Source organism: Eublepharis macularius, chromosome 5, assembly GCF_028583425.1.
Source record: "Eublepharis macularius isolate TG4126 chromosome 5, MPM_Emac_v1.0, whole genome shotgun sequence".
NCBI lineage: Eukaryota > Metazoa > Chordata > Lepidosauria > Squamata > Eublepharidae > Eublepharis > Eublepharis macularius.
The window spans coordinates 157,880,796-158,024,464 of NC_072794.1; the positions used below are offsets into that span (position 1 = coordinate 157,880,796).

Genomic DNA, 143,669 nt, shown 5'->3' on the forward strand with positions numbered 1-143,669 from the left:
AATGTAATTAAAATGTTCTGTTCTTCCGTTTGCTCCCCCCCTTTATACTTCATAATGGGGGGATGAGGGGAAATGGGGAGAGCTAGCATGGTATAGTGGTTAGAGTATTGGACTAGGTTCCAAGAGGGCCAGGTTCAATTCCCAATTTTGCCGTGGAAGCTCACTAAGTGACCTTGGGCCAGTCACACTCTCAGCCTGACCTACCTCACAGGGTTGTTGTGGGGATAAAATGAAGAATTATGAAAGCCACCTTGAATCTCCATTGGGTAGAAAGCGGGGTATAAAGTAAATAAATATATTTTTTCACATTACCTTGTAAGAGAGTACATAAGTGCAGCAGAAGCACATAAGAACACAGAAGTGTAGCCATTCATTAAATCTTTCTGCCCAAGCAGGCAGAAGTAATTATTCCCTAATAATCTCACAGCTATTGCCATGAAGACAGTAAAATAAATACTGGCAGCTCAGTTAACAGCATAATCTAATTCTGTCATTGGTATTTTGCCTGCTATTTATTTTTTTAAACAATGAAATGTGCCACTTCTCCAGAGGCCCCATAAAGCATACATTTCTTCAGAATGTTCCATCCCAGAATGAACTGGAGAATTCTCAAAACAAATTGGGTTCCAAGACAAGTCTCAGCTGCAGCCACATTACGGAATACTGCGTACAGTTCTGGGTGCCGCATATCAAAACAAGCTGGGGAAAAAGAGGAAAAGGGCAAACAAAATTACAGGAATAAATCACTTGCTCTATGACTCAAGGCTAAAGCATCTGAGACTTTTTACTTTATCAAAAAAAATTTGACGGCCACTACATTATATGGATTTAAAATGGAGATGGGCAAATTTATGACAGATGGGTCTGTCACTGGCTATAAGAGCTGAATGGGACCTCTGGGTTCAGAGGCAGAATGCCTGTCCAATATTGGGAAGCAGTCAGCAGGTTAGAGCTGCTGTCTGCAAATATCACTTGGGGGCTCCCTTCTGGTACCTAACCGGCTACTGTTGTAACAAGAGACTGGCCTAGACAGCATATGGGTTTGACCCAACATGGCTACACATGTATACGTTGGTAAGATAAGGTAATACTATTTCTTACCATACAAGTACATAGTAATCCAAAATGTTATCAGGACAGAAACAGGGTGGCCTTTTCCCAACTTCATAGAGCTATTAATATTGTTTTACTATAAGCAGTATTTTTTTTTTAAAAAAACTGATCTTGGAAGCAAAAATGTGATAGTGCTTTTAGCATTTATTTAGCAAAACTATTTGTGGCACATATGCAAGACTGGCTTTTAGAGGGACCTTAATGCATTTGATGAGTTCAACACAGAAGCCACAAATGTTGTCAGAACAGGCACAAATAAAGCAGTGAGATAATCCACTATGTTCTTTTTTGCTGTTCATTTTGTTTAAACATACAAAGGACCTTGAGGCAGAAGTTTCACTCAAATAAAATGGGATGAATCAATGGGTGGCGGGGGGGGGGGGAGGGTAGTGTGCAAGAGAAAAATGCTCCTGAATTGCAGATTCCAAATTTAAGGCAAAATAATAGAGTCCAGTAGCGCTTTTAAGACTAACCTTTATTGTAGCATAAGCTTTTGACAACTACAGCTCTCTTCTTCAGAGCTGTAGTTCGCAAAAGCTTATGCTACAATAAAGTTGGTCAGTCTTAAAGGCGCTACTGGACTCTTTACTATTTTGCAACTACAGACTAACACGGCTAACTCCTCTAAATTTAAGGTAAGCATTGTGCACAGAAAGTCTGCTCTTACCCATAAAAAAATTAATTTTGATTTATGTCTAACTTTCACATACTTCAGATTCAGGAAGAGGGATTGAGCTCGTCTGGGCTAAATATGGGCAAAAATCCACAAACTGCTTCTCTCTGGAATACTTTTGCAGCGTATCCAAAATAAAAGGTCTGTAGGCTATAAATATTGCAATGACCCGAGAAGCTGTTGTGAGTAGAGTACTTGTGTGCGCGCGCATGCACAAGAACATTCCTATAGGAGTTCAAACAATGCTACTGTTTTACAGAACGGTAATTTATTTTCCATAGTAAGTCTCTGCACATAAGACTGTATAGTGCAATGAACTTCAGTTCTTACAGTGAAAAATTCCTTTTCAGAAATAGGAAGCTGCTCTGTGCGAGGATGTTTTAATTGGGCCATCACCCCCAAATCTGCAGGTGCCCTCAAGTCCATACAGAACTTCTCTTCCCATAAAAATATCTCCGTTCATTTCAACACACAATAGGATGAATACACTCCTTTGCAAAATCAACTGGGAAACTCATACACACAGAAGCTCTGCATATGCGTGGCAGAGCTCACAGGCCTCTGAACGGGGGCATATGTAGATCTCACAGTAACATAACATCTCGGCTATCATAACAGTGCCTTTTAGTCTGAAAATAGAAAGCTTGTTGCAATAAGATGCAGCCAGTAGCACATTTAAAACTTTACAGTATTTTGGGCACCCTTCTGTTGAAATACACATGGGAGCTCCATAATTTCATTTCATACCTCCAGCCTGCTTAGCATTACATTTATAAACCAGCTGGATCCATCTCCAGTAAGGGAAGCCGATTTTCCATTACCTTACCCTTCTTTTATGCCAGTTAGGCACTTGAAAGGATCTTGGGTATCTGAAGAATGGCCCCGTGGGAAACATCTTCTCTTTAGCTAAAGTCCAGCTGACATGAGTTTCTACTCTGGGTCTCTGGGATCCTGTCCAGCTTTCACATGGGACAGAGTGTGCCATAACGCCCTATGCAATCACCAGCCTCACATTTCTCAAAGCCCAGAGCAGTCCCAAAATACAGGGAACTTGAAACAAAACACCCAAATGTTTCCCCACACCATGAAGGAATAGGATAGCAATAAATCCCAATCCATACAGCTAGAACCAACTACTGCACAATGCAAAAGGAAAAAGTAGATATCAGCATTAAATCATTTACATTCCCCAGGATTTCACTACATTAATACTAGGCAATTAGACTTAATCTCCTGAGCTGACATTAAATACAGCAGATTTGATTTACGGCATTTTCCAGCACTGGGTAGACTAGAGTACATATCAAATAAACTTTTCTTTGACCATGCACAGAAGTACATATACATGTGCAAGATTAACAGTAACATCTCATTAGTACCTGACTGCCAAAATTCAGATTTTATAATGGTGCACCACTGACAACACTTTATTCATTTGCATGTGTTAATCCACAACAGAATCAGAAAAATCAACCTATTTTACGAAGGAGGGGAAGAACTACGGCAGAAACACAGTATGAAAACCTGTGGATCCAGCCTTAATAGCCATCCTCATTCCAAGTTTACATAGTCATATTGGAATTATAAACAGGAGAAAGTTTTTCCAGCTCTTGACCCAGTGAAGCCTTGGGACTGAACTTCATACCCTTGAAGTGTGCATATAACCCCTGTCTGTGCTCACATGGACCTGTCTGGAATTTGAACCCCAGACCCTTTGCAGTCTAAACACATCTCAAATATCCTTAAAGTGCACTTAATTCATTTGCCCTGGTGGGATCATCTTCCTCATCTTGACTAAGCGTCTCTGGAGAAGGCACTTTGCTTTTTAAAAGCTCAAGGCTCATTTCATTTACAAATTTTGATTGGCATATTACTGTATTGACAATCCCCATTTACTGACCTTATCTTTCAGCAGTCTAGCTGAACTGCTCTTTCAGCAATCTAGCTGAATTGCTTCAGGGTTGGGGCTACCGATCAGTATGGCATTTTGGCTTTCTTGAAGTGCAAAATCATCCTTGCTCAAAGAAATCAAATGTGCGACGAAAGAAGATACTCTGCATAGGTTCATCCATCCACCCCTAAAATCTGCTTTGATCTTACCTTGGATGAAATATGAACTTCTCATCAAAAGCAAACAAAACACCTTTGTTTCCCTTAGTAACAACAGCCTGCCACTTCCCCTTCCTTTTACTAATCTCCAGGGACTGGTACACCTCATTTGTTAGGAACCCTGTCTGGTAGTATCATCCAGGCCGTTTTACTTTTTAAACTGCAGTGCAGATATACATTTTTAATTCAGTATTTATCACATTTCTGAACATCCCTTTGTATAATTTTGCATCCCAGTCCCTGTATTTGTCCAGTGCATAAGATCTGTGCAATATATATATTTTTCTGTAATATAAAGTTGTGCCCATATTTCTTTAGCTGGGTGACCCTGGGCCAGTTACACACTCTCAGCCAAACCTACTCCACAGGATTGTTGTGAAGGTAAAAAGGGTGGAGGACAATGTAATCCACCTTGCGTCTCCACTGAGGAGAAAGATTAGAAATGAACTAAACTAAAATGTTGTCCAATACAAACACAAGACATAAAGTGCAGCATTCCAAGTGCAAAATTATAGACGAGCACAAAAAATGAGGCTTTTTAGAAAATACTCTCTCTTTTGAACATATTCTACCCTGCCGCAAGAGTCAATCAAAATAATAATGGAAAGTGACTTGGTTCCTCTTCGCGACATCCTATTGGCAGTGATTTTGCACATTTAAAAAGTTGCATTTGAGTGCAAATCAATGCAGGAAATGGCCTTTATGTTTTTTTAGTTCTGTTAACTTTCTTAAATAATTTTTGTGCAGATTTATTCTGAAGGGTTTCTTTGGTGTGTTGGGAAGGAAAGAAATGCCAAAGGCAGATAGAGCCAACTAGCTTAGCAAAAGCCCAGCAGCATTAGATGAAATGGATCCAGCTCTCCTCACATTCTCTGGGCATCTTCAGGGGATGACTCCTACACGTGAGGCTGTAGTTCTTGCCTCCGTTGTTATCCCAGTACTCCTGCCCATTGACTCGGTACCGGACCACAAATTCAACCACCGAGCTAACCTTGAGAAGGAAAGGGGGTATGGGAAGGAAGAAGGTGAAGATGTCAACATGGTCCTGCCCATCCTTTCCAGGGGCACTACTGTGCCATCGGGCGCTCACTTCATGCTGGCCTCTCCAGTGGTTGAAGGTGTAGCGCACGGCTACCTGCTTCTCAAAGGCGACATTCACCACCCAGACCGTGCCATTCAGGCCCAAATCCGAGCTGCTCACTCGCTCCAGGCACACTCGCTGCTGATGGAGGCGGCTGAGGAAGTCTTCCAAGTCAGCGGGCTGCTGGAAGTCAGGCACCAGGCACTGCATGGTAAATTCCAGATCCAGTCTGCTGCAGCACAGGTCGGAATTGATGGACAGGCGGGAGAGAACATGTAAGGGAATCGAGGGATCTTCCCCAGCTTGGAAAACTTTCACTTCGGCTAGCTCCAGACCCAGAGCATCTGCAAACCTGACCCGGTTCCTGCGGGTGCTGCAACCGGGGATGCGGCACTGGGCCGCTGTGCTCCTCCTCTCTGGGGAACTGGGCAAGGATCTGGCCCGGCGACGCATGATAGGCCTCAGGTGTGGATCACAGCTCGAAACCGTGTAGCTCTGGGGATCTTTCCGCCGCGCCTCCTCATTGATCGATGCATTCAAAAGGCCAGCACTGTTGCTGCTCCGCAATGGCTGGCAGCGCCTCCGCTCCATACTCCGCACCTCTTCATCCCGCAGCATGTTTTGATAGAGATCTGAGAGGTAGCTGGGACTCCGCCGGGGGGGCCGCAGCACCATTTGTTCTTGAGGACTAGAAGCATGAGCAGCCACTGCTGCGCCCAAAGACAACTTCTGCCGGGACATGGAGAATTGGTGTTGGTGGTAAGAGAGAGACAAAGACGGGCAAGGGGCAACCAAGTGATGGCTTCCAAAATCTGTAGTGGCACTCTTCCAAAAAGAAGAGGAATGAGGAAGCTTTGATTCTTGAAAGATGATACCTTGAAAATCTTATTGGTCTCTAAGGTGCCACTGGACTCCAATGTTGCTGCACTAAAAAAATATGGCACACACCTATCCTCGAGGCAAGAAAGTTTATAGCTTGCAAGCAGAGTCGACACTTTTCTAGTCACACGCTGCGGGATCCAGAGCAACTATACTGTGCAATGGAGGTCTCCAGACTATCACAGAGGTTGGGGGATTCAAGGCTGTCGCTTGGGAGGCTGGAAGCCTGCGTGCTGTCGCAGTAGCTGGTGGCAGACTGCAGGCTGTCCCGTTGGATGCTGGAGGTCTCAAGGCTGTCTCCGAAGCTGAACAAGAGCCGGAGGCTGCCCCGGCAGAGGGGGGGTGCGGCCTCCAGGCTGTCCCCTGGGTTGAGGCTGAAGGACGCCAAACTCTCTGCTGGCTCCAGGCTGTCGCTCTGGATGCTGGAGGAATCCAGGCTGGGAGGCGCCCTGGGGCTGCGGGGCTGGCTGCAGGGCGAATCGAGACTGTCCCCGGAGAAGCTGGAGGGGGGAGGCTGGAGGCGGTCCGGCTGTACCCTGGGAGCTTGCAAGCTGTCCGCTTGAATGTGGCCAGTGGGAGACGGGCGGCTCGGACGGAGGCTGCAAGGGGAGTCGCCGTCTGGAGACTCGGGGCCCCACATGCAGGCGCGCCACTAGTCTGGATCGGCCCGGCTGCAAGCTACTGCTTCGTCCCTCCCTCCAGCCGCTTTTACCGACCTGCACGCGCACAGCTCTCAGCAAGCCCCACTCCCGCCCCCAAAGTTGCAGGACCTTCCTCTGGCCCTCCGGGGCCGCCCAGCCAAACTGTTGCCGACCAAGCCCAGTCTGCAACCGGAGGAAGCGAGCGCACGCCCTTCGCGACGTCCCGGTCAGCTGCCAATACCTCCTCCCTCCTTCCCTGTGGTGATGGACAGCTGGGAGGCGGCGGGTGCCTGCGTGCGTAAAGGCACGAGCTGCGCCTGCGCACAAACGGCGAGTGAAGCTCGCATTGCCCTTCCTTGTGCCCTTAATGCCTGCAGGAATGTGAGTTAAAGGCGCCGGATGTGTGTAAAAATTGTTAAGCTAAGGAAGAAGTGGAGAATGTTGTAGGGCGCTTTGGATACCCATGGGGGAGAAAGGTATAAATGAAATGCATCCAAGGTTGGATAGGGAAGCTAAGCAAGGTTGGAAGCTAAGCAGGGCTGGATGGGGAACTACCAGGGAAGACTGGGGTTACTCTGCAGAGGAAGACAATGGCAAACTGCCTGTGCCTCTCACACGCCTTGGAAGCCCCTTGCGGTGGACTTCCAGGATGTTCTGTAACATGTTAGATTTTGTATATTTACTGTTAATGGATTAGTGATAATGTGATAATTGGGTCTTTGGAATTCTTTAATCCTTCCTAGACTTTAGCCATTTTCTTTAGAATATGAACTAGTGCTTAAGCCAAATACTTACCTGTTCTTCCCAGTCTATTATGAAAATTCAAATACATAAATGTAGATGGCTTGGATAAAACAGATGAAAGACCTACCCTCTCTAGAATATAAATTAGTGTTTAAACCAAACACTTATTTGGTCTTCCCAACCTCACAAATGGGTTAAAATAGAGGAGAGAATGAGGGAAAACTGGTATAAAAATGTTCCTTTCCCCTATATTGATATATAATAAGAATCATTTATCTTTCTGCTTATACTCTCTCTTTTTCTATTTTTATCTCCTACTCCTGGAATGATTAAGGGATTAACAATTTGGTTAAAATGTAAGGGATTGGAAAAGTGATTTATGCATAATATATATAAAGGAAAGAATTATTAGAAATGAATTAAGAAATAAAGTGGGTAAGAAAGCATAGAATGTAAATAATGATTGCAGAGATTAAAAGGGAAGCTTGAAGGTAGAAGGGGCGTTAACTGGGTATGTAATGTCTTGCTGTATTTATGGATGGATGGATGTGTGTCTTGTACACGAATCTGCTATTGAAACCTTTTTGTCTTGTTGTAACCCTTTCCCCTGCTATAAAATCCAATAAAAATCATTTATTAAAAAAAAACTCCTTGCTGGGGTTGTGTTATGTTGGTAGTGACTTGACTGTGCACGTATAGACAGCATCAACATACTTCATTAATGTCTTTCTCCCCAACAGCGATCCAAAGTGGCTTACAACGTTCTCCTCTCTGTTTTAACGTTACAACAACCTTGTGAGGTAGGTTAGGCTGAGATTGTGTGACTGGCTCAATGGCTCCCAGTGAATGGGGATTTGAACCATCTCCTGGATCCGAGTCCCAGTCTGATGCTCTAACCTTAACGTAATATTGGTTCACTATTTCAGTTCCTGGAACAGCATTGTTTTTTAAAAACACAGCAACAATCTCTAGTTACCAAGGAGATTCATTATTTCCTGATCCTTCTTAACAAAAACCCCTATTTTGATCTTTTCTTGTTGGAATGTTGTGAATGTGTATTATTGTTGGAATGTTGAGAATGTGTATTATTAACACAGTCATTTTTCAGGTTTTGTGGACTCGGTCCTTTAGAAGTTAAATTTTGGAGTATGTGGGGTATCTCTGGATGTATCATATCTGTAGCATACATCCATACATAAATGCACATTGTACATAAGGCCAACCATTTCACACACTGCAGCAGCCTGAAAGTGTCTTGGGCTGTTTTAACTAATGCAGTTTTAGGCCTTCCTCTTAGATAGTTCTTACGTCCTCCAAATTTATCCTCACAACCACCATGCAAGGTAGGTTAGGTTGAGGAACTGGCTCAAGGTCACCCAATGAGATTCAGAGCTGTGTAGGGATAAGGGTTGTCAACACCACAATGGGAAATTCCTGGAGATTTAGGAGTGGAGCCTGGGGAGGGCAGGGTTGGAGTGGGAAGGGGCCTCAGCGGGGTAATAATACCATAGACTCCAGCTTCCAAATTTTCTCCAGGGAGGAATGCCTATCTGTAGCCAAGATCAGTTATAATCACATGGGATTGCCAGTTGCCTCTGGAGGCTGTCTACCCAATCTGAAACTAGGTCTCCCAATCCTAGTCCAACCCTACCTTACATATATGGGCATCTAATATCAATGTAGTACATTTTTTAATTCCGCTTTTCCTCCCATGAGGTCAAAGCATGGAACATTTTATCTTCACAAGAACCCTGTCAGGTAGGTTAGCGGCAGTGTGACTAAGTTTATAATGGGAATAAAAATGTGTTTTTACGGTGCAACAAAACTCCTGCTTATTTTAAAAGGTCACTTTGTGATATTCATGGGGGATTTGAGCTTGTGTCTCCCTGAACCCTAGTCCAACCCTAACCAGTACACCTCATTGTTAAGTACATGTTTTTAACAACCTCTTTATTGGAAGGAAGCAGAAGCTTTTGCAGATTAAATTTAAAAAGCAGATGTGTTCTGGTGGGATGTGGGTGGCGAAACTAAGCTTGGCATGTTTCAAGAACAGCTCAGTTTTTAGCTGTGGAATGCTGGAAGTAGCGTTTCAACGCCAGGGAAATTCCTTGAGATTTAGGGGATGAGTCTCTGAAGGGGGGGGGGGTCTGAGGTGTTTAAGCTAGAATCTATGCTATACAACTGGGTTTTCCTCCCAAAGTAGCCGTTTTTCTCCAAGGAGACCAATCCCTGTCGTAATTCCAGGAGATCTCCAGGATCCACCTGGAGGTCGGCAACCCAGGCTGGAATATGCAGCTCGGGGCATCAACACAAGCTGCAGGGCAGCCTGATTTCGCGCTCTGGTGGGCCTTTTGCAATCGGCAGCCAAAGCTTTGCACCGGGATGTTCCGGGCTGCGAACCGCCCACCTCCTCCTCAGCGTAGGAGCGGCTTCCCGTGCATCTCACCGCCGGTTCCTGCACAGGCGAGCCCGACGCGGGCGCTTCTCCGCGGCCCACAATGCTTTGCGGCCGCACCGGCCAACCTTTCAGCGCTCCGAAGGCTTGCCTTGCAAGGAGCTGACCGGCAGCCTCCGGTTCCAGACCAGCCCAGCGATGAGGCCGTTGCAAAGAGCGTAAAATGCGATGGATGCAGCCGCCTCTAGAGCGAACCCTGGCCGAAGGACGCTGCTCGTGTGAGAGGAAATCACGTGCAGAGAAGTGCATGGGATTTGTTTACTGCGGCGCCGGGAAGATGTGAGCTCCGGGTCTGCCTCGCATGCTAAACGGGCTGCATCGTCCCGCTTGCAGTTTTGCAGAAGGAGATGTAAAGAGGGGGGAAAGACAAGGCAACGGGCCTATGATGGGGCCGGGAATTCGGGATTACCCCTCCTTGCTGCATAGAGGAAGCTCGCGAAGGGAAGCTCTGGCCCATGAAATCCACAAAGGACAAGGAATGGTAACGTAAGGATCTCTGTCTCTTTCCCTCTCGGGGTGTGTGTGTAAGGGCAAAAGGAAATTCTTCGTTTAAGATAAGCTGCTGGTCCATGAAGTTGATTGACAGAGCTGGGCTACAGTGTCTTCCTGCCTTCCTTGATTTCTTATTCTGTCACACAATCTTTGGTTTCTTGCAGTGAAATCCTAAACCGAGTTACTCCAGTCAAAACCCACTTAAATCAATGGGCTTAGACTGGAGTAACTCGGTTTAGGATTTCACTGTTGGTGTTATAACCCAGGATTGTTCCTGGGTTATAACACCATATTTTTTTTTATATGGGTGCAGTGTGTGTGTGTGTGTGTTGGAGGATGTTATATATAAAATGTACACATCTAGATAGTTAGTTTCAGGTGGGTAGCTGTGTTGGTCTGCAGTAGAAAAGCAAGATTTGGGTCCACTAGCACCTTCGAGACCAGCTAGATTTCCAGGGTACGAGATTGCTATTTGGACTGGTGCAAATGGCCTCAGTCCATAAACTATACGCATACTTATATACCTGACTGCGTGAAGCCATTTAAAGCAGATCTTGTTCGATGGGTTACTGAAGTCCAGCCATGAGTGTGGAGCTCAGACACCTGTGATATTACTTTGACGTCACATTTGGTAGCACTGACATTTTAAAATGCTTCTGCTGGTTTGGATGCTGTGTTTGTTCGGAACAGAAATCCTATGCTTGGGGTGGGGGGTGGAGTGGAAAGAGAAGGCGAAAACTCTCTAGCTTATAATGTAAAGTGACCCTGGCAAGAAGCACAGCTTGTGTGTTTTTGTAAATGCTCGGGTGTCTGCTGTTACTAAATGTTTTGAAAACAAGGTTGTGAGTTTGTGTCATACAGTGATGTTCCGTCGCCTGTTTCGCTTTGAACAGACCTGACCGCTGGCTTAAACTGAGCTGACGTTTCTTATGTGAGTCGCTGCCCTAAATTCAAAGAGCCTGAGAAAAATGGGAGAGGCCAGCCAAATGAGAGGCCTGTGTTATTTTTAAATGCGATATGTGGTTGTAAGCTTCCCCGTGTTAAAATGGCTGCTGAATTTTAAGGAATGTGAGGGGAGAAGCTGGAATGGATATGGGGGCGAAGTTGCCCGTTATCCTGTCCCCAGCAGCAGGCAGCCAGGTACCTTCCGGATATCCTCAAGCCGGGCATGAAGGCAGCAGCCATCCCCTCATTCTCTTGCCCTCCTTACCGGCCGTTCCCAGGTATACTGCCTCTGCATATGGAGGTGCATGAGAAGTAACTTGATAAGCCACGAATTTGTCTAATCCCTTTCATCCAAATTGGTGGCTATTATCACTGCTTGTAGTATTGAATTCTGTAAATTAGTTCACGCGTTGTGTGTTGAAGCATTACTATCATGCCATTATAATAATATGTAATAAGCAGATTAACCGGGTGATGGTGGTGGCATTTCTGGTTATCACACAAACATCATCAGTCAATATCAATCTAGTACATTTTTATCCCCTTCTTTCTCCATGAAGCTCATGGTGGTATACATGGGTCTCTCTCATTTTATCTTCACAACAGCTCTTTGAGGTAGGTTAGGCGGACAGAGATAATGAGCGACCTAAAATCACCCAGGGAAGTTTGTGGCAGGATGGGGATTTGAACCCAGACTTTGATAATTTATTGTCGTTAGGGACAAAGACGTGACTTTGTGAGATGGTGTCACATGGGTGTGAGTCAGAGGCCTCAGTCGGGAGCAGATTATGAAGGCCCATCTGGTTTTCGTGGATGACTGCCCGCCGTTCACATGGCTTCCTGACTAAAATTTTCCCAGAATCGCTGGCAAGGCAGGAGCAAGAAATAATAGCAGAATCTGCAAGGAGGCTATACAGGTGCTAACTGGAATATCTATGTCAGGAAGGGGCCTTCAAGCAAAAAAGCTAGTACGGGATTTCCTGGCCGACTGATATGCTGAGTGGTCAGGTATTCACCCAGACATGAAGCAGCCATTTCATTCAGGGAAACTGATCTCTATGGCCTGGAGATCAGTTGCAATTGTGGGAGAGCTCCAGCCACCCCTGGAGGTCGGCAACCATAACCTAAACTGTTCTGAAGCCCCAGGACAAGATGTAACTGCCGAAGCCAAATTCTTCTACCACCCCTCCTTGGTTACTTCCCTGCCATCAGTACGGAAAGCAACGTTTAGGGCTGACAGAAAAGATGAAGGGTCAAACAATGGGTAGATTTACCAGGGCAACAGGCAGGATGAGTGAGGCTGTTGAATCCTCAGGCAGCGCACTGGAATTCTGGCACAGTCTCTGAGCAAATATTTGGCAACCATTTGAGTCAAGGTGGTCACTGCATGGCACCACCCTTTTTAAAAAAGCCACTGTGAGGTCAATACTATAGAAAACTTGGGTTCTAATCCTCTTCATTTCCAAACTTGGCAATTATAAGTATTTTCCCTTTAAGCCCGATATGCACCTCATAGAGCCCTGACCTGGACAGACCAAGCAAGCTCAGTCTCATCAAATCTTGGAAGCTATGCAGGGTTATAGTTAGTAACTGGATGAGAGACCTCCAAAGAAGACCAGGGGAACTATGCAGAGACAGGGAATGGCAAACTGCCTTAAGCCAGTTTGGTCTAATGGTTAAGAGCAGCAGGACTCTAACCTGGAGAACTGGATTTGATTCGCCACTCCTCCGCTTGAAGCCAGCTGGGTGACCGTGGGTCAGTCACAGCTCTCTCAGAGCTCTCTCAGCCCCACCCACCTCATAGGGTGATTGTTGTGAGGATAATTATAACACACTTTGTAAACCGTCAGTTGGCCTGAAGGGTGGTATATAAATCAAACCTCCTCCTTCTTCTCTTGCCTTGAAAACCCCAGCAGGGTTTGCCATAAGTCAGCTATGACTTGACACTTTCCACCACGCTTTATAAAGCAGAGGTTCAAAGATGGTTTTCAGCTGGTGCAAATGTGAAATCCCTCCCCTCATCTCCTAAGAGCACCTTCACAAGAATAATAGTCACAGCAGCACTACAAAGACAGTCTAGCATGTGTAAAACTCTGTCAGACAGTGACTATGTAATCTCTTCGGACTGAGATCTAGAATTGAATCTGTGAACCTCTTTTAATGCTCATCTTTTTAATGGCCGTCTGTTTAATCATTACTAGTTCCAGTGGTGGAAAGAGCCATTCAAGCACCAAAGAACTGAAGAAACCATCGCCCCACGTGAGACCGTCTCCCAGCAGATTAAATAAAAACATTTCAGCTGCCACCGAAAAGGTAAAGCCTTTTGTGTTCTTTTTGAGTGAGAAAGTTTTGTGGACATTGGCTGTTTTTCCTGAGTAATCACAATTAAACATTCTAATAAATATCTTGTAGACTTCCAATCATGCCTCAGGCAACGACCAGGCAACTGCCCTCCACAAAGAACAGAACCGGCTTTGGGATGCTCACCAGAAAAACAGGTAAAGTTTTTTTAAAAAAATTGATATAGCGAGAGTTGCCTGGGGCTGGAAGTAGGTTGCGAACCTGCAAAGCAAGAAGGTAAACAAGATGATATGAATGTAATGCGGAGATGGTAAGTCCAGAGGGACAGCCGTGTTAGCCTTTTGCCACCAAAATAGACAGGACTCGCAATAGCAGGTGTGATTGGAGGCAATACCACCTGGATTGAATCAAGACCTAGGCTTCCTGTCTCATTACCAATGCTAATTTCTCCACACCTATTACCCCTTTGCATATCCTATCTAATCCATTTTCACCTGCTGTTGTCATTCATCAGCTATTGTCATTTGGCATCTGAAATCACTCCACTCGCCAAGATATAAGGACAGGCGGACTCACATTCTAGCTGTATCTGAAGAAGCGAGCTATGACTCAAGAAAGCTCATACCCTACCCCAAATTTTGTTAGTCTTATAGGTGCTACTGGAATCTTGCTCTTTTCTACTGCATTCATGTTTGTATGTGAACGGGCTCTGAAGGGCGACCTTCTGAAGCTTCAGTTGTCCTTCTGGAAGTGATTTGGGGATGAACTTGTATGAAAAAAGCAGAAGCAGTCTTGTGTTGGCAGAGTCATTCCAGCGACAGAGCAAGGGAGCGGAAAACTCAAGCAGTGGGGAGGAAGCTGGCAATAGCTGGGCGAACCCCTAACCAAGCCCCAGTTCTTCTGGCATGTTGGAAAGCACAGGGTCATTACTCCAGCTTTGAGTTTGAGGAGCAACATTTCAGCAGCGCTGAAGTGCTTTCTAGTAGACCGGATCCATCTTCCAAAAGACAATAATTACTCCACCCCACCCCTGGCCTTTATTTCTTCTAGTTACACTAAAGACTCAATTTCATTTCCTTACATGAAGAAAAGTTGCCAAATACCGCTCCCCCTTGCCCTTCCTTATTCATTGTCTATGCTAGTTAAACTAGATTTTAAAAATAGGAAGCTCTTTGGAACATCTTGCGGGAAAAGAAAGCGAACAAGGCAAGCTCAATCATGACTATATAGCTCCGCTGAAGTGCATTGAATGGCGCTGATTTCGGCATGGCAGTTGTCCAGAAAGACTAGCAGCCAAGAGTGTGTCTGTTCTTCATTTCTCATCTGTGTTTTTTCCCCCTTGAATACAAATACCAGCCTTTTATTTTGGATCCAAGCGGAAATTCATTCAACGCTCTGTTGACAGAATGACTTAACAATCAGAAGAACTCGTATTAACATACAGGAATCTGGTTCAACTCAGTTGGGCTCAAAGCTGTATTTACCATTGTGCTCAAGAGCAAGGAAACAAATTTCTTGACAAGGTTAAGAGTATTCTTTTCACATACGATTGGGAGGCAAGGCTTCAGCCCTGTGTTTGCCTACTTGTGAGTAAGTGCACACAGTGAGGTGTTGTTTCTGAGAATAAGGGTTGAAAATCACCCTGGGGTGGATCCTACCAGCTTTTCTGCTGGTGCAAGAGAGGAGAGGCCCCTTCTGATAAACCCAAAAGGCAGGACTGGAGGTCATAGGGCCTGCATGGACAAAAAACCATGTGGAATTGAGTTATATCTTGGCAACTGGCAAATGGATAGCGGCCTTTTTATTAATGAATCCAAGGTAGTTTCTGCAGTCTGTGACATACTTGTACAACCATGTACCCTGTGCAATCTTTTTTTAAAAATTGTATGATCTCATGACACACTTTGACTGGCTGACATGACATGCTTTAGCTTAAATGTTAGCAGCAAGGGACAGTAACACAATGGTATTAAAATCTGTATAACAACAACTACCATGTATATGCCTAACTAACAACTTCAATAATTCATTTATTTATACATTCATTCATACACAAATCACACAGTATTTATACGTATAAATCGTTACTTCCCACATGGAAAACCATTAAAAGTTGGAGACAATCCTTCTTGTATGTACAAGAAGGATTGTCTCCAACCTTGATTGTAGTCTTCACTCACCAGCTGGACTTTTGCTATTTTTGACCTGCAATTAGAGATTATGCTGGGTTGTTACTGTGCATTTGCACTTTATGGATTGTATGTGCAATGAAATTGTATAGCATTTTGTAGCACCAGCACTTTATTATCTTAAGATACCTGTTTTTAGCAATTGTGTTAATGGTTTTCCATGTGGGAAGTGAAGATTTATACATATAAATAGCTTTTTACTGTGTGATTTGTGTATGAATGAATGTGTAAATAAATGAATTATTGAAGTTGTTAGTTAGGCATATACGTGGTTATTTAGCTTAAATGTTGTCAAGTGATGATAATAATGTCATCACATGTCAGGTGAAAGAGTTTTAAAGTGCAAACTCCTATACAATAGTACAAGTAAGAAAGTAGTGTCTAGGGATAGAGTCTGAAATGGATAGGGATGCTTAGGGATAGAGTCCATATATGGCTTCTAACTCATTTGTTTCTAAGTGTCTTATTTAAAGGTCTTATGTTGGGAAGGCATAATCCATCACAGGATTCTTAACCTCTGGATCAATGTGAGCAATCTTAGATTTTTCACAAACTAGAAAAGGTCATCTTGTAATCCATCCAATTAAAGTTATTGTAGGTAAAACTATTGCCTAATTGATGCATTCCTTAGATAAGTCGAATCTCAGTTTTTGAGAGCTCTTCTTTGTTGCTTCTATGATGTACATAGCGGTTGGACTTCTTTCTATAAATGCCAGCAAGCATAAGGCAGTATTTTCATACTAGCTCAACTTGCGTACGTTTCCAAGGCATCAAAACTCAAAAAAAGAATCATAGAAGAGTTAGCTTCCAGGAACCGAGCAAAGCAATGCAAGGTGTAGCTGTCAGATTATGATATGGATGAAGATGGTGGATGGAGTGCAAATGTAGAGACTACTGAAAAATTAATTTGAGGAAAGGTTTATGAGAAGCCTTTGGCTTCCTTGGAAGCCAGTGTGGTGCAATCATTGAGTGTCAGAGAAGGTGCTGGGAGTCCTGGATCAAGCTTGCTTGGTAACCTTGGAACAGTTACTTAGCCTAACCAATCTCACAGGGAAGGGAGAGCCATATATGAACTACAGAGATCAGTTTCCCTGTAGAAAATAGCTGCTTTGGAGGTGTACTCTATGGCATTATACCCTATAGAGTTTGCTTCTCAAACTCCGCCCTCTCTAGGCTCCACCCCTGAAATTTCCATGAATTTCCCAACCTACAGTTCTCAGCCCTAACCACTTGAAGGAAAGTCAAAATAAAAACGCCCTGCAATGGAGACTAGACATGATTGAAAGGTGGTCTAAAAATATATCACCTGCTGTTAGATAGAGATAGCGGAGTGCTAATGAATATATATTTTACTCTCAGAGGACAATGCTTGCAGGATAATTCACACTGTATTTTATGCTTCCTTTTCTGTAGTGCTAAGAGGAATTGCTTCCTGCCATGATAGTTTGTTTTGGTTGATAGGCTTTCAGATTATTTGCTGCCACATTTGCTGGTGGCTGTGTTGGTTGCTGTGGCAGTTGAAAAAGTTAGGAGCAAGGCTGTGGATTCAGCCCAAGTTTGTAGAAACTGTTATAATAGCTCGTAGTGGCAGTCACCCCATATGAACTGTCATGACTATATGTTAAAAAATCTTTTAGGTCTAGCCTGTTCGTGTTATGTCAAAGTTTATACATCTATGGTGCATTTTTTGTCTCTTCCCCCCTGTGCTCAGGCTGTAAGTGTACACTTCTAATGACATGTCGCTGAAACAAATGAACTGATTGACTTTTTAAAAAATTGCTGACAGTAAATATTCTTTTTCCATCTAGAACCACAAATGTTTGCCCTTCTTCACATAGATCACCAAGGTCACAGAGTGTGGTAAAAAAGCAGTATGAATCTGGATACTGCAAAATCCCTTCTGCGTTTAAGGATGTCTCTTGCAGTGGTTCCAGTAAGTCAGAAGAGATGCTGATTCAGAGTTTTTACTGCAAAAAACCTGCCAGGTTAGAAAGGGACTCTGGAAGGCATGTGGACGAAGCAGGCCCCTGCAGTTCGGTCTCCCAGGGTGCCTCTGCTGACGCAATGTTCCTCGACTTCTCATCTATTCGAATTATGAAAGAGGATTCTGACGAGGACAGCGCCAGCGACCTTTCTGACTCGGAGAGAATTCCCATTCCTCCTTCCCCTTGCACACCACCAGAGCTCAACCTCCGAGCTGAGGAAATTGACCCCCTTTGTTTTGAACACCTCTCTGACGCAAAATATAAACCATCTGACTACTTTTACCCGGACTTCCTCCCACACCCTTTCAACACCTGGGACTTGAAAGGGCTGGCAGCGTTCGTGAACACTGAGTGCAAGTCGGAAGTGCGTCCGCCTCCGACGGGTAGTCTCGAGAAGTATATCAACCGGCTTTTGGAGCTTGAATGGCTGCAGATGCAGACGATACAAGCTGAAAAGGGGAAGGCAGCCAAAGCTCGACCTCAGACTGCGCCCAGTGTCCTCCGAACCTTGAAAAGCCCAGGAAAAAGTAAATCGTTGCACGCTCTCTTGCCAAACAAAAATTTAACGGCCCACGAAAGCTTTTCAAGGCTCCCAAGCAACCAGCCTGGTCCCAGAAGAGAGTTGCACAGTGAAGGAGCCAGCCAGGTGGTTTCTTGTCAGGGTCATTCGAGAACAACGTGTGGCCCCTCAGCCCCTCAAAGACAGTCCTCTGAGGGAAAAAGCAGTGAGGTGAAAAAGCGGCCTAGTGCCAAGGGGCAGCTTTGCAGCACTCATCGCTCAGGCAGCAGCTCCATGATCCAAGGGCCTGGCAACGTTAGGCCACCCAAGCAGTCGTCTTCACTCCACGGTTCTACACTTCCCCTCAAGGGTCTACCAGCTTACACATGCATGAATCCCAAGAAGAACGTAAACAACAATAGTTATGTCCCATCCCAAAAAGTTCCAACAGACAAGAAGCTAAAAGCAAATGGTGTGAAGTCAATGCCGTGTAAATTTAAATGAGGCCATGGTAGAGTTTCTTGGATACTCTTGTGGTGGCCCAAAGCCGGAGCAGTGGTTCATAAAGTATGAGGCAGGCCATCGTAGTGAGACGTATCCGCCTCGTTGTCCCTCCCACTGTGTGTTGTGATTGGGCTGCTGACCCTTACATGTATTCTGTGATTGGGCCAGGAGACCTGATTCACCCCTTTCCAGTCCATGCAACTCAGAAAACTAACAGTGCCATCCTAAGCAGCGTTACTCCCTTCTAAGCCAGTTGACGTCAACTGACTTAGAAGCATGTAACTCTGCCTAGGATGGCACGGCTAGGGACCCGTCACTTGCTTTGATTTTCACCTCAGGGGCTTTCTGAATTCCCCGGTTGCCCTCCAGAGGCATATCAAAATATGTTCAGAACCCACGCGGTGCAGTTGTGTTCCTTTTTACTTTGAATACCCAACCTTATAATGAATAGAGAGGCAATGGCCTCTCTTCATTTCTTTTTGTATTTCTTTCTGAGCTTTTAAGACCCGTTTTTAAAGAGGAAATATCCCCCCAAACTCAGAAATAAATCTCCCATGGTTACTTTTAAACACATTCTCATATGGCAAAATTGAGACTTGTCCATCTGAAAGTTGGTTTCACCAGATCTTTCCCATGACTGCATCTCAAGTTTCGGCATATTTATAAAGCCTCGTTCACTCCTGTGAATTACGGGGATTCTATGTTTCCTTGTCCGCTGATGGTGGTGACTTGTTCTCTGTTATGCTTGGAAGGATTTGATAGTTACATTGTTAGGGGATTTTCAGCTGAGATGCTCCAGATGAGAGCCTTCGGTTTGGGGGGCAGGTCCTTGAGGAGGAAGGAGAGGACTGTGGTGGTACCCAACTCGTTTAGTAGACGGAAAAGCTTTGGTGCAAGTTGCATGAAATGGCAGGGTCTTTGGAGACTCGCATCACCACTCCACCAATTTATTTTTTTATATCCCTGTACGTTTTAGGCAGATCACAACCAGTTCATTAAAACGCCAGCCAGCTTGCAGCAAAGCTTTGTTATTTGTAAAACTGTCATAGCGCTTATCTGCTAAAACTTAATCTTCTGGCCCGCTGATGGGCGGATATGCTCAGTGGAGAAGATGGGCAAGTATGTAAAGAACTAGGAGGAGAAGAAGAAGTTACAAAATGTGGGGGGAATGAAGTAAGCAACGCTGAGTTATGGCTGAATAAACACAACTTGCATGGATAATACTTTGCGTGTGAAGGATAGTTCACGAGCCAGATACAGAACCTGGACCACATCTGAAATCAATCTAAGTGCCCCAAAGATTTTGGAGTATAATTTCCAAGGGTTAGGGATACAAATAAGGGGCAGAGAGGCATCAGGGCTTTATCACATAGTGCCCGAATCACATGGGGACATATGCTGTATAGATTTGGACTTAACAGTGACTTATTTTAAGTTACGGGAGAAGGCCAGGCTGCCCTCACAGGAAAGCCCATACCAGGATTGCTCATGTTACATGCTCCAGAAGTCGTGATTGTATGTGGCTCATATTTTTGGGGATTTTTTTACTGGCAGAAACTATTTTCTCTACAACAGAGTCTTCCAAGGTTATCAGTTTTCTAACATGACCGGGAGTTTGAAGAAAATGCGTGTTCCTCATCTGAGTTTGCTTTGAAGGATTTACTGCTGAAATGTGTAAATAAGCAGAATTTGATTAAATCTTTTGCCTGTTTTAATGGCCCTTTTAGAATTCCTGCCATATTTTTGGTGATGATGTATTTTCATGGTGAAGTCTTTAGGCTTAAAAGCTTTATCTATGCAAAAGCAAGCACCTTTGTTTTTCTCTATACTTGCAAGGGCACAGGCTGAACATAGAAAATGTGGATTCTAAAGGCGTTTCTAGAGGTCTGATTTCCCCCCGCAATAGTAGGTATAAACTGGAAATGAAATTTACCATTGCTGCTTTTATACAGCAATTGAAACAAACTGGCAGAGCTGATTGGCTTGCACGTGTCCAACATGCCAACAACCTATTCCCAACAGTAGTATAATTTCTAAATAAACTTAATAAGCACCACGAGAAGTGCTTCTTGGTCACACAGTAGTGAATGGTTAGGATCAAGAGGGCTTGGTTTTGTTTGTGTCCTAAAGAACATGTGGTCAAATCCTCAGTGCTACACATGACATTGTGAAAAAGGCAGCCGTGCGTCCAGTTCCCTTTATAGTAGAACTTACCTCCAGTTTTGACATCACAACATCTTCCCACTCTATCATGGGCAGAAAATTATACAGGATGAGGATACTGTGTGGAGAAAGTTGTAACTTCAGGACATAGCGGGGAGGGGGGAAGGATTAAACATGTGACTCCTTTTCATGGCAGCAGGGTGTATGCCAGAATACCGAGTTTAACTAAAGCAGAAAGTGGAAAACCACAATCGGAGGGCAAATATAAATAACCCAATGGAAAAATTTTGAGTGTTTAATGAATGGTAAAGTGACTAGTGCTCTAATAAGTTACCATATATGAATAAATAAATAGATCTCATAAATACAGACTATTCCTATAGACAAGATGTAAACAACAACAAAATGGTTTTGTAGGTGCACCTATAAAAAAGAAAAATTCCGTCATTTTCAAGTATTCAAATACTTCTGGCACTTTGCAGCTTTGAGCATTTTTGCCTGGCGGTTATACAAAACCATTAAATTGTTGTTTACCTCTTGTCTATAGGAATAGTCTGTATTTATGAGATATATTTATTTATTCATATATGGTAACTTACTTAACTTATTAGAGCACTAATCACTTTACCATTAATTAAACACTCAAAATTTTTCCATTGGATTATTTATATTTGCCTTCCAATTGTGGTTTTCCACTTTCTGCTTTAGTCTTATTTGGAGGAGTCTCTGTTTTTGTATACAATACAGAATTTGGCACTCCATTTGAGAAATCATTCATTTATCTGTGTTCCCAACCTACCCTGAGCTTCTTTTACATGTTTTTTTTTAAAAAATGGCTTAAAACAGGTTAAACATATTAAAGCAGTAATGCTTCTCGCATTAGTTGCTTTAGAAAACAGGCTGAATCTGAAAGTCTGCAGTGCTTCAAGAAGATGCCCGGAGTTTGTGAGGCCTTCAAGAAAAGGGGGATTCCAAAGCTGTGAGATCTGGGGGTAAATCCAACTCCCAGCTGTGCTGCTTAAGAACGTTGGGTGATTTGCATTGTGATAACTTCTTGTGGGTGTGTGCAGACCCTGATACAGCTCTCCAGTCTTCAAGAGCGACTGCAGTTGCTTTAGAGGAGCAGATCTAAAGGGATGCAGTTTTGTGCATATAAAATTGCACCTGTTGCTGGAGTGAATGGGAAGTGCGCTGTCAACAGGAGCAATGTACCTGCATCAAACACAATGGCACTCAGGACTGGGATTATATTTTGGGGAAGTGGGGAGGAGATATAGACAGAGACTGTTAATTTTTCCTAATCTTTGCAGCCCAGCACAAGATATAGCTATGTATATAGTCTTTAAATTGTGCTTTTGAAAAATGTGGAGGCTAGTATTGTCTACTCTTAGTAGACAATAGTACTCTGAGCCTGTGAAAGCGGGGAGGGCGGAATATAAATATAATAAATTAAATTAGTGGCAGCTGCTCTCCAGGGTCTCAGGTGGAGGTCTTCCCCATCTCCTATCACTTGTTCCTTTTAACCGGAGATGCTCAGGATTGAACATGGGACCTTTTGCATGTAAAAAAATGCTCTGCACCTGAGCCATAGCCACACTTTTAGTTCAGAGGGGGAAAAGAACATCAGCAATTGTGTTGAAGGAAACATTTTACACTTTTCTTGTTTGCCTCAGTGAAAGCTTCTGAATACTTGCAGTTTTTCAGCAATACCATAAAGTTTTAAAAGCCTGAAGAAATTTATATACAACATTTAAGTAAAGTTTTACCATAGCCTGCTTCTGCACTTCACTCCAAGTATAGTCATATGGGCTTAGGAGGATTTAAGTTACACAGAGTGTATTGAAAGAGCCTGTGGCTCAGTTGAGTCAGGTTGCTTCTTGAGCAAAGGGATTGCACAGACTTATTCCCAAGGTCTAGGAGCCTTATTAGCCAGTGGCTAAGGGGCTGCTCAGTTCTCGGGGGCCTTAAAAAGAATTGCCTTTTTAGAGCTTTTGCACAGCTCTAAGATGTAGTTACAATCCAGGCCTTGGACAGAATGGTAGTGGTGGAAAGTGCCATGAAGTCATAGCTGACATATGGCGACCCCTTCTGGGGTTTTCAAGGCAAGAGGCTAACAGAGGTGGTTTGCCATTGCCTGCAAAACACCCTGAGCTCACTTTCTTAGGTGTATGAGCAGAATCTCATTTTATGTTCCAGATTAGCAGTGAGCTTGCTGGGGAAAAGCATTCCAGAGGGGTGGCCATAGTTGGGCTGCTTTCACACTCGCTGAATAACGTTCTCGTTTGAGTCCAGTTTCCCATGCACTTTGCAACTGGATTTTACTGTGCAAAATGGGAAAAATCACCTAGCAAACGATCGCTGTAGTGTACTGAAAGCAGATTGATAGTCTGTGGCAGCTAAAACGAAAAAAAGGAATCGCGTTGCACCTTAAAAATAAGCAGATTCATTGTGGTTTATATTTTTGTGGACTAGAGCGCAGTATATCAACAAATGGAGATAATTCATGAATCTGATGAAACGGGCAACAGCCCATGAAAGCTCATGCTATAATACATCTATTGTAGTTTAAAGAGCCACAAGATTCCTTTTTTTTTTTGCAGAGGAGGGGACCTCTTTTTTATTAATCTAAGTGTCGTGTGCTGGACAGATTTGTATTCCAAAGCAGCCAATTCCAGTCCTCAGTGACACCATTACGTTCATGTGACTCATCAGTTTCTGGCAACTGCCACTTGAACGGAAAGTAAAAATTCAAATTCCTCTTGTGTACATACTGAAATTACTATTTTATTGGCTGACTGCAGTCCTAAGATCTTTTTCCTGGGAGTAAGACCTGTTGAATATACTTAAGTGGGAATCTGAGTAGGCCTGTTTAGGATTACTCTGTAAATTGCTGAATAACACCTTATCTCTTTCAATTTGCCTATTCAAAATTCCATACAAAGCGCAAAGCATGGGATTTGACCGCATTAAATTGTTCATAAGAGTAGTTTTAAAAAAGGCTATTTTATTGTACTTCCTTTGTAAGAAGTCACGTACTCAGGAATGGCTGAACATTATTTTTGTTTGCTTGTTTGTTTAATGTGACAGGGTTTATACCAAGTTCAGTTCTAGATTTATGTTACCAGAAGATTGAAAATGCTCATATTTGATACATATCATGGTTTAAGTGTTTGAAAATCGCTTTGTGTTGCAGTGAATATCAAACTTACTATATGTTCAAGCATGCCCTTGTCAGATTTAATGAGGTTCCAGGTTACTCTGTTCAGAAATCAAATAAATTTTGTGCAGCGGTTTGAACCTTTATTTTTTTATGTTGTCTCTCATCCTTGCAAACTTCCGGCTTTTCTCTCCATGCCTGCAAGAAACTATATCTAATACTTACAAGACCATGTCACTGTTTTGTTTTTTAAAAAAAACATGTTCAAAGCATTTCATGTATCTCAGGAATATTTACAACAAGACCTGTGAGGCAGGATACTTTCCATATTACATACGGATTGAGAGATGGTGGCCTAAAGGCACTGTGCTTACTTCACAGCTGAAGTGAGACCAGATTTTGTTGTTTGCAGTTTATGAGTCTCTCTACATAAGATATTTTACACGGGGATGCTCAAGTGATTTACTTTCTGCGTGGTCTTATATTCAAGTGTATTCTGTCTCCCTAGCAGCGCTTTCACTTGAGCGTCCCTGTGTAAGATATTTTGTGTAGAGAGACTCAAAAATCACCCCTCAAGATCACTCAGCAATCAGACTATCAGTCTAGAAACAGCATTGGGAATGGAATGCCATTTCTGATTTTATTTCAAACTAGCAATAAGGCCCGTTGTTTGGGAAAACGCAACAGGCCTTAGCAGCACTTCCTCCTGCCATGCATCTCCCTACAGCATCAGTCAAGACGGGGAAGAGAGCAGGGGCTCCCTCCTCCTCCGACCCCTCAGCTGCCACTTGGCTTGTGCGCAGCCCTCCCAAGGCCCCACAGAGGCAGCAAGGAGCCCTGTCCCCGCTGCTGTGAGAACTTGGGAGGGCCTTGCTGCCTCGTTGAACCTTCCTGTAGCCCACGCTGAGCTCTTCCGGGCCACTGGAGCCCCCAAAGAGGCAGCAGAGAGGCAAACCGTTTTGCCCCTCGCTCGCTTCTTATCCCTGCCTACTGCATCTCCACGGGGATAAGGAGTGAGTGCCAGGAAACATAGTTTGCCTTTTATATAGTAGGATATGAAATCGTGCGATCGCTGCACTCTACTTTTCACATATTTATCAAACACTTTTGCATATAAAAGTTTGAGCGGGAAATCAATGGTAGAGAATGCACCAACGTCATTTGTGATGAGGCACAGATAAAGAACGCACTTTCTGTTTTGGAACCTTTTCCCCCCCACGACAAACGGCCCTCAAAACACACATGAGAACTTTGCATGTGAAAGGTGAGTGCTCAAAGTGGATCGGGAAGACGCGGCTTTGGGACAGGAAAAACCTGAAAAAAATTGGAGCGTGTGGAAGCAGCCTTTTTAAAGAAAGATTCAAAGCAAAGTTCTGAAAATGTTGCCTTACTCCACGCAGCCTTTTCAGAAGACAGTTTATATTCTGCAGAAGCTGGAAGTGTCAAGGGAACAACACATTGGTGCATAATTGGTGCATGATGGTGCATAACACATTGGTGCATAATTGGTGCATGATGGTGCATAACACATTGGTGCATAATGAGCAAGCAACTGTAACCTGGGAGAAGACGTGTGTTAGAAATACTGCTGTTCTAATCACAGGCGGTCTTTACACAATTAGAACTAGAAGTTCTGAAGCTACATGACAAAATTTAAAAATTAGCAATTGACTGGTTCTAGATGACATACAGCATAGAGTTCTGAAAGAATTCCAATGGGAAATGGTTAATCTTCCTAACAACAACAACAAAATGTAGCATCGCTCACATTTGCCTTCTCCCAGGAGAACTGGAGAAAAGAGGGTTTTTTCTTTTTAAATATCTACAATTCCATTTTCCCATACAAAACAACCCAGGCTATTTTTATCCTCAGTGGAAAAAAACATTATAATTGATATGAGTGGCTTAATTACTCTTGACTGGATCTATTTTTACATATCAAGAACAAGCTACCATATAGTCATTTCTTAAGGATTAGGAGAAACTGTGCTAATATATTGGAGTTTCATAAACAGGCTACTATTCTAAAGCAGAACTTGGTAACTAAAGGGTACCCACATCATGTCTTGCAGTCAGCTTATTCCAACACTTTGGCTAAAAGCAGAATAGATCTGTTGCAAAGCACAAAAAAGAGACTTTCATGTATTTATGTATTTATTTGCTTATTTATTTTTATTTAAAACATTTTCAGACTTTCTACATTATAGTCAAAGGCATTTTATAATATAATCAACACGTTTGGGATGGCATGCAGTGAAGTTAAACATATAGCGTTTCTTATCTGTAAGATTTGTGAAATTTCTTGCGCTCCATGTGAATTTGCAAAATATGCAGTTTCCACTAGGAAAATACTTCCAGGTGAGTGGCCATATTAGTCTTCAGTAGAACAGCACGTTTGGAGTTCAGTGGCACTTTCTTCAGGTTGAAGAAGGGAGGGAGCTAGGTCTTGTGAAGTCCATGTAAGAACTATTCTTTTTACATGCTCCACTATCAGTGTCTGTTTAAACCCAATTTTTCAAAGTGTTTTTAATGATAAGTCTGTTTTTTAGATGTCTACATTTATCCGTTTCTACAGAATTCTCCGTTGAAGCACAAGCAAAACAAGTGGTGGTCATCAAGTTCTATCTATCTATCTATCTATCTATCTATCTATCTATCTATCTATCTATCTATCTATCTATCTATCTATCTATCTATCTATCTATCTATCTATCTATCTATCTATCTATCTATCTATCTTGTTTTAGCCCTTAAGGGGCCACAAGTATTCTGTTCTTATCAGGAAGTGTTTTGAACTGCCTCTTGACCACCAGATGGCGCTGCACTGCACTCCATTTTTTTTTTTTTTTGGCTGTATGAAGAATTCCCATAAAATAAACAGACGTCCAAAGATAAATTAAAGACTAGCAACATTTATTCCATGAGATTTCGTGGTTTGCGGGGGAGGGGAATATTTTTCCTCATATTGATCCACCTTCATGAGGCAGATGCGTTTCCACTCTGTATGTAATGCTGTAGCCTCTGTCTTTTCTGAGCTTTATCCTGAAGAGAGTTTGGATGGCAGAATTAATTATATCAGCCTGTGCTTGCAATGACATATAGTGCCATGCTGAGGTTATACAAATAGTCCTAGGCAGAGCAGCAACAGCACATAATGACGCTCTTGTGCTGCCAAGTTTACAGCTTGCATCACCACCCACAATATGCTACTATTTTGTTTTTGGAGGCCAATAGGACCATCATTTCAGCCTGTGGGAGCATTTCAGCATGTGTCAGAATGTTTTTCTTTTCAGTCGCAATGTAGGCCGAGGTGGTCTGGCACACTACTGACTTAAGCACTCACCATATGCCTATGAAGAGTGCAGTAACATCCAGCTCACTATCCTGTGTTGGTTCTACCAGCATGGTCCATGATTACTTATTTAGTAATTTGGGGGAGTGGAAGGAGCCAGTTTGGTGTGGTGGTTAAAAGAGCAGCAGGACTCTAATCTGGAGAACTGGGTTTGATTCCCCACTCCTCCGCTTGAAGCCAGCTGGGTGACCTTGGGTCCGTCACAGCTTCTCAGAGCTCTCTCAGCCCCACCCACCTCACAGGGTGATTGTTGCGAGGATAATAACAACACACTTTGTAAACTACTCTGAGTGGGCGTTAAGTTGTCCTGAAGGGCGGTATATAAATCGAATGTTATTATCTGGCTCTATGTTTGCAAGGTGTGTTGACTGCCCACCATCTGGGAATGTGCTTGTTAGCAGCACAGGTTTTTCGAGAGGACGTGGATTGAACTGGCCAGTAGGTGGACCAGTGGCAGGTGAGAGTGAGCCACACCAACCCCAAGAGATCTACTAGCTCTGCAGGGGCTGCTAACCAATGGTTCCAGCTATGGGTGTCAGCTCAGGTTGCCCACAACCTCCCAACTCTGGCCTCTGGGCTCCCACTGCTGCTCAGTGGAGCAGGAGGATCAAAATGGGTGTGTGGGTGTTGTACAACACTCTAGGACTTCACCTAATCTCCGCGGTAAAAATCATAGAGGTTTGGGTAATCCCTAGAGTGTCGTGCAACACCATGATGAACCCAGAAGTGATGTCACAGAGCCCCACAACTCTGCCTTCTGTAGTCCTTACCTCCCAGTGCTCCCGGGTGACAGCTCACTCGCTGTGCTGCTGTTCTGGTGCAGAATAAGATAACAGATGAGCCAGCACCCATCATTGGTGACAGTGGTCATTTCTAGGGTTTCAGCCTCCAGCTGATAGCTGGAGATCTCCCCAAATCTCAACTGATCTCCAGGTGACAGAGATCAGTTTCCCAGGAGGAAATGCCTGATCTGGAGGGTGAACGCTATGGTATTATACCCCATTGAGGCCCCTCCCCTCCCCAATCTCTCCCCTCCCAAGGCTCCACCCCCAAAATCTCCAGGAATTTTTCTACCCAGACCTGGCAACCCTAGTCCTGAGCTAAGTGCCCCTCCGATGTAGCGCTTGCTCGTAGTGTCACAAGGGCCAGCCAGTCTGGCTTGCTTCTGAGCCTTTTCAGCTTCCCAGTCCACCCTGCAAAGGAGCCTTCCCATACAAACAGTAATTTATTACATTTATTTTAAAAAATATTTACATGCTACCTTGACTTGTGAGTCCAGGCAGCTTGATCAGAATCAGAACCATATACAAGCCCCATGACTCGCTGATAACACCTGTCAAGCAGCAATTTAGTTTATCTAGTGTTTATGGTTTCCTCATCACTCCAGGAACCAGATACTGTCTGGCCTTGTGGCTGCTCTGAACTCTGAAATCATTTTTATGTTAACTCAAACAGGTTTAATGGCTAGGGAGAAATGGTTTCTCTTTCAATTAGAAAAGAAAAATAAGTAATGTAGTTTAACCCTGCACCAACATAGCAGGGGTCTGTGCAAAAAAAGTCTCCAATTATTGAAAAGCCTTACTGAGAGAAGCAGTTAAGTGTGAACACATTTGTGGCAGCACGTACAGCTTGCAACTGACTTGGGTTGCCAATTTCAGGTTGGGAAATTCTTGGAGATTTGGGGGCAGAGCTTGGGGAAGGCTAGTATTGCCATTCCCCCGGGGGGGGGGATCCTCTGCTCCCAGCCTCCTCCCTCCAGGGGAGAACAGGCACAGAAATGGGCCTCCTGAAGCGAGCTCTCCGCACGGTGCAACAACATCACTTCCAGGAGTCATAGATCCAGAGGAGTTAGCCGTGTTAGTCTGTAGTAGCAAAATAGTAAAGAGTCCAGTAGCACCTTTAAGACTAACCTACTTTACTGTAGCATACGCTTTTGAGAACCACAGCTCTCTTCATCAGATGCATCAGGAGTGACATCATTGCACAAGCCCCAGGTGTGCTCCCGGGCTTCATGCTGGGCAAATCCAACCCACGTGGGGGCTCAAATTGCCCTGGTGTAAAGCTCGGGAGACCTTCCAGGGCCTGTGTGATGATGTCACTTCTGGAAGTGATGTCATTGTGCTGCACTGGGAGCACACACAAACAAGAACGAGCTGCAGGTAAGTACCAGGCTCTCCCCACCTGCCAGGAACATAAGGGAACCTGGCAACCCTAGGGAAGGCAGAGGGCACTCCTCAGGGATATAATGTCATCGATTCTACCTTCCAAAGGTATCATTTTCTCCAAGGGAGCTGATCTCTAGTCTGGAGATCAGTTGTTATCTGGGAGAACTCCAGGCCAAACCTGGAGGTTAGCAATCGTATTGGGGGCCGTGCCCCCAGGATTTGACCACCACGTTGCCTTACATCCTATCTGTTGTTCTAAGTATGTGCTCCTATGTACTATCTGTTGCTTTAAGTATGGCCCTATTGGGTAGTTCTATGTTGTCTAATGTCAGCCCTAGAATTATTTATGCTTTGTTTCAGCATTTCTTCAACTCTGTATCGGATTTTTGCTAATATAAACAAGTCTTTGTAAACTTGCATTTTTCTACCCTATGGCATTGTTTGTTGAAATGTCTTTGATATCCACTGTACTTATCTCACATTATGTAATCCGCCTTGAGTCTCAGTGAGAAAGGCGGACTATAAATGCCACAAATAAATAAATAAAGCAAGTCGATTGGGTGGTGCCTTTATTTTTGTGGAATTACTTAGCGGAGACTGCCATGATAGCATTTGATGATAACAAGAGGATACAATCCCAACCCAGCCTTTCTAGGGACTTTATTAAATTGTACTGGCTGCCCCTCTAATTGCTAATGGGCAACACGTAGAGATTTTCCCATATAGATGCAAGGGCCGAGCTATATCCTGTTTGTATCCTTAGAGCCGGGGTTCCCAAATTTGTAGAGCCTGTGGACATTTATACATTTGAAAACAGACAGTGGGCACCATCGCAAAATGGCTGCCATTTGTGGGGCACCACTGATCACAAAATGGCTACCACCAGGCACAAGCCTCCCAGTATAGTAGAGGACCTGACTCCCACTTCCGTTGCCCACCACCACTCAGCTGGGTGGCAGGAGGAAGTTCCCTAGTGAAATGAGAGGGGGTGACCAGCATCTCCACCACAACAGGGTTGTTTCTGGCACAATCTAGAAATGACGTCACTATGCAACACAACTGGGGCTAAGGGTCTCTGGTATTACGCCTACTGTGAAATCCTAAGCAGAGTTACCGCAATGGGCTTAGACTGGAGTAGCAGTAGACTGCTTAGGATTTCACTGCTAGTGTGGCCTGCCAGCACCAGATCCAGGCGCGTGGACGCCCGGGGCAAACCTTGCCCGGGTGCTCCACGTGCGCGCACACTCCCGGCACTGCATGATGATGTCACTTTTGTGACCTCATCACGCAGGGCAGGAGCCATGTGCGGCAAGCCGACCGCTCCAGCGCCCAGTGAGTCATGGAACTGGCGGCAGCGTGTGCGTGCGCTGGGGCGGCTGGCTGGCTGACTTGCCACGCGCGCAGGACCTCCCAGCCCTGCGCTCAGCCACCCTGAGCGGCAAGCCAGCTGCCCCAGTGCACGCTCTCGCTGCCGACAGCTCCGTGGCTCACCAGGTGCTGGGGTGGCCGGCTTGCCGCATGGCCAGCTGAGTGCAGGGCTAGGAGGCCGTCTGCGCAGTTAGCGTGCCCCGCTGCCCTGTGCCGCCCGCGCGGCAAGCCGGCCGCCCCAGCACACGGTGAGCCACGGAGCTGGCAGCGGCGAGGGCGTGCACTGGGGCAGCTGGCTTGCCGCGCTGGTGGCTGAGCGCAGGGCTGGGAGGTCCTGCGCGTGTGGCAAGCCAGCCAGCCGCCCCATCGGCGGGGCTGATGAGGGTCTCCCAACCCTGCGCTCAGCCTCCCGGGCAGCTGGCAGCTGCGCCCGGTGCCCCCTCTTTGGCGGCGCCGCGGGCAGGTTACCCCCCCTGTCCCCCCTCGATCCGGCCCTGAGGCCTGCAACACACTGTGCACTAGTTCTGAGTAGGGTTGCCAGCCTCCAGGTAGTGGCTGGAGATCTCCAGGAATTACAACTTGTCTCCAGGCCACAGAGATCAGTTCCCCTGGAGAAAATGGCTACTTTTGGGGATAAACTCTATGGAATTATGCCATGCCAAGGTCCTTTCCCTCCCCAAACCCCACTTTTTCCAGCTTTCTCCAGGTTTCACCCCCCCAGATCTCCAGGAATTGCCCAACTTGGAGCTGGCAACCCTAGTTCTGGGCCAAATCAAAACTGGAGTTGGAGATCCTTTCTTGAAGTGCATTTGATCTATCTGTGCTCCATATCTGACTGTCGGTTTCCAGGAATTCAGTGACAACTCTGAATGCAATAACCTGAAGATCAAAAATATACGTGCTCGGTCATATACTGTTAGGATTTTTTTATTACTTGCATTTAATGAGTTCTGTAGAATTTGATTCCACTTCTAACCCCACGGCGCTCAATGAAGACCAATAAGCCTCATAAAGATTAACTGCTGGGCAAAGTCTAAATGCAACTATTTACTTAGAATAAATGTTCAGTTCCGTATTGTTTCCAGTTGCGTTTGTCCAAATACTGAAGATCATTAACTGTATTGTTTTTATAGAAAAAAGGCTTTCTTGGGAATTGGACCGTAGTGACTTCCTGCAATTTGACAGGGGAGCAAAAAAGCCTCTGACAATATGAAAAGTGATGCCTGTCCTATAAAAATTGCCCCAGGACGTCTTTCTTTGAACTTTATGCTGCTATATTCCCTGTTGCAAATTTGCTCAGCATCCATGTCAGGAGGAGTTCCAGCTACAATGTGACCATCAAGCAAGGAAGGGACACTCTCTTTCCTTTCAGATTCACCGAAGGGAGAAGCGGCTGTATCAGCTAAGCGGCAGTCAAGAGCACAGCGAATTCTTCCTGGCGATGAGACGCCTGCATACTCCCTTCCTTGCACTTTTCCTCCTGGCGGTAGGACTTGGATGGCGGTGGTGTGGGGCTGGGGGTGCAGAATGGAAACCGTAGAGGTGAATGTGCTTCCTAACAGTTACTGGCTGCTCACCAAAGAAGGTTCAACAGCCATGGAAAGCGACCGAGCAAGATTTAGGTTTTAGTGGGCTGATGCGCATATTATAAAGTCCTCATGTTCCCCACACGGACTGCTGATCAGATACATGTTGGGAGGCCTGTGCTTGGAACTGAATTCCCAGGCATGCACAGACTCGATCTGGATTGGGAGTATGGTGTGCCAGGAGAGGGGGCTTAATCTCTCCCCCACATACTGTTTTCCCAGCCTGAAAAGGTCCTGGGGGAGCTACGATTTGCCCAGCTGGGGAAACTTACATGTACAGATGACTACATGTAAGTTTCCCCAAAAGGGCAAACAGCAGCTCTGGGCGCAGGAAAAGAACAGGGGAGAGGGGTTGAAGGTCCCTCCTCGTGCACTGTGGCCCCAGTTTGACACCCACCTAGGAATTAAGTTCTAAGCATGGAACTTCCGGCTCACATCTGATTGAAAGTTCTAGTGGTAGACCTTTGGGGGGATGCAGGGACTGTGTATTGGATGTATAGGCTTGAAATTCAATCAACTGTGAGATGCTTTCCCTTGCTGATAGATCAAGATGGGTAGCCATGTTAGTCTGTCTGTAGCAGTGGAAAAGAGCAAGAGTCCAGTAGCACCTATAAGACTAACAAAATTAATGGTAGGGTATGAGCTTTCGTGAGCCACAGCTCACTTCTTCTGGATATTTGTGTACTATTAAATTAATTGCCTGTCTCAGGGAACCTAACCGATGGTCAATGGAAATGGACCTTTGGTGTCCTTAAATTCGCTAAAAGTCTTATATTACAGCTCTGGAAAGACAAAAGCCTACTTCCCATAACTCATTGGCTTGAGGACCTTATAAACTTACCAACATTTGAATGTATTGTATATAGACGACAATTGCGTATGGACTTATTTTTAGATATCCGGAGACCTTTTATAGAAGCTTATGTATAGATTCACCAGCATTATTCCATTTGCTGCTGTTGTTGTTGTTCCCCCTTTTTTTGCTTTGCACAAATAACATTTAAAACATTTAAAAACAAATCAAGCAATTTCATTAAAATACTATCCTTACTGTAGCTCTTTCTCCATTCATTTAAGGTTCTTTCCATCGGCAACTGCCACTGTAGATTGGGAAGTAATGACAGCCCAAGAGAGATCATTGGCAAGAGAAGCAGCCAGGTGGATTTTATTAAAATCCACAACAAATAAAATGTATTTAAAATCCAGATTAAAATTATTTGAAAATATCTGCTTTTTGAAAAAGAAAGCTTGCATAGTTTCAACCCCCCCCCCGTGTATGTGTGTGTGAGGGGGGGGACAGGGGAGGGCTTCAAACACAGGTTATATTTGGATAACCTTGAACAAATTTCAACTTCTGAGTCTTTAAGGGAAAGTGCACAAATATCTACTCTTCAAGTTAAGACATGCATGTGGTGGTGATAGAAAGTGCCCTCAAGTCGTAGCTGACTTATGGTGACCCCTGGTGGGGTTCTCATGGCAAGAGACTAACAAAGGTGGTTTGCCGTTGCCTGCTTCTGCAACCCTGGTCTTCCTTGGAGGTCTCCCATCCAATTAATAACCAAAGTCGACCCTGCTTAGCTTCTGAGATCTGACGAGATCAGACATGCATGTATGAAACAAAAATCATGACCACAAGGGTAACGTTTTTGTCACTACCGATTTTCACATTAAGGAACCCTTATCTATTGGTGTTACAACAGAAAAATACTGTTCCATTTCCAGAACGTATACCTGAATCCGTTGGAAAGCCTTCATCCTTTGTGGCGCATGAAAAGAACCTGGGCTGTTACCACCCTAGAACTAGTGGAGGAAGACAAGGGCCCTTTCCCAAAATGTTTTGAAGAGGTAAAATAAGACCTTGACTTTTTGACAAGAAATTTCCAGCCAAGTACTTTGTGTCAATGTGACCCCCAATATCAATTGGTTTAAGAAGTTTAAAAATGAAATTCTTTCTGGTGGTTAAAATCACATCCTGGGGTACAACTTGAGCAGCTTACTCTGGGTGTGTGTCTATATAATAGCTGAATTGATTCTGCTGAAATCCGTTTCTAAAACCTCACCTGCCATGACAAGAGAGGGAATCTCCAAGGATAGGCACCTCTAGACTGGCCCTCCCAACAGAGTGGTGCCAAACTTGTTGTGTTTTCTGTATTAGGTGAAAAAATACTTTCCCTGTCTCCCTTTTGATTTTGGATTTTTCCTGATCTCTTTCTGTTGGAAGTAGGGTTGTCAGCACTCTCCAACGCTTGGGATACTGGGAGGAGGTTCGACTCTTAGTTTTAATGTTTTTACGGTTTCTGTTCAGTGTTTTGTATTTTAATTTTTTCTACGTGAAATTTGGTAACCACCTTGAGAGTAGCAATGGAGAGTGCAGGGTATAAATGTTTTTGATAAATGAAAATGTGTAGAGGGAATGTTTGGCAAAATGGTAACTGGATGGTAAGCAGCTCTAAGAATCTGGTGGAGGGTAGCTCATGGAGTGAACTCGAGGGTTGCCATTATGCCCCCCACTCCCAGTTTCTCTCTTGCTGTTGACGCCTAACCCTGGTGACCAAGTTAGTCTTTCATCAACCGTCTTCTTCTTTTTTAGCTCTTCACTGACCACAAATCATTTGATACAGATGTGAAATATGTAGTCAATCCACAAGGCATGCATATTGGATTGTTTTCTTTTCAAGATGACGCCGGGGGTCGCCTATGTGTGAACCATCCCATTGATCGAGAGACTACTTCCTCGTTCATGGTAATTACAGCTGAGAAAAGCAGATAAACAACGGTTTATCTTAATGATGATGATGACGATAATGATAATGATAATCGCTGCGCTTCTATACCGCTCTCCTAGACAGATTAGTGCCCCATTCAGAGTAGTGAACAAGTTAGTATTGTTATCTCCACAATACAGCTGGGGAGCTGAGAGGAGTGGCTTACCCAAGGCCACCTACTGAGCTCATGGCAGTAGTGGGATTTGAACTGGTAGAGTGCTGATTCGCAGCCGAACCACTTATCCACTGTGCTACAGCAGTGCAGTCTTAAACAGAGTTCAATGAACTTAGATGGGTGTAACTCTGTTTAAAATTGCATAAGAAGAGCACAGTAACAAAGACAACTGACAAAAAAAAATACCCAAACAGAAAGAAAATAGAACTTACGTTGCCAGTGCAATACATGTTGGGTCATGGCATGACTCAGTTGTGGGTTATGGCTCACTGGCTGAAGACCGTTGATTTCGAAGAGAGGTGTTTTCGATGCTTCAAATTAAGAGTGGCTATCCTATTTATTTGTTTACTTCATTTATACTCCACCTTTCCCTCCCCATCATTCTCCTCTCCTCAGTTTTATCCTTGCAACAGCCCTATGAGGTAGGTTAGGTTGAGAGTGTGTGCCTGGCCCAACATTACCCAGCAAGCTTCCATGGCAAAGCAGCGATTCGAACCAGGGTCTGCCAGATCCTAGTCTGCAACTTTAACTGCTACACCACGCTGGCTCTAAATCAAAGGAAGACCTTTGATACGGAAGGGAAACTGTTTACATGCTGCAAACTAACACTTTCTGCTGAATGCTAGAGCAGCGTGACGTCCCTGGAAATGATATCATGTCATCAAGCAGCAGTGATTTTTTTTCTGCATTCCCTTTCCCCTCACCCAGTCTACTGAGTGGCAGTGGAGGTTGAGAGGTTGCCAACTCTAAACCCTACTCCCTCTTGAGAGCCAGTTTGGTGTAGTGGTTAAGAGCGCTAGACTCTAATCTAGAGAACTGGGTTTGATTCCTCACTCCTCTGCTTGAAGCCAGCTGGGTGACCTTGGGCTAGTCACAGCTTCTCAGAGCTCTCTCAGCCCCACCTACCTCACAGAGTGTTTATTGTGGGGATAATAATATCATACTTTGTAAACCGCTCTGAGTGGGTGTTAAGTCATCCTGAAGGGAGGTATATAAATCAAATGTTATTATTATTATTATTTTGTAGGATTAAAATATAACTTATTTTTACAATTAAATCCTAAATAGAGTTATTCCAGTCTAAACTCAGGCTTAGACTGGAGTAACTCTGATTAGGATTTCACTCTCAATGACTGAAATCTTCAACCACAGAGTGTTCCATTTCATACGACACATTCATGCTATGGAGCCAATGTAGTACAGTAGTTCAAGTGTTGGCCTCGGCTTAGAGAGGCCAAGGTTCATATCCCACCTGCCACAAAACCCACTGGGTGACCTCAGGTGGGTCACTTCTTCTCAGCCTAACCTTCTTCATAGAGTAGTTAGAGGCAAGAATGTGGATGCATACCACCCTGAATTGCACAGAAGAAGGGCAGGATAAAAACGTGTTACACTTTTTAAAAAAAAGTTGCACTTTTTTGAAAAGAGGCTTTGAAAGTTGTCAGGTTTAGTTTTTTGATGCTGTTGAAAATTTATAGAAGGAAAATTAACTCACTGCAACCTGCTGCTTAAATGATTTCACTAAATCCAAAAAGTTCCGACGGCAATAGTCCTGGTCAATGCTGGTCTTTATGCATCGTGCTGTTGACTAAAGTTGACAAGTTTTTCTTTATATCAAAAACAGTTCTTTGCCCATCAAGCACTTTCAGTTGCTTGTGACTAGTTTCCAACCTGTTTTCCATCTGTGTTGATTGTCCATTGATCAGATACGTTTTGATGCTGCAAACAAAATAACTGGGGAACCAATGGACCAATCTTTGTTATTCAAAATTCAAATTAGAGACATAAATGACAACGCACCCATGTTTACCGAGAAGGAATTCAACATCTCCGTGAAAGAAAACCACAACAGAGGCAAGTATCCTTTCGTTTATGTTATGTTTTTATCTTCCTCTCCCTCCAAGGATAGTTTCAGGTGGGTAGCCATGTTGGTCTGTAGTAGAAGAGCAAGATTCTGGTCCGGTAGCACCTTAAAGACCAACTAGATTTTGAGGGTAGGAGCTTTCGAGAGGGAGCTTTACTTTAGTTTTTCAGGAGCTCTGACTCTTGAAAGCTTACACTCTGAAAATCTTGTAGGTCTCTAAGGTGTCTGGACTGAAATCCTGCTAACCCAAGAAAGGCTTTGTTGTTTCTGAGCACTTGATAAAACAACTCCATTTCCCCAATCTTAGATGAGCCAGTTTACCAAATCACAGCTACAGATAAGGATGAAGAAGGCACTGAAAATTCTCGAGTGCGGTATTCCCTTATTTCTCAGATGCCAGCCACAAAAGATCCCGCTTTCTCTGTTGATTGTCACAAAGGCCTGATACGATTTTCAGGATGCTCACGTTACGAGGTACAGTTTTTGATTTCCATACTAGTGTCTATCTGAGACCTGTCATTTGGCATGTATAATCACCACGAGAAGCGTATTATAGTCAGCTCTTTTTGCGACTGCCTTCAAACACTTTTCCACAGTATATCCTATGGCTAATAACCAAGCGTGGCATTTTGTGTGGACTCTGAGCTAAGGTAGGTATTTTTGCAAACCAGGGGAACATTCAGGTAGAAAGTAAAATATTTTGTTTTGGAAAAACAATTACTTGGGGTGGGGGAGGAGGGATCCACTAGAACATCACAAAACACAATCTCATTAAGAAAACTGCTATAGTTTTGGTGTGAATACCAGACAGCAGACGACAGGAGCAGTTGAGATTACCTTGGCTGACCCACCAAGACATCTCCTTCCTCACTGTATTCCATTAGATTTAAATTCCCCTGTTGTGTATTTATTGTATGAATTACATGAAACAGCCTGCTTCCCTCCCCTGATATTTTTGTCTGTTGGTTTAGTCTCATGGGGTAGAATCTCTGCTCAGTTAATTAGTTCTGTTTTTTAGCTAGAATTAACAACAACAACAACAACAACAATAATAACATTTGATTTATATACCACCCTTCAGGGCAACTTAACACCCACTCAGAGCGGTTTACAAAGTACAGTATTATTATCCCCATAACAAAACACCCTGTGAGGTGGGTGGGGCTGAGAGAGCTCTGAGAAGCTGTGACGGACTCAAGGTCACCCAGTTGGCTTCAAGTGGAGGTGTGGGGAATCAGACCCAGTTTCTAGATTAGAGTCCTGCTGCTCTTAACCACTACACCACTGTGCGAGCTTCCTAGTCCTGAAAACAGTTGCTCACATCCCTGTATCTCTTTTCTAATAGGCTCACATCCCAGTCTTATTCGGGGGCCACTTTGTGGGATGATGGAGGAGGGACACTCCCCCACCCCCAGATCTTGGCTGCAGCCATAGGAGTTTTGGTGGGAGCTGGGTGGTTTTCCCACCCACCTCTTGTGATGGTTTGGGTCATTGGGTCAGATCTGTTTGGGAAGTGTAAGACAGTGCCTGCATGCTGTCTCACCCGATTTTGTGGGTCCCTTAGCGTATCTTGGGGGGAGTCATACAGGACATGCCCAGCTTGGGGGCCATTGTCCAGTTTCACTGCTGGGTGGCAGGGAACCACAAAGCAGCTTGCACCCAAATGGGATCACATCTGCTATCTCACGGTGGTCTTCCAGCCAGTGCCGGATCTAGGGTTGCCTGTGCCCGGGCAACCCTAGGCCAACCCCCCCCCCATGCTTGGGTGACGTCATCACACAGGGCAGAACGGTGGAGGCAGCGTGCGGAGCTGGGAAGCCACCCGCGCCATTCGCCTCCCTGCAGGTGAATGGCGTGGGCGGCCTCGCAGACCCCCACACTGCTTTCACCTGCCCCGCAGGACAGGGGGTGGCCGGCTTGCTGTGCACCCCCTGTCCTGCAGGGCAGGCAAAAGGCAGCACAGCCACCTGTGCCATTCGCCTGCCCTGCAGGACAGGGGCCGCCCCCTGTCCCGCGGGGCAGGTGAAAGGCAGCGTGGGGGGGGGGGCGCGAGGCTGCCCGCGCTTCTGCCTGCGCCCCCTGGCAGCTGGCAGCTGCTCCCGGCGCCACCTCCCTGGTGGTGCTGGGGGCAGACTATACCCCCACCCCCCCTCAATCCGGCCTTGCTTCCAGCAGGTGGTCTGGGAAGGGCACCACTGAATGGCAGACAGTTTGTCCTATGCTTGGATCTTTGCCCTATGCTGCCCCAATGCTCTAATGGCTGTAATCAATAAAGTTGTGGCTGTGTTTCACTCCAGCACAGTGCAGTGGTTGTTGTGTCCTCCTTCAGCTCTCATCTCCTCCCTTGCCCCTGGCACCACAAATGGATGTTGGCTTGAACACACCCGTCTCTACTGTGTGAACTTAAGAGCAGGAACTTGAATGATTACTCTGTTCATGAAGTGTAAGAATGAAATGTGGTGGCAGAGAGTGCTGTCAAGTCATAGCTGACTTATGGTCACCCCTGGCGGGGTTTCCATGGCAAGAGACTAACAGAGGTGGTTTGCCATTGCCTGCCTCTGCAACCCTGGTCTTCCTAGGAGGTTTCCCATCCAATTACGAACCAAGGCCGACCCTGCTTAGCTTCTGAGATCTGACGAGATCAGGCTCACCCGGGCTATCCCGGTCAGGGCACAAGAATGGGATATAAATGCAATATTCATGTGTTATGAATGTGCTGTGAAAATGTGCATAAAACAGCTGATCACAACTGAGAAATCCAGGATCCAATATTTTCTGAGTAGAAAACATCAGACAGCTGCTCATGAACAAATTTGTCTTGCAATTTTTGGAGCAATCAAATTGACATCAGTATCTTCCAAAATATAAAGAACGTAATATTTATGCATGAAATAATGCTGTTAACGTTTCATATGTTCAAGGATGCCCGTGCTTTCAAACTTCTGATCAAGGCAACGGACCACGGAATTCCAAAACAGTCGTCAACAGCAACAATTAATATTGCTATACAAGATGCCAACAACCACCTGCCTGTATTCTCTAAGGAAAATGTAAGGAGATAGTGCTGATGAATTGTCGTAGTGGAAAGTGAGAGGGCTGTGGCTCGCTGGAGGAACATCTGCTTCACACAAAGAAGGTCTCAGTTTGGCATCTCCAGTTAAAAGGATAAGAAAGACATTGACTCCAGACCTTGAAGAACGCTGACAGTCAACTATACTGACCTTGATGGACTAACCATCTGACCCTCAGGGTCAAGCTACACATGCAGGTTTTTCTAGATCTTAAATTGGGTTCCCTGCAGCCACCCAGTTGCTTTGGGGAACGGTTGTTAAAAAAATAAAGGAGAGCCCAAAAGGCCTCAGAATGCCTCCGCAGGGGACTTCAGCAGGTCATAATGCCACTGAGTCCATCTTCCGAAGCAGTCATTTTCTCCGGCATAACTGATCTCTGTAGTATGGAGAAGAGTTGTAAATCCTGGAGATCTCCAGGCCCCACCAGGAGGTTGGCAAACCTATGTCCTGACTGGCAAAATGAATTGTAAGGTGGGGGCTCTCCTCCTCCTCCTCCTCCTCCTCCAGCATGGGAAATGTTGGTGGAGACCAACAGTGCAATTCTAAGGAGAGTTACTCTTTAGAAATCAATGGGCTTAGACTGCAATAACTGTCCTGTTACTGCAGTAACTGTTACTCCTTAGAAACCAATGGGCGTAGATTGCAGTAACTGTCCTGTTGCTGTTACTGCAGTAACTGTTACTCCTTAGAAACCAATGGGCTTAGACTGCAGTAACTGTCTTGTTGCTGTTACTGCAGTAACTGTTACTCCTTAGAAATCAATGGGCTTAGACTGCAGTAACTGTCTTGTTGCTGTTACTGCAGTAACTGTTACTCCTTAGAAATCAATGGGCTTAGACTGCAGTAACTGTCCTGTTGCTGTTACTGCAGTAACTGTTACTCCTTAGAAACCAATGGGCTTAGACTGCAGTAACTGTCCTGTTGCTGTTACTGCAGTAACTGTTACTCCTCAGAAATCAATGGGCTTAGACTGCAGTAACTGTCTTCTTACTGTTACTGCAGTAACTGCTACTCCTCAGAAATCAATGGGCTTAGACTGCAGTAACTGTCTTCTTACTGTTACTGCAGTAACTGTTACTCATTGGAAATCAATGGGCTTAGACTGCAGTAACTGTCCTTAGGATTGTGCTGCAAGTCACTGCCTGGCAACTGCAATTTTGACCCTAAGTGCAGCTTTTTATTTGAATGGGAGCTACTTACGCCGAAAATAAGTAGAAGGGAGCATTTGGGGGCATTCTTGGGGTGATGATGGTGGTTCATTCCCAGTTGTTGTTTCTCTGATCTGTGGAGTTCCGCCCTGGGTTCCATTCCTTGGTCACACTCAGATGTGACAGAAAGTGGGATGGAATTTTCAGAGCTGATTCTCGTGCCTCTGGATCCCTTTTTCTGTGCCTTCATTCGTAGTATCAGCTGGATATCCTAGAAGGCAAAACAGCAAGTGATCTCCTACGCCTGAGCGTGGAAGATAAAGATTCTCCCAACACGCCTGCTTGGAGAGCAAAATACAAGATAGTGAGAGGAAATGAAAGAGGGAACTTCATCATTAAGACGGACCCTAAGACCAATGAAGGAGTTTTAAGCATCATAAAGGTAAAGTACACTTGACAAAACCAGTAGAAACTTTATGAGGGAACCATGGTGTACCTCTGGCTAGATGGCCATCTGGCAGCAATACTTATTCTGTGAACCTAGGCAGATCATGTGAGGGAGGGCAGGAAGGGTTACATCAGTGCTTAGTCCTCGTGGATCCTTCATACATGCCCAGGGTAATGCCAGTCGCCCCCTTGGGGTCAGGTAGCTATTTTCCCGAGGCCACTTTGGCTTGGGATCCTGACAGTATCTTCTGGGCGTGAAGTAAATGTCACTGGGTGTGTGGGGGTGGGGGTGGGGGTGGTTAGGAAGTTGTGAATTTCCTGCATTGTGCAGGGGGTTGGACTAGATGACCCTTCCAACCCTACGATTCTATGATTTTATGTTTCTACCTAGACTGAAATTCTTAACTTTTTTTCTTTTGTTGTTTCTATCCAGCCTTTGATTTATGATGGCACCCCTGAGAAGAGGCTTGTAATTTCTGTGGAGAATGAAGAACCCTTTTTTATATGTGACAGAGGCCAAGTGCGGAACCCTCCTGTACCCCACAGGAACGTGGCTGTGAATATTATAGTCCTAGACGTGAATGATGCCCCTCAGTTTCATTCTCCTATCCTTGTTCTTCATATAAAAGAAGGTGTTGGACCTGGGACCAAGATTAGTCAATACACAGCTAGAGATCCAGACAGAGTCCCAAATGCAATAAGGTGAGCGACTCTCAACTTGATTCTCATGCATATTGAAGAGTTCTTGCATATCCGGTAGATGCAAGATACACACTGTGGAGGAGAATTCGGTCAAGTCCTAGCTGACTTATGACGACCCCTGGTGGGGTTTTCATGGCAAGAGGCTAACAGAGATGGTTTGTCATTGGCTGCCTCTGCAACTCTGATCTTCATTGGAGGTCTCCCATTCAATTACGAACCAAGGCTGACCCTGCTTAGCTTCTGAGATCTGGCAAGATCGGGCTTGCTTGGGCTACCCAGGTGAGGGTAAGACGCTCACAGAGCTGTCCAATCTTTTGGCTAGGATCCTGTGCAGAATTACTCCAGCTTGTTGAAATCGATGGCTAGGGCTGTTGTTTCAGGTTCAATCTTCAGCTTAGAAAGGTTCAGGTTGTAGGTGACAGGAAAGACCTTTGTGTGAACCCCTGGAGAGCTGCTGCCAGCACACACCTTGGTGGACCACTGGTCTAGCTCAGTAGAGGGCAGCTTCTTGTGTTCAGTGGGCTTAGACTAGAGTACCTCTGCCTAAGGTTGCACTGTAGATGGTGCTAAAGCTTTAATCTTCGCAGTCGTGTAACGGATTCTTATCCGTGTCTTCCTAAGTCTTTCACTATCTGAAGCAAAAGATTTACCTCCTAAGAGACTAAGCAGAGCTCACCCTTTCCCTCCTCCCCTCTCTCCTGGCTCCCTGGCTCAGCGCGCCAAAATCCTAACAGACTTTCTTTCCCATTGGGGGTGAGGAGTTTGCCCTGTAATTAACCTTGCTTTGCTACCTTGTGTTACTTCAGCCAATGATCCTGTCTGACCATCTTGATACTGGTATTCTTATTTAATAAAGTAATTTTACTCATACACAAGAGTGATGCAGTGAAGTGCTTGGGGAAAATACCTGGAAAGACCTAACATTATAACAAACTAGAAAAATCTAAGACACACAGAATCCTTTTAGAGCTTATTTCTTTTTATTGAAATACACTCTAGTCTTTTAAAGAAGCAAGATATCAAAACATATATGATTATTGATATAAATCCTACAAAGATGGAACAGAGAAAAGCAATAAGAATTAGTTTTGCTAACATTTCCTAAAACAGTTTCTATGAAGTCCATTAAGATTCCAATAGCATACTATACAAAGATAAGATTCTCACCGAGGTCCTCATGAGATTTCTTCCAATCAAAACTCTGACATACTATTTCAGTTGGCATTTTTATAGATTATCTTATACAAAAATCTAAGATCTTTTTCATGCGATAGCATAGATAAAACTTTGATTGGTTTAATGCTTAATTAAATATTCATATTTTCTATTGTATAACATACCAATTAGCCAAAAGATGACGTTATATCCAAATTGCAAAACAAAACTATAAGTCTGTGAGACGTGACAGAAATAGCGAAGTAAGTAGATCACCACTGGTCCATTTTATGACTGGAGAACATCAATCTAGATAGCATCCATGACTTTTGATTAACTGTCGAAGATGAAAGCACATCTGGGTTGGTTATACAGCACTCTACAAAAATACAAGACAGTTCATGCAAAGTGCAGAAGTTCCCCTAGAATACATGTGTTTTGCTTTGTATAATGTGCTTTAATCTCTATTATTGCAATAGTCATACCCTTCCCGAAATTATCCCCCTGTGCATTTCTCAGCTGATCACCTGCCTAGAAGCAAGTTTGCTCTACTGCAGCTCCTTCACGCCCAGCCTCTGTTTTGTCTAAAGCAACATTCCTAGCTCCAGGCTGGGCAGGATTATATATGAAACTATGGCTTAAACTGGTATGAAGAGTCTACTGTCTGGTCTGGTCTGGGCCCCCCCCCCGCCCCTCCCAATCCCTGATGTAGTAGAACTCTCTGCATTTACTTAGGGATGAGGCAGAGGAACTTTCATCGACTCCAGTATTCCAAGGCCAACACAGAAGAGACGAATTACACCAGGAGGAGCACATGAAGGGAGTTGCAATGTTAGCCGGGAAGCCGAGTTTTAAAAGCAATCAGAAGGCTTTGTCAATTTCCCCTCTCTACAGAGCCAGCAAAGATCACTCCTCCCAGGGTTTGTTAATTTCCTCTTTGCCTCCCAAAGGCTCTGTCAGTTTCACCTCCCCTTCTAGGAGGCGAAGAGGAAATTAACAAACCCTTTGAGCAGAGATCTCCCTGGCTCTGTAGAGAGTGAAAATTGACAAAGCCTTCCAATCTCTTTTAAAACTCAGCTTCCCAGCTAACATTGCAACTCCCTTCATGTGCTCCTCCTCATATAATTCGTCTCTTGTAGCTTGGCTCTGAGTCTCAGCCAATTTATGGACTTGTAGAGACCTTGTAGGCCTCAAGGCAAGAGACAAACAGAGGTGGCTTGCTATTGCCTGCCTCTGCATAGTGACCTTGGACTTCCATGATGGTTTCCCATCCAAGTACTAACCAGGGTGAACCCTGCTTAGCTTTCAGCACCTGACGAGATGAGGCTATCTTGTGCCATCCATTCTTATGTTAAGGCAGGATAATATGAGCCAGTAGAATCACACCGAAAATGGGCCACAGATCAGTTGGAGGAGTCGATTTAGGAGCTCAATGGCTCACAAAGTTATAGTGATGTTCAAGCATGCAGCCCAAGGTTTAACTATTGACCTCCAACACTCTCTTTTTCCTTTCTGTTGGAGCTAGTTTAGGTGATACGAAATTTGATTCCTACAGAAATAGAGGGTAGTGGAGCAAGTTGCTATGCCCAGCTGCTCAGGATGTTTTATAAGTCTTTTGAATTTATTCTTCAAGATATAAAATAGCTTTTGACCCAGCGCACTGGGTGACTATTGAAGAACGTACTGGGATTTTGACAACGGTGAGAATACTAGATCGAGAATCTTCCTATGTGAACAACAGCATTTACACCATTCTGGTCCATGCCATTGATGATGGTAAGTTCCTTTCAAATGGCAGCAGGAAACTATTTCCTATTTGCCTCTTTGGGGGCTTTGGGGGAAATCGGGGCAGGGTTGAAAAGCTGAAGTAGAAGCAAAACGTTATACAAATTTAAAGTTTGATGTGACTTTAGAGTTGGCTTTTAATGATCAGGCAAAAAACGTACTTGGGGAGGGCAATCACACCATAGAGTCCGTCCTTCTCCAATGCAGCCATTTCCTCCAGGGGAACTGATCTCTGTAGCCCGGAGAGCAGTTGTAATTCTGGGAGATCTCCAGCTACCGTTGGCAACTCTAAGGCCATCCTTCAAAGCACCCATTTCCTCCAAGGGTTCTAATCTCTATAGTCTGGAGTTGTAAATCTGGGAGATCTCCATGACCCACTTGGAGCAACCCTAGGTCCAACTAGAATGAAATATGACCTGAATTCCACAGCACAGTGGAGCTCTAGTGAACAATAATAAGGAAAGGGTTGACTGTGAAGATGTCCCTAAAGAGGGAAGGCCATTTCTTATCTTGAAGGTTCATTCTGTCTTGGGAGATTTTGGGCATCTGAAACTGAATCATGGTACATTTTCCAACTAGGTGTTCCTCCACAAACTGGCACAGGAACCATCCAGCTTTTCCTGATTGACATTAATGACAATGTGCCAGTACTAGTTACGTGGTCAGTGGACATCTGCAACGGAATAGAAAAAGGCTCATTCCGAATTACAGCGGAGGATGCAGACCTCTCTCCTTACGGGGGGCCTTTTGCATTCACCTTGACTGAGGTCTCAGAGAACACAAAGGATGTTTGGAAATTGGGACAGAACTTCGGTAAGTTCTTCGGTGTTGCGGTGTGCCCCTTCATTGCTTTTCAGTTCTTTCCCCGCATGGAGAAATCAAACAGGTAACTCTGTTTTCTCTCTTTCCCTTCAGGAGATTCAGTTGAACTCTTGATGCTGAGAGGGCTCCCTCTAGGCAATCACTTGGTGCCCTTCCGCATTTCAGACAGGCAGGGGTTTTCTGGGAATCAGAGCTTGCAAGTCAGGGTGTGTCATTGCCTGAATGGGAGCGTATGTGGCCCAGAAAGAAGTCAACTCTGTGGGGAAACCATCACTGCAATTGTGTCTCCATTCATGGTGTTGACAGGTGAGTGAGTGACATCACAGGATTTGCATTTGGTTTGTTGGCAGAAATAGGCGCAGCTGCTGTAGCATAGTGGTTAAGTGGTCATATTGTAAATCAGCACTCTGCTGGTTTGACTCCCACTCCTGCCATGAACTCTGCTGGTGGCCTTGGGTCAGCCGCTCCTTAGTTCCCCCGCTGTATCATGGGAATAATAATAACACCAACTCTTTTCAGCTCTCTAACTGGGGCACTAATCTGTCCAGATAGGTCATATATAAGCACACTGTTATTTATTTATTTATTTAATTTGATTTGAGTCCACCCACAGATGGACTCAGGGTGGCTAACAACATTCAAAAAATACATTAAAAGTCACAAAACCATAAAATTAATAATAATTTTTTAAAAGTCATTAAAATAGTCCAGGAGCAGGCTGTTTTAACAAATATTGGGAGTCCATATATGGGCATAGCAGATGGCCGAGGGCAGCCCCAGAAAAAGTATTATTATTATATTATTATAACATTATATAATATATATTATATTATAGATATAATATATAATATATTATTATATTATTATATAAATATTATTATTTGTTATTATTTATTATTATTTAGGTCTTGTACCCATTACATGCCATGGCCTGGATAGTCTAGGCTAGCTCAGTCTTATCAGATCTTGGCAACTAAGTAGGATTGGCAGTGGAGGGAAACCACCTAGTTGAGGGTTGCTATTGCAAAAGGCAGGCAACAGCAAACCATCTCTGTTAGTTGCCATAAGTTGGCTATGACTTGATGCTTATTTTCTGCCACCACCACCACATCTTACACAAAATAAGTTCAATAAACTAACTTAAATTAAATCAGGTTCTTTAGTCAGTAACTAGTTTTCAACAAGAACCATGGCCGTTTCCACACTACTTACCTTCATCCAGAACGCTGCAGAATGTCGCGAAAAAAAGGCGGAAGATAGCGTCTTCTCGCGCGAGTTTTGCACAACATCGTGCAAAACTCATGCAAGAAGACGCTATCTTCCGCAGGTTTTTTGCGACGTTCCGCGGCGTTCTGGATGAAGGTAAGTAGTGTGGAAACGGCCCATGTTTTGTTTCGATGCTGAAGATGCTATAAAGACAAAGTTTACATACAATGAATCTAATACATTTTTCTGTTATGCAGCCGTCTCAGGTGTTCTACTCTGGTATTACTTCTGTACGACATCTAAGAAAGGACCTCGCATCATCCTAGATCCGTCAGGCACCCAGTCATTAATCAACTACACCGAAGAAAGGCAACAGGATTTGTCTTCGGTGAGCACTAATACCTCTAGGCACAGGCTGCTTTCTAGTAGTGAAAAATTCCAGGGCCAGCTACCGGGTTTAGTTTCTTTTGGAAGAGAGAGCACTGGAGCCTTAGGGTGCCTTCGTAATATTTACTTTATTTGCAGATATGCAAGTAGAGCACATAGGCATGGAAGCAAAGAGGTATTCTGCAAATACCCGACGGAACAACTTTTACAGGCTATCGAGGCCGTATCCCTCATTCCAGCTAACTCCAACAAGAAACTCTCCCCGCTCCCTTCTTCCCCTCCCCACATCACTCACCTGGCTGGGGAGGAAAAAGGTGTGGGAACGGGCCTTCCAGTGTGCGCTCCTGGTGCGACACAACTTCAGGAGTGACATCATCGTGCAGACCCTGGGAGTGCTCCCGGGCTTTGTGCTAGCCAATTTGGCCCATTTGGGGACCCAAATTGGCCCGGTGCAAAGCCCAGGAGCTCTCCCAGGTCCTGCATGATGACATCACTCTCGGAACTGACGTCATCATGCTGTACCAGGAGCGCACATGCTTTGCACACACATGAAGACATCCAGATGGTAAGTGCCAGTTCCACTTCCCCTCTCACCAGGAGGGCAAGGGGACCTGGCAACCCCAGGTCCAACCAATGGAGGCTGCCACCATTTTAAAAGAAGTTAATAAGGCCGCAAGGGCCCTATCACGATCAGGCTTGCAGCGCAACAGGCGGAGGTGCTCTTGCCCCCCCCCCAACCTACCCCCTCAGTGACTTTTCAAGTGCCAAAATTAACTGTACTGACATTGCATAATTACCTTGATTTGAAGTGCATCTGAACCAGCTAATGACCTAAAGGGGTAAAATGCCGGTAAACTGGGCAAAACGCTGGTAAAATGGCTGTATGGAAAATGTAACAAAGCAGAAGTCCAGGGCCACCGTAAAGACCGACAACTAGGGTTGCCGGGTCCCTCTAGTCTCCCAGCAGGAAAGCTGAGATCCGGCACTTACCTTTTGCAGCACAGTTTTTAATTTTTGAGTGCACACTCTGCATGTGTGTGCTCTGGCGGCAACGTGACCAGAAGTCACATCACATTGCTGGGTGCACACCATGCCAGGTGCATCACCATGCTGGGTGCACCATGCCCCGCACAACAATAGAACCACACGGGTCTCCAGGGAAATACCTCAGCATATATACAAAATTTAATATGAATCAAACGTGCAAAGTACAAGGTTCATGCGAGGTAAATACCATAATTCCTAGAAGGTAATAAATACAAATTACAAAAGGTAAATGTTACAGCAAGATCATACAAAACCTCCTCTTATAAACAGTCACAGACACTCCATATAAAGGAGAAGGCTACTTTAGCTTCTTAACACAGTGTGTTGGAAAGTCCATACTACAATTACATTCACACAAGTGGCCCTCCACGCTTCAGAAGGAAGACAAAAGGGCACAGGGGCCGAAGAGCACATGTGCCGATGTTGGTCTCCAATATCAAGCCATTGTTCCGTCGGAGCAGATCTGGTGTGATGAGATTATTCATTTCATAGTGACCTCATTTGTTGAATATAGCTGGTGAACAAGTTGATTACGAAATGGGAATTGGAAACTACGCTGGCAATACACCCGTTCTATGAATTATGGTATTTACCTCACATGAACCTTGCACTTTGCACTTTTGATTCATTTTAAATTTTGTATATATACTGAGGTATTTCCCTGGAGACCCGTGTGGTCCTATTGTTGTGCGGTTCACTTTTCCAGGGTTGCTCCTTTCTAGCTAGCAGTCTATTGGGTGCACCATGCTGGCATGTGACATCATCATGCCGGCCGCGAGAGCACTCCCGCACTCCACTCAGCTGCAATTTGGCCAGTTTGGGGCCCAAATTGGCCCCAAATGGAGTGCGGGGATAATTTTGCAGCCAGTACCACAACATCACTTGCAGAAGTGATGTCACTGTGCCGGGTGGGAGCGCGCGCATGGCGTGTGCTCCTGAGGTGCCTGTCGAGGGCAGGCAAGCTCCGGGAGTTTGCCCCCTCCTGTCGATCGCTGGGTGACTGGCGGACGATGGGGCAGATCCCCGGGAACCCTACCGACAACATTTCTTCTGTTTGGTTTTGCTACAATAGACTAAACTGGCGAATCCCCTGGAAAATATAAAGCATCCTCAATTTAATTGCTTATGAGTGTAGTTTCATAATAGTACTATACCTATAATTAGAGAATATAAAATAACATAATACAAGTGGTTTGCCTGCAAAACCCGCCCCCCCCCCAGTTCTTCACTGCTCCCACCCCTGGTTGTTTAATGATTAATTTAGAGGCAGCATAAGGAAAATTGCAAGGAGAAATGGGTTTTTTTCTGAGTGGGACTTATCTCTGGGCAAACATAGTAGGAGGATCTTGCAGTGTGTGGGTTTTTTTGTGGAATATAGTGATATGAAATGCTGTATGGAACCACTCTTTCAATTCTTGTGCATGAATGCCGAAGAGGATCAATCTTGTCTCACAAAAGTGTTCAAGTGCAGAAGCTGCAAACTGGCTGTGTTGGGGGGGAAATGATAAATTAGGTGCATATTGAGGATTTCTGGTCTTTCGTAACATCCGATAAAACCCTGTTACCTTAATTTCCTGTCTAGGATGTCTCCGATACTAGGATTCCTTTTACACCATTCCCAGAGTATGCAGTAATTAACAAAAGAAGCCCTCCACCTATTGAGGTAACAATAAAATTCTTAAGTGGAACACTCTTTTCTTTGTACATCGTCATGGTTGGCATCTATTGAGAACTGTTCCACAAGGTTTGTCAAAACAAGTGTGTGTTCACAAGTGGTGGTGGAGATCACCCTCGAGTCAGAGTTGACTTACGGCAACCCCTGGCGGGGCTTTCAAGACAAGAAACTAACAGAGGTGGTTTGCCATTGCCTGCCTCTGCAACCCTGGTCTTCGTTGGAGGTCTCCCATCCAATTACTAACCAAGGCTGACTCTTCTTAGCTTCTGAGATCTGATGAGATCAGGCTCACCTGGGCTATCCAGGTCAGGGAACAAGAATGGAATTAAAAAAAAAAGTTAAAGGTAGTGCCCTGTGCAAGCACTGAGTCATTACTGACCCATAGAGGGATGTTGCATCATGACGTTTTCTTGGCAGACTTTTTACGGGTCAGGGTGTGTCCACAAGTGATCTAGCGCAAATTCTGTCCACTTTAATAGGGTCTGTGTAGAACAGGCTCCCCGTGAACTGTTGCATGCCTTGGCTGTTCAGTGCATTGTAAACTTGAAGGATAGCTGAACTACAGCCATCTTTTATTAGCTTAAACAATAGTTCCTTCTGTTCGACGTGATTACTTTTACCTCCTTATCGTTTGTTGCTTTTCTGTTTATTTCCTGTCTTGTATTTTAGTGAGTGATCAGCTCAAGAGCTAGTAGGTTGGATCCAGTGATCCTTGTGTATAAGGGTTACAGATCTTTCCCATGTTCTTGCCCTATCTGACCCTGAGTAAGTTGATTTCGAGGGCTGTTGGACCCGTGTGGGCCCATGTGGGTCAGGGGATACAATAGGGAGGATGAAAGGGATGAAATCTCCCTTCTTTTCTTTTCTGCAAGAGCATCTCAGTTCATGGAAGATGAAAGAAGAGCAATTTTACTCCCTTCCTCTTCCTCAGTGCAGCCCTACAATCCTGATGTGGGTCTCACAGTCCCAGAAATCAATTTTCCCAGGATGGGAAAACAAGCTTGCCAGTTCCCTGGTTGCCTGCTGCTACTACAACCAGCAGGGGGCACACAACAGTGCCGCATGCACTGTTACACCACTTCTGGTAAAAACCTAGAAGTGATGGGAGGAGCTCTAGGAATTACCAAAAACTCTATGGTTTTCTAGCAATTCCTAGGGGTAACCTATGTCACTTCCATGTTTTCACTAGAAATGACTACAGCATGTGTGATGTAGTGTGTGTGGATCAGTTGACTTCAAAGGAGTTTGCCCTGTTAGTTTGTAGCAGCCAAACAGCTAGACCATCCAGTTCCAATGCACACACCAAAAGGAGATGTTTACATATACTAGCAAAGGAATGTTTTGGTTTCCCCCTCCTAATTGCCTCTTCTCTCTCCTCCCCTTTTTTCCCTCCCCTCTGTATTTGACCAGTCTCTGTATCATGCGTCTGACGAAGAGAACTTGATTCTCGAAAGCTTATGCTACAATAATATTGGTTAGTCTTAAAGGTGCTACTGGACTCTTTTTGATTTTGCTACCACAGACTAACACGGCTAACTCCTCTGCATCTATGAAGATGGGTGTAGGAATTCTGAGTTCTACTGTACCTTGACCGTGGGTGTTTTGGATCACGCTGTGCAGCCTTACACCTTCTGTTCCCCATCTTTAACAAGAGGATAATAGTGAACTATCTCGAAGGATTGTTATGTAGCCTAAAAAGCAGAGGAATAACTTTGAAACATTCCGGACTGATTTGGCAGTTCATGGCGGCTCGTTGATAATAGTCATTTAGTTATTGTATAATTCAGTTTGGGTACGATTTGTATTTACTGACTCTTGCAACATTTGATTAGAATGGGATGATCAGATTTGCTGCTGAGCTGGGCATGTACAGAAATCCCAGGAGGATTTAAACAAAATATCAGGCATGCAGGACCATGTTTCAGATTAGGAGCATGGCACACACTGTGGGGTGGCGTTGGTGGCGTTAGTCGGAGCTTGTCCCCACTTTCTTCCTGTGCCATTTTCCTGATCATCCCTATAGAAGCATTTGTCCCACTGAGGCAGACCTAAAATCCTGTATGAGAAATTGCTTGTTCTCGTCAGCAGGGCAACTGGCAGAGCTGTGAGATCCATATCAGAAGGACAAGTGACAGTGAGTCTCTCTACACGAGACATCTGACATGTCAAGAACATGTGTCGGAAGATGCAATGTTAGCCTGGAAGGGTAGTTTTAAAAGACAGAGCTGGAAGCAGCGCAAAAAATTTGCTATACATTGGAGCTGTATGAAGGGGCTATGAAATGCTAGAAGGAAGGCAGCTCCAGTCCATTTGCATTCCTCGCTGCCCTCTGGTTGCGATCCCGCACAGTTTTAGACTGGAGAGCTGAAAATGACAGAGCCTTTGGGGAGGCGATGATGAAATTAACAAACCCTCTGAAGAGTGATCTTAGCTGGCTCTGTCTTTTTAAACTATGCTTCCCAGCTAACATTGCATCTCCCTACACTTGACAAACATGCACCGAGGTGTCGCGTGTAGAGACACTCATGGTAGGAAAAACTTAAGTCCCCTTTCCCTTTCACCCTGGTTTCAGTCTGAACAGCTGTCTTGCATGCCTGTCAGTTTTTTAAAAAATCCCACTTGAGGAACTCCATACATAGAATGGCCTATGCTCCTTTTGACCTGAAGACAGTAATCTACCCACAGTGACAGAATTTGAACCTAAGGCCCATCTAATCACAGCCTTCCATTGAACATTACTGATTCCAGGCACCAAATGTCTCCCTTTGACTGCACTGATGTATATGTTGAGGTTAATATGAGTCAATAAGTGGTTAATATGCATGAGTGGTTAATATGCATGAATACTGGCAATTGTGCAAATTCATCTGATGGTGTGAAGAATGGACAAAAATGGCCAGTATCGACAGGGGATTTTGCACATTACCCAGACAATATGAATGACGCCAAGGTGTGTCAGATAATGCAGATAGATGAGAGAGATTTGTGTACCTTGCCACATGGTATTCTTACATGGTAAGAATCCCCAAGTTCTAGTGTTTTTTGAAAGAGAAAACAATTTCTCTGTTTTGTAAAACTCTTGCAACTCTCTTGTTGGGACAATTCACAGTTTAAATTACAAGCATGTTTGCTGAATTGGTGTAAGAGGAGAGACTTTTGAAAGAAAAAGCTTTGACTCATCCTGAGATTCTCAAATCCTTGTATATTTTGGATAGTCTTACATAAAGAAGAGAGATGTTAGGAGCCAGTATGAAAATATGAGGATTATTTATTTATGTTCCCTTTTTAAAAAAAAATATTTTGTATATATCATTTTCATTCTAAAAGGTTGATCCAGCAGTAATAGTAACAAATCCATCTGGAAACCCCCATCCTCTGCCAACTACCATCCCACCACCAGTTAAACCCCTGGAAAAGGTAGGAATTTCTATGAACTTGGGGTATGCCCTACGTATGCAGAAAAATATGACCCCGTATTGTAATCCCAAAGGAAGAAAAACCCTTCAAAATGGTCTGATAAGACCCAAATGAGCTCTGGAGGGTATGGAATGTTGACAACAGTTATCAGTAAAAGGAAGAGAAAGGGAGATGGAAGGAGAAGTCAACCTACTCAAGCCCCTGAAAGGTTATGATTTTCAGAAGGGGAAGAATTTCCAAATTGTCCTTCCCCCTGCAATTCCATGAGTCTCAAGCTTGTCTTTAGCATTAGGAAAATGCTCCAGACGTCTGTCATAAATAGTAACTGCTTCCTATATTTTTTTCCATATTTATCCCTAATGGGGTCCCAAAGCAGTTTGCATCATTCCCCTCTCCTTTGTTTTAATCTCACAGCAACCCTGCAAGGTAGGTTAGGCTGAGAGTGTGTGACTGGCCCAAGGTGCCCCTCAGCAAGCTTCAATGTCAGAGTGGGGATTTGAACCTGGGTCTCTCAGATCCTAGTCGGACACTGTAACCACTACACCATGCTGGCAGCGAAAACATTTGGACAGGTTGTGATTCTAATTGTGATGTTCTTAATGTTCTTTTTCTATTCTCCAACAGGGGCCCTCGCATCCCTCTACAGATAAAATGCCCTGGATTATATCAGATAACAACTGGATTATGGAAACGCTTGATGAAATCTTGAATTATGTGAGAAATGGACCAAAGAAAGAAGCCTAGTACTTCTCTCTTTCACATGCCACACTCTGACCCAGAAACTGGGTGGTAGGGGTGAGCCCCTGGCTTTCTCTTGTCTCACAGCCTTGCACTCTAGAGATGCTTCTCGATATATTACTGTTTCTCTATTTCAAGGCCATAGTGCTATACAAGAGTAGTTCTTGTCACATTCCTCTCCCTCTGAATACTTGCCCTAATCATTCAGTTTTAAATTGCAGTAACGGTCATTCAAATCTGCCTTCCTTCCTTCCCTCTCTTCCTTGTTCGTTTGTTCGTTTGTTCTTTCCTTCCTTCCATCCTTCCTTCCTTCGTTCATTCCTTTGTTTGTTTGTTCCTTCCTTCCTTCCTTCGTTCCTTCCTTCCTTGCTATTTTTATACCCTTCCTCCAGTTTTTCCTGCCAACAATCTGTGGTTTAGGCTCAGCTAATAGAGTGTCATCGGTCCAAGTTTGCCCAGTGAAGTTCCAGAGTAGAGTGGAGATTTGAATTTATTTATTATTTATTTATTTTATTCAACCTATACCCCGCCCTTCCTGCAAGCATGCTCAGGGCGGCTTCCAACAAATATACTGCTAAAATACAATAAAAACCTATTAACATATTATGTGTGTCTCCCACACTCTAGTCCAGCACTCTAACCATTACACTGTATTGGCCACGAGACCCTGACAGTACAACCCTAAGTGCTTCTAAACCCACTGACTTCTGCTTAGGATTACACTACCAGTCAGTTAATTTCTTAGATGTAGCCGCTTGCCCCATATCCATCACCATCCCATACATCAAAAATAACACTTCTGGGCTCTTGAACTTTTGGATGGAGAAGAACGGTCATTTTTTTCTTGAAACGATGTGGCACATTTTTGTTTAATGGGTATGTGTGAAATTGTGTGCATATTTCTCCAGTGATAGTTATTTTTTCTGAGTCTGAAGGCAAGCAATCTTTAAAAAAACCCTTTTAGAAAAAGGATTTCTTAAAAAATTGGAGTATTTGAGACCCAGCGTTAGGTTCCCTTCACATGTACATACATCCACCTCAGTGACAACATAAAAACTGTGTTCTGTGATGAGAGCCTGTGCTACAGGACAGCATTTGTGAAAACAAGTCATGTGTGGGCTGAACCACTTGTATGAGTGTTTCCTCCGTCCATTCTACAATAATAAGGAAGAGTGATGATAGGTGAGTAACTTAGGAAAGAGTTTGGGTGCTATGACAGAGAAGGCTCTGTCTTGGGTTGCCATCCAGCTAATCTCAGAAGGTGGGAGCATACAAAGCAGGGCCTCGGATAGGGTTGCCAACCTCCAGGTAGTGGGTGGACATCTCCTGGAGGTACAACTCATGTCCAGGCTATGGAGATTGGTTCTCCTAGAGAAAATGTTTGCTTTGGGAGGTAGACTCTATGGTATACCCAGCTGAGGTCTCTCACCTCCCCAAACCTCACCCACCTCAGGCTCCACCCCCCAAATCTCCAGGAACTTCCTAAGCTAGAGATGGCAACCCTAGCCTCAGAAGATGACTTTAGCAATTGGGTAGGTTTATATATAGAACAGTTGGCTTCTCAGAGTCACTAGATGCCTATGCACATGTTCGTCAAGTGCAAGGAGAGGCAATGTTAGCTGGGAAGGGTAGTTTAAAAAGGCAGAGCCATGGAGATTGCTCCTCAGAGCATTTGTTAATTTCATCTTTGCCTCCCTGAAGACACTGTCAATTTCATCTCTCCAGTCTAAACTCCAGTGTATAGCAAAGCCTTTGCTCTGCCGCCAGCTCTGTCTTTTTAAATTACCCTTCCCAGCTAACATTTAGTCTCCCGACATGTTCTTCAAGTGTCAGATGTCTCGTGCAGAGAGACTCTCAGTTGCACTGAAGGGGGTTGTTTGGCTCAGTGTTCTCTGACATTAATTGTACAGAAACAGCTTTGCTGTGTTCTTTTGTTCCTTTCAAGCCACCAGCAGGAAGAGTTCTTTAGAATCTTCAACCGTTCATCACCTTTGGTTCAGTAGTAGAGTTGGTGGTTTGCATGCAGAATGCCCCAGGTTAAATCTCTGATGTATCCAGCTTTAAAAAAAAACCCGGAAGTGGCAGGGCTGGGAAAGAATGCAATCCGAGACCCTGGAAAGCCCCTGCAAGTGAATGTGACACTTGGCTAGATGAGCCAGTCTGACCTGGTAAAAGCCTGTTTGGAAGGCACATAGGTCCCTAGATGCAAAGCTGGCCTCGTTTGGCTGATGGTTGACTGCTGCCCTGTTCTTCCTCTCTCTTTCAGAAGCGCAGCCACATTGACAACATAGAGGATGCCATAGACTCTTACCCACCTCATGTTTATGCTGAAGAGGGGAACTTGGAGCGAAATGAATCTTGTTGGTCCCTGCCTTTTGTAGGAGATGATAACCTGCCTCCGGATTTCCTGGATACATTAGGGCCTACGTTTACCAGTCTTGGCAAGATCTGCAGCAAATGATTCCAGAATGCTGAGTTATTTCCCTGAGAGTGGCCAGGATCCCCCCAGATTCTTTTGAACTTGAATTATACAGAGAGAGAGAGAGAGAGAGAGAGAGAGAGAGAGAGAGAGAGAGAGAGAGAGAGAGAGAGAGAGAGAGAGAGAGAGAGAGGCTATGTCTCGGAGGGGGCAGGGACTGTGCAGAAAAAAAGGCTCAAAAGGCCCTTTAGGTATGTTATGAATCCAAAGGAGTTACCTGGATCATGATCAATGTACAGAAGGACTTGTACTTCGCCTTTAACATAGTCTGTTATTACTTGGTGATGGTGGAAAGTTCTTCCAAGTCATAGCTGACTTATGGCAACCCCTAGTGGGGTTTTCAAGGCAAGAGACTAACAGAGGTGGTTTGCCATTGCCTGCCTCTGCAACTTTGGTCTTCGTTGGAGGTCTCCCATCTAATTTCTAACCAAGCTCCATCCTGCTTAGCTTTTGAGATCTGGTGAGATCAGGCTTGCCTGGGTGATCCAGGCAAATAAGTTTGGTGTAGTGGTTAAGAGCAGCAGGACTGTAATCTGGAGAGCCAGGTTTGATTCCTCACTCCTCCACTTGAAGCCAGTTGGGTGACCTTGGGTCAGTGACAGCTCTCTCGGAGCTCTCTCAGCCCCACCCGCCTCACAGGGTGTTTGGTTGTGGGGATAATAATACTTTGTAAACCGCTCTGAATGGGTATTAAGTCATCCTGAAGGGCGGTATATAAATCAAATGTTGTTATAATGTTATGTTATTAAATGTGTTCTAAATATTTAGAACTGTTGTAGGCTTTGTGAGAGAACAGATGGTTATGGACTGACCACAAACTAATTTCTGAGACAAAGAAACCATAAGGCAAGAATGAAAAAAAAATTAATCAGAGGAAAAGAGAGAAAGAGAAAATGTAAAAGGCATGCAGATGTGCAAACAGAATTTCTATGAGGAGCAAAATTGTAGACGTGCTTTTGCTGAGGGAAAGAACAGCTGGCGATTTTGAAACTGCAGAATAAATTCATTGGAAAAATGTATTTTTAAAAAAGCATTAAAATATGTTTCTTTGCTCCTCCCAAAATGCACCAACATGTAATGTAAATCCAATGAGAATGATGGAATGTTCTTTTGTGTGGCAGAAAGAATGGGTGCTGTTAAGAAATAAAAGGTTTTTGAAATTAGAAGGATACGATTTAGGAGTTGGACGGCATGCCTAATATTTATGGTATGACAAAGTTAATGTGAATTTTAAAAATTATTATATTAAGCATGCCATTCTGACAGTAAATACAAATTTAGCATGCCATTCTGAGACTAAATAAATATAATCTTAGGCTATATCTGAAAACACCTTTGTGGAACACGGGAATCCTTTTTTACTTAGGAAATGATAACCAAACACAAGTGGTTAATCTATTAGCTTTTTTTACAAAGGGAATATAAAATGAAACCGAGAGAAGATTTTGGTTATGCAAGGATATAGTTGTCAATGGTTCTTTTCTATACAACTATTAGAAAGTTGATAAAAGGCTGCATGGATTTGATCAAACTATGATAGTATTTGAAACAGAATTATGAATGAATGATAAACATGTTATTGCTAAAATGTATAAACTTTTAAAAAACTGGAGATAGAGGAAGAATGGGCGTTTTCATAGTCTTTACCCACACGCAAAATCACACAAAACTCATGGAACGAGGGTGTCTTCATGGCGTGATTTATGATGTCACCTTGTCATGATTCCGTTTCGTAGCTTGATGACGTGCCATGAAGACGTCCTCGTTCCATGAGTTTTGCGTGATTTTGCATGAGGGTAAAGACTTGTGAAAACAACCCTGGTAAAAGAATTTATGATTAAATGGGCAAAAAACTTTGGATGTAATGTACAAATCGAACAATGGGAAAATATGTGGCTGAAGGGTCTTAAAATTAAGTTCTAGTCTGAAAGAGAATTTTTATAAAATGATGTATTGTTGGTGTATGTCACCTGCTAAAATATATAAAAATGTTTCGAATAGATGCTGGGAATGTGAACAGCATGAGGGGACATCCCATCACCTAGAGTGGACATGTAACAAAGCCAAAACATTTTGGATACAAATACATTTATTTATTCAGAAGATTTTAAAAATTAATATACAAATGAAACCAAAAGCTTTTTTTTTTGCTGGAACTAATGGACAAACAGTTAGAAATAACTCGTGGAACTTTTTTTGAATATGACAACGGCAGCAAGACTGTTACATGCTCAAAAATGGAAAAAATCGATATCACCTACAATAAAGGAATGGTTGGTGAAGATGGTGGGGCTTGTAGAGACACTTGCTTCTTTGATTAGAGAATAGACATTATCTAAATTCATTGTTATCTGGACACTCCTTATAGATGTTTTGCATAAAACCGAAAAAAGTGAACTGATGATTTGTGCTTTTGAGGATTAAGAGGAACAAAAGTTATTATATTGTAGTATATGTTAACAGTCATTATAAGGGATATCTTAACTTTCTTTCATTATAATAATCTTAACATATTATGATAATTATAAAATACACACATTTTTGACGCCATCTGTTTACAAAATGCCACAAAAGCATCAATGTCACTGCCTGCCCCCGTTTTGTAAATGGATGGCGTCAAAAGTCATGCGAGGAAAGCGACAGCCTTCCGTGAGTATCACACTATTTTTAGACCATGGGGAAACTAGCTGATTCCGCACACGTTGGATAATGCACTTCCAATCCTCTTTAGAGATCATTTGGAACTGAATTTTTCTTGTGTGAAACAAAAAACCCACTTCCAAACGATTGCTAAAGTGCATTGAAAGTGCATTATCCCACGTGTGCGGAATCAGTTATTAAAAATTATAATCGATATTAGATAACGCTAATAATTTTTTCATGCAAGTCAGTTTAACTATATAGTTTACTAATTATTGATAGATTTAATTATGATGTTTTGTTTGTGTTGTATATCTGGAAACTATATGTTATATGGTTATGGTATTTTTACAGTCCTTGTAACACATAATCTTCAATTTTCTCTTTTTACTTTTTGTTCCCCTTCCCCCTTTTCTTTCTGTACCCCTTTTTCTGTTTTAAAAATAAAATAAAAAAGGAAATTATAGGGAAAAGAGATGTATTAGTGTGTGTGTGTGTAGTATGTAATATATATGTATCTTATTACAGAGAAAATTGGAAGTTATTCCTTTCTATATCTTTATAATTATAGTTGTGTACTTTTTCCTTTTCCTTTTCTAAGTTTTTTTATTCTGTTTAAAAATTCTTAATAAAAATTATGGAAAAAGAAGAGAATGATGGAGCATTCAATTTAAATTCAGTTAGTGGGTAATAACACTCGTCTAACAAAGACAAATGAAGGTCTGTTTCTGTGGGGGACGGGGAGAGTAAGAGGGAAAATCACTCACAAAAATTTCTGAAATAGATTATCGTGTTGGTTGACAGTATACTTTTAAACACAGAAAAAAATATAAATACCAGTACAGAAGGTTAATGAAGCTCAATTTCTTGAGCTATGCTAGGCATAAGTTTTGAGTCCTTTGTTATGGATTTGCTGATTAGCTCAGACTCAGTGTTATCTGTTATAACTGGATGAATTGTTTTCCAGAATGTGTTCAAAATGTTTAATGCGAAATACATTAATCAAGTGCTGCACATACATGTGGTATATATTTGTGTAACAGTAGAACCCTAAACATAGACGGGCGTCTAAGTCCATTGAAATAAGTGGGCTGAGAAGGGCATAATGCTACTATGAATTATGCTGAAAATGTGTATAAGCTACAGTTGCCTTCACCTGCTTGAGTTCTTGCTTTGTTCTTGCTTGAGTTCTTGCTTTGTTGAGTTCATGCTTTGCTTTGTTCTCATGGCAGAATAGGAATCTAGATTGTGGCAGGCCTACTATTAAATATAGGTCACATTGTGGTCTAAGTGCATGAACTATTGTGCACCTTAGGTATTTTCCACTGTTTTAGGCCTCACCTCTGCCCCTTGGTACATGATCCATGTCCCATGACTCCATTGGCCGTGGCCTTGGTTGGGTGGCCCCTAGAGGAGCCTCTGCCCCTTGCTAGAGTTCTACTAAGACTTCCTTCCAGACCAGTGATTCTTAATGGTGGCCTTACAAACTTGGGGAGAGAGCATGGAGAAAACCCCAGATCCTCCATTTCTCTCACAGTGTGATGTTCTGTGTTGCTTTCACGCCAGGAACAGCTGGGGCTGCCAGGTCCCTGTATCCTCCTGGTGGGAGGGTATAAGGACCTGGTACTTTCTGGACTCTTCTCTTTACATGTGCGCTCCCAGCTCTTGTGCAATGATGTCACTTCTGGGAAGTGACATCATCACAACAGCCACAGGCATTCTCCTCCATTTTGTGTGTGGCCGATTCAGCCTGTTGGGGGCCAAAATTGGTCCCAGTGATGTGCAGGAGCACCCCCACAGCTGAGAAATGATGTTCCCTGCTGGGAGCGTTCCCAGTGCGTGCTTTCCTGGATTGCTTGCCAGTGGTGGGTGATTGCCAAGGGATTTGCAACCTTCCGCCAGCGATTGGTGGGCAATGGGAAAAAACCCCAGGAGATTGCCCACCACTGGTGGGCAACTCGGAAGCCTAGAAACAGAGTCTCATTCAGGTTCCTGCCCTTAGATTCACACAGCAGAGATGAGTGTGTTCAAAACAACATCCATTTATTTAGCAAAGAGCTACAGGGATGGGAGCAACTGATTTCAGGACAAGGGAGCTCTTGCAGTCTACACTTCTAGCTTTCTCCTCTTAAGAATGCATAGGCTTATAGTTTTAATGCCAAATTTGGGGGGGGGGGGAAGCAGTGGACGCAGGAGCCAAGCTCTAAGGTATCATAGAGACCAGCAAGTTCATTCAAAAGTTCAGAACAATAGACCTCTCCACCAGGTTAAATAGAGACATAGGATTCTTATCTCACTACAGATGCTTATTCCTGTTGTAATCAAGCTGCGTCGTACCTTTACATTCTGACACCTTTCTTTGCTATAACCCTTCCACCTAATTAAGCTGCATCGTACCTTTGCATCCGGACGCCCTCCCTTGCAATGCCCCTCTCATCTCCTGACCGGAATGTAAAGGTTCAGAGATCTCCATTCCTACTTGTTTCTGAAGAAGGGAGCTCTGCCTCTCAAATCTCACACCCAGAAAATCTTGTTGGCTTCTAATGTCCCATTGGGCTCCAATCCTATTGCACACCAACACAGTTTCCCACTTGAAGCTCTAAGGTGTGTGCATGTTCCAGTGTCATAAAGTGGTGCATTTAGAATAGTGAAGATTGTGGGTCCATCTTGGTCTTTTGTGTTATCCTAGCCCAGTGAATGTTTTTCTTCCACTCCCTGCTATTATTCAGCATGTGCATTTTGACTAAGTTGGCATAATTTAAAATATTTCCGTGCCACCTTTCCTCCTAAATAGGGACCCCAAGGGGGTGGACATCAAAACAATAAAACATTTCACATTCAAACAGCATTAAAACAAACAGCATTTAAAATAATATACATACAAATACATATAAAACCAAAAACAAGAGAGGAGGGCCAATAATAGTTATTGAAGGTACGCCAAACAAAAGTCTTTATTGCTGGTGCATGAAATCAAGACAGGAATGCCAGAACACCTAAAGCTCATTTCCAAACAGTATGGTATAGCCTCACACAGTATGGTATAGCCTCACACTGAACTTTAAAGGACAGCCCCTGTCTACTGTTCATATGATTCTAGATGCAATTTGGGACTCAGACAACCAGCAAGTTTTGTGTGTGCACTGCTGCCATCCACTGGACAGACTGTGAAGTGTTTCACGAAACATTGGGCAAATGAGCACTTACGAAGTCATTCTTTGCAAAGGCCTTGTGGCTTGAAGTACAGGACATGTGGTGGCTAGTAGTTCCAACAAGCTCTGCAGCTTGAAATCTCTCATGAAGATGGAGGCAAGGAATATGAGGGAAGATGGCAGGGAGCACGGGAATGAGGGGGAAGAAAGACCTGAATTTGGGCATTTTGCAAATTGCTAAGGGATAGCTGTGTCGGTCTTTGGCAACAAAAGCAGGCAACAATCCAGTACTACCTTAACAACTAAGAAATTGCATGCTGCGACTCCTTCTAAGCTGCTTCTGCCATTTGTCTGAGGCCCATCCAAGTGCCTTTTTGGTCAGTCGGCATGGACTCTTAAGGCGACTGGGATACAAAGGGGCTCCTTGTACCTTGAAATAATTTGGATGTTATTTACCAGGTGATCGTACTTCCCTTCACAATATAAAAAGTTTCATTTGCCCAGTTCCACAAATTAAGCCTCTGTTAAAGGGACAGGAGACTCCCACCCCCCCTCCAAATTGTTGGCAACCTTAGCCAGTAACTGCAGGATGAAGTCAACGGATACAAAGTAAAACTGTAGAAAAATAATGTTTATTTAAAGTAACATATAAGTGAAGAAAATATGAACAGTGAACACAGAGAAATGGGATTTCAGATTGTTAATAGTACATTTGTGTGTGTGTGCATGCGCGCGCATGTGTGCATAGGACATAATCCTATGCTTTTTACTGTCACTCGCTTGTTAAACTTTACAATTAACCCACAGCTTTCAGCTGTAACTCAATACCTCTCAGTTCAGGACTAGTTTATCTTACTTTTCACCTAACTCTCCTTTTGCACTATCCAACAGACTAAAATCTCCAATTGTCAAATCTTAACTGACTCACCTGCTTCCCAGCCCACAGCTCCTATTGACTGGAGGAGCTTGGCTGACATGGACTCCTCTGTTGTTGGGGCCTTGTTTCTCTGTCCCCCTCCCTTTCTTGATGTTAATTCCAGGTTTTTTCCACTTTGGAGTGGAATTAAAGTTAGAAAGCTTCTTTGTTCTTTGACTGCTGGTGCTGAGCTTTTATGTTGGTCTCTCTCTTCCATGATATTCCACCAGTCAGAGAGGAGACTTTAATTGCACTTTCTGGCTTCTTATTTGTCTATCCAACCAGAAATATTAATGACTTTTAAACAGGGTTTGAGCCCCAAGATAAGTTTTGCACCACCACAACTCAGAGACAAAGTAGACATTGTGGTGTTCACGGGTCAGACACATGGATGATGCCACCATTTTAGAGGTGAACGTGGGCCATTTAAAAAAGCTGTGTGGGCAATCTTGTCCCCCCACCCATACTTTTCAAGTGCTGAAACAATCTCCCATGACTTTTTTAAACAGCCCAAATTTCCTTTAAAATGGTGGACCTGTGGATGCTGTAATGTCAAGTTTTGGCCCTCATACACACCTAGAACCAGGAAACAGATGTTTGCCTCACACTCTGCTTGAGATAAACTCATTTTTGGTCCCTCTTGACCACAAATGGCAACTTAGCCAAAACGCATATGCTGATCTTCAGGGATTGGGGCTAACTAAGCCAGCACAAAAGACTAAGATAGGCCCATCTTCACAATTCTAAATGCATCACTTCTCGCTGTCATGGCATTGGCACATATACAAAACTTTAGGAATGAATCTGACGCCTTTGGGCACAGTCCTTCCAATTTGGTCCAGAAAGTGACATCATGTTAACAACAACAACATTCTATTTATATACCACCCTTCAGGATGACTTAACACCCACTCAGAGTGGTTTACAAAGTATGCTATTATTATCCCCACAACAAAACACCCTGTGAGGTGGGTGGGGCTGAGAGAGCTCAAGGAAGCTGTGACTGTCCCAGGGTCACCCAGCTGGCTTCAAGTGGAGGAGTGGGGAATCAAACCCGGCTCTCCAGACTAGAGTCCTGCACTCTTAATCACTACACCAATGTTGTTGGCCAACAGCAATTTTTAAATTTTTCTCCTGCTGCCTGGCAATCCTGTTTCTGAATGGGCAGAAAACAATATGAAAAGCAGCCCTCTGACACAAGGAACATTTAGAATTTGCAAAGGTGTAGAAACGAAAGGAGCCACAAGGAGGCAGCATTACATACTACTCAGTTAACTTACAATAGACACTATTCAGAAGGCATCTAGATTTTTGTTCCAAAACCTTGATGAGCAAGAGATTTCTGCATCTCTTTAAATATAACCAAGGCAGGTTTTTGTGATAGATTTAATTAAAAAAAAAATCCATTCACGTGTATAAAAATTTCAACTGTTTACAGAATGAATGTTGATAAACTAGGAGTTCCGCAAGTCCCAAGCTCATGATCCTCTTTCCATGGAAACAATCCCTCTTTCTAGTAGAGTTGAATCCCCATCCCCAAAATAAGAGCCACCTGAACTGAGTCCAAAGTGCAATGAAATCCCACAATCCAGGGCCGTTTCCACGCAGCTTACCTTTTGCCGGAACACGGCGTGTTCTCGTGCGAAATTTCACCAGGAAGATGCTGTTATCGCGCAATTTCACGCAAGAACACGCTGTGTTCCAGCTCAAGGTAAGCCATGTGGAAACGGCCAGGATCAGACGAAAATGCTTGCTGACCTTTCTTTCCATAGCCCTGAGTTCAGCTTCTGTTGCCTTTATGGAATGTAGACTTGTACTGTGAGATAACAAGAATTCCCTTTAGCTTATCAAAGACTGTCACAGTGACCAAACAAAATTGTTCCCTTTTCTTGAACCCTACACATTCAGAAATCTTGGCATAACTGGACATATGACAAGAAACTGAATCCCCATGAATCTACTTTTTAAAAATGCAAAGGTAAAGAATGCAGTTGGGAGGGAAGGAAGCATGGAATAGCCCGATCTTGTCAAATCTCAGAAGCTAAGCAGGGTCAGTACTTGGATGGGAGACCGTCAAGGAAGGCTCTGCAGAGGAAGGCGATGGCAAACCACCTCTGCTTCTCACTTGCCATGTTGGCGTTGCTGTAAGTTGATGGCAACTTGATGACGTGTGCAATTTGATGGTGTGCGCGCATGCGTGCACACACAAATAATGTAGTTGGAAAGGGGTTTCAAAACTGATGCCGTGGAATTGCAATGATATTTCCTCATAAAGGATAGGGCCCAAGGAACTATCGGGACACACAACCAAGTGTCATAATTGTCTGCATATATAGTTGAAGTCCAAACGCCTCTGGGGGATCCTGGCTACTCGCAGGCAAATAGCTGTGGGCATTGGAATCATTCGCTGCAGATCTTGTTCAGCGTGGCAAACCTAGTTCCCAATGTATCCAAGAAGTCAGGAGGCAGGCTGTCGTCCTCTGTGAAAGGGAGGGACCATACGGATTCATTTCTCCCCATGCTTCCTTCCTCAGCATAAACGAGAGGCGTGCAAGAAACCAACACGTTGTCCTCTAGACTGGCGATGTGATGGAGCCTCTGAGAAGAGAAAGGAAGAACATTCAGAGAACCAAACCTCATCCCCCTTTTGGTTATTCTTTGAAATCCCCCCAAAAGTACTATGGGAGCTCGGTAATAACACATGTTTTTTATGGATACGGTACCAAATTCGATCACCAGCATTTTCAGTTCAGAGCACCTCAAGGCCAAACTACACAACTACATCACTGAAACTACCTATCTGAGGCAGTATTTAGAAAAGGGCAGGGCTTTTTTTCAGGGGGAATGCGGGGGAACGGAGTTCCGGAACCTCTTGAAAATGGTCACATGGCTGGTGGCCCCGCCCCCTGATCTCCAGGCAGATGGGAGTTGAGATTGCCCTCCGCGCCGCTCCAGCAGCACGGAGGGCAATCTCAACTGTCTGGAGATCAGGGGGAGGGGCCACCAGCCATGTGACCATTTTCTCTGAGGGCAACCCACTGAGTTCCACCACCTCTTTTCCCAGAAAAAAAGCCCTGGAAAAGGGAGATACTAGGCCTCTTCCCAGGATGCATTTCGTACTTGATTCAGCAGTTTGCCGGCTGCCTCTACAGTCGTGTCACGTGGTTTGTTCCAGTTCGTGCTGTTGCTTTGAGAATACAAGGTCCTCTGCTGAAGAAGACAAAAAGAGTATCAGAGCTGCTGCAACTAGAAAACCACACGTAAGTTTTTTATCACCATGATTCTAAATGTAGGAAAGTTATAGAAACCCTTTTCTAATTTTAAATAAAGAGAAGAATCCAGAGCAGGATCAGATTGTTATCAGAGATAGTAAGATAAACTTTATCTAACCTGATCCCAGACAGGATTGGGATCTTCTGCCACGGATCTTGGTGGTCGCACTATCCTTCCATTGGAATAGTTGATGTTCCCCTGAGGCTTTGCCTGGATCATTCCTTGGGTATGCTTTAAGAAGAAGAGGAACACAAACTGTATTGATTTCTAAAAGTTCACTATCTTTGGTCTTCCATCCTTCCTTCAATAAGTCTCCTTCTTAAACCTGGTTATTTTAATTGCAAAGGGTTAGCCATGTTGCAGGGAAATTCTAAGCATAGTTACTCCAGTGTAAGCCCATTGATTTCACTTGCCAGCTGCAGCCCTGGCAAGCCAGCTGGGAAGGACATATCGTACCAATCCAGTGCACGTCCTGGTAATGTCTAGATTAGATTACTGCAATGTGCTCTGTGTAGGGCTGCCATTGAAGACTGTCCAGAAGCTACAGTTGGTACAGAGGGCTGCAGCCAGAATGTTTATTGGAGTGAGTTGTAGGGACCATACCACTATAGTCATGTTCCATCTACGCTAGTTCCCAATATGTTTCCGGGTCCAATTCCAGGTGCTGGTATTGACCCAAAACCGTATATAAAGCTCTATATGGTTTTGGGCCAGCATATCTTAAGGACTGCCTATACCCGCATGAACCTACCCATCCATTATAGTCATTTTCAGAGCCTCTGGTTTGGGTGCCCCACCATCTGGAGCTAGATGTGTTACAACCCATGAAAGTTGTGGCCAACAAGATTTTCAAGGTGTGAGCTTTTGAGAGGCAGAGCTCCCTTCTTCAGAAATAAGTAGGAATGGAGATTCCTGAATCCTGTTACAGTATAAAAGAGCAAGAGTCCAGCAGCACCTATAAGACCAGGGGTCATTTTGTAGAAAAACAGCTGGAGGAACTCATTAGCATATACCACACCACTTGACATCACCAGAAGTGTGTCATTAGCATAACTGATTTGCATGTGCCACACCCTCTGACATCACCTATCCTGGCTGTTTTGGACCCAATCTTGGCCATTCAGGGCCGAAATTGGGCTCAAAATGGCAAAAAAGGGCCCTAAATGACCAAAAGTGGCCATTTTGGGCCCTTTTGGGCCTGGTTTGGGGCCAAAACAGTCCAGACTGGGTCAGTACTGGGCAGGGGAGGGTTCCCCCACCCGGCACCAATCCAATCCAGGCTGTTTCGGCCCCAATCCAGGCCGAAGTGGGCCCAAAATGGCTGAAAGTCAGGGGGGCAGGGCCACCTGACATGTGACCTCGTTCCCTCTTGAAATGAGCCCTGTATAAGACTAACAAAATTTGTGGTAGGGTAGGAGCTTTCATGAGTCACAGCTAAATATCTGTATCTGAAGAAGTAAGCTACAGACAGACAAACACAACTACCCATCTTGAAAGGGATTGAGTAGGTTCTGTAGTCTCAGGACTCAGGGTAGGGATCTGGATCGGTCTCAAGACTCGGGGTAGGGATCTTTCAAAGAAGATTTCAGTCTGGTTTTGTAAGACCAGCTCACTTCTTCAGATGCCATCTGAAGTACTTGGGACAAAATTTATCAAGTGCAGACCAAGGTTTGATTGATTGTATAAATCTTTACTCACAGATAGAGTTTCTTCAAAGTGCACTTGACTGGATGTCCGGGAATGTGAGGTGGTCGTCTTAGTCACCTCCTTAAAAGAAAAGGGTTTTTGGTTCATCAACATGTTGGTAAGTAATGAGACATCTGAACCACACAAAAAGCAAACATTCATTTAAATGTCCCAAATGCATAAAATAAGAATGCTTAAAAGGAATTAAATGTAGGGGAATTTTGAGGGTCACCTGTTTCAAGCAATGAACAATTCTTTTGATCAACTTCCCTTGTTTGCGGATGTAGAGCGTGTATCAGCATCTTTTGTGTACTCAGAGCTCATTAGCCAACAAATGTGAACTCCATGCTGAATGCTAAAGAACAGCAGTTCATGTTGCTTATCGAGAAGATGCCACGTGTTTATTTTGCGGTTAACATGTCTTTATTAGAGAGTTTGCATAAAGACTGGAAGATGGGCCCACAAACCCGACAGCATCACTAGACAATTGTGCATATTGCTCAGGCAGCAGGCCCAGTCTCGAAGGGATGCTGGAGGCTGTGGATCACACCAATCAGTTGTGGAATATCTTGCAGGGTTTACGCTTGGAGATTATGCATATTGTATGAAATGACATGAAAGTTCAGCATATTCAATGAGATAATGTACAAAACTCTGATCCACACCACGGGGGACCATATTCTCGACATCCACTGGAGGTGATCCACATTGACTAGATAATGTGCAGAATCCCTGGTTGTTTTGTGCATATTCTCCAATGAGCATGCAATTGTTCGTGCAAATCTACCGGTCAATGTATATAAATAAATGCAACCCAAAGGGTCACTGTCAAAAGATTTCAATTTCCTGGAAACACTTAGGGTGGACAGTGATGGAGCAGCTGACAGGCAGTACTTGGGTCTAGGAAGCCTATGTGCCTACTGCCATTCCACAGGTGAATTTGGACGAATCAGCACCTAGCTAGCCTCTGTATGCTGTTGCAAAAGTCAAACAGCAAAAACTTCTTTACACATCCAGTGATTAAGATGTGAATTCACTGCCAGAGGATGCAGTGATGGCTACAGGCACAGATAGCATTCAAAGGGGATTGGACAGAGTCGTGGAGGATAGGTCTATCAGTGGCTGCTAGCCATGGTGATGAAGAGAACCTCTACATTCGGCGGCAGGGAACCTCTGAAAACCAGTGCCAGGAGGCAACTTCAGGGGACGGCCTTGGCCTTTAATACCTCCGTAGTAATTGGGTGGCCACCATGAGAGACAGGATGCTGGGCTAGATGGACCACTGGTCCGATCCAGCAAAGGCTCTTCTTACGTCCAATCTGAGAATTAGCACAGAATGTTTTAAAGTGGCAGCTCCGCTTATAAGCCTTTGTAACAATCCTGTGAGACTGACTTTACAAATGGGAAGGGAGGCTGTAAGAGAGCACAGCCTGCTCCAAAACATGTAAGGTCATGGAAATGGGCACAGCTGAATCCAAGACTTCCAGATCCACGTCAGCTTCTCTAGCCACGAGAACACACTGGTCACCCACTAAAATACAACAGCAGGAAACAACTCAAAGGGGGGGAATCTATGATAGGGTAAAAGTGACGATGCAGGACAGCATGAACCTTCCCATAGCCTAATAAGAGAGGGCTGCTGTTCATGACACACTGCATGGCAGAGATAATAGAACACTGAACTGGGAGCTTCTCTCCCCTTCTACAGACCTCGTGAAGGTGGCTTGGACCTGTGTTAGACCCATTCATTTCAATGAGACTTGTGAAGGAGGAGTTTGCAATAGATGGTACCAGGATGATGTCATTTATGATGGAGAGCAAAAGGGTGTTCTACACAGGAGTGCTGTGGTTACCTTAAGAGACTGGGGTTTATCCTTCTGAATTTCTGCATACACAGGGGGTGGCAAAATACGATCCCTCACATCAGGCGTGTCCTAGAGGGGAAAATCCAGGTGAAAAGTTTTAATGAGAGCTGCACTGTTTAGTCAAATAGTAAACTGAGAGCCAGTTGGGTGTAGTGGTTAAGAGCGGCAGGATTCTAATCTGGAGAGTCGGGTTTTATTCTCCACTCCTCTGCTTGAAGCCAGCTGGGTGACCTCAGAGCTCTCTCAGTCCCACCCACACATGGTGATTGTTGTAAGGATAATAATAACACACTTTGTAAACTGCTCTGAGTGTGGCATGAACTTGTCCTGAAGGGCGGTATATGAATAGTATGAATAGAATGTTATTATTATTATTAATTTAGATCAGCGGTCATCAACCTCATTTGCTTGATCACAAGCCCCTACGGAGCTACCATTTTAGCTGTTTTTTTTAAAGGACATGTTACAAGTCCACATACATAAAGAACAAAGGCTCCAGAGCTCCTCCCTCTCTTTGGGAGTGGAAGGATGATGAAGAGGGTTCTCTGTTGATTCAGAAATGCTGGCTTCTCCTTGTCTTGTCACATGACTGTGATGTCATGTGACTTCCTGCCATGTGTTTGCAGCTCAGTGGCTCTCGGGCCTGAAAGGCTAAAGATCACTGATTTAGACTGAAAGTGTCCCTGCAATTTCTTGTATAAAGCAAGCAAAAAATTGATGGGGTATGAAACTTCTGGAGCTCCAAGGGGAAAAAAAAAATTATTTACACCACACAATGATCAACACTCATGCAACACTTGTCAGATTTAATGTTACCACATGGAACATGGCGAGTACATCTTGTAGGATCAAACTCTGTACATATAGCAATAGACATAAGAAAGGAGGGTAGAGTGGGAGGAACCTCAGTGCTGCCAGCTGCAACACCTAAACTTTTTCTGCACTTCCTGTCTCTGGATATAAACTTGGGCATGGCCAAAGGTATGAGCCAAAGGGCACAGCCAAAGGGCTCTTGCCACTTGGCTCTTAGCCCATGGCTCATACTCTTCAATGAGCTGGAGCACTGGATTCAAGACCCGCCCAACTATGTTACTTTCTGTGTTATTTCAATTACATATCTTTTCCTATTGTCTTTATTAATTGTGACAGCTGGATCCCTTCCAGGAGAAGAATGTTGAATAAATATACTAAATAAAGTAAGCAGAAAGTTCAATTCTGCTGATGCACAAACAGATCAAAAAGGTCTTTCATAAGTAAGGGGTAACTCGAGTTTGTAAAGTCACTCAAGTCTTCTGTCAGTGCTGAAACGTACTAGTTATTGAGGGACTGTTATGTTTCTTATTTACTGTAAAACTGGAAGACCTACAGCCTAGACCTCATGTATGTGTGCGCTCCTGGCAACATGTGGAAAGACGTACTGAGCTTGGTGGTCTGATTACTGCCAATGGGTCTATCACTTGGGACTTGCCTAGAGTAATACTGCAGACATTCCCTGACCTTCTTGAAGGACATAATTAAAAAAAAATTGATAGAATGATAGCTGGAAACAATTGAAACTGGGAGTCTCCCTACACGTTACTAAGTACCTAGGGATGCTCAAGTGAACCTCATTTTACGTGTCCCCCCCTACTTTCCATGTACTAGCTCACACAGTCACACTTCAGTTTGCTCCGTGAGTACATTCACACATCTCATATCAGTTCCTCCTCAACTGCTAAAAGAATCTCAGGTTCCCTCACATTCTTTCATTCACATGCAGATCTTGACACTTTCTCACACCTTAGAGAAATGCAAATTGGCAAGTCAAAGGAGCCTACAGTACTTGTTCTCTCAGCAAAAGCCGAGCGGAATTGGTGCTTTGCAATTGGTGCACTTGTAGATGCAGTCACATAAAGGGAGCTCCTGTGAAAGCGGCATTCACGTACGCAGAGCAAGAACAGCCTGCATGTGAATTGAGAACTACACATACAATCTTGCACTTCAGTGTCTCTAGGTACTTAGTAACATGTAGAGAGACTTCAGGAATACAACCTTGAGAGGGCTTCTGGAGACCTGCTACCTTCTGAGACCTTGTTGGGTTCTTTTTCAGTACGGTCTGCTTCTGTATCCGTAAAGATAAAGTAAAGAGAGTCCTCTGTGCAAGCACCGAGTCATTACTGACCCATGGGGGGACGTCGCACCACGATGTTTTCTTGGCAGACTTTTTGTTACGAGGTGGTTTGCCATTGCCTTCCCCAGTCATCTACACTTTACCCCCAGGAAACCGGGAACTCATTTTACCGACCTTGGAAGGATGGAAGGCTGAGTCAACCTTGAGCTGGCTACCTGAACCCGGCTTTCGCCAGGATTGAACTCAGGTCGTGAGCAGAGCTTGGACTGCAGTACTGCAGCTTACCACTCTGCGCCATGGGACTCCTCTCTGTATTCATACATAAAGCAAATACTATGAAAGCACTACAAGACTCAAAGCTGTTGACCTTAGAACTTCTCAGAGCTCCAAAGGAGAGAAAGCACCACAGTATTGTTCCTCACCTGAGACAGCACTTGATGACTTTCTTCATTGTACTGGATTAGAGATTGGCTTCCCCTTTCACATGGAATGAAAGCAGGACCTTTCTTGGAGTCTGCACCTGCCCAGCAGGAACACCACAGAAGGAGGCCTAAGCCCACTGCAGGACAGGAGAAGACAATCTTAGCTGTCTTGCAAGGTCTGTATAGAGATATTTTCCCAAAGAGGCATTACTCTGCTAAACATTTTATTTGAATTCCCACACACATCTCTGAAAAGAGAGTGTGATACAGATTCTTGTGGGACCCCCTTAATTGTGGTGATATGTTTTTTAGTTTATAACATATAATATTTATTGTGTTTTGAATGTTGTAAAGTGCTTTGGGCCTTGTTTCAAGGGAGAGGATGTCTAAAAATCTGAATAACAAACAAACAAACAAACAAACAAACAAACAAACAAACAAACAAACAAACAAACAAACAAACAAACAAACAAACAAACAAACAAACAAACAAATAAATAACGATGAGGGGAATGTTTCCCACCCAGCCATTCTCCTCAACTAGGAAGACGGCTGTTGGGGGGTGGGGGAAAGACCCATTTTGTTGGCCTCAACCACAGTTGCAGTTTTCTTATTTTTGTCATGTAGGTGCAGTCTTAATTAAGCTCTATACATGCATGCATGCATATGTGTGTATGCATGCAAATGCACAAGTGAAATGGGCCCTCAGAATTGAGAGCCAGTTTGGTGTAGTGGTTAAGAGCACGGGACTCTAATCTGGAGAGCTGGGTTTGAAGCCAGCTGGGTGACCTTGAAGCCAGCTGGGTGACCTTGGGTCAGTCACAGCCCTCTCAGAGCTCTCTCAGCCCCACCCCACCTCACAGGGTGTTTTGTTGTGGGGATAATAATAACATACTTTGTAAACCGCTCTGAGTGGGCATTAAGTTGTCCTGAAGGGCGGTATATAAATCGAATATTGTTGTTGTTGTTGTTGTTGTTATAAGAGAAGGGATATACCCATTTTGGTTAGTTAATGAGGAGGACAAGATTAATAAGAATGTAGTCTCCATCTGGACTCTTATTGGAGTTAGCAGGTGAATCCAAAGTTGCTAATCCAATAAATCATAATGCAGTTCCTATTAAAAATCAGTTGCCAGGGGCTTTATAGAGCGATTGTAACCAGAATTACTCAAGTAAGCTCACAGAAATCAACAGAATCCCACTGCTAATGTATTTATGCATAGGAGCCCTAAGTATGCAATCACTGTTTGCCAATAAGTGAAAATGACATCACTCACACATGAGAAAGAGGACTGCAGCCAAGATTGCAGCAATTGCTCCACCATTAACGCCCACGGAAGCATATGCAACCTCTGGCTGACACGTGTGCCCATCCAGACAGGGACACACTCTGACATACAGGCTCTGGTCCCTGGAGAATGCCTGCTTGTCCAAAATACGGAGTGGCACTGAATAGTTGCCAGCGGGGAGGCTTTTCAACATCAGCAGCTCAGCTGAATCACCTAAGAAGAAGAAAAAGAGAGAAGGTTAAACAATGTTTTTTTTGAGGGGAAAGGCAAAAGCACTCTAACCGTATAATGCAGTCCACACCACTAACTTAACATGGTTTTTAATGCTGGATTTGAATTAATAAGTTTTAATGAGTGATTCCGCACATATTGGATAATGCACTTCCAATCCTCTTTATAGATCATTTGGAATGGATTTTTTTGTGTGCGAAACAAAAAAATCCACCTCAAACGATTGATAAAGTGCATTGAAAGTGCATTATCCAACGTGTGCAGAATCAGCCAATGTTTGATCTTTTTATATTTATGTTTTATTTTGTAAGCTGCCTTGGGCAGGTTCGATGGAAAAATGGCATAAAAGTTATCTAAGTGCATAAACAAAGTCAAAGAGCTTAACCCATCTTTCAGCATTAAATAATAGACCTCTGTGTGTGTTTCCTCCCCTGGTGTGGAAAGAACTGAAAAGAAATGAAAGGGGCATGTCGTAGCGCAGGAGAACCTACCAAAGGCCTGTCCCAGTTTCCAAACACCCTTTGTGTTCTCTGAGCCCTCAACCAGGTGGAATGAAAAAGGCCCCGCATGAGGGAAGTCATCATTGTCCTCAGCTTCTATCCGGAATGATCCCTTTTCTGTTCCTTCGCAGACCTCCAGAAATGGGGCAACGAGCTTTGGGGCATTGTCATTAACATCAAACAGGAAAAGCTGGATGGTGCCTGTGCCAGTCTTTGGTGGGACACCTAAGGGGAAAATGCACCACAATCAATTCCAGATGCGCAAAGCCTCCCGAGCTTGAAGGAGATGAGAAATGGATTTCACACATCCACTGGTTTTAGGGACACGGTTCACCAAGAGATTTCCTCAGGAAAGGCTTTCTTCACTATTTTCCTTTAGAGGCCTCATCTGCTGTAAACATCAGGTCTTACATTGTTCTAATTGGATCAGTTTGGCTAGCTCTAGGGAGGCCAACGAATCTTAAGTAAGAATTCATCTGGGAGTTGAGAAGGGGGTAATGACTGAGGAGATATTTTTAAGACGACAACTTCTCAACACATTTGGCGGGTATCTTTGGAGAATGCCTTGCTGTGACAGTCTGCATGTTCTAAAAAGCCTGGAAATGCTGTACACACACAGGTACAGGACAGTTAATCCCTCAGAGAGCTTTGACAGGCTACTCCAAGGGATCTTACTGGGTAGCATGAACTGGAAAGAGGAGGGTCTGTTTTTCAGTCTAGGAGAGAAAGATGGTGAAGAGTTGAGAGACAGAGTCCTGATGGAAAGCAGTTTTAACACCGACAGGAGAACTGGGAAAAAGATGACAAGGAGTTTTGGGAAATAGGTGCAGACTCCTAAAGAAGCCAAAGAAAGTGGATTGATCTTCTAAGGAGAGGAGATTTTCCCTACCCAGGGAGGTAGCTCTGGAGAGTGGAGAGATCCCTAGTCAGGTGTGGTTGGAAACTGCCTGTGGAGACCTTCAGATTCAGTTAATGACTGAAGGAAAGCACTGGTGTTTGGAAAGAAGGGGATTGGGATACTAGAAAGTGGGTACCGGCATTCTTAACCCTGAAGAAAAAGAGACTACTGAAAGAAAGTATACTAGAGTGCTTGGAGAAAAACAAGGGAACCAAAGCCTCAAAACATAAGCCGTATGTAAGAGCATAAGAACGGAAGACTGTGCATGTTTTGAATTTTACTTCAGAAATTTTCAACCCCTGACTTCACCTGACCTTTCCCCTCTAATGTAAATAAACTACTTAGCTATTTTTTTGGAATTTTAAAAATGCCTCTGGTGCCATTTCAAGGACGAGGGAATGTCATGCTTCCTTTTTTATTAGAAGAGGAGGACTTATCGCTGTCCATTTCTTCAGGTTTCTGAAGGGGAAAACCCCAAAAGTCAGAAAGATAAAGAGGTCAGGACATCTGTTTACTCTTTATTCTTTACTGCCTTGAACTATCTTTTGATGTATAGATTGCTAATCTCAGGACTTCCTCCTTGTGACATCCTTCTCTTCCTCCATTTGTCACACAACTATCTCTTTCTCCATCTTGTACCATGGATGCAAGACTTGTCCTGCAATCCATGCCCATTCTTAGACTCCTCTTTCCTATGAAAGTATTGAGTTCCTATAATAAAGAACTCTGATTTCTTGTCTAAACCTAAGATAAAGGGGGTTGGACTAGATGGTCTGTATGGCCCCTTCCAACTCTATGAGTCTATGATTCTATGAATTTAAATTTATTTTCTCACACACACACACACCAGCCCACAAACTCCAGATATGCATCAAGTTCTTCCCTGCAATTGCTGTAACTCTGCCCAGTCTATATATATATTTAATATTTTGCTAGCATAACATGTTGTGAATTAATCAACAACTGTCTCTACTATAGGACAGTGGTTCCCAACCTTTTTGGTATGGTGACCTACAAGTCCAAGTTTACTTTATATGGTAACCCATTCTGGGCTGGCCCAAAAGACTGAGAAGGAGCTGGGGCAGGGGGGCGCCCAGTTGAAGAGATGTGGGAAGATGGCAGACGTTGGCAAAGAGGTGGATGGCAAATGGCTCAGTGCAGTACATCTCCACAGCAGGTAGAGGGCAGTAAGGCACTGCAGGAGGCTGGGCGAGAGGTTGGGACGCTGAGGGAGCAGCACCAAGAAAGAGCCTGCACTCACACACACCCCTTTTCTCCTCCTCTCACTTTTCCATAGGCTGAACAGCTCAAACCTTTCCCTCCTTCTTCCAGCTACTATTGTAAAATTACTAGTTGCCGGACAACTTTTCTCCCCATTTATTGTTCCAAAGGGGGAAAGCGAGGGAAGAATATGAGAAGCTAGAAAGGAAGGAAAGCAGAGAAAGAGAAGGGCGCAAAGGGCAGGAGCTGCCAATGGGTACGACTGGTCTGTGACCCACTTTCAGAGTCTTTGTGATCCACTTTTGTGTCCTGAGACCCACAGGTTGGGAAACACTACTGTAGGAAACACATTGTTCCTTCAAGGAACTTGGCTTGATCTGCCGCAGGCCAGCATAATCAAAGGTCCACTATGTTGCATGGCGCCTGTCATTCATATATTGTGGACTGCCAGGCGCCTGACAATCCTCCTGTTTTTGCCATCCCAGACAGGCAGCAAAAACAAAGAGGCTCATCAATCCCCAGTTGGTCTACCATACATGGCTAGTAAAGTGCATTTAGCTTGGGTATCAAAAGCTGTACAAGTCCATAAAGCATGCTTGATAAATTAATCACATTCCATCTTCATTTCAGAAGTTACTAGTAAGCTATGGCATTTATCTGGCTTTAAATGTTGAAAATAAGTCCCAAGCATTTATTTTCTAGAGGAATCCCAATAACCTTAATCAACATCAATAGTACCCAATCCCCATTATTTACTGATACATTAGCTTTTACTAGGATAGAGTAGGAAACCAGCCTAAAATGAAATGGCTGGGCCACTTCTCTTAAAAAAAAAGTTTCTGGAAAATATCCACTGGCTCCATTTTGGCAGTAATTTATGGGTCTTAGAAATGATTTAAAAAATGTTCTCCACTACATCATTGAAGCCAGGAAGGATCGCTCTCAGTCTGACATGGCATTTTGGCATTATTAGGTAGCCAAATGTGAATGATTATGCAGCATTACGATGTCATCACATTGGCTACATGATCCCTGATTGGTTGGCTCATGTAGCCAGCAAAAAGAACGAGTCTCTCTCTCTTTCTTTTGTGAAAGGCACAACACAGCTGCTGAGAACAACAGAGAAGAGGAACAAAAGAGTATATAAAAAGACCTTGGAGAGCATTTCAAACAACATTTCAACCATTTTGCAATGCCTATTTTCACGCACACAAAAATAAAATTTTGGCTCCATCCTAATGGTAAAGCTCCAGAATTCAGTTTCTAATATGACATTTTTTTCTGCTTAAAGATTCCAACGAAATCTTTCTAGACACCATTATTTGAACTTCCAGCCTAAGCAAACCCAATTGGAATGAACAGATTGGAAAAATATGTCAACGTTATTGCCTTAAACTTGACCAGTGAGACTCATTTTAAGTCAAGAAACAGGAAAACACCCTGAACAGAAAAGTTTTATAGTCAAATTGTGACGTTCTTTTATTTACAACTTGTTGCTCCTGTTCTGATAAAAATATTAAGCAACTTGTATGGCATAAAAAGATCAAAAATAAAGGACAGGAGACAATAAACTGGGATTAAGAAATGGTTTCCTGTTGCTGCCTGAAAAGGAACGTACCATTGTCGACGGCATGGATTAGGATGGTGTACATGCTGTTGTTCACATACGGAGACTCTCGGTCCAGTACTTTCGATGTCATCAAAGTCCCAGAGCGTTCTCCAACAGTCACCCAGCCTGCTGGGTCAAGAGCTGCTTTATATCTTAAAAGAAAGAGTTTTTTTAAAAAAGCCTTAATTGACAGGACTTGCTTCTCAACCACATTGAGAATCCAATTTCATATAGAAAGTAGGAAGAGGTTTTTCTAGTATGAAGACCGACAGCCGATTAAGCCCAAGTATTGCTTTATTTACCAATGAATAGATGCCTGCACAGCCCATATTCCAACTTTCCTACCAAAGCTAGGAATAGTGGTTTAGATCCATCTGAAGCTAAGCATGGGATTCAAGGGAGCTGAAGGGGAGCCAACTTGCTACTTTGAGCCTGACCTATGGCATAAGTAGGGCTCATTTCAAGGGGGAACACACAGGAACGCAGTTCCGGCAGTTCCCCAAAGAAGTCACATGTCAGGTGGTCCCGCCCACCTGACTCTCAGCCATTCTGGGCCCGTTTCAGCCTGGATTGGGCCCGAAACAGCCCAGATCGGGCCTCCGACAGGTGGTGGATCACTCTCCCACTCAGAAGCGGCCAGATCTTGACCATTTTGGGCCCCTTTTCGGCCATTTTCAGCCTCATTTTTCCATTTTGGGCCCAATTTCGGGCCTGAATGGCCAGGATTGGGTCCAAAACAGCCAGGATAGGTGATGTCAGAGAGTGTGGCATATGCAAATCAGTTATGCTAATGACACACTTCCGGTGATGGCAAGGGGTGTGACACATGCTAATGAGTTATGCTAATGCATTATGCTAATGAGTTCCTCCAGCTCTTTTTCTACGAAATGACCCCTGGGCATAAGGTCACCTTGGAGATGAACATGCGTGGTGCCTCTTGGCCAGGATTATTGTCTGGAAGGATAAGCAAAGGGCTGGGCTTTCCAAAACCTCAACACCGGCACCTATAGCATCAGAGGGTAGGGGAGAGGGCTTCCTTCCCTCTCAGTTTGTCTAGATGAATTACAGGCTATTTCCCTCGGCAATACCATTGGGGTAGCTTTCAGCAAAGCAGAAAAAAAGGAGGACTTCCGTCTTCTTGAAAGTCACAGAGGAACATAGCAGATATCTTGCTCCTGTCCTGAGTACTTTCCAGACATGCAATGCCTTATGTTGGTACTATGAGAGAGGAGGAGTTTAGAAAGAGGAGATGCCATTTCAGATTGCTGAGCAAAAATGAAAAAAAAATTGATGCTCTGGAATAAGGACTCTAAACAGAGAGGTTCACAATAATGATGTCTGGAACACTCTCAAGTTGGGAGTGATGGACTATATCATGAGGAAGAGGGATGAAGCTGGGGCACTTTATGGAAAAGCTGAGAGCAAGAGAAGTTGAGGGTTTCCCACCTTATTGCATTTGGGACTCTGTCTGGATCTCTAGCTGTGTATTGCGCAAGCTGGGTCCCAGCCTTCAGCCCTTCCTCTCGCTGAAGAAGAAGGATAGGAGGGTGAAACTGAGGGGCATCATTTATGTCTAGGACTGTAATATTCACAGCTGTGTTCCTGGGGGAGATACGAAGGCTCCGCACTTGGCCTCTTTCACAGGAAAAAAAGGGTTCTTCATTCTCCACAGATATTACAAGGTTCCTCCAAGAGGTGCCATCATAAACCAAAGGCTGGAAAATAACAACAACAACAAATCTAGTAAGAATTTCAGTCTAGGTATACCATGGACTGGTTCCCTCATAAAATGTCTATGGTTTTGTTTAACTTACTTTACCTTTATGATGCTTACAACCCCTTCGTTGGTGTTAGGATCCGTCTTGATGATGAAGTTCCCTGTTTCATTTCCTCTCACTATCTTGTATTTTGCTCTCCAAGCAGGTGTGTTGCGAGTGTCTTTATCTTCCACGCTGAGGCGGAGGATATCACCTTCCGTTTTGCCTTCTGGGACTTCCAGTTGATACTGGGAAGGAAAGCACAGAAAACGAGGATCTAGATGTACAAAAGTCAGCTCTCAATATTCCATCCCGTTTTCTGTCACACTTGAGTGTGACCAAGGGAAGGAAAAAAGGTAACACTTTACAAGTAATAATTCTAAATGAACTAGGACTACCAGAAAGAAAGGTCACCTTGATAATGCCCACCCCCCATGTACCCGTTTACTTTCTTCTATATAATGATGAGAAATGGCACTACAACAGAAGTGCTTAAAACTGTGTAAATTGAGTACTGGTGCTTGCCCGTCAAGATGCCATCCTATGTACATCAGACAACCGAGATAAATTTGATTCCAACATAGCAACAAATTGATTCCAAATAAAGATACTTCTAAACGGTTTGCGATAGCACACAAGGAACTGGATCAGTGGTGGAACCGCTACGATTAGAAAAAAAGTTATCGTCAGCAACGCCGGCACAAAAGAAAAATCCCCAAACCCAGAACATCAGCCACATAATATTGTTTATTAGGACAAAATAATGACACACAACAGTGAGATATAAATCATGTAAAATCCTGGTGTAAAGCCACAAGGCACACTACACCAGGATTTTGCATCATGTTCTGAAACTTCTCCCTTTTCCTGTTTTTATTTTTTTATCACATCCAGCCTGCTACAGAGTTCTGAAGGACATGAAAACTTGCATAACATTATGTGTCATTTGGTTGTTCCTAATTAAAGGTATTACATGGATTGTGTTAAGAGATGGAGAAGAACCCTGAAAAGAGGCTTGAAAGCCTTCACAGGAGATCGCTTCTCATTTAAAGAATAGGTCCCAGCTGAACTGTCTACCGCTAACATTTCCCATTGAAATCATTCCCCAGCATCACATCCTTACGTTTTCTTTGGTAAATGCAGGCAGGTGGGTGTTCGAATCCTCTATAGCAATATTAATTGTTGCTGTTGATGACAGTTGTGGAATTCCATGGTCTGTTGCCTTGATCAGGAGTTTGAAAGCGCTGGCACTCTTGAATACACAAAAAGTCGAGAACATTATTTCATGCGCATTTAGGTTGGGGATTAAAATTCATACTTCTCTTTAATAAAGCTTAGCAAAGAAATACTCAATTTACTCACATGCAAGACTAGGTATTTTTTCGGGTATATTATTTTTTAAAAAAAGAGGAGTTGCCTTATATTCACATACAAATTATACCTAGACTGCACCCAAGAAATCAGAAGATTGAGACTTGGAAGTGTAACCATGAAGGAACTAGAAAGGATCCTTAAGGATAAAAATGTGTCACTTGGGGGAGACTGATTGTACTATGGTCACATCATGAGAAGACAAGACACACTGGAAATGACAATAATGCAAGGAAAAGTGGAAGGCAGTGGGAAATGACGAAAATCCAAAATGAGATGGTTGGACTCTGTAAAGGAAGCCATGTCCACCAGTTTACAAGATCTGAGCAAAGCTGTTAGTCATAGGATGTTTTGAAGCTCTTTCATTCAAAGGCTCTCCATAAGCCAGAAGTGACTTGACAGTACATAATACACACATAAAGACCCCCAATAACAACATTATTAATAATAAAGTTTTGTGTATAATTTGGGTGGGGGGGCTCATCTTACATTCAGAGTATATCTTCCTTCTGAGTAAATACAGTATTAAGTTTTATGCGGTGGTGTGAATTCTACAATACCAAAAACTGCTAATAACGCAACCAGGAAAGATAACTTTGATTATGAGTAGATTTCTTCCATTTTGAAGTCAGAGTGCATTACTGCAAGCTGTTCTCAAATATGGCCTCAGCGGCCACAGCTATCAACAAGAAGTGTTTGATACTCCCACCGGGGGCCGGATTGATGGGGGGGGGTGCAGGGAGGTAGTCTGCCTCTGGCGCTGCTAAAGAGGGGGTGCCAGACGCAGCTGCCAGGAGCACAAGTGCAGCCGCCCACTCCATTTGCCTGCCCCGCAGGACACGGGGTGGCCAGCCGCCCCCTGTCCTGTGGGGCAGGTGAACGGAGCAGGTGGCTTCCCAGAGACCCGTGCTGCCTCTGCCAACTCTGTGGCACGCCAGGGCAGCTGGTGAGCCCTGCGGGCGGCACGCTCCTCCCTTCATGATGTCATCATCACGCAGCTCAGGAGTGCGAGCTGCGTGCACGCACGAAGAGCCGGACTTGGGTTGCCTTGGGCGCCGGCAACCCTAAATCTGGCCCTGACTCCCACTGAAGCACCTGTTTGCTTCCTTGACTTCTAGGAGACATGTACTGTTGGATCTGAGGCCACCCAGTATATTCTATGGCTTCATGTGCAGCCAAAATAAAACAAAATAAAACATTAGGCGAATCACAATTACTAGCATTAGTGTGTGTATTTACATAGGTACAGAACTGTGTATGAATATTGAATCTCTATGTAATTATTGGGGTGGATCCTACCATTTTGTTCCATCAGTGCCTGCACATTCCTCTGGTGCAAGGACTCTTTCTTTGATGAAAGATGCTCTTTTGTCAAGCATCTTCAGCTGGATGTGAACACACAGGTGCCAATGGAATGAAATGGAAGGATCCCACATGTTATTTATTAATTTTATAAAGCATGCCATATTAACTATTCATAGTGTTCCCGGGAAGTCTCCCATTGAAGCCCCGAACAGACCCAAACCTGCTTACTTTCAGCCACCTGTAAATTTAGGGTGGCATACATTCCATCCCCTTTTTGTCCTTGCAAATTAAGCCTGGTTCAGTAGCACTGACTTGCCTAAAAGCCTTCTAGGGAACTTTATAGCTGATCTATATTTCCCTAGTCCCGGGGTCATTTCATAGAAAAATAGCTGCAGGAACTCATTAGCATAACTCATTAACACAACTCATTAACATATGCCACGCCCCTTGCCATCACCGGAAGTATGTTATTAGCATAACTGATTTGCATATGCCACACCCCCTGACATCACCTATCCTGGCTGTTTGGGACCCAATCCTGGCCATTCAGGGCTGAAATTGGGTCCAAAATGGTTGAAAGAGGCCCATAATGGTGAGGATTTGGCCGCTGCTGAGTGGAAGAGTGATCCACCACCCATCAGAAGCATGATCCTGGCTGTTTTGGGACCAATCCTGGCTGTTTTGGGCCTGATCCTTACCATTTTGGGCCCCAATTGGGTCGTTTTGGCCCCGATCCAGGCCGAAACAGGCCTCAAATGGCTGAAAATCAGGTGGACGGGGCCACCTGACATGTGACCTCTTTGGAGAACTGCCAGAACTGCATTCCTGCGCGTTCCCCCCAAAATGAGCCCTGCCCTAGTCTAAGTCCAATACTCTATCTGCTACACCATATCATCTAACCTTTTCATGGAATTTTGTGTGGAAGAATAAAAAATACAGAAAGTACTACGGTAGGGTAGTTCACGAGGATTGAGAACTGACACACTGTGTGAAATGTGTCTGAAGAAAGAACAATGTATGCTTATGTAGAAGGTTATGTACACCATATACACTACTATGGAAATGATAGGAAAGGTACCTCATAGTTTGAGCATCCTGAAATGCGTATCAGGCCTGTGAATGGCTCAACAGTGAAGACAGGCTCAGTGAGACGAGGGTTCTGTGAAATGAGAGAATACGCCACTCGAGAATTGGCAGTGCCTTTTTCATCATTGTCTACGGCTGTGACTTGGAAAATTGGCTCGTCTAAAATTGGGAAGAAAGAAGCATTTATACCAAGGGCACATCCTCAGCTTGTTTGGGCTCTCCTTTATTTTTTAACAGCCATTTCCTTTTAACTGTTCTATGGCTGCAGAAGCCCAAGTTAAGTCTCTTTAAAAACCCACATGTCTAGAGAGACCCTCTGTGCTGGAGCCTCCATTTTGCTATCTCTTTCCAGACTGTTAGGTAGCTGCAATACTTCAACCCCACCATGATGACGGGCAGGTTGGGGATGAATACTAAGTTTGGTCAGCCCTGAGAATCTACAGACAAATAGCAGTTTGGAAGTGACAGATAAAAGAGGCAAAGAAGAACTACTCTCTCTCTCTCTCTCTCTCTCTCTCTCTCTCTCTCTCTCTCTCTCTCTCTCTCTCTGTGTGTGTGTGTGTGTGTGTGTGTGTTTCTCCCTCTGAAATGTGATAGCTTTCTTGTAGGAGTGCCTCTCCCTCCATCTATTCTTTGTTTGTATAAAGGAGGAGGAGGAGGGGTGGAGAAAGAAAGAAAATATTAAAGTCAACACAATTCTCCTTTGCGCTCTCATCCTTAGGAATTCAAACCTGGGCATAACTGCCCCTTGGAGCTTCTTTCTGTTCAGGAAGTCAGGGGCCATGTAACAAACAGGTCAGGAGATAATTCCTGCTATTGCAGTTGCACTTTCCCTAGACCTTTCGATTGTGGGACTTGCAAACTTGTTAAGCCATTTCACATGTACCCTTTCTCCATGCTTAGGCATAGCACCAACTGTGCAGGACAATGTCCATGTACTACCCTGTTGACAATTTGCATTCAAATGTCACAAGACAATGTAATTCAATTGTGATCAGGTAGAAACTACTGCTTGCGCCTATTTGTATGCACACCTCCTCTTGCCTTGCACGCAGAGTTCAGCTGAAAACTTCCCAGTTTGATCAAGCTTCAATTTGCTGTGACATTTGAATGCAGGCGCACGGACAAGTTGGAACTTGTTCACAGCTCACAGACTAATAGTGCAATCCTAAGAAAAGTTACTCAAGTATAAGCCCATTGAAATCAATTGGCTTAGACTGGAGTAACTCTGCTTAGGATTGCATTGTAAGACTGTAAACTGGGGTTTAAATGAAATTTAGTATCCCGACTTGTGGAGAATAAAACTCCAATTTTCCAAGACAATATCCTGATAAACTGGAACTAGATCAAATCAGGGAGTTTTCAGTCAAGCTCTGGACTTGAAAGGAGGAGGGAGGGAAGGAGCAATTCAGTAGAGAGCAATCCAGTAGAGCATACAAGCTGTGCTTGCACCCAGTTACAGTTTCCTTACAATGGTTGTTGTGGGTTTTCCGGGCTGTATTGCCGTGGTCTTGGCATTGTTTCCTTACACTTTGTTGCAATGCCTGAAGGCAGCCATAATCTCAAAGATACTCACCTCTCCGGTGATTTTCTTTCACGGTGACATTATATTCCTTCTCAGTAAACTCTGGAGCATTATCATTTATGTCCTTAATTTTAACACTGAAGAGTAAAGATTTGTCCACTATTTCCCCGGTAGATACACTTGCAACATCAAAACGTACCTAAAGAATGGACAATGGAAATGGAAGCCAAGTTAGAGAGTATCAACATCCAGGAGAAACTGCTTCATTCATTCATCAAAAGATTTCTTTCGGTGTCACCTCAAAGGGAATATCACCAAATAAAGGTTGTGATGATATAAAATATTGCCTATCAGGGAAATGATTAAGGGGGAAAAAACATCTTAACCACTTTTATCAAAGGTAATAATTACCAAGAAAGAAGGGGTGGTCTCTCGATCAATGGAGCGATGCACATAAACGAATCCGTTGCTACTGTCCCCAAGAGAAAACAATCCAAACTCTGGATACTCATCGACACCAGGGCCGCTGATTAAATATCTTATGGTCATATCATGTGATTTGTTATTGAACAGCTACAAAACGAAGAAGATGGTTGAAGGAAAACTAATCTTATTACTAGGTTTCTGGCAATGTCACTCTTTAATCCTCCATTTAAAAAAAATCTCAATGCACTCCGTTTTTAAAAAAGCAATGGGCTTTACAAAGATTCCAATTCAACGTAAATTTGGAACATTCACATGAAAGAAAACATACACACACAATGCTAGGAAAAGTGGACGGCAGTAGGAAAAAAGGAAGACCTAAAACAAGATGGCTTGACTCAATAAAAGAAGCCACGTCCTCCAGTTTGCAAGATTTGAGCAAGTCTGTTAAAGATAGGAAGTTCTGGAGGTCTTTCATTCATTGGGGTGCCATAGGCTGGAGGTGACTTGCCAACAAATGACACACAGGCACAATGGAAATAAAAGTTAGGCACCACAGAATGTTCAGCTCTTTTAATTTAGGGTGGTACACAAAACAGCACAGATTCAAATCGACATTATTCTCCTCTCCTTTGTTTTGTCTTTGCAAGGACCCTGTTTGGTAGATTAGTCTTACAGGGTGTGACTGGTCCAAAGTCACCCAGCAGGCTTCCATGGCAGAGTCGGGATTCGAACCTGGGTTACTCAAACACTAACCCACCATTCTAACCACTAATTTCCTTTCCCAACAATTAAAGGAAAGTACCAAGAAGACATTGGAGACAAAAGAGATACTTCTGGTCCAAATCCCCCAGGGACTTCAAGGAGAAACAGCCCTTAGCACATGGCTGTTTCTGGAAAATATTCAGGGCAGGCTGAATTGTAGCTCAGTAGTTCCAATTCATGCCAAGCTGGGCTATGTCTGAGGATGGACTTTTCACCTGTCATTTCAATGGAATGCAACTAGACAGCTGTGCTGGCCTCCTAGAAGTCCATCTATTCTGAATTCACAGCAAGCTGCAAGGGAGGGCCATACAACACACACTGCTGGGATGGAAATTGTGAAAACCTAGGGCGCTATTCCAACATCATTAGTATTTTCGGCCACCATGATGGAGACAAGGATAGCAGATCTACAGAAGTACCATATGGGTAAGATTTGGCAGTAATGGGGCATATACAAAGGCATAAGGCATATACAAACGGGAACCTTTCTGTATGGCATCCACTTTGTGCAAGGAAAGAGTTCTCAGCCTTGTTACAAAGCTTAAGCTTCCCGCTAGGCAAAATGTGAAATTTTCGACACTGTTACGGTTATGCCAATAAAGGTTCTGTCTTGTCTTGTGAAATGCCAGTGCTGTATCTGGGATCCCATTCTGGGGAGCTTTGCTGCACACCTACTTAGGAACAAAGTGACACCTCTAAGTATTGCAATCTTCTGGGCAAACTTTAAAGCTGTCTCTCCCCCCACCCCCACCCCTTTTACTATATGTATCTCAAATATGCCACCAAGAAAGGAATTTTAGAAGGAGAAGGAGAATGCAAAGCATGAACTGGTCATCACCAGGTACACTCAAACATCTGAAGCTGCTTTAAACTGATCCATCAAGGATAATATTGTCCACCCAGATGGACAGCAGCTGTCCAGGATCGCAGACAGAGTTTTTTCCAGTTACCTAGTACTTGATCATTTTTAACTGGCTATGCCAGGGATTGAACCTGGGACCTTGTGCATGCCAAGCAGATGCTCTGCCACTGAGCCACAGCCCTTCAAAAGAAGGAGGGCAGAGGAAGAATATTTGCAATAGAGAAGGGAAATCTTGTATCCATAACAGTTGGGCACTTAGTCAGTGTAGCTCCTCTCACCCCCATAGGACAATTTGCACCCAACAAAAAAAGACACAATTTTTTTCCTAGTACAAATTTTTCATAGTGGGCCTTCCTCACCCACGAGAATGGATGCAGTCTAAATCCACAGTGGAATAACTATTGATTAGTTTTCTCCCATCTAAAAGAAATACAGACCAAGCCAGCCCAATTAATACTTAGATCACATTACATCTGTGTTCAGACATGTGCATTCCGAAAAGACATTATCTTGCAAAATGGCACCAGTGATGGACTCTGGGTTCTTACCAAGGACGCATCACAAAATGATTGTCCTTTCACCATCTTATTATATATGTGCCCCACAAATACTGAATACACAAAACACCAAGCTAGGTCCTAAATAAGCAACTCCTTTATCAGTTTTACACACAAAAAAGTTTCTACTTAACCCAACTGACATGAGAGGCCCCGGCCAAGTGATATAAAGCACCTGAAGGCAACTTTGTAAATACTGATTAAATACTTCGTAAATACTGATATTTTACCTCTCCAACGAATTTGGGGAATGGGCCTTTGTCTTCCTCCTCAAGTTCCAGGGTGGCAATAACCCATCTTCTTTTTGTGCGCCTTAAAGGGCGATGGCTGTCGAACAGCTTCAGATGCTGACCCTAAGAAAATAATGGTAAATTTCCACTAAAAAGGCTACATACATCACTGGAACAGAATGCTTCTCTCAATGTACTGACAAACGCTTTCAAAGTAGTGCCTGTTTCCAGTAGGTGATCTGCTGCTTCCGTGCTTGCATTCTTGCTGTTGATAATATTTATGGGGAGGGGAATGGAATTTGATCTTGATGTGATATGACTTCCAGGTTAAGCTCTAGGAATCCCGCCATTCTCTATCGTGTTTACCATAGAGGTTTGGGGGAGATTCCTAGAGTGTCATCTGGAAGTGATGTCATTTCTGGATCAAGCGATATCTTCTCCAGGCCCCACCCATAAATCTCCCAGGACTTGGAGGCAGAGGCCTATTTCAAAGTGGGCATGTTCTGGAAGCTTATTCAAAGTTCCCCAATGACAAATAATTTTACCTTATAGATCACTGAAAGCTATTTAATTAATTAACAATGTGATGTTGCTGTTACTGATGAATGTGTATGTATGAACTTATCCTTTTAAGGGCTCAAGAGTGAAAACTGTTCAAGTTCATTGTTACTACAACCAAGAACGGGATTCTCCCCGCCCCCTTCCCCACATTAGAACCACACAAGCCAAACACTCAGATTTCCAAATAATTTTAATCTGGATTTTTAAAAAGAAATTTTTATCTATTGAGGAATTTTGACTAGACATGGGTACAAACAGAAAAATAACCTGAACATGGTATTCGTTATTCGTTGCCATCCACGAACAATGAACAACGAACACTGATGAACATGATCCTGTCACAAACATGTACATTGTTCATTATTCATGGGGTCCAGCAGGCTCTCCTCCAGCCATCAAGATTTCTGCTGCACCACTCCCAGAAACCCTAGCTGAGCAGGCAGCAGAAAAGGTACCAATAATAAATAATAGCTTGGCCCCAGAGCCTGGCAGCAGCCCTGGAACCTGAAGGGGTAGATCCCTATCCCACCACACACAAAGAAAATGCAAGCTCCAATGCACTCACCCTGTCTCTCTAACAGCAGCTGTCCCTCCCCGAAAGCCAGAGCTGGGAGCCCCCCTCCCTGCTGGTCTTTTCCTCTTGTAACAAATGTGGAGCTCCAGTCCACATCTGGAAGGAAGACCTGCCTATCAATCTAAATTGGGCTTAGAATGGGGTTTCCAGGGCAACAGCAGGAGTTCAGACAGAGTTCAGACAATCCCTGCCTGAGTTGCCATGGGAATTGATTGCAGGTGCCAGACTGTCTGGCTTGACGAACAGCAAGGAACAAGGCTTGCAACGACCACCTGTTCATTTAGAATTAACAGCTTGTTCGCAAACAGCAGATTGGGCTGTTCGTGGTTTTTTTTAGTTCGTATTGCTGTTCTTGCCCATCTCTAATTTTGACACAGCCCCTACCTGGCTGCTTCTCTGGCTTAGGCTGCCATTATCTCCTAGTCCATGGTGGAAATTGTCAAAGGTGAGAACCTTAAAATAAACAAAGAAAGAGGTACAGTAAGAAAGACAGTTATTTACAGTGCAATCCTGGTAAAGCTTAGTAAAATTAGTAAAACTTTTGTATACCCACTGACTAGTCAGGCAACCTTGGAACCCACACCAGCCCACTGTAGATTAACAGTTCTAAGCATGGTAGGAAGAGACCATCTCCTTTCACAACTATCACTTCAGCCGTTATATAGTCTTCAATCTGCTGGCATTAATGAGATTCTCTTATCAATAAGGTTTACAAATGCAGATGCAAACTGTAGATTTGAAACCCTGATTTCAAACTCCGGTCATAAAGCAAATGTGTTTATTATATTTATATAACATTTTTATATTGGACTCTCTCGGTTCCAGAGAACTGATAAAGGCAACGCTGGTTTAAGATTAGCCAAGTCACAGCTCCGGATGTTCACTGCGCCCATGAACAATCTCAGACCACAGCATTAACCATGGTTAGTGCTGATACAGATGCCGTGGCTGGTGCCATGATTTTATCTATAGAAGGCAATCCACGTGCAAGACAGAAGAAAGAGACTCATAACATGGTTTCATTTTTAAAAATTATATACATTTTAAGAATTTTTAAAAACAAACAAAAAAGGAAAAGAAAAAAAAAGAATAAGATAAAAATACAAAGCTTCCTCAGTATTTTCTACTATATCTTGGATCCTTGCTAATGCTATGTCTTTAAACGTGTATCTGTTTACCTTATGGTATTGTATTGAAATATACTTACTTGATACTGATTGTACTGACCTCATACTGTGTAATCCGCCTTGAGTCTCAGTGAGAAAGGCGGACTATAAATGACGTAAATAAAAATAAATAAATAAAAATAAAATCACAGACTTAACACTTACTCTATATTTACAAAAAAGCTCTCCTTTTTCTATTATCCAATTTCTCCCCCTCCCCTTAATTATCAGATCCACAAATTATCAATTCATTTTTTTCTGTTTCATACAAAAAGTCTCTAAGGGGTTTCCAGTTAGCAATAAATGTAAATAATGTCTTTTCTCTAATCAAAGAAGTAAGTTTAGCCATCTCTGCAAGTTCCATCATCTTCACCAACCATTCCTCTGTTGTGGGTAGTGCAGAACATTTCCTTTTTAGTGCATGTAATAATTTCGCTGCCATTGTCATACATAAAAATAATGTTCAACATGGTTCCAATTTTTAAACTGTATTTAGCGTTGAGGCTTCTTCATGGGAACGTTGCTGGTTTTTTTTTAATAACAGCAAAGAGAACAAGCTTCAAAATCAAATATGATGTTGCTATAATGACCCACAATCCTATTTCAAATGCTACCACTGCACTCACCTATAACATGCATATCTACTCACTTCGTTTAGCCTGGCTGGAAACACCTTGTTTGCATCTGGGCCGTTTTCACACTACTTGCCTGCTCCTGGAACGTTGTGAAACATTGTGCAAAACCCACAGAAGATAGCGTCTTCTCGTGAGAGTTTTGCACGACATCATGGAAAATTCTCGCGAGAAGACGCTATCTTCCGTGTTTTTTGCTCGATGTTTCGCAACATTCTGGGAGCAGGTAAGTAGTGTGAAAATGGCCCAGGTTTGTTCTCACATATAATACAATACACACTGCGGTCAGAAATAGACTGGGTGAACCCCTAAGAAAAAGCATTAAATGTCATCATCTGCTCCTTTCTAATCATATTATCCTATGGAAGACATAGGTGTAACATAAATAACTCTCTACATTATTTTATTTTATTTATTTCAAATTTCTATTCTGCCTTCCCTGTGAGTGGGCTCAGGGTGGATAACAACATATTAAAAGACAATAAAAAATTCATCTACATTAAAACCTTAAAACAACAGTGTATTAAGATACATTTAAAATAGGATAGTGGACAGCCTTCACAGGGAGGGTTAAGATTTTATACACCCCTTTTTTCAGGCCCACAGAGGCCCAGCCTCAACCATATGCCTGGCAGAACAACTCTGTCTTGCAGGCCTGGCAAAAGGATAGTAGGTCCTGCCGGCCCCTGATTTCAGCAGACAGAGCATTCCACCAGGTGGGAGCCAGGACCGAAAAGGCCCTGGCTCTACTTGAGGCTAGACAGGCCTCCTTGAGGCCAGGGACCACCAACAGCTGTTTGTCCCCTGATCGGGGTGTCCTCCAGGGAATATATGGTGAGAAACAGTCTTGTAGATGAGACATCTGACACGTGAAGAACATATGTTGGAAGTTGCAATGATAGCCAGGAAGGGTAGTTTAAAAAGACAGAGCTGGTGGTAGGGCAAAGGCTTTACCATACACTGGAGCAGTGTGAAGGGGCTGTGAAATGCCAGAAGGGAAACTTCAGCCCATTATAACCTCTCCAGGTTCAAAACCGGCTCTGCAAGGCAGCTCCAGCCCATTTCCATTCCTCACTGCCCTCTGGTTGTGATCCCACACAGTTTTAGACTACAGAGGTGAAATTGACAGAGCTTTAGGGGAGGCGAAGATGAAATTAACGAACCCTCTGAGGACTGATCTCTGCCGGCTCCATCTTTTTAAACTATACTTCTTGGCTAATATTGCATTTCTACTCTTGACGAAAATTCACCAAGGCATCCTGTGTAGACAGACTGGGTGTCTTCACTAGGGGTGTGCAATTCGGGTTTTGGATTCGGAAAAAAGACCCGAATCCCACCCAATTCGTAAAGATTTGGGATTTCCAAAACGGACCCAGCATGCTGGGGCTGTTTTGGAAATCCCGAATCAAAGATTCCCAAAGCTATTTGTATAGCTTCGGGAAGGTTTGGATTAAGGGGTTAAAATGCAACTCTCCATGCTGCTGAACAGCAGCAGGGAGAGGGCCATTTAAACCCCTCATCATCTGTTTGTTGCGGGTTTCCCCCGACAAGCGGCTGAGTGCAGCCAGCAGAGGTTCAAATGTCCCTTTCCAGCACAGAGAGGGGTATTTCACTCGATGGAGGGGAGAGGGGGAATTTCCCCCTCTCCTCTCCATCGGCTGAAGGAGAAAACAGCGACCCAGCAAGCTGAAACTTGCTGGGCACCGCTGCCTCTTTCACCTGATGGAGGGAAGACGGGGAAATTTCCCCATCTCCGTCCATTGGTTGAAAGAGTTGCAGCCCGGCAAGTTTAAACTTGCTGGGCTGCCCTTTTCTCCTTCACACGATGGAGGGGATGCGAGGAAATTTCCCCTTCTCCCCTCCATTAGGTGAAGGAGAAAAGGGCAGCCCAGCAAGTTTAAACTTGCCTGGCTGCAACTCTTTCAACCAATGGATGGGAGATGGGGAAATTTCCCCATCGGCTGAAGGAGAAAGCAGCGACCCAGCAAGCTGAAACTTGCTGCGCTGCAACCCTTTCATATGATGGAGGGGAGATGGGGAAATTTCCCCATCTCCCGTCCATCAGGTGAATGTGTTGCAGCGCTGGGCGTCACTGCCTCTTTCACCCGATGGATGGGAGATGGGGAAATTTCCCCATCTTCCCTCAGGTGAAAGAGGCAGCAGGCCCAGCAAGTTTCAGCTGGCTGGGCCGTTGCTTTTTCCTTCACCCGATGGAGGGGAGATGGAGTAATTTCCCTGTCTCCCCTCCATTGGAGGCAGCGGGGCCACAGCAAGTTTAAACTTCTGCACCGCTGTTCATTCATCTGATGCTGGCTAGACTGGGGGATTTCCCCCGTCTCCCTGGTATCAGGTGAAGATGAGGCAGCATCTTGCCACACCGTCACCGCTCACTGACCCATTGCCAGGGAGATTGGGGAATTCCCTCCTCTTCCCAGCTTCGGGTAAAGAGGAACCTGTTGGGGCAGGAAGCTTCCATGTGCTCCGAATCTTTATGGAGCATATTGAAGTGGGCTGATAAGCAATTTCCAAAGCGGCTTACCGCTTCGGAAATGGCTTAATTCTGATTCTTTTTCCCGCTTCGTAAATTACGAAGCAGGAAAACCTAATCTTTTTTCGCTGCACACCCTAGTCTTCACACTACCAAGAATACAGCATGCACCACCAATTGTGGTAGCACCGCATTGTCTTTTTCTTGCTGATGGGAACAGACCCAGTCCCATCCACTAGGCAACTATCAATGGCATTTCCCAACTCAGACTGGAAACCAAGGGCTGTGTGGCTACTCTAGCATTTCTGTCTCTATGCTTCCCCCCACAACTGACATCTAATACTTGCGTCAAACCTTAAAGTTGCATCAAACCTCTAAGGAACTATATGTCTGGCCCCCTTTTGGGTCACAACATACCACAACATTTTCCGGAACACCACCATCTTCCCTCACCTTATACTGAGGGAAATGGTCATTAGTTTAATTAAGGATACTGCTGTCGAGTTCTCTTACAAAATAGTAACAGATTTATACCATGAAGGAGACTCAGCATTTAAAGTGTGATGACGGGAAAAAAAGAAAAGAGAGGAGTTTTTTTAGGAATAGGCCCAGCAGTTCTTTTTCCTTAAATAAGCAACGAGCCGCCAAACACCAGTTTATTTCTCTCTTATTTTTTCATCCAGATGACAACTTTTTTACTTTATGGAAGCCTGAGAAACATCTATCAGCAAGCAGAAGTGGGTCAGTAGAAGTTACTTTTCCTGTCCAATACTGGTATCTCACCAATCCACCTCAACAACCAAAGATTTTCTGAAGTCACCCAGCTGTAAAAGACCCATCATTCCTACAGTGCAAGCACCTGTTGCGTAGAACAAGCTCGTTTAACTTGTTGTCTTGGTAGAGGGCTGATCTCCAAGGTATGATGTAGCCTGCTGTTTCCGCTCCCAAATGTCCCCGCTGGCTATATTGTGTCTTTTTACACTCATTTCTCCAGGAAGCAGGCTGAGCAATTAAGTGTTCAACACACTTTCCTAGACAGGACTTCCTTCATCTCCCAAGGGACACTATTCCCCCAAGAACTCAATAATCAGCAAATGTTCCATCTCCTGCAGCATTAAGTACAATCCCGCTAGTGGTATGTGGTTTAGCAGAGCTGGATTTACGCACAAGTTAAGTAAACTACAGTTTAGTGCCTCACATGAATTGAGGCTTCTAAATACAAATTACTAAAAATATTTAATTTTTGGTAATGTTATGGGAAGGGTCACCATCTCTGGGTTGGGAAATTTCTGGAGATTTGGGGGTGGGGTTTGGGGAGGAGAGAGATTTCGGTAGGGTATGATGCCAAAGCAGCCATTTCATCCCGGGGAACTGATCTCTGTAGTCTGGAGATCAGTTATAATTCTGGGAGATCTCCAGGATTCACCTGGAGATTGGCAACCCCATTAAGTAAGAAAGAAATGTCTCCTGAGGAATTGGTCCTCAGAGTGGCTGTCTGAGCTGTGCCTTGATCTTCACATTTATCAGCTTAAAATTGCAAATCTTTGGTAGTGATGGTGGGGACACACCTGGATAAGGTACAAGAAGTCACCAGTTGATTTACTGTACCCAAAAGCACAAATCAAGATGGGTAGCCATGTTAGTCTGTCTGTAGCAACAGAAAAGAGCATGAGTCTAGTAACACCTATAAGACTAACAAAATTTGTGGTAGGGCATGAGCTTTCGTGAGTCACAGCTCACTTCTTAGTCTTATAGGTGCTACTGGACTCTTGCTCTTTTCAAAAAGCACAAAGGTTTCCTATATGGTTATAGGCCAATTTTGAAATGACTGTTAAATACTATTTTTATTCCTCTCTTTCGATGGTGACCACCTCACCTGAAGGCATGCGTTTTAGCTGCCTTGAAACCTAAGCTATTCAGTGTACGTAGTTTTGAATACCTAGGCACTTCGCTGAAGTTGAACATCTTTTTTGCCACCTAAGAATAATATTTGACTGCCACATCCCTCCAAATCCATTTCATGTCTTGGCCCCATCATCTTTTCCTAGGTTCTTATCATAGCCAGGCTCCCAAGAATTATCGGCCATTTGCTGGCGCTAGCACCAGTTAAAGCATCTGGTCAAGTGTGGTGGAAAGTGCCCTCAAGTCATAGCTGACTTACGGTGACTCCTAGTAAGGTTTTCATGGCAAGAGACTAAAAGAAATGGTTTGCCATTGCCTGCCTCTGCAACCTTGGACTTTGTTGGAGGTCTTCCATCTAATCACTAACCAAAGAAGACCCCGCTTAGTTTCTGAGATCTGGCTCATCTAGGCTATCCAGGTCAGGGCATCTGGTCAGGGAGGCTGAAAAAGACCTTCCACCTGAGACCCTGGAGAACTACTGCCCGACAGAGCAGGCAGCAATGGGAGAGATGGTCCAGGGCTCCAATGCTATATAAGGCAGCTACACATCTTCTTCCACATCTACTCCACACAAATGGAGAGCCAGAGTTGTGCATTGGTTAGAGAATCAGACAAGGATTTGGGAAGCCCAGGTTTGAATCCTCGCTTTGCCATGGAAGCTTGCTGGGCGATCTTGGGCCCGTTACACTCTTTCACAACATCACAAGATTGTTGTAAAGATAAAGCAGAGAAGAGGAGAACAACGTGAGCTGCTTTGGGTCCCCCTTGGAGAGAATGGCAGGGCAAATAAGTAAATAAATGGAAGAGCGAAATCTTTACAGTTTACTTATCCAAACATTTAACAGAAAAAAAATACCATTACTGAAGGTCTCCTTTAACCCCATACTTGAGAGTCCAGAAATAGCTAGCAAACACAACAAGAGTAAACTCTTCTATAGATATGTTGGTTTCAGACTGAAGGGATTAAACGCTACCCTGACCACTTCACAGTATTTACCTTTGTCCAAAGAGTGAGCTTGAAAAACAGGAAGATGTTAGAGAAAAGCAAGAACTGGGCCTTATTTCCTTGATGAATATCTTCTACCCCAATGCTGCAACCTAGAGATTACCACGAAGGCAACTTTAACCATTGGGAAACATGTGGTGCTATAGTATTCACATTAATTGATGCGTGCCATTCCTGATTTAAACAAACTCTTTATGTTGATTTTGTAGACCGGCTCCTCCTTTTTGCAGGTGTACAGTGAACCCCCTTGAAAGAAAAGAAAAGCTTTCTGCGAAGGATTATTCCTATTGACCAATGACATTCAGAGGTGCTGTTTACTGGAACGCTGTGTCTATAATGTTAGTCACTGGGATTAAAACACACACAAATGTATAAGAAATTGGTCACGATTTCCAGAAGTTGAAAGCTTTTCTTCACCATCAGGTAAGTTCTGGTTAAAGGGTGCTACAGAATCCCCCCCCAATGGAATTTGGACAAAGAGATGTTTCTCACATGGAATAATTTCCCGCCTTTTCCGTCTATCTGTGTATCATATTTTTAATCTTGCCATTCCTCCAAGGAGCCCAGGGCTACTTATATGGTTCTCCTGTCCTCAGCTGAGAACTCTCCTCCTGACCAAAACATTCCTTTCTGCTAGGCCCACTGGATCTCCTACCTTCTGCCTGTTTTCAGAAAATGCAAAGGAGCTTCAGTGGGTCTTCTTTCATACAATCATAGGGTTGGAAGGTACCTCTAAGGTCATCTAGTCCAACCCCCTGCACAATGCAGGAAATTCACAACTACTTCCCCCCCCCACACACACGCAGTGACCCTTGCCCCATACCCAGAAGATGGCAAAACACTGCCAGGATCCCTTTATTTTATGTCTCTGTCTGTCTGTCTGTATGCATGTCTGTATGCATGTATGTACTGTATGTGATTTATAGTCCACCTTTCTCGCTGAGACTCAAGGTGGATTCCACAGGACATTTCCATACACACTGGCCTGGGGAAAATTGCTACCCGACCCCAAAGTGGCGATCGGCCTTACCCTGGCCATGAGAAAGTAACTGCATGTGAAGCTCCCTCGGGGCCATTTTTGGTTGGGAAAATGGAGTGGGGGAAAGACAGAAGACCCACTTACTCCTACACCATGGTCCCAATCTGAATCTGGCCCTTTCAGAGCTTCCATACTGAGTTCTCATGGGCGGCTGGCATCTTGCTCAAAGTCCCCTGGCACTCGTGTGGTATATGCCATGCGTATGTTGGAACTTATGCACGGACACAAATTCAGCTCATATTTGCATAGCAACTGCAGCCAGCCCTCCTGTACAGGCTGACAGCCAGATGTAACCATGCTGGGAAAACTGATTTTCATAGCTTCCTTGGAAAAGTTGTTATAAACATAAATGGTGAGGAGATTCACATACACACCTCTGAGATCCTTGGGTGGATAAAGATGCCATAACTAAACAATGATAAGAAGGAAAATGGATATCCGGCCAGCCAGAACTAATTGTACACCAGACAAATTCTTCTGATAACAGCCACTAGGCAGTGGAACACGCTTGCCCGAGACAGTCGTGCAAACTTCCCGGGAGGTCTTGAAAGGAATGGATTCATAGATAAGGGGTCTCTGAATCCTGGAACAGACGCTGAACCAGCTGCTGAAATCCTTGTCAAGCCCCAGGAAATGCGGATTTCATAATTCCTAGTGTGAAGTAGGAATACAGTTACAACTAGGGGGTGAGGACAGGATATTGCAAGGGACCTTAGCAGGGTATAGCAGTCTTTGCCAATCTGTCGGTCAGAACCCAAAAGTGGGTCACAAAGCCTCTGGAAGTGGGTCGCAGGCCAGCCATCTCTAATGGCAGGGCCTACCCTCTCTACATTGCTTTCTCTCCTCTTCTTTCCTTTCTCAAATTCTTGCCTCCCTGTTTTGTGGCAATAATGAGGGGGGGGGAAAGCTGTCTGGAAACTAGTAACTTTACCATAGTACCTGGAAGAAGCGGAGGAAGGCTGGAGAGTGGGAGGGAGCTGTTCAGTGCATGGAAAAGTGAGAGAGGGAGAGAAAGAGGCATGTGCAAGCATAGGATCTGTCTTGGCACTGCCCCTTCAGCAGCCCAGTCCCTCGCCCAGCCCCCCGCAGTGTCTCACTGTCCTCTACCTGCTGTGGGAGATGTACTGAATTGAGCGACCGGCCACCCACCTCTTTGCCAGCACCTGCCATCTCCCTGAATCTCCTCAACTTGGTGCCCCCCTGTACCTTCTCAGTCTCTTCGGCCAGCCTTGGATGGGTCACCATACAAAATAAATCTGGACTTGTGGGTCACCATATCAAAAAAGGTTGGGAATCACTGGGGTCTACCCTCCAAAGATGCCATCTTCTCCAGGGGAACTGATCTCTGTGACCTGGAGGTTGCTTGTAATCCCAGAAGATCTCCAGCCACCACCTGGAGGATAGCAATCCCACATTCTAGAGGGGATTTGGTTGTATTCTTGTTACAGAAATAATGTCTCCCTGTGGCTTAAGAAGCAAGCATGACTTCGAATAATGGAATAAGTGGGGTCAATACAGCCCAATGAAAGCTGACCCGGCGCTCTTGAGCGCTTTCCTGTCCACACGCGGGTTTTAAACGCGCGCCTGCCACTCTCCGTCTTTTCTGGGTAAGTTCGCCCGCCGGCGTTCACTGCCTTTGATTTCGGCAGAGGGAGTCCAATCAGGACCGCCCCATCCTGCAGGGCCCCTAAAGCAGACCCACAGCCGGCCCGGGTGCTCTGGCAAGCGGGCTTCCCACCGCAGCGCCTCCCGTACGATCCTCAACCAGAACACTTTCCTCGGAGGAAAGGATCGCCGGCGCGCGTCCCGTCCCGTCCCGCTCCTTTGCGCAGAGCTCCGAAAGGTCCCGCGGGGTCGGCGCGCTTCTCCCCTCCCCGCCGCCTCGGGCACGACGAAGCCCCGGAGCCGCTCTCCGGCCTCTGCCCGCGGCTCCCCCTGCCCTCTCGCTTTCCCCCGGACCCCTCCGCGGTGCCTACCGCCAGCAGCAGAAGCGCCGGCCGGGAGCGCCGCTGGAACCCGCCGCTCAGCCAACTCGGGCGCATCGCTTCGCTTCGCTGTCGCCTGGCCACCGCAGGAAGCGGCGCGCCTGGCTGGCCCTTAAGAGGCCTGGAGGAGGAGGAAGTGGAGCGCCTGGGCGAGCCCTGCGGGCCGGGATCCCCTCCGGCCAGCGAAGTTTCCCTTTGGGGCTGCGCCCACTAGGAGCTCCGCCTGGGAGCCCAGCAAGCCCGCCGCTCCTGGTGGTGGAGAAACTCCGGCAGAGTCTGTGCGGCGCTCCAAGCGGCCTCGTGGAGAGCAACTTTAGGGTTACTACCTCATGTTTGGGAAATTCCTGGAGATTTGGGGGTGGGGCCAGGGAAGGGCGGAGTTTGAGGACGGCTGGGTATAATGCCAGAGCCCGCCTTCCAAAACAGCCACCTTCTTCTGTGGCTTGTAATTCCGGGAGATCTCCAGCTACCACCTGGAGGTTGGCAACCCTCATCAGATGCTGCCACCAAGTGCGAGCAACAAATGCTCCTCCTTGAGCAAAGCAGTTGCTTTTCTTTCAGATGTATATTTATGATCTCTGCAGAGGAGGATGCGCCCATCTTGGGCATACATTTAAAGAGACTCCTGCCTCTACCCACTCCTTCACCTTACTGGATTCCTGTTTGCCGAGGGTGCCACTTTTTCAAGATGCTGGGAAAGGATTGGAGAATGTAGGATACTGGGATGATATCCTCAGGATGACAGGAACAGTACAAAACAATTCCCACCTCAAGAACTGCATGGCCCTCCTTAAGAATAACTGCTCGAATAAGATTTCCAAGGTATGACCTTTGTAGAGTCAAAGCTCCCCTTGTTCAAAGCTTTGAAAACTCATAACTGGAGGATCTAGTTGCTCTTTAAGGTGCTACCCTCCTGATATTGTTTCATAAGAGCTCCTCAGATCATGTACAGAGTGACTTTACTTCTCTCACCACTGAGGTAATGCCATCTACCTGGAATGCATTGAGATTCAAGGAGTAGAGGCTGCTTCTGGGAATGTTTAACAATTAAGGTCCCCCACCCCAACAATTCAATTTTAAAATAAACAGCAAAGGAAAGCCTCTAACACTGCCTACTTTTTCTACGGAGCCCAGCTGCTCTTCCTGTCGCAGCGTCATGTGCAGCAACCATGGAGACAAACAACGTTTCTTCATGTCTGCACATCATGCTGCTGTTAAGGTACAAGGCAGCCAGGTAAGCTTTGCAAATCAGCTGGTCATTCCTAAATTTCTGCTGCCGCTTCAGATCACAGTCACTGTTATAATCCATTTATTGGGCAGTAATTTCCATTGTATTCCAAAACTTTGCTCCCAAGTAAGTGTGTAGAAGACTGCAACCTCAGGACATGAGAGGACTTGAGCGCAAGCACCTTTGGCAGAGAAAAATCTATGGTTATTACATTGGAGGGAGGGGTTCATAACTCTATCACATTGTCAATGGTAAGCCTGATAGCAAACAGGAAAATGTCACTGTATGTTTGCCAACAGTCAGGCTGCAAAGTGTTTAGAACTTATTTAGTTATTTGGAAAATTATATGTCACCTCTCTAGAGACCTGCTTTAGTTGGCTCGAGTAAGAGGCTACAAGTATGACGTAACATTTCCAGAAATGTTGAAACCGTAGAATAAAAATACCACCCCTGAGAAAAATGCAAGTATAGGGAAGAATTGAAAATAAATATACACAATACTTTTCTTTCCTATCAAACCTAAACATATAATGTTGCTTTAACAACATGAAGCCTATGATTTATCACTTAGCTATCATATAGAATTGAACTAAACAGTGAATTTATGGATTTTAAAAGTATAAATACCAAAGTTTTCCACAAGCGAAACTGCAAATATACACAGTACTTTAGAGAGAGCTTAGAAACTGAGGCATCCTAAGTTATCTTAGCACATGTATTTAAATTTTTGCCATATGAGTTGAAATTAGAAGGTAAATTTTGCAGTAAAGAAAATAGCATATTTGGACAGAAACAGTCTCCTATAGCCACAACAGGTAGAACTACCAGCTTATGTGGATATTCAGTTCAACAGCGTACAGACTCTACATGCTGTAGGCTCTCTTCTACTTTCTCGCTATTCATTTCGAGTAAGTAAGGCCTTGTATTAAAAAGCATTTTGCTCATTCAGAAAGGGGAAAAAATCAGGAGTTTTCCCCCCAGTGTTTCCCCAAATTTCCTTCAGCAAAATGTGTGTGTGGGGGGGGGGAGGGGGGAAGTCCTATAGCATGAAAAAGTCCTATTTTTCAGGTGGGTAGAACCAGGGCTATTTTTCAGGGGGAACACGGAGGAACGGAGTTCCGGAACCTCTTGAAAATGGTCACATGGCTGGTGGCCCCGCCCCCTGATCTCCAGACAGAGGGGAGTTTAGATTGTCTGGAGATCAGGGGGTGGGGCCACCAGCCATGTGACCATTTTCTCTGTGGGCAACCCACTGAGTTCCACCACCTCTTTTCCCAGAAAAAAAGCCCTGGGTAGAACCTTATCTTAAAAAGCATTTTACTCTTTCAAAATGAAATATTTCCTAGCAGTTTTTTCAGTGCTCACCATAATTTCTCAGTTTTTCCATCAGAGAAATTGGTGGTGTGGTCCTTCGAAAAACATGGGGAAAACCCCGTTTTTTCTTGAATGTTTCTGTTTTTTATCTTAGGCTCTCTTATCTCTAGGTAAAATGCAGAGCTGCTTGCGCCAATAAACCCATTAAGAACGTTTGTTCATGGTGTATTGAAAGTTATGACATGTTATGAGATACATCTTTAAAGTGTACCACTATTATGAAATACCATGTTGCTAAATGGTTATATTTCCATTTAGGTAAAATTGATGGCATTCAGCCTTTTAAAAAAGCATATTGTTTACCCCCAAAAGCCTCAGTTCCAAATGTGCGGCAGCTTCATCTACCATTTAATCTATGTAGAACAAGTCTTTGGGGCTCAAAGGACAGGCAAGAATTTATTGGCGATTAAGGGCTCAGAGTTCTCTCTTCCTCAGTCATAAAAACGTACATTCCTAAGGTGATAAGGTCAGGCATTTTCTGTTCTTCAACACCAGGAGAGAGAAGCAGGTCAGGGTGAAGTACATCTTACATTGGGTTCCAAATACATTTTGGAAAATGTTGGTTGATTACAAGGACATCACTCATTTCCCATTCATCTCTCTGCGGCTTCACTTGGAGGTATTGCAACTCTGCTTAGCAAAGTAGATTGGCCATGGCCTTGAGCAGTTACCATAACCTTTTCTGGGTTCTTGCAAGCCAGTGTAGTGCAGTGGTTAGAGTGCTGGGCGAGGTTCTGGGTTCACATCCCCCACCCTGCCGTGAAGCTTGCTGGGAGATCTTGGGCTAGTTGCTTGCTCTCAGAGTCTCTGTACACAAGACATCTTACACAGGGACACTCAAGTGTAGGGAGACACAATGTTAGCTAGGAAGCATAGTTCAAAAAGACGCAGCCAAAGGTCAGTTCCACCTCTCCACATACAAGTGTTAGAGATCGATCCTGAGAGAGTTTGTTAATTTCAGGGAAGGTGAAATTGATAGAGCCTTCCAGAAGCGAAGATGAAATGAACCCTCCCAGGAGAGATCTCTGCCGGATCTGTGTAGAGAGATGAAATTGACAGAGCCTTTGGCTCTGTCTTTTTGAACTACACTTCCCGGCTAACACTGCATCTCCCTACACTTGAGCATCCTCGTGTAAGATGTCTCATGTACAGAGACTCTCGGACTCACCTACCTCACAGGGCTGCTGTGAGGATTAAATGAAGAGGTATTTATTATGTATGTAAGCATCTGGGCCACACTTTGAAAGCCTTTTAAATGCCCTAGTCAGGCCTGGGACATGCCCAAATGTGGCCATCTACCCACAGAAGCGTTATAGGGCATATGCATGACAGACCAATATTGCTTTCCGTGCCATCTCCTTCGGCTGCTTCCCTCTTGCCCCCCAAGGGAGAAGCCGCCAGATAGCTGATTGTCAGACAGCTGTCTGTCATTGATCAGTCAGCTGGCACATAGTTCTTTGTAGGGTGCATCTGCAGCCCTACTTGGCCTGGAGGATGCAGGACTTGATACCATTGGCCAGGTGCCAAAAAGGAAGTTGGATCTGATGTTGTCTTAGCTGGCCCTGATATTACACATGGATGTCTTGGTTCTCCTGGCATAGCTCACATAGGACCATGGTTGTAAACCACAGGCCAAATACCAAGGGACAGGATATCTTTGGCCCTTGCCCTTTGGCTCACCTTTCTGACTCGCACTTCAGGTTCCCAGTACTTAGAAAGAGGCAGATACTGAGCCCAGGTTTTATTCAGCTGGCTCTGATGTTCTTAATTTCCTTCCATCCTCCTCTGACCTACTTTGGGAGAAAATGGTACAGGATAAATTCTGTTCACACTAAATGTAGTAGAATATGGTGCTCCTCAGTATGGAGGGTATCCAATTTAGCAGCGTATTATAACTTTGAAAACCGTCAAAAGCAAGCGGAGAGACATGAAGCCTTTGAAGGTTTGCTTTGCATAGGCTTCTTTGTTACATTTCAGACTTATTTGTGTTGCTGTTTGGGATGGCATTTTTATAAAGGCAATAGGGTTGTAGTTTTTATGTCTGTGAACAATTTTGGCAGTTTTATTGCACTGCTGCCTGGTCTTTTTTCCCCCAGCATAAGCACTTCACTTGACAGTTTCTCTCCTCATAGAATTTCTGTGTTTTCCCCTGTATTCCTTTCACAGTTTTGATCTCTCTGTTTTCCCTCTGATTGTATGTTCTTTTTTCTTCCTTCTCGAAGGACCGCTTCCTGCCTTACATCTTTGCTGCAGTATTTCCCTCCTGAGTCTCAGAAATTGGCCTGTGGTTCAGTCTATAACCTTCACTTCTCTCTCAAAGCCTGTTCCGAATGTTTACGTACAATTTACTTACTCATTTGAAATATTCAGGCTAGCATGTAGATATGCAGCGTATAAAAATACATCAAAACCATCTTAAAAGCAACAGAGAACAGCTATGAAACAAGATACAAATAACAGAGTTGCCCAGCACATTGCCTATCCACAGAGCTTTTTTTCTGGGAAAAGAGGTGGTGGAATTTGGTGGGTTGCCAGCACAGGGGGGAACTCCTGGAGGGAGGTGGTGCCCCTGGTACCTCATGCGCATGCGCAAAGTGCACGCACGTTCCCGGGACTGTGCAATGACATCACTTTGGGTCAGTTGGAACAAGGGGGGAGTTTTTAAAAGTTTAAATCGCCCTCAGTGAAAATGGTCACATGAGCGGTGGCCCTGCTCCCTGATCTCCAGACAGAGGGGAGTTTCGATCGCCAGCGCGTAGGGCGATCTAAACTCCCCTCTGTCTGGAGATCACGGGGTGGGGCCATCGGTCATGTGACCATTTTCAAAAGGTGCCAGAACTCCGTTCCACCGTGTTCCATCTGAAAAAAGCCCTGCCTATCCACATACAAATATAGCCTCAATAAGCCACACCCCCTCTGGAACAACATGATTCTAGCTTGCCTTCTAAAAACTGTTAAAGAGGGAGCATTCCTATCTTCTTGCAGTCTGGCACGGAGTGTTGGGGCAAGGCAGAACAATCCTGGGGTTGGGCTAAAGGTGCATAGACATGAAAATGCCTTATCCTCAATTAGATCATTGGCGCATCAAGGTCAGTATTGACCACTCATACTGGCAGTGGCTCTCCAGGGTCTCAGGTGGAGCTTTTTCACATCACCTACAGTGAGTGTTATGTGCCATCAAGTCACCTCCAATCTATGGCGACCCTATAAATGAAAGACCTCCAAAACATCCAATCATTAATGGACTTGCTCAGATCCTGCAAACTGGAGGACGCGGCTTCTTTTATTGATTCAAGCTCTCTTGTTTTAGGTCTTCCTCTTTTCCTACTGCCTTCTACTTTTCTTAGCATTATTGACTTTTCCAGAGAATCTTGTCTTCTCATGATGTGACCAAAGTACGATAGCCTTAGTGTTGTCATTTTAGCTTCTAGGGAGAATTCAGGCTTGATTTGATCTACTACCCACTTATTTGTCTTTTTGGCCGTCCATGGTATCTGCAAAACTCTCCTCCAGCAACACATTTCAAATGAATCAATTTTCTTCCTGTCAGCTTTCTTCACTGTCCAACTTTCACACCCATACATAGTAATGGGGAATACCATAGTTTGGATTATCTTGATCTTGGTTCCCAGAGAGACGTCTTTATCTTTAAGGATCTTTTCTAGCTCCCTCACCGCTGCTCTTCCGAGTCTCAATCTTCTTCTGATTTCTTCAATGCAGTCTCCCTGTTGGTTGATGACTGAGCCAAGGAATAGACCTACTACCTGTCCCTTTAAACTGAAGATGCGGGGGTGGGGGGTGGGGGTTGACCGTGGGACTTCCTGCGTGCAAAGCAGAACGGCTCTTCCGCTGAGCCACAGCCCCTCTCCTCCGGTTCTATTTTTCCATCCTTCACTTCCAGCTCTGACCAGCTATCCCCCAACTGCCAATCCCCCACCACCCTGCTTTTTTCCATGGCCAGGATTTTGGTCATTTCTAGGGCCCGATTTCAACGTGATCTTCCCTGATCAGCTTTGCACAGGGATCAGGGTCTCATCCAATCTGCGCTGCAAGCCCTGCAAAGCAGCGAGATTGGCTTAGTTTGCAAACGAACAGTCTGAAACTGTTATTTTAAGCTGTCAGAGGTCTGTCTTTATGGTCTATATTTTTGTGCAGGGCTGGGTTTTTAATACGTTTTTTTTTTAATCAATGTCTTTTAATCTTCTGCTTTTATAATTTTTTTGTAAGTTGCCTCGGGCAGCTGCTGGAGAGGTGACATAAAAGTTTTCTAAATAAATAAATATTATGCTAATGTGAAGCTACGTCTAACTGCCACCACTAATGAAACACATGAAGCTACTTTGCGGCACTGTCGAAACGAGAAGCCGAGCCTGTTCCAAGACACTCCTGTGTCCTTTCCCTCACCAGAATCATGTTGAAATCAGTCTTTATATTCTGTTCCGGTGGGAGAATTTTGCTCATCTGCAACTTTTCTTGGAATGGATTGGGGTTTTTATTTGTCTCCTCTTTTCTTTTTTTCTAGAAAGCTTGATGTTCTAAAGAGACTTTTTTCAGGCAAGCTGTATTTTATCCCATGTGCAGCCTTTATTTTTAATAAATTGAACGTTTATTTATCTAGTTGTCATACTTATGTAGGGAGACAGAATGGTGTAGTGGTTAGAGTGTTGGACTGGGATCTGAGGGCCAAGCTACAAGTGACGAATGATACTTGAACAGCAAGTGTATTTCTCCCTGTTCACTTGCCTTCCACTCAATCCACTTGCCGTTCAAGTGTCATTCGTCATGTGTAGCTTGGCCCTCAGAGGCCCAGGTTAGAATAGCTCACTGGGTGGCTTTGGGGCAGTCACATACACTCAGGGCCAAGCTACACATGACGAATGACACTTGAACGGCAAGTGGATTGAGTGGAGGGCAAGTGAACAGGGAGAAATACACTTGCCATTCAAGTGTCATTCGCCCCTAGTCTAACCTACCTCACAGGATTGTTGCGAGGATAAAATGGAGGCGATGGGAAGGATGTAAGCTACTTTAGTTCCCTTTTGGGGGAAATGACAGGGTATAAAGAAATAAATTAAGAAATGTACAGTAGGTTATGGGGACACTTGATTTTGCTGCAGATTAATGTCAGTCCTAGAACTGATTATGTTCTGTTTCAGCAATTCTTCAACCCCATATTGGATCCTTGCTAATGCTATGTCTTTGTAAACTTATATTCATTTACCCTATGACATTGTTTATGGAAATGTTCTTGACACTGTATGGAAATGCCTGCCCTTGTCCTTGCCACTGATTGTACTAATCTCACACTATGTGATCAGCCTTGAGCCTCAGTGAGAAAGGCGGGCTGTAAATAAATAAACCCATGTACAGCATTGCTAATAAAAAACTTAAAAAGAGAGCCCATATTTGACAAGGATTTGTTTTCCTGTTTTCTAATGTGGTGGAAAGTGCCCTCAAACCATAGCTGACGTATGGCGACCCCTGGTGGGGTTTTCATGGCAAGAGACTAACAGAGGTGGTTGGCCATTGCCTGCTTCTGCAACTCTGGTCTTCATTTGAGGTCTCATATCCAATTACTAACCAAGGCTTAGCTTCTGAGATCTTAAGATTAGTCTCACCTGAGCTATCCAGGTCAGGGCAATCTTAAAAGTACCCGACTACAAATGAAATGGAACGTAATGTACATTTGAAGGAAACTGCTTCTACCTAACAGTGAATTCCTTCTTGTCTTTCAGTCTTTCTAGATGACTGTATGTCACATATCCAACTTCTTAATATGTACATTCATTTTATGACAAAGTTGCCATCAAATTCCTGGCCACAATCTGCCACCTTTGTTGACCACCGCTGAAAAGCCTCAAGGCACGCAGCTGTCGCAGAGACACTGGCCACCTAGTGCTTCAAGCAGCTGTAACTTCCAGTATGAAATGTCACCATCGGCCATTAGAGTCTAAGGTTTAAGCTTTTGTGGGGATGGATCATGGCTCAGAGACAGAGCAGCTGCTTGGCATGGAGAAGGTCCCAGGTTCAATCCCCAGCATCTCCAGTTAAAAGGAGCAGGTAGTAGGTGATGTGAAAGAACTCCACATGGCACCCTGGAGAGCCATTGCCAGTCTGAGTAGACAATACTGTTCATGATATGTGGTGGGGGAGAGTGCCCTCAAGTCATAGCTGATTTATGGTTACCCCCAGTGGGGTTTTCATGGCAAGAAACTAACAGAAGTGGCTTGCCATTACCTGCCTCTGCGACCCTGGTCTTTATTGGAGGTCTCCCATCCAATTATTAACCAAGGCTGACCCTGCTTAGCTTCTGAGATCTGATGAGATCAGGCTCATCCGGGCTCTCCAGGTCAGGGTTGCCTTGATGTTCCAATGTCCCAATTCCATATAAGGCAGCTTTATGTGTCAGCGAAGCTTTTTCCTACGCAGAGAAAGCTCTGCATTGGCCTTGACAGTAGCAGTTAGATCAGTGTTAACGCTGGAAGAGCCAATAGGGGCTGTACTTGAGGCTGTATCCCCGTTGCCCTGCTATTTTTTCTTGGATGGGTTTACCATCTCTAACTGGATTCTTTTTATCTAGAGCTTCCCAAGGTCCACCTGGTTTGTGCATTGGGAATGATGTAAATTCATAGTTAATCAATATTAAATGCCTAAATGCTGCCCCCCCTTACACTAGTAGTTTTTCCTGTTCCATAGTGCTTTAACTTTTTAAACGTTGCTGCAAGGGAACCATTATGATCAAGACAACAACAAAGAGAAATTCTAGGTAGAGAGAGTGTTACAACATGAAAAGTAAATGACCTGTCAGTTTGGACAGCAGGAAAGACCTATAGAAGAGCACAAATCCGGAGGTGGAAATCAGATAAGAGAAGGTTTGGAGCTGAGAGGGAACAAAAGGTCAGTGTGGAGAACAAAGGGATTGGAGAGGAAGGCCAGCAGTTGACAGATCAAACTGTTCAATATCAGGGAAGCTCTGGCATCTAAAATAAGGCAAGAGATGTCTGCAATGTAGTATGGAGTTCATTGCGTGTAGAAACAAGGATTGCCTAACATTTTCTGTGAATAAAGGACAATCATTTTAAACTAGGTTGTCTTAAAATCTGAGTCCAGTAGCACCTTTAAGACTAACCAACTTTATTGTTGCATAAGCTTTCGAGAGCCAAAGCTCTCTTCATCAGACTAACACGGCTAACTCCTCAGGATTTTAAAATTTAAGATGATTGGTAACTCCCTGTGCAAATCTTGTAAACATTCCATGTTTCTTGGAAATTTCACTGCGAAGTATGTATTTATACATTTGAACATAGAGAGCTGAGTCGGACTCTTGCTCTAACAAGGTCAGTATCTAACCCTTTTAAAACTGGAGATGCCAGATGTTACTCGAATAACTTGGGACCTTTCTGTCTGCGAAGCAGGTGTTCTACCACTTAACCAGTCCCAAAGCTTCCTGTGCTTTCGTGGTGATGTGCCACTGGGGCAGTAAGTCCCCAGAAAAGACAAGGACCTTTCTCATTAAGGGCATATGTCCCACCAAACTGTTGCATTGGCAAAAGAAGCCCCATCTTCCCAGAATCTGACTTTTCCTTCTAAGTTTAATGTCGCGCCTCTTGGAGGCCTTTAATAGTGGTTCCATCAGTGCAGCTTCGACAGATGCGGGCCTCAACAGGAATCTGCCACCAGGGCCCTCCAAACCAAGTCCTATATAAAGGAGGCGTGGCAATCGTCTCATACGCCCCACCTATCCTCTGGGGCTCTGAACCAATCCTTGTGATTTTAGCCTTATGCAAATCCAGGTGATTGTCAGCCAATCAGAGTCCCTGGAACTCCACTGGTTGGGAGAGGAGAAAAAGGAACCAAATCTCTCCTCAGTGTTTGTGTTTGGTAATTAAGGCACAGTGTTAATGTGAACACCCAATGGGAAAAACACTCCACTCCAATGGGGTGTGAAGTTGAGAGCAGTTGAACATTCCATACTGATTACTCCACACTAAACCATTGTTGTTATACTACCTAATTTTTTTTATAAATAAAAGTTTGTGGCTCAGTTCCATCTGTGTCTTATCAGTCAACATAGCTGGGAAAAGGATTATACTTACTTCAGTTTTAAGTACCATATTATTCTTTTGGGGTCACAAATAAGAATCCTTTAGGGAACACAAAGCTTACAGGTCACCAACCAGTTAAATAAAAGCTTGTCTCTCCCCTTTATACTGGTTGTGGGTGTCTGAGAGCCAGGCTACAAGTGACGCCTTACACAGGTTGGACACTTGTCAGCTTACCTCAAGTTTTGATGGGAAATGTAGGCGTCCCAGCTTTACAGCTTGGGTCTCCATTACAGCTGCAAGACCAGGATGCCTACATTTCCCATAAAAACTTGAGGGAAGCTGACAAGTGTCCAACCTGTGTCAGGCATCACTTGTAGCTTGGCTCTGAGGGAGGTTTAAACAAATAAAAGGAGAAGACAGTGGGATTTGGACCAGGGGACAAGGCCAGGGGATAGTTACGTCAGAAGCCTCCCTTATCTCTCTCCTTTGACCCCCACAGTTGCCATGACAGAGGAAATACAGAAGACATTAGAATAGAAAAGAAAGACCTCAAAAGATGAACTTGAAAAAAATGATGAAACACCAACTTGGTTTGAGCTGGAAGGCACTTCTTCGATGACAACTGTTACACACAATCTATAATCTGCTTGGCATATCAGTTTAAAATCAGTTATACAACCACTCCTGTCTTTTGAAAGGAACACTAAAATCACAAATAAGTCACCACTGAAGGAATGTGGGAGTAACCCAGCAGCCTAAACTTGTTATGACATCGGGGTGGGGGGGGGAGTGAAATAAAATCTTATTTTTATTTAAGAATAACTTTTGGTTTTCTGGCTAGGGCTATGTGACACACAAGTATCTTGAGATGACACAAAATGGCCGTTTCCACACGGCTTACCTTTTTCTGGAAAATAGCATCTTCATGCGCGAAATCGTGCTAGGAAGACGCTGTTATTGCGTGAAATCGCGCAAGAAGACGTTGTCTTCCACGATAACAGCGTCTTCTCACATTTCACGCATAAAGACGCTGTTTTCCAGAAGAAGGTAATCCGCGTGGAAACAGCCAATGTCTTTTTGTCCATCTTGAATCTACTGCCCACTAACTTTATTAGATGCGCTGAGTTCCAGTATTTTGAGACACACAAAATGAGACACACGTGTCTTCAAAGGGAGAAGCGCAGCAACAGTGAGCAGGTACGCTTCTGGAAGAGTTCAAATTAGGCATTCAAGGCTGGGGTTGTTTTTCTTGGTTTTGACACTTGTGGCCTGAGGAAGTCTTCAGATCATCTCCGCTCCCAGGAGCTAAGAAAACAATCTGTTCAGCAGGTTGACAGGAGTGGGTTGTATCCCGAAAGTCTCTCTGACACACATTGTGACTAAGCTCAAAATGTCTCCCCCAGTTGTTTGAGACATGTTCCTGGTAGTGACTGTGGCCTGCCCTTCCCTCATTGTATGTTTTACCCCCCCCCCCAGTTCTTTTCAAGGACAAGTTACCTCTGTCTTCAAATTTCCACTGGCGATGGTCATAAGTGCCTGTCCTGACTTGCAGTAAATCACTGTGGTTGACTAAACATCTCCTTTTCTGAGAACAATCAATAGTGGGATGATCTGGTCTTGTACAACTGCTGTGGTCTCGACAAAAAGGAGGAGGTGAAAGATGAGCTTCATACAGAATCTCAGGGTGGTTCCACACTAGTCCAATGTAGTGCAGTTCCCACCATTAGTACACATACAGGGGGTTCCAGATGACATTTTCATCAATCTACTCTTCTATCAATCTGTCTGACTCTTTCTTGATAGAGGTAGAGTCTGAGATTGCAGCACCCTCTAACATATAGAGTGGCCAGACATCTGGTCTCCCCCTCATCCTGAGAGTCAGTTTTTTCTGGAACTGTGCAAATGAAACACAGTTAAAACACTGTACATATAAATGTCCAGTATTTTTGTGCATGGAGGAGGTGGGATGGCTGGCTGCTGGCTGCTGGCGTCCACAAGGTGGCAGCAGTACGAGCAGGCCGTTCTGCACAGCCTCTGCCTCCTCCATACTTCCAGCGCCTGGTCTCCTCCTGCGTGCCCAGGAAGCAGCAGGCTCGCTCACCCGCCCAAGTGCCAGAAGAGCCACCAGTTGGCCTGGCCTCTTCCTGTGTGCCCAGGAAGCAGAAGGCCCACTCACCTGCCCGGCCTCCTGAGTCTGGGGGAAGGTCAGCAATGACATCACTCCAAGTGATATCATTACACCAGGCCTAGGAACAGTCCATTTTTAAATACAATCTGGCAACCATACAACATACTTTTTTCCCAAGTCCCAGCAGCATATGAAGCTCAGGATATGAGGAGGCAGAGGTTCTGTTGTACTCTGGTTCCCCTCTCTCAAGCTCTCCTGTGCTCCACAGCCATCTTGGAAGCAGTCTAGCCTTTCCTCCCTGCCTCTCACTAGGCCAGCCTAACAAAGGTTTGTGTAGGGGCGGGCTGACTTTGGACTCCCCCAATGCTAGGGATGCTAGTCCCCCACTGGGGGTGGGGGATCCCCTGCTCCCACCTCCACTGAATTGGGCCGCTCCCATGCTCCACATCGGCCTGATTTGGGTCTAAATCAGGCCAAATTGAGCCTGAATTGGGCCAAATTGGGCCTGATTCTGCCCCCTAGGGAATGTGGGAGGGCTCCCAGGGTGGCATGTGACCTGCACAATGATATCACTTCCCAGAAGTGATGTCATCACGCAATGCAGGAGTTTCCATGATGAAAACTATAAGGTAGGGCCTCCGACCTCCCGCTGGGTGTGGGGGTCAGGGGGGACCTGGAAAATCTACCCAATACCCTCTCTTCAGAGGTGGACCCAAAGTGAAAGAAGGCAACCTGGGCCAATGACCTCCATGGCTGGACTTTCCTGTCTCCTGCCCCACTCTTCCCAGAGGTCTTAAGAGGCTGCTGTCCTTGCATGCTTAGTTCCCAAGAAATCCCACATGTTGCTTGCCTCCTCCTCTGGCCTGTTCTCTGCTATGGCCTATTACATGAGCCCTGCCTCTCTCCAGAGTCATGGGTTGGGCCTGCAAGGCTCTGTGGTGGCTGCTGAGACACCTCTGGGCATGGCGTTGCTCTTGCTTTCTTCCTCACAGCCCCTTGTTGAGTCGCTGGTGTTTGTAGTGCCTGGATGAGGCTGCCCCTGTCGGAGGTTTCTCTGGAGTAGGTAAGTGTGGGAGTAGGGCTGCCACCCCCAGACACAATCATTCCCCATTTTATTTTTCTTTTGTGCAGAATGTGACCACAATCTCTGTGGGGTGTGGATGTTCTTTGTGTCACCATTTCACCATGTTCTCAGGGTGATACGTATTTTGGTACATGTGATTCGGTGGCATGACGGAAGAGCATTCTCTCAGTTGTCAGCATCCAGAATACTTCCCACAGCTGTAAACTTAGGACAGGAACAGGACTCACCCTGTTTTGTAGATGTCAGAACAACCATGGCAGCAGAGAACCTGGGATTGATGTTGATGGGCCCACCAAGTCCCAAACTTTTGTGCTCTCATGGGACAGGTGCTCCTACCCTGCCTTGGTAAGTTTCTTGCCTTTCTAGGTGACTTTTCCTAGTTGGTTTATAAATAAATATTTTTGAAGTGAGATGAGCAGAACAGTACATACTATTCCAAATGTTCCTACAATACTTTTCTATAGAGCCATTGCCCAATCTTCACTCCATTTCCTAATTCCTCCTAACCCTGAATGGCTATCCTGTGACGTCAGCAAGCCACCCCGCAACATTCTTCGGTACCTGTCCCGGGTATTCACAAATCACAACTCCTTAGGATCCATGACTTTTGTATATGATCTCAGAATTTTTCATTGCAAGCTTTGAGCATGTATTGAAAATGATTCGACATTTTAAAGGTATCCTTTTGGACTTTTCTTGAATTCTCTCCATCCTAAATCGATTGTCAGCAAGTCTCACAAACACCCATAAAGAAGCCGAAAGTGAAAGTTAGAGAATACTTTTTATTAGGAACAACCAAAAAATATAAAACAGTGGGTAAGCTTTCTTATTTCCAATGTTTCATCAGGCGGAATGCTAAAAATGGCAGCAATGAAAAAGAGGGGTGGGCAGAGGGCGAGGAAAGAAACATTCTTTTCAGGCTGTGGAATTAAGGCTTCTTTGCATACAGGACGTGTAGATGACTACAGTGGGTACAGCATACGGATAGCTGGTATCTGGTATTAGATTGTACCCCAGGCATGCTGGAAGCAAAACAGAAGCCATCCAGTTGAAAATAATGCCAACCATAGTTGATCCAATGTGTATTGAATGACAGAGGGAACACTCAGGTGTCCCTTCAAAAGCTGAGAACAAAAGGAAGATGAAGTTGTATTGTCGAAGGCTTTCATGGCCGGAGAACGATGGTTGTTGTGGGTTTTCCGGGCTGTATTGCCGTGGTTTTGGCATTGTAGTTCCTGACGTTTCGCCAGCTGCTGGCGAAACGTCAGGAACTACAATGCCAAGACCACGGCAATACAGCCCGGAAAACCCACAACAACCATCGAAGATGAAGTTATCCTTATAGCAACAATAATAAAGAATACTGTTAGTTGGTGCCAACTACATGGCATATTTTATGTGTGATCAGCTGTAAGTCAGCTGTGAGTTACTCCTGGCAATTTAATTCTAAGGTACTGCAGGGTCTGAATTCAGATTGGGGATGGTGACTCAGATTGAAGACACACACTGTTGGATGTTGTGTTGTTTTTGCACAACAACAACTCTTCACAACTGGAGCAACTTATGGGGAGATTTGCCAGCAGCTACACCAGTATTGAAGAGGTTGGTGTCAGGGGCTGGTGGTGGGCAGATATTACCCAAAAGGCCACCCATGTCTGCCCTATGTCACCAGGACACATCTCTCTGAGCATGTCCAGAGAGGAAACTGGCACCCAAAAGTCAATGTATAAACTGGGCTTTACTCCTATATATACCACAATCTGGTGAACAGTGTTGGTTCTCGCTGTGGCATGAGGGTGAGGAGAGCTGGGTGACAGAAAGGGAAAAGAGGGAGGGGGCGTACTAATGATGGGTTTTCCTCCTTTTTACTCTTACTACAAATGTGGGGAATGAAAGATTTGACACTCCATTTGGTAATGAGATTTTACTACTACTAAATTCACAAACCATAGAATAGCTATGAAGACCCAGACTAAAAAGAATACAGTGAAAAACACATAGCAAATCAAAGGGATGCTCACTTATACACTCTTCCTATTAGCAGCATTTATAAATCATACACAGCCAGAGTCAAGAAAAGAGCATGGATCTCCTATTTGTGGATGTTTTAGATGTGCCTAGATGTGCTGGTGTCTGTATAGGTCTGAGTACAGGAATAACACATATAACCTGTCCTGAAGAGCAAAGAGTCCACAGTGGAAAGTTCCCCAAAAATAACTCAAATGGATGGATGTGAAGGATCACATCTAAATGTGCTTATAAACTGAAAATGGTACCTGTTGTACAGGCACAAAAGGCGCATGGGGCACCTTGGGGGCATATTAAAAGGACATGAGAATCAACAAAAGTAAAGGCCAAAATGTAGGCAAAGGTAAGGGCCAAGAAAATAGGCAAAAGCACCTGTTAGGCTCCATAAGAAGAGCTGTAGACCAGTAAAATGGACCAATGCAATTCTTTTTATTCTCAAACCCATGTGTTTTTCCTTGCAAGAGAGAGAGGGAATCTCCAGGCTATGTTTTCAGAGAGCTGAATTCCTTTGTAGCCCTGCGGTTTCAATGTCTTGGGGTCTGTCGACCCAGGGCTCACTTAACCCTTGGGGGAATGTGGCACCACTTATGGGATAACCCCCCCCCCCAAACTCCGTGGCATTAACCGATGGGGCTGCTTCCAGGGTATCAAATTCCTTGTGGCAAAACTCTTGTTCCAGGTGCTGCTGTTTTAATTCAATGCCTTGGCGTATTTCATACAAATAGACACTGTTTCATCACACAGAGTTGGCTTCCAGCCTCCCCTCCATGCCTGGACATGCTCCCAATGCCGTCATTCTGAGCCGTTTGCAGGGAGGGAGGGCTAGAGATTGAATACATTGAATTAAGAGAGCCATTGACAGCCAGTTTGGTGTAGTGATTGAGAGCACAGGACTCTAATCTGGAGAGCCGGGTTTGATTCCTCACTCCTCCACTTGAAGCCAGCTGGGTGACCGTGGCTTAGTCACAGCTCTCTCAGAGCTCTCTCAGCCCCACCCACCTCACAGGGTGTTTGTTGTGGGGATAATAATGGCATACTTTGTAAACCACTCTAAGTGGGCATTAAGTTGTCCTGAAGGGCGGTATATAAATCGAATGTTGTTGTTATTGTTGTTGTTATTATTATTAAATTGAATCACAATGTTATGCTGCCCCAAACCTTGGAGTATCTTAGATCAATCCCATGGAAGTCATATAAAGGAGTAAACCAAGCTCCTCCAACCTTCCCCAAAGCACCAGCCAGGCTTAAAAGTCTCCTGCCAGCCTCTAACCATATCAGCCAACCTCAGCCCCCCAACTATTTCTTTCATGATTGCTTAGGGCATGAGGCTATGACTCCCTGATTTGCACATGGGTGTTGGGAACTGCTCATGGAGGTCGCTGAGCGCATGAGTCTCTTAGTGGCAGCAAAACCAGCAATCACTCTAAAATGGAAGTCAATATCTGCTCCGACTATATCCACATGGTATTTGAAAATATCGGATCATCTGATAATGGAAAGATCTCAGATGGTCTTCTCCTAACAACTGGGTTCGTTGAGAAATAACTTCCATTTCCTGAGCACATTACCAAAGAGGATATCCTACCCCCAAACTCAGTCTATCTGAAACTCTTACATCCATAAAATTTACCTATCTTAACAGTATAAGGTATCTAAGGTTACTCTCTATTGTGTGCAATGTTCAGCCGTGGAGTACATACTGACATCATTAGGAGAATGTTACTGCTCGTCTCTCTCATTTGCAGCCTGTTGTGTTAGCTTAAATTTAATAAGTTTAATTGGCTCTGGTGGTATGGCCTGAGAGCTGTAATTCATTCTCAGTTTTATCATATGAAATGTCAATATGATGTGTTGTAAATCTTAGAATCAAAAATAAAATGTTATGTGTGTGGTGGGGAAAGGTCACTGAGCACCAGCGGGGCCGGGGGGGAATGGGTCAGTGCAAACAGCCAAGGGAGACAACCGGAATCAAACGCACGCCTCTCAATGGCCACATGGGTGCCTTTCTCTCATTGGGGACACAGGTGATAGAATTGCCTTTGGAGAGGATGCAGTTGTGTGTTCTCATTGCCACGCCGGTATCTTCATTCCCTCGCCTGAAAAAAAGCTGAAGCTGCCAAGTCCCTCCGGACTGGGAATCAAACCCTTGGCAGGAGGAGGAGTTGTGGATGGTCAGTCATGGCTGCTTGTGCTGAGTGAGCATAGGAATGCTGCAACTGGCTCGACTATGTGTGCACACCTGGCAGAAGGGAATGTGGTAGCAGGTGGGTACTCAACCCACATCCGTGGAGCTGACTGGAGTCCATTTTAGATTCATTATTTATGCTCTCTTTTCCAAATGCATATCAATCAATTAAATGCAGAATTTTGGACACTGAACTGCCAATTCTGTCCCCAAATCCTGCTCTCCTCTGAATTTTGAAATCCCTTTAATGACTGGCTCCTTACTTATCTGCCTCTTATACCCCACAAATGCGCAGCGCGTTCGCATTCGCTAGGTGCAATGCGACCCCTTCTGCAGTCACCTATGGCCGATATAACAAGATCAGATATTCTGCAAGACTTTGTGCATATCACTCAAATTCAGTTAAGTCGGTTCCTCATATCCTACTCCATTGTTCCCAGTATGCTGATATACGTTCTAATCTTTTAAACCCAATTTTACGTAATATGCTGGGCCATTCGGAGGCCTTAATGGTGTACCATCTTCTGAACAATTCGCCACCCGAAATAACTGAAAAGGTAGCCCTATTTTTAAGTCTGGTAATCAAGGATCGATTGAAAAACGTCTAACTGCTTTCACTCAAATTACCCTTCTTACCGTGATATTTGTTTACTGCCTGTATAGATAACCTGAGATATGCCAATAAAGGCTTTGTTGTTGTTGTTGTTGTTGAACTCCAGGGCTCCTGCCATTTGGGCCGCTGGCACTGCATCTGAGAGCAGTGGTTGCATGACCTCAGGAGGCCATGGGTATGTTGGTAAGCAGCAGTTGGCAGCACTGGTGTGTCATGGGGGTGTTGGCAGCGTACTGGCTCCATTATTGGTCAGGGAGGTTTGTATGCAATCTGGTGCGATGTTTGTGCAGTCAAAGCCTGGCCAAGGGGTGCGTGTTCCACGTTTTGGGATTGGTAACAACTGAGATTGGTCCTCTGTGTGGCCCCCCGGCCCTGTTTGGAGGTTTGCTGTGTTTTGGTGGCTGAGAAGCTGGTCTGATCATGCCAAGATTGGTTGTTCGCCATTGTTGTACAAGGGTATGCAACATTTTTAGTGCAAATTTGTCTGGTGTCCGTACCCATTTTCAGGCATTGTTCTGGATGTTGCCAGTCTATGGCAATCTTTCAGATAGAACCAGTGGAGGTCCTTTATTGCATCCTCAGTTTTGACTCGTGCAATTTTTGTTCTGATCTGTAAAGTTGGGCCAAATCTGCAGCAGCTCCTCGGGACTATAGTGATGGACCACCACTAACTCAGAGAACCTGCACTTCTCATAGTCTACTTTAAATACATGGAACAAACCCCAGGGGCTCTCTGTCACCTCAATGCCCAGTGTATATAGACAGATCCCCATAAAGGAGTCTTCCATGTTGATAACTGGGATAGTCTGAGCCACTTGGAAGACCTTCTTGGCCAGATCCCCAGACAGTACGTACCCAGGGCCTCCACAGTAGGGGGGATAAGTGTCATTGGGATACACTTCTCGTGGCACGTACCATTTGTAGGCCTTGTCGCGCAGCGGCCCCGTGTTCCTGTAGATGTACCCTGTCATGTAATCTTTCTTAGGTGGTAAGTGGGGCTGCAGCAGCTTTGACACCAGATAGCCCACATTGAGAAAGATGTCGCTGTCTGCCTTCATCACGTAGGTGGCATTCGGACAGAACCTGGTTACCCACTCCATGCCCATCAGAGTCTTCAGAGTCAGGTTGTTGTAGGTGTCCAGGAACTCCTGCTGGATAATGTCTCTGTAGAGAGAACTCTCCTCTTCCAAAAGGGGCTGCAGAGGAGATCTGAATAGCGGGTCAGCACCAAGAAGGAAGAGGCGAATGATGGAGACACCCGGGACTGAGCTCTCGTTGCCCCATGTCTGCCGAATAGCTTGCCTTTCTGTAAAATCATGTGGTTTGCTTACCACCAGTAAGACCAAGAAAGGGGCCCACTCTTGACACTTACTTGGCTCATTAATGAGAAACGGATACACATGGGGATAGACAACTTTCAAAGGATGCTGAGTAGTGGCTGTTGCTAGAGGCTGTTGGTTAAGTGGCCTGGCTTTCGTTGTCTTCTGAAGGTCAGGTTTCCATTCAAATCTGGAGATGTTTGGATGGTCCCCTAAAGAATCTGAATTGCCGGGCCATTCCCAAGGCAGGGAAAAAGCCTCTAGCCCCTTGTTTGGTATCCTTATAATGAGCAAGAACAGAAAGTTGGAGCTGAGGATGAGAAGTCCCACAACTGGTAAAACAGGCAGCCGGGACCGGAACATTTTGGAACACCTTCAAGGGTATTTTGGGATGTGGCAGGCAGAGGGATCCTCACTCACTTGGTTCCGTTTCCAAAAATCACCTGCAAAAGAGCAGCCACAACTAAGTTATTCTACATTCATTTCTGGAGTTTGAAAGACACTATGTACAGTATTCATTAAGCTGGATCGGTGGCATAAAACAAAACCACAATGCTACTAGGGATCCCATTCCCCCAGTAGGGACGAGGGATCCCCCACTTTCACCCTCTGCCCTCCACCTCCACTTACCTGGCAGGTGAGGGAGGAAGGCATGGGAATGGGCCTCCTAGGCAGGCTCTCGGGGTGGTGTGACGAGGTCACTGACATGATAGCACTGCCCCAGGAGCACTCCTGTGTTTTGCCGTGGGCTGATTTGGGCCCCAAGTGGGCTGAATTGGGTCCGTTTGAGGCCCAAATTGGCCTGTTATGAACCAGGTGTGCCCCCTGTGCCTGCATGGTGAATAAAGAGGGGAAGAATGAAGGTAAGAGCCAGGTCTCCCCGCTTTCCACCGGGAGGGTAAGGGAACCTGGCAACTTTAAACCCTACAGAGAGCCATCTGAGAATTCCTACTTCCTAGAGCTACCCAAGGGTTGAAATTTAAGGGTTGAAATTAAATCAAAAGAGTTTTTGGCTAAACATTAGGAAGAACTTCCTGACAGAGTGGTTCCTCAGTGGAACAGGCTTCCTCAGGAGGTGGTTTTAAAGCAGAGGCTAGATGTCCATCTAACAGCAATGCTGATTCTGTGAAGCTGGGCAGATCATGAGGGGGAGGGCAGAACGGATTACATCAGTGCTTAGTTTTTGTGGCCCTTCTTACATGCCCATAGTAATGCCGATCACCACCTTTGGGTCAGGTAGCAATTTTCTACAGGCTAGTTTGGCTAGGGATCCTGGAGGTGTTTTGCCATCTTCTGGGAATGGAGCAGGGGGTAGTCCGGGGGAATGAGGTTAGTTGTGATTTTCCTGCATTATGCAGGGGCATCAAAAATCACGTGAGGAAGCCTGCAGCCCATGACCCTCGTCCTAGCTATTAAAGGGATACACCTCTCCCGCTTCATCTGACTCGGTGTTAAAATAGCTGTTTTTTCTACCTTTGTTTTATTACTAGATATGATATTTTTAAAGGGACTTCCTATTCATAAAAAAGGTAAAATCAATTTCATTGTTTAAACTCTTAGGGGCAAGGTAGTTCAATCTGAATATTCACTGAGCCTCTAAACGGAGCAAATCTCTCTGGATGTTGCTTTTAAACTTAGACTTAACCTCTTATAGGACTGAGAGAACCACAGTTCCCATTTGCTGTTATGACACTTTATGAAATGTTGTGTTAAAGGGGCCTCTATGTTTTTGTTTCTGATTCTGGACAGGTGTTCCTGGATTCTAACCCTAACTGAACGTGCGGTGTTGCCCACATATATAAGCGGGCAGGAACATTCCAAAATGTAAATTACATTTGATGTATTGTAAGTGGAAAAAGATTTTGTGATTGGGAGGAACCTGTCTGCGGATTTTTAAACGTATCTATCTTGGCAGAAAGGGGACATATATTGCAGTGTCCACATGCAAAATGACCGGTGGGGTGTTGTTGGACCTGCTGTGGTTCTACAAAATCAGAGTGTATTAAGATGTCCCAGAGGCTTCTAGTCCTTCTATAGCCTATAGTGGGCATACTTTCACATCCTGGTATACTATTTATAATGTACCAATTCTTTCTCACCAATTTGGAAATACCATCCGCTAATGGAGTATAATCCATAGCCCATTTTATGCCTCTAACTTCTAGTCTCTCTTTGGGTGTCAATAGGGAGCTTCATATCACCTGTTCAGCCCTCTGAACGGCATTTGTGGTTATTCTATCTGGATACCCCTCATCTTAAAAAAACTTGCCTCATGTTTCTCCCTTCTCTAATGTAATCTGCAGCTCTCGGTGATTTTTGTTTTAGTCTGTCTGAATGGTATGTTCTTTTTCAGGTTACTAGTATGGAATGAGGAGTAATGTTGTCTGTAGTTTTTCCATAAGGTCTCACCGCTAATGTCTTAGTAGTCTGTTTATATACCACAACATCTAGGAAATTAATACACTGTTCATGTCCTTGCCAAGTGAAGGTGATGTTCTTGTCTATTGTATTCATCCATTCCACTAATTCTGTGACATTGTCCTGTCCCCTCAATATCAAAAATAAATTGTCAATAAATCTTTTCAAAAATAGTATTTTATCAAAAAACGGATTGGTTGATTTGTTCAAGATATATTTTTCGTTTAAATGGGCCATGTATAAATTGGCAATACTAGGGGCTACTGAGCAGCCCATTGCCACCCCCTTAACTTGTTATTGTCATCTGAACCTAAAATAATTACTTTCCAGGATGATATCTAATATATTCAATAACAAGCGTGGTGGTAGAAGGCTTTTCTACCATTCCGGAATGGACAGCCAATTCTGTAACTCTTCTAGCTTCCTCATGAAGGATGGACATGTATAGGGATTTCATGTACATCATCATGAGGAAAGCAACAGGCGGGACTTGAAATTATCCTATGGCATCTATGAATGCCATGGAGTCTTTAATATACGTCCTAGTTTTGGTAACAATAGGCTGCAAACAGTGGTCCAAGAAGAGTGCCAAAGACTCTAGTATAGAGTTAGTGCCGGGCACAATGGGTCTTGTGTGTGTGTGTGTGTAATGCCTTTATGGATTTTTGGTAGCACATAGAATACAGGTGTTTGGGAGTATTCATTTATTAGACCCCTGTATGTGCTGGAATCCAATCCACCCATTAGCATTGACTGATCTAAAACAATTTTGATTATCCTTTTAATTTGCGGCAGTGGCTCTTTTGGAATGGGTGCATAACTGGTCCTATCATTTAACTCATGGTCTATTTCTTGTATGTAATCCATGGTGTTCGTGATTACAATCCCCCCCTTTGGCTGCTGGTTTAATAATGATTCTCGAATCCTCATTTAAGGATTTCAAGGCATTCTGCTCTTCCCTAGTCAATTTTGCCGTGGGCTGTTGAGGTTTTCCTCCAATTTGGTTATGTCTCGCATGTCTAATTTTTCAAAAGTATCTGTGAGGTCATCAGAAGTTCTGGGGGTAAACGTAGATCTATATTTAACCCCTCCTGTTCTTTGCTGAACATCCTGGTTCCCAAAATATTTTCTAAGTTTTATCAGGTGAAAGAGTTTGGAAAGGTCCACTCGAGTACGGAAGGCATTATATCTGGGGGAGGGGATGAACCCTAGTCCCTTATTCAACACTGCTCTTTCTGTTTCATTAATCTGCCTATTTGATAAATTAAAGACTAGGTTCCCTAAAAAACGGCCCTGGTTATTGAAAGCAACTGATCTATTTTGAAGAGTTCTGACTGATGTTTGTTCATCACCCAAGATATCCGTATCAGATGGTTCAGTGGTGTCAAAATCGACCTGACTGATGGTGGGGGGAGGTGGGGGAATAGGCCTCCTGGTAGTGCTCCTGGCCTGTGTGATGACATCACTTCCTGGAAGAGACATCATTGTGTACACAAAAATATTGAAAAAGGTGAGTGCCAGGCCCTCCCCTTCCCATCAGGAGGTTAAGGGGACCTGGCAACCCTAGTGGCTGGAGATCTCTCGGAATTGCAACTGATCTCCAGGCCATAGAGATTTGTTCTCCTGGAGAAAATGGCTGCTTTGGAGAGTGGATTTTGTGGCATTACACCCTGCTGAGGTCACTCCACTCCCCAAACCCCGCCATCTCCAGGCTCCACCCCCAAGATCTCCAGGAATTTCCCAACCTGGCAACCCTTGTCGATGGTGTGCACCTTCTTTTAAATACTACATGCTGTCTAACAGGCTTTCTGTCTCTTTTTCTGTTTGTTTTCAAAGTTTATGGAAAGCAGGGGCAGAGGCTCTCTGGTGCAGCCTCTGCGTTGGATGCAGAAGATCCCAGATCCAGCCCTCGGTATCTGCAGTTAAAGGGTTTCACGTAGCAGTTGATGAGAGAGAGATCCTACAGAGTGGGTGCCTGTCAGAACAAAGATAATAGTGCATTTAGATAGGCCAATGGGGTGACTTGGGCTAAGGCAGCTTCAGGTATAGCTATACTGCTTAAAACACAGAAGTGATGATTTTTTGGGTCATCTTGCCCATGCTTGGTGTTTCCTATCATTGGGGAAGTTACCTGTCTCTAGCTGGATCAAGAAACCTATTGCAAGCCTTCTGGATAGGTGCTTCTTAATGCTTGCCTTAATCCACAAAGGGAGAGCTGTGTTTCATGCATGCGAGTCTTGGAAAGGTTTAACTCTGCCCAAATTCCTCTTTTTAGGAGTCAGTTTTGAATCAATTCCCCTTTCGATTAAAGTCATGTAGCAGTGAGGTCATGTATACTACAAGCAGTAGCATGGTTGAAGCTCCAGAGGGCGCTGCTCTCACATTTGTGCTGCAGTCTCTGAGTTTCAGGGTGATTGTAACAAGGATGAATTGAGTTTTGCGTACCCAACACCTTTATTGAAGGAAGACCGGGTTTTAATTTAATTGGTAGGCAGATCTTCATGGCAAATCTTCCAGTGGTTCCCCAACCAAGGCAGCTTATATCATGCTCCTTTCTTTCTTTGGAAGTAGATATTAATCCTTTCTTAGAAAGCGTAACTTCCTAACTTTTAGGTGAGTAGCCATGTTGATCTGCAGTAGAAGGGCAAGATCTGGGTCCAGTAGCACCTTAAAGACCAAGGTGCGACTGGACCCAAATCTTGCTTTCCTACCTTTTGTTGAATTGGGGGAGATCACCCAAAGTTAAAAACTGATATAAAATGCACTTGTGCCAGAGGGCAGTAAGAGTTTGAAGAAGAAATGTTCACAGTTCAGTTTTAAGGTACAATCTCCATATAGTTATATTCAAGTACCAGAATCCAAAGGGAGAAGAAGTTTAAACTGATCCTTTTAAATTAGAACATGTTTCTTTGGGGGCGGTCTCCCTAAACCTGTGGAGTAGGGATCCCATTCCCCTGGTGGTGGTGGAGGATCTCCCGCTTTCACCATCTGCCCCCCAGCACCACTCACCTGGCCGGTGTGTGTGTGGGGGAAAGGTGTGGGAAGGGGCCTCCCAGACATGGTCCAGGGGCAGTGTGATGACAGGCCCATTTGAGGCCCAAATCAAATCGGTCTGCTGTGAAGCATGCATGCACTCCTGTGCCCATGATGTCATTGGAAGTGACGTCACCAGAAATGATGTCAACAGACAGCCATGGAACCATGTGCACACAGCAAACGTGAAGGCAGAAGGAAGGAGGTAAGTGCCAGGTCTTCCCCCCTCCTACCAGGAGGGTAAGGGGACCTGGCAACCCTACTGTGAGGGTCACAAAAATATTTCTCACAAGCTCATTTGAAATAAAGTGTGTGACTCAGTGCCGGATCAATGGGGGGGGCAAGGGGGGTAGTCTCCCCAGCGCAGCCAAAGAGGGGGCACTGGGCGCAGCTGCCAGCCACCGGGAGCACACCAGTGGCAGCACGGGCAGCTGAGCTGAGGGCTGGGAGGCCACCCATGCCATTCGCCTGCCCCACAGGACAGGGAGCACGTGGCAAGCCGGCTGCCCCCTCAGCGGGGCAGGCGAATGGCACGGGCGGCCTCCCAGCTGTCCGCACTGTCGCCGCCTGCTCCGCAGTGCACTGTGCACTGGGGCAGCTGGCTTGCCGTGCTAAGTGTCACACTCCGCCCCTGCATGATGATGTCATGGAAATGATGTCATCATGCCACACCGGGAGTGCACACACTGTGCATGCACGTGCAGGGGGCCGGACTAGGGTTGCCCTGGGCACCGGCTACCCTAGATCCAGCCCTGGTGTGACTAGTCCAAGGTCACGCAGGAAGCTTCTGTGGCAGAGGTGAGTCTCCAATCAGTTTAATATCTTAACCCAGTACACCAGCCTGCTCTGTGTTTATCCTTACAACAATTCTGCAATGTAGGTTAGACAGAGATGGGAGTCACACCTGCGTCACTGTCATATTTTGGAAACAACCGAGTAAAAAAAGAATAAAAAAGCTACCTATTGTTCAATGCTTCAAAGGCAATCTAGGCAGATAAAGCTTTATCATCATATCGATGAAATGTATTCATTCATGCATTACCAAATGAGAAGAGTTTTGGTTTGGCTCCTTCACCCAGTACATTCCAGGAAACCAGAAAAACACAGCTTGGTTTGGTCAAGTGAGAACTCTGCCCCCAAAGAGGTATTTGTGCATGCCAGACCAGTTGATAAGCATCACTTTTAGGAATTCTCTTTCCGGCTGTTAAATGCCTAGTCCGATTTGTGTTTGACTGAGTTGGGGTGGGGAGGTGATAAAATTAACAGAGAACAGGTAGTAAAACGATTAAACTCCATGTCAACAAATCCCTTCCTCTTACGTGTCTAAAATAAAAACAATTTCCTGAACAAGGGTATCTGAAGAAGGGAGCGTTGACTCTCGAAAGCTTAGGCTCTGATGCCACTGGACTCAAATCTTGCAATTTCCTCTTACAGTTTCTCAGGTGATGCTTAATTTCTGTACCTGTAATATTCCTAATGGCTCACTTTGTGTCATGTATCTTCAACAATAACAGCAACAACAATAATAGCAGTTGTTTTCAAAATGGATCAAAACTGAATCAAACATGTATCTCTTGACACCAGAACTTCCTGCCCGTCTTTCACAATTTGAATAACCCTATCATTGCTCTCATTTGGCAGGTTGGGGGCTGAGAGGGAAGGGCTTACTTAAATCCCCCAAGTGAGTTCATGGCAGAAGCAAAACCAATTCCTGGTATTAACAGTCTCCATATTACACCACAGATAGCAACTCTAATGATCCTCTAATGTTAGTGATGTTCTATTTCACAATGGTTGTGGAAAGAGTCAGAAGTGTAGGAGCCTTTCTGGCATTTTCAGGCAGGCCATTCCACAAAATGGAGGGCTGCAACATTTATATATTCATTTATTTATATTCATTCATTTCTTTATTTAATTTATTTTCTCCCCAATGGGGACCTGAACTGGCTTACATCTTTCTTCTCTCCTCCATTTAATGCTCGCAACAACCCTGTGGAGTAGGACTGGCTGAGATTGTGCAATTGGCCCCAGGTCACCCAGCAATTTACCTGTTTCACAGTGGGGATTTGAACATGGGTTTCTCAGATCCTAGTCCAACGCTTTAACTGCTACACCACACTGTCTCTTGTAGTCCAGGGAACTTCATAACCTCCCCCATTATGTAAAGAATGAGAAATTTTCCACCTGCCTCCTCACTGCTGTTTTTCCTCTAGCACCGTTTATTGATCTCTTCTGCATTTTATCCTCACAACAACCCAGCGAGGTAGATTAGGCTGAGAGGTGTTCCTACAGATCCTGATCCAGCACTCATTGTACAACACTGCTAGGGGAGACAAAGCTAAAGGGGGGATTGCTAAAGGTGGCTGGTGGCTGGGAAGGAAGGAAGCATGCCAGTCTTCTAGCAGGGGAGTTGCTGGTAAATTGGCCTTGAGGGTCTGGATTAGACATGGGCACGAACCAAAAAAAATAAATGAACCTGTGGTTCGTGTTTCAGTGCTGACATTGAACCCGAACAAATGAACTGTAATGAACATTTCCTGTTACCGAACCAGTTTGCGGTTTGTGGTTTGTGGGCGTTGGAACAGCCCCCGTTGCACTTAGAGAGCCCATATTCACAGGGAGTGTTTAGCAGGCTCTCCTTCAGCAAGCACCAAAGTTTGGTCAAGATTGCAATAGGGATCTTGGAGTTATACCCTCTCCAATCCAAGGCCCCCAGGAAACTCCCACTCAATACAATTAGAGCCACCAGTTGATGTTGGCCTAGTGTACAAGGAGTTGGCCGTCAGATATGCCTATCAGGGTTTGCAGAGATGAGATTGGAGTGCTCATGGCTACAGAACACCCCCCTTCCCCCTCCCTCCTCTCGGGTGTCTTCTTCCATGTAACCAATTGTAACCAATGTGCAGCTCCATGGTTGGAAGGAAGACTTGCCAATCAAGGTAAGCTGGGCTTCGATTCGGGTTTCCAGGGCGACAGAAGGAGTGCAGACAGAGTTCAGGCATTCCCCCAGCTCCGTTTCCAAGGGAATTGATTGATGGTGCCTGACTGTCTGGCGTTACGAACTGCGGGTGAACGCAACGAACCGGGCTTCCAATGAACACTGGTTCATTGGCCATGGACCCTCATGAACCACCGGATCGTGAACAGACGATCAGGCGGTTCGTGGGTTTGTTTGGTTCGTAATGCGGTTCATGCCCATGTCTAGTCTGGATCCTCTGACAACCAGGGCCATTTCCAGATGGCTTACCTGTACCCGGGACGTCACGCCACGTTTCGGATCCTGCCGGGGAAAACGCGAAATATCGCGTTTTCTCGAGTGAGTTTTGCGCGACGTCGCGCAAAACTCACTCGAGAAAACGCGATATTTCGCGTTTTCCCCGGCAGGATCCGAAACGTGGCGCCACGTCCCAGGTGCAGGTAAGCCGTCTGGAAATGGCCCAGGTTGTCAACCAAGTTGGCAATTTTCATTCTGGAAGAGGCATCTTTTAACAGCTGCTCCCAAGCTGAAATTCTAGAAAGCTTCCCTCTAACCAAGACTGCTGTTTGGGGGCTGGGCAGAGAAGCTCACTGGGAGACTATGCATCAGTTACACAATCTCAGCCTAGCCTACTTTGTAAGGTTGTTGTGAGGATAAAAAAGGAAGAGAGGAGAATGAAAAAACCTGCTTTGGATGGATCTACAATGGGAATACACCTACTCACTAAGGTATCTGAGAAGTGAATCCTGGAATTCATTTTCATCTTAGCAAATCCTTTTGATATATCCTCTAACTACTAGATCCTACTTCTGCTTCCACAGTAGAAAGTGAAAATAGATGTGTCCTGGTACTTTCCTTCTCTTGCTTCAGTGCTACCCTGTCATGTGAAATAACAAACTTGACCGGGCTGATTACAAAAGGGAGCATAGAGCACCGCTGTGTTGTAAAAACAGAAATATCTAGAGATGGGCATGAACCGAAATACGAACCAAAATTAAACATGAACCAGGCCGATTCGTGGTTTGTGAAGTGCGGTTCATCAGATCCCATTTCTGATGAACCGCCACGAACTTTAGGCTGGTCCGTTTGCTTTGTTTTTTGGTTCGTAACTGCAGACAGCCCGGTGCCAATCAATCAGTTTCCTAGGCAACAGGAAATGGACTTCCGGCAGACCTTCTGCTGACCCGGAAGTGACCTTCTTCTGGCCCGGAAGTGACCTTCTGCTGACCTGGAAGTGATGCTTTTCTGACCTGGATGTGACATTTTCACGAACCAAACTAACCAGTTCGCAAACCAGGGGCAGGTTTGTGAAAGTTCATGGTTCGTGGAATTTGATGAACCATGAACCACATGGTTTGGTTTTTTTCCAGTTCGTGCCCACCTCTAGAAATGACACTATCATATAGTTTCCCCCCAGATATCTTGGATATAAATTTAGTGAGTCAGTCACTGCTCTTTCAGAGCTCTCTCAGCCCCACCCACCTCACAGAGTGATTGTTGTGGGGATAATAATAACATACTTTGTAAATCGCTCTGAGTTGTCCTGAAGGGAGTTGTCCTGAAGGGACAACTTAAATCAAATGTTATCTGTGTGAACACTGCTTCTCTTCTTGAATGCAACTTAAGTTTTCTGTGGCAGTGAATATATGGTTATCAATCACTGAGATACTGGAAGACTTTCACCATATTGCTAATGTGTGTGGAGTCGGGAGGTGGACAAATAGGCTTTACTATCACCAGCTGAAAGCCCTAAAAACCAGTAGTGCAAAATATTGTGGGACTGGTGTGAAGACCCTAAGACCATCACTCCCATTTTTGAATGCCGAGTTGCAGCCACTTCAGGACCCCTAGGAGTACCCGGAAGGCTCCAGTCTGTGTTTTGTGAGGCTTTTCAGCCTTGGATCCACTCTGTGTGCATGTACACCTTTGGCAAGTAACTCTGCAGATAGGCAGGATATTATTGGTGTTTATTAAACAAAGAACATAGGATCATATGCAAAGCAGGTAACACTCTTTAAAGACATTTAGGCAAGGCATAAAAACAAATAAGGCTTTGCTTTCCTAAATACAATCTGTCTAACTAAAATACTGCAAGCTAACTATCTAGCAATTCTCTGACATGGGCCGTTTCCACGTGTCCTTAAAGGGACGGCCCACTCATTGAACGCTGGTGGCTTTCCCCCTTGACTCCAGATGTTCCTGTTTTCAAAACGGTTGCAGGCAGTTTGGCGTCTGGTTTTTTGGTGCCTTTTCTGGGACTGTGGCACCCAAAAAACGGAAGCCAAGCAGCCCACAAGCATTTTGCAACTGGAGACATCCGGATTCCTGGGGAAAAGCCGCCAGCATTCTGTTAGTGGACCGTCCATATAAGGATGCGTGGAAAAATAAAACTAGAAATGAGGATATAATTGGATAGAATTGAAACCCTTCCTTTTTAGAAATAATTGAGCCAGTCGTGTTGTGGAAGGATAGGTAGATTGGGATAATATTGTTTGGGCTACTTGTTACAAACATGCTTGGAAAATGTCAGTAGAATTTAAATCAAAAAAGAAATGTGCATGTAAGTGACATAGATAAATGAATAATGCACATCTGGTTGGATCCAGCATCTTGGGGACAGAATAAGGAAGAGGGCTGCTACAGAGTTTTGGACTAGTGGTTTTTCTGAGCATGTGATTGGTTACTATGGTAAACATAATGCTGAATTTGCTGACCCATTTGTCTGATACGTAGGGTTGCCAGGTCCCCTTATCTTCCTGGCAGGAGCGGGGGGACCCAGCGCTTACCTTCCTGTTGTTCCCAGCATGCTCCTTGCACATGTGCTTCCAGGAAGTGATGTCATCATGCAAGGCAGGAAAGTGTGTGTGTCCTTTGCAGTGAGCTGATTTGGGTGGGCCCATTTGGGTCCCAAATCGGCCCACTGTGAAATCCGGGACTGCTCTTGGGGTGGTGCGATGATGTCAGTGATGTCATTGTGCTGGCCCCGGGAGTGCACCCGGAAGGTCCGTTCCCTACCTTTCCCCCTGCTGGCCAGGTAAGTGGTGGTGGGTGGCACAATGTGGGAGTGGAGGATCCTCTGCCCCCACTGGGGGAATGGGATCCCTACTGATACAGCAGGGTTCTAACTGTGTTATTTGGTCATGGGTGGGCTTTTTCACTGTAGCCCTCAGGATCCTCACCTCAGTGGGACCCCCATGTTGATCCCCATTTTTGCCTCAGCATGGGCCTAGCAATAACAGATTGAGTCTACAATTAAAGCCAATAAATCATGTCAAGGGTGTAGTGGAATACAGAGCAGTTTATCCATCTATTATGTAAAAGCCCTTCCTGAGAGAGATTGAATCAGAGGACCATCCTCCCCATGTACTTCAGAGCCTCCTCCCTAAGCAATTTGGCCCCAGATTGCCCCCCCCAATAAGCATAGTCAGATTCTAGCCAGGTCACACCTGCCCTTCCCTAACCCTATCAGTCACCCAGCCCTGATTCTTTCTTCCCTAGCCTCTTCAAGGGAACGTACTTTTGTTTTCTGATAGCCTTCTCGCAAGGTGCTCAGCTTTATCATAAACCCGTCATCCTTCTGGAGTGGTTATCTGCCACTCCCAGTCTTTTGTTTGCTTATCACTGCCTCGCTTTATGAACAGCCCATCCCAAATAATGACAACTCCATCCTGAACATTCTCCTGCCTAACTAAAGAATTCACACTTTTTGGCTCCAACCCAATCCCGAGCAAGAAGCAATCTGATCTTAGCACCACCAGCACTTTTACAGTAGAAATACAGCCCCCAAATTCCCAATAATTTGCAACAGTTTTTCCTGATTCCTAGAATCATAAGGTTGGAAGGGACCTCTAGGGTCATCTAGTCCAACCCCCTTCACAAGTCAGGAAATTCACAACTACCTCCCCCCACACCCCCAATGACCCCTGCTCCTTGACCAGAAGATGGATCATCCAGCTATGGCCACTATGTGACTTGGCATAGACTCCTTGGAGACACAAGCTAGTCTCTGCATCTACACTTTTTCCACATCAGGACTCAATAGGATTTCTACACTTTACAGGACAGGTTGTATGTTCTTATTCCCCCTCCACCCCTTCTCCATTTCCCCTTCTAGACAGGTAGATGTTGCAAAAGGTTTTTTGGGTTGCTGTTTTAAAAATATCTCTCTTGTATGGATGTGAAAGTCGGACAGTGAAGAAAGCTGACAGGAACGAAATGGATTCATTTGAAATGTGGAGCTGGAGGAGAATTTTGTGGATACCATGGACAGCCTAAACTACAAATAAGTTGGTACTAGATGAAATCAAGCCTGAATTCTCCCTAGAAGCTCAAATGACAAGACTGAGGTGATCGTATTTTGGCCACATCATGAGAAGACAAGACTCCCTGGAAAAGTCAATAATGCTAGGAAAAGTAGGCAGTAAGAAAAGAGAAAGATCTAAAAAGAGATGGCTCAGCTCAATAAATAAAAACCCTAAAAGAAGCCATGTCCTCCAGTTTGCAATGATAGGACGTTTTGGAGGTCTTTCATTTATAGGGTCGCCGTAGGTCGGAGGCAACTTCATGGCATATAACACCCCCCCCCCCCGTTCTCATTACAGTTGTTTCATTCGGCTTTTGTTGATTCAATAAAAATTCTTTCATTTCAAGAACATTTATTCCCCCTCATTTTTTCAGAAGCTGCCCTGAGTCTAGATCTTGGTATTCACGGGTTAAAGATCCCCTTAACTACCCCATCATACACATTTGTTCCTTGCTAGCGAAGGGAAGCCTCTGCTTGTTACAAGTCCTTCATGTGTATATAGTAATTTGGGTAACACCCCACTATTACCACATGTCCAAACGTTTAGAGTATGAAGTTGGGTCTTGGAGCATTTCCGCAAGGCGATGAGTGTTTGCAGGGTTTTCATTGCCATGATGAATGCAGAACGCATCCCTCCCCGCCTCCGCCTCTTGTGGCTGACATTTCAAGCCCTTCCCTCCCCCAATGCAACACCAAAGAATTTAGGGGGTCTTTAAAAAGAAGTCAACATATTGCTATCACTCATGGTCACAATGAGATGTCCTCAATTCTGCTCAGACTTATGGCCCTTGCCTCCACCTTTCTCCCCTCCATGTCAGAATTTAGATTGCAGCATCCTGGAGGCAGAGACTTGCCTGTTCTCTCTTTGATCTACACAGTTATGGCAATAAATAAATAAATAATTGGAGAGACAAGTGTCATTCTCCTCCAGAGCCCCTTTTCTTACAGCATCCCTTTCCTTTCACTTTTCATCACTCCCAGCCACCTGCTGCAAAATCTGGCTGCTCTCTTACCTGCTTAGAAGTGCTTTTCACCCAGTTATATCTCTCTGGCTTGGAATGAGTGCCCATGCACACAGCAGCTGGTTTTTAGATTTTCCAGAACAGGATATGACTGGCAGGTACTGAAAGTCAAGCCTGACCTTTGTTCCCAGTTCACAGATTGACAGGTGCTGAAAAATGAGGCTGACGTTGGTTCCCAGATCCTTATTTGCACTTTTTAGTTCTTTATTTGCAATTCCAACCTCAACTGTTGAGGATACTTGAAAAGCTCCGGACTTCAAAATAAGCTTTGGACCACCACATAGACATCCCCACATTCAGGGCATACTGCCCTCCAAGTGGACAAGTGCTCCCAAGACAATTGCACATTCAGAAATTTGTAGAAGCTGCCCCCCAAATAATCTTGGACCATCCTGAATCACACATCACCAGACTCAAGAGAGGCTGCTTCCACACACGTTGAATAATCCACTTTCAATACTCTTTAGTGAACATTTGAAACTGATTTTCCATGTGTGGAACAAAAAATCCACTTCCAAAGGATTACGAAAGTGCATTGAAAGTGCATTATTCAACATGTGTGGAAATGGCCAGAGTGTAACTTGCAAGAGGGCAAGTGCTGGTGTCATGTGGAAATTCCGTCCTGGGGTGGGGTCCACTTTGGAGATGATCAGACTCCCCAAGAACCCAGCCCCTCACTTATCCTGGGATTCGTTTTGAGCTCAAGGTGCCAACAGAAGGGGAAGGAAGAGGCAGGAGACCAACATGTCTTAAATCAACTATAACTTTTATTGAAAATATAGAACAGACAGAATTTCAGCAAGCTTGCATCATATTTACCCAAAATGAGGCTAGGCCAAGTGGATGAAGAGCTACCAGCTGGTTGGGAGAAATCTAGCAAAGGAGATCTCTCTCTTACCATCTTTGAGGTTGCCTTTATACCCTTTCCCCCTGTTCTTTGAGACCTTGTTCGGGGGCGGTTACCATGGTATCCATGCCTATGTGGTTTTTTTCCGATTGGACCTTACCCACTGATGCAAATTCCTGATGAGGTTAAACTTTTTCAACATGAGAAGGGACATAGCCTTGACCTGGATAGCCCAGGTGATCCTGATCTTGTCAGATCTTAGAAGCTAAGCAGGGTCGGCTGTGGTTAATAATTGGATGGGAGACCTCCAATGAAGACGAGGGTTGCAGAGGCAGGCAATTGCAAACCACCTCTGTTAGTATCTTACCATGAAAACCCCACCAGGGATTGCCATAAATCAACTATGACTTGAGGGCACTTTCCTCCACCACCAGGGATATAGCATGGATTATTCTCTCCCCTGCCCCTTTTGTGCCCAGCAATTTGGATAATTTCCCCTTTTTGGCTATAACCTCTCCATCCATGATCTTGTATCTCTGATACCTCCCAAGGGCCCTGACCCTGGGTAGAGAGTGCCCTGAAGTCAAAGCTGACTTATGGAATTGGGTAAGGAACTGGAACAGCTGTATGTCCTCTGCCGCCCACCCCCTATAAGCTTTGGATCACCACATTCAGGAGAGTCTGACCTTCAATTGGACCTATACTGGTGCAAAGACCAGTTCTTGTTCTGACTGTTCCACACTGAAGTTCCCCTGTTGCAAATGCACATTCATAAACTGGGGAGAGGAGCTGAACCCCAAACCAGTTTGAAGAAGCATGCTATCTAGCACATTTTTATCGCACCAAGGAGCTCTCTCATTTGGTCTTTGCACCAATCCTGTGAGGTAGGCTAGGCTGAGAGAGTGGGACTGGTCCAAGATCATCCAGAAAACTTCATGGCAATGCAGGACCTTGAATACAGGTCTTCCAGCCCTTAAGCCTGGCATTCTAACCACTGCACAACACTGCCTCCAGATTCCTGGATTTGGCTACATCTTCTCTCTCTTACAAAGAAAGATCTGCATAGCTCATCTTGCAAATAAAGCAAAAAAAATCCTGCATAACCTTACTAATGAGTTTAATATATCCAATATAATACAAGTCTTCCTTATTAACAATTCATAAATGCATTAAATCCACAGTGGGACCCCAATAAATCAATGGGAAATTCCTCAATTGCTTCTCTCACAGTTGGAACAACAATTCACATCGGTGCTGCAATACAAGGGACCTGTTAACATTCAATCAATAATAATTAAGTGCTGGTGCAAAAAGTGCTATTATAATTACATCTCTTATTGCACGTTTCCTAAAGTGCAAATGCGTAAGTAACACCATATAACTACAAGTCCTTTAAATGGATGTATTAGGTCCTGAGCACTAGTTATCCAAGTAGTGAGGAAGAATTCAAATGATGCAAGTTCATATGGTGAAGACAACTCCAGATGGCTGTGAATAATTCCAAAATGATGAATAATACTCCTCTGATGGGTTGTCTAGATCCTAGGTAATCTTGTTTCAAATTTCATCTTTTTCAAAGAGTACACAGATGATATTTTCATCAACGACAACTCTTTTAAGTACTTAGTAACAAGTCCATTCATGGGATGTATTGCTTTCTTAGATCATTAACTGTGTTACTCTCGTTGGTTGCATCTTGCAAATAAGGCAACTCCAATAAGGCCAGATATTGTAATATTTGGATTTATGTCGAGAGCATTCCTGGAGTGATGTTAAATGCATACACACCCTCCATCCTTCGTCATGTAACTCTTCTCTTTGTCAGACAACTCTCTTCAACAACTCAGTGGAATAGAATTCCCATCATCACAAGAGCAAGATTCGAATTCAGGAGCAAGATATGAAACAAGATTTCCAGCTTTTGAGAGTTAAAGCTCCTTTTGTCAGATACTACTCCATGCAGCCAAATGTGGTGCCTTCCATGAAGACCGTGTCAGGTGGATAACTGTGTTGATCTGCAGTCAGTAGCTCCTTAAAGACCAGCAAGACTCCCAGGGTCTGATGAAGGGAGCTTTGACTCTCAAGACCTTATACCCTTTGAAGTACTACTGGACTTGAATCTTGCTCTTCCACTGCAGACCAACATGGCTACCCACCTGAAATAAACCGCTCAAATGACCACAGTGAGCAGTGCCTTTCACAGAAACTTATGGTGTAGGCATTTGATGTTAGGAGGATTTGTGGCTCGGTATGGACGAGCATCTTCTCAAATGACCACAGTGAGCTGTGCCTTTCACAGAAACTTATGGTGTAGGCATTTGATGTTAGGAGGATTTGTGGCTCGGTATGGACGAGCATCTTCTCAAGTGACCACAGTGAGCTGTGTCTTTCACAGAAACTTATGGCGTAGGCATTTGATGTTAGGAGGATTTGTGGCTCGGTATGGACGAGCATCTTCTCAAGTGACCACAGTGAGCAGTGCCTTTCACAGAAACTTATGGCGTAGGCATTTGATGTTAGGAAGGTTTGTGGCTCAGTATGGACGAGCATCTTCTCAAATGACCACAGTGAGCTGTGTCTTTCACAGAAACTTATGGTGCAGGCATTTGATGTTAGGAAGGTTTGTGGCTCAGTATGGACGAGCATCTTCTTTGAACGCAGAGGATCCCGGGTTTGACCTCTGGCATCTCTAGCTGAAAAGCATAGATAACAAGTGATAAGAAAGAGATCTCAAAGAGTAGCTCAGTCCAAAGAGACAATATTGGCCTGGATGGTTTGAAGAATGTATTCGCAAGTTACTGCATCTACAATGTATGCTTCTTTTTTCTTTATACAAGCATTGAGCCATTTTCATGTTACATTCTCTGTGTGTGTACAGCTGATCGTGTGATTTAAACCCCACCTTTATCCAGGTTCTGGTCCCCAGTATCATTTTGAAGTGAATACACGTTGGTTCTTCCTTACAAAGACATACACTCACGTGCATGATTCATGTGCATTCATTATAACATGAAAACAGAGTTAGGATAACACAGTTTCGTGTGATCAGGCTGATGCCTGTGAAAAGCTTCACCTGATATTTTCTGATAAATAAATTGTTATGTAGGCCCCAGAAACCTAATTAAAGGATTCCATGTTTGGGCCGTTAGCAGAGACTATTGTTTGGCAAAGGAAGCATGATTATAGGTGGTTGTGAGCTCATTCTGATGGCTGGTGTGTGTGCAAGAGAAAAAATAATAAAAGCATACACTTGATTTATATTCAGAAAAGAAATAAAGAGTTTTTTATTGTAGGAACTCCATACTCTGATAGGAGAGGAGGAGAGACAGTTCCTAACTACCTATCTAGTCTAAGGATGGGCATGAATGGTAGGACAAGGCCTGCATCCATGCTGCCAAGGTGAAGGGAGGAGAAGGAGAGAGGTGTTGCCTGGAGCAAAACCAAGAAGAGAAGGAGTGAGAGGGAAGAAGTCAGGAGGAGGAAATCCTGGGAATAGCAGGAATCTGCATATTAAAGGACAGTCAGAGCAGTAAACAATAGGAAACAGTAAACAGAGTGCCCTGACCTCTCTATCTTTCTCTTTGGTTTGTCTCCCTCTGAAACCCGAGGAAAGAGACAGCACTGGATCTTCCTCTTCCAACATTTTCTGCATCTCAGGCTTCTATTACCAGTCCCCCCCTCCCCGTAGACTGGCAATCAGACAGGGGGGCTTGGTTGGGAAAGGGCACCCATTTGTTCTAATAGCTGGTGTAGCTGGAGAAACAGATGTTTCACTAAAGGCATTTATAGCCCAAGCTTCTGTATGTTTGCTCCAACTTAAGTCCCACTTTGTTCAATGTTAGTGCAGCTTTACATCCCAAACCGTACATTTCCATACATTATTCCACCTGTCTGTTCATTTCCACAATCCAGCACGGCGATTCAGAAGGATTCTCTCTTTCAGTGCTGGCAAAATCGTTTGGATTGGTACTGATGGAGGGCTTGGTCATTCAGGAAACAAATATTTACATTGGGGGAAAGTACTTTAGTTTTAGTTATGGACTAAATATAGGGCAGCAATTGGGGCAGGTAATAAGAAAATAGATGCTAGATTGATTGAATAGTTACAGTTGTGAGAGTAAAGGCAGGAACTGAATAAAGCTATCCATTTTAGTAATTCTATGACGGGGCCACAAGATGGCAGACATTAACTTGGTCTAGGATAAGCGAGGGAGAAAAATAATTCTTTTGCTCAAGTTCAGGGCATCTTTCTCTTCCTCTCTCTTGAAGTGCTTTCAGACAATTGAGGGGGAAATCGCTGTCCACAAAGCATTTCTACGTGCCATTTGAATTTTTTGGAACTAAGCATGAGACTTACAGAGGGGGTTTGCCATTGCCTGCCTCTGCAACCCTGGTTTTCTCTGGAGGTCTCCCATCCAAATACTAACCAAGGCTGACCTTGCTTAGCTTCTGAGATCTGATGAGATCAGGCTCACCTGGGCTATCTAGGTCAGGGTTCTGGCATGTTTATTGCCTTTTAAATGGGGTCTTAATATTTAAACGCTAATTAGATTTTGCATTTCTTTTTAAAAAATCTGTTATTACCCATGTGAACTGAAATGACAAACAAGACTTGATACTTCCCTGTTTCTTTCTGGTCACAGCCAGAGTAATTCTGTCCTTGCAGGCAATAATTCCTAATTCCCCCTCAAATTGGTTGCAGGCATCATGTTATGACCTCTCTCCCAGTTAAGGTTGCCAGCCTCCAGGTAGAGCCCGGAGATCTTCTGCAATTACAACCAATCTCCAGACTACAGAGATCAGTTCCTCAAAAGAAAGTGGCAGCTTTTGAGGGTGGAATCTACGGCATTATACCCCACTGGGGTTCCTCCCCTCCCCAAACCCCACCTTCCCCAGACTCCACCCCCAAATCTCTAGGGATTTCTCAGCCCAGAGCTAGCAATCCTACTCACAACGTGTCCTTCACCATCTCAAACTTAATCAGCTAGACCATAGGGCAAAAAGACAATTTGTGTCACCTGCACAGCGTGTGATCTAAAAGCTGGACAGAGCTCTTGCTTTTAACAAGTCCCCTTCTCCTTCCATTTAAAACCTTTCTCTCCTTTGCAGCCCTTTGTGCTACATCCTTCCTTCCTCTTCCTCTTCCTCAAGCCATCTTTTTTAAAAAAAGAAATTCAACTGCTGCAGCACAGACGGACTGTACAACCCTCTGCTCAGCTTTGCTGAGGTGACAAAATCTGACCCGAAGCAGCTGGGCTAATCCACTTCTTACCCTTCTCCTCCAAGCTCAGCCTTCCAATTATGACGGACGGCTGCAAATTGCATGCAAGGCCAGGAGAAGGCCACTGAGCTCATTTTGACTTCCGGCTTAATCAGGATTAGAACTCTAGTCTCTGAGGAGACGGTTCTCTAATTGCTCCCCTGGCCCTCTCCCATCTCTCATTGATGTGTGGTGAATACAGGCAGTGAAATTCCAGCTCAGCAGAGCCTGAGTCCAGCTCACACCTGCAGCCCACAAATGTACATGGATGCTGCGCATATCCCATCCCGGGACTCTGGATTAAAAGCAAAACAAAGAGGCAAAAAACAGCAGCAACTTTTTTCCAGCGTAACTTTCCTAAAATCAGGGCTTTTTTTCTGAGAAAAGAGGTGGTGGAACTCAGTGGGTTGCCCTCAGAGAAACTGGTCACATGGCTGGTGGCCTCGACCCCTGATCTCCAGACAGAGGGAAGTTTAGATTGCCCTCCGTGCCGCTTGGCCAGGGGGCGGGGCCACCAGCCATGTGATCATTTCCAAGAGGTTCCGGGAACTCTGTTCCACTGTGTTCCTGCTGAAAAAAAGCCCTGCCTAAGACCATGCAAAACATCCAAAATGAGTTCGGAATGAGAAGGTCAGGATGTTACTCAAAGCCAGTCCTCATCAGGGGTCACATCAGGAGTTTGCCAGTCTCCAGGTGGGGCCTGGATATCTCCTGGAATTACAACTGACCTCCAGACTACAGAGATCAGTTCCCCTGGAAAAAGTGGCTGCTTTGGAGGGCGGACTCTATGCCGTTGTACCCGACTGAGGTCCCTCCCCTGCCCAAATCTCATCCTTTCCAGGCTTCACCCCCAAATCTCCAAGGATTTCCCAGCCTGAACTTGGCATCTTTGGAATGCATCTGCAAAGTGCAAAGTGCAAAGCTGGAAGAAATGAAATGGCTTATGAATGCATTTGCACTGATTCCAGTAGCTTTAAAAGTTTATGAAATGTAGCTAGGCAAGCCACAAAACATCTGTTAGTCACATTTGAGTCACTGCAGATAAGGGTCTTGAATAAGCATCAGGCTTGATAAGAGTTCTGGCAAATCTCCAAGGAAAACAGCAAAGCCCATACAGAGGAAAGGAGCATGCACGATGCTGCACCTTTACGCCAGCAGCGCGTAACTGAATACATGGAAAGGAGGTAATGTCAGTGGAAATAAAGAAAAGGGCATCCCTCCCTAAAGGAGCAACTTTTTTCCTATTTCTGCAACAATACAGAGGAGGAATTAGGGTTGCCAGCCTCCAGGTGGTGGCTGGAGATCTCCTGAAACTACAACTGATCTCCAGGCCATAGGGATCAGTTCCCCTGGAGAAAAAAACTGCTTGGAGGGTGAACTCTATGGCATTATATCCTGCTGAGGTCTCTTCCCTCCCCAAACCCTTCACTCTCCAGGCTTAATCCCCAAATCTCCAGGTATTTTCCAACCTGTAACAGGCAACCCTGCTCCAGGTCGAGTCATTGAGTCCCCTAGGGGGAATGGCAATAGGAAATATAAGACAGTAAGCAAAACTCACCACATTACCGACATATCCTGCAACCACAACAATTTCCCACCACAATTTCTTTAAAAATAGACACATTCATGGCATGTAGATTTGTCATGATCACAAGATTGATTTATCACAAGCAGTCGTACTGGATGCGACACACAGTCCATCTAGCTCAGCCTCCTGTTTCATGCAGTGACCAACCAGGTGCTTCGAGAAGACCTACAAGCAGCACATAAAGCTTCTCCCTATTGCTGCCACACACACACCACTGGTATTCTGATGGTTATTTTGAACATGAAGGTTCTATTTAATCAATGGGGATAGCAGCCATTAATGAAACGTATGGGGTGTAACTTTGTCTAACCCCCATTTAAAGCCACGAGAACTACCGTCTGTCATTATTTCTTGTTGTAATGAATTCTACAAAGGACTTCTCATGTGTGTGAAAAAGTACGTCCTTTTGTTCCTCCTGAATCCATTGCACATCAGTTTCATTGGGTACCCCAGCCACAAAGTTTTAATGCCATGGGGGAGGAAGAAAAAGGTCTTCCTCTCCACTTTCTCCCCCTCCCATTCATAATCTTAGAAACCTCTATCATGTCTCCCCTCCTCTAGTTGTCTTTTCTCTCAACAAGGGGAAAAAAGTCACAAACTCTTTAACCTTTCTTCATTTGAAACTGCTGCAACTCAACCATTTTAATGGGTTTTTTTCTACACCAACAGTATTCATTTTGAAATGCGGCAACCAGAAGTGAACACTGTGTTCTGATGGCAGTGATACCATAGATCTACAGTAGAAAAGAGCAAGATTCCAGGAGCACCTATAAGACTAACAAAATTAGCGATAGGGTATGAGTTTTCATGAAGCTGTGACTCATGAAAGCTCATACCAGTATTGGAAGTGAGCTTTGTGACTCACCAAAGCTCATACCAGTATCGGAAGAAGTGAGCTGTGTGACTCACCAAAGTTCATACACTACCACTAATTTTGTTAGTCTGATGGGTGCTAATGGACTCTTGCTCCAGACTAGAGATGGGCACGAACCGCATTACGAACTTCAAAAACCCATGAAATTGGCGATCGCGCAATCATGATCCAGCAGTTCGTGATTTTCCTTGTCCAACGAACCAGCATTCAGAAGAAGGCTGGTTTGGTGCTTTTGGCCGCGGTTCGGGAAGCCAGATAGTCAGGCGCCAGCAATCAATTCCCCTGGAAACCGAGCCGGGGGAATGCCTGAACTCTGTCTGCGCTCCTTCTGTAGCCCTGAAACCCAAATGGAAGCCCAGCTTACCTTGGCAGGTCTTCCTTCCAACCACGGAGCTGCAAAGCGGTTACAGGTTGGGAGAAGACACCCAGGGGAGGGAGGAGGAATGGGAGTACTGTAGCCATGGGCATTCCAATCTCATCCCTGCAAACCCTGATAGGCAGCTCTGACGGCCAAACACAGACCTCCTGCATTGCTCAATGGGACCTGTGCTTATAAATAGCTTTGGGCTCCCAGGCTGGGTTTCACTTTCAGCGAGCAGTGGAGTGGGACAGAGCTCTTGCTTGCCACTTGCTAGCCTTTGGGGAGAGAGACTGAGAGTATAATTGAGCTTGGATTTTTGTGGGAGTTTCCAGGGGGCCTTGGATTGGAGAGGATATAACTCCAAGATCCCTTTTGCAATCTTGTCCAAACTTGGGTGATGGCTGTAGGAGAGCTTGCAAAACACTCCCTGGGAATATGGGCCCTCTATGTGCCATGAGGGCCATTCCGCGCCCCATGAACTGCGAACCATGAACCAGTTCGGCAATGGAAAATGTTCATTGTGGTTCGTGACCTCGGGATCGTCATCGGCACTGAACCACAAACCACAGACTCCAGAAAGAGATGAACAAACAGGATTTTTTTGGCTGTCCGATGAACAGTACGGGACAGTACATTGAGTTGCGTGGCTTGG

At 44.5% G+C, this 143,669-nt stretch overlaps 5 protein-coding genes across 6 annotated transcripts; 2 read left to right on the forward strand and 3 right to left on the reverse strand.

Moving 5' to 3' along the window:
- Nucleotides 1-2,037: 2,037 nt before the first annotated feature.
- PPP1R3D (protein phosphatase 1 regulatory subunit 3D) lies at nt 2,038-5,717 on the reverse strand. Its single transcript, XM_054979178.1, has one exon. It carries the CDS (start codon nt 5,715-5,717, stop codon nt 4,734-4,736), a length of 984 nt encoding a protein of 327 aa, XP_054835153.1. The 3' UTR covers nt 2,038-4,733.
- Nucleotides 5,718-9,797: 4,080 nt separating this feature from the next.
- On the forward strand, nt 9,798-20,384 carry FAM217B (family with sequence similarity 217 member B). 2 transcript variants are annotated; one of them, XM_054980944.1, is made up of 4 exons: nt 9,798-10,181; nt 13,334-13,445; nt 13,545-13,630; nt 17,431-20,384. In XM_054980944.1, exons 1-4 carry the CDS (start codon nt 9,997-9,999, stop codon nt 18,608-18,610), a joined length of 1,563 nt encoding a protein of 520 aa, XP_054836919.1. In that variant the 5' UTR covers nt 9,798-9,996; the 3' UTR covers nt 18,611-20,384. The 2 variants fall into 2 exon arrangements, with proteins under 2 accessions (XP_054836919.1, XP_054836920.1); XM_054980945.1 differs by having other exon boundaries at nt 10,053-10,176.
- An 11,586-nt stretch (nt 20,385-31,970) lies between these two features.
- LOC129329750 (cadherin-like protein 26) lies at nt 31,971-57,344 on the forward strand. The gene is made up of 16 exons (XM_054979342.1): nt 31,971-32,301; nt 34,124-34,246; nt 34,992-35,144; nt 37,048-37,195; nt 37,513-37,679; nt 40,127-40,255; nt 41,681-41,866; nt 42,305-42,573; nt 45,362-45,504; nt 46,093-46,326; nt 46,429-46,641; nt 47,799-47,929; nt 50,558-50,638; nt 53,978-54,067; nt 54,692-54,781; nt 57,072-57,344. Exons 1-16 carry the CDS (start codon nt 32,257-32,259, stop codon nt 57,264-57,266), a joined length of 2,397 nt encoding a protein of 798 aa, XP_054835317.1. The 5' UTR covers nt 31,971-32,256; the 3' UTR covers nt 57,267-57,344.
- Nucleotides 57,345-63,689: 6,345 nt separating this feature from the next.
- Nucleotides 63,690-100,561, reverse strand: CDH26 (cadherin 26). Its single transcript, XM_054979259.1, has 18 exons — nt 100,322-100,561; nt 90,497-90,565; nt 88,978-89,100; nt 86,552-86,713; nt 86,192-86,339; nt 84,608-84,774; nt 81,977-82,105; nt 80,916-81,101; nt 80,543-80,811; nt 79,106-79,248; nt 75,360-75,593; nt 74,626-74,850; nt 73,349-73,485; nt 70,805-70,885; nt 68,964-69,032; nt 67,383-67,496; nt 67,113-67,202; nt 63,690-66,590 (listed from the first exon to the last, which is right to left on the reverse strand). Exons 1-18 carry the CDS (start codon nt 100,385-100,387, stop codon nt 66,393-66,395), a joined length of 2,610 nt encoding a protein of 869 aa, XP_054835234.1. The 5' UTR covers nt 100,388-100,561; the 3' UTR covers nt 63,690-66,392.
- A 19,032-nt stretch (nt 100,562-119,593) lies between these two features.
- Nucleotides 119,594-120,697, reverse strand: LOC129330430 (beta-1,3-galactosyltransferase 1-like). Its single transcript, XM_054980459.1, has one exon. The coding sequence runs from the start codon at nt 120,695-120,697 to the stop codon at nt 119,594-119,596; it is 1,104 nt and encodes a 367-aa protein (XP_054836434.1).
- Nucleotides 120,698-143,669: the final 22,972 nt, after the last annotated feature.

What these genes read in the sequence shown, in the direction of transcription:
- PPP1R3D (XM_054979178.1), bottom strand. Translation starts at nt 5,717, where the DNA reads ATGTCCCGGCAGAAGTTGTCTTTGGGCGCAGCAGTGGCTGCTCATGCT.
- FAM217B (XM_054980944.1), top strand. Translation starts at nt 9,997, where the DNA reads ATGCTAAACGGGCTGCATCGTCCCGCTTGCAGTTTTGCAGAAGGAGAT. An exon ending in AAAGGACAAGGAATGGTAAC is followed by an intron (nt 10,182 to 13,333) that starts GTAAGGATCTCT and finishes AATCATTACTAG; the next exon opens with TTCCAGTGGTGGAAAGAGCC. An exon ending in GATGCTCACCAGAAAAACAG is followed by an intron (nt 13,631 to 17,430) that starts GTAAAGTTTTTT and finishes TTTTCCATCTAG; the next exon opens with AACCACAAATGTTTGCCCTT.
- LOC129329750 (XM_054979342.1), top strand. Translation starts at nt 32,257, where the DNA reads ATGAGACGCCTGCATACTCCCTTCCTTGCACTTTTCCTCCTGGCG. An exon ending in TTGCACTTTTCCTCCTGGCG is followed by an intron (nt 32,302 to 34,123) that starts GTAGGACTTGGA and finishes TTCCATTTCCAG; the next exon opens with AACGTATACCTGAATCCGTT. An exon ending in TTGATGAAATCTTGAATTAT is followed by an intron (nt 54,782 to 57,071) that starts GTGAGAAATGGA and finishes TCTCTCTTTCAG; the next exon opens with AAGCGCAGCCACATTGACAA.
- CDH26 (XM_054979259.1), bottom strand. Translation starts at nt 100,387, where the DNA reads ATGCGCCCGAGTTGGCTGAGCGGCGGGTTCCAGCGGCGCTCCCGGCCG. An exon ending in GAAAGAAAATCACCGGAGAG is followed by an intron (nt 84,775 to 86,191) that starts GTGAGTATCTTT and finishes TCCCAATTTTAG; the next exon opens with ACGAGCCAATTTTCCAAGTC. An exon ending in CCGGCAAACTGCTGAATCAA is followed by an intron (nt 66,591 to 67,112) that starts GTACGAAATGCA and finishes TTCTCTTCTCAG; the next exon opens with AGGCTCCATCACATCGCCAG.
- LOC129330430 (XM_054980459.1), bottom strand. Translation starts at nt 120,697, where the DNA reads ATGTTCCGGTCCCGGCTGCCTGTTTTACCAGTTGTGGGACTTCTCATC.